The following is a 116,621-nucleotide window of genomic DNA, read 5'->3' as shown; positions in this document are numbered from 1 at the left end:
TTGTGCCCAGCTGTTGTCACCGTGGGTGATGCACCAGATGGCAGGCAAATGATGGTTTGTTGCCTTCTTCCTCTTCCCTCCAAAACAGTACTGGCTTTACCATCTTAATTCTGCTGTGGGGTTTTGTTTTGAGTTTGTTTTGTTTGTTTGGGGTGAGAGGGGGTTTGGCATGAATTATCATCTTTGTTTTTCTCCTCCCTCCCTTTTTTTTTTTTTTTTTCTCCCACCAGCCACCGTCATCCCCCAAGCAAAACAAAAAATAAGTCAAGGCCTCCAGGTATCAAGATCTCATTAGGATTTTCTGTCCAGAACTTTTTTGAGCTAAATCTGAAAAATGGGGAGGCATATTTAGATTTTATACACTCTCTCAAATGTGATTTATTAAGATTCTTAAATTTGGGCCTCTTAAATATTTTGAATGAGATCTATAACTCACTTATGAGAATATTTTTTATAGATATCTTTAGGCCTTCATTAGGAAGCTATTTTCCCCCTGTTGGTACATTGGGTTACCTCATTTCGCTGTTTGTTTCAGATTATGAAAGCTTACAGGGGTGTCTTTGTTTTTTTGTTTATCATTTGCTGAGTCATTTCCTCAAATGATATTCCATTGTATCAGTTAACATAGTTTTAAATGTATGTATTATAAATATCTGTAACCAAATCATTTGAAGGCTTGATAAATTTTTAACAAAGTTTGTACATTTTTTATGAAAGTTACTAGTAATGCTTTACTAAGTAGTGCAATGAATTTTTATTTTTAATCCCTGTGCCCAATTTTGGAGTTGAGAGGGTTGTTGGTAATAAATGTATGATGTATACTTAAAACATTTTGTTGAGTTTCATGTTACTGTGTCAGGGAAGGGTAGGGGTTGTGTGTGCTGGGGAAGGGGTGTCAGGGATTCTAACAGGAAGATAGAGCTATTGAACTACTTGTGGCCAGATTTAATTTTTAGACTATAATTCAGATTTCGTTTCTGTATTTGTGTAAACATCTTAAAAACACAAAAGCAATGAGCATTATAACATGGTACATGATGATACCTTTTAAAAGGCCAAAAAGATAGCCAAGTTAGACATACATGTGGCTTAAGCTTATTGAATAGTAGAAAAACATAAGTAGATAATGGATTTCTTTGTCACCCAAGCCACTAGATTTTAGTTGGGGAAACAAGAAAGAAAGGAAAAAGTGACTTCAAAGTCAGTTCTGTTCCCCAAAAGGTAAGGAGAGATTCGAGTCCTTCATAAGGACTCATTGCCCCAGAATGTGCTCCACAGGCTTTTATTGTGCGGCTTATGCCAGGCTTCTTCAGACTTGAGAGTAGAACAAATTTATTCTCAAGAGTTCTGAATGCCAGAGATCCAAAATCAAGGGATTGGTTTTTCTCCAGAAGCTCTGAAGATCTCTTCCATGTCTCTGTCCTTGAAGTTCTTTGGCTTGTAGACACGTAACTCCAGTCTCTTCCTCTGTCTGCACATCTCCCCTATGTCCATGTGTTTTCACCTGAATGGAACTGAGTGGCCTGTGTAGAGGTCAGCTGTAGGATGTTTGTCCTATCTCAGAAAATCATTGAATCTGTTCCAACAAATGAACTCAAAAGTCCAGAATTACCTCTCATAAAGCATGACCAAAATAATTTTGACCTGAAAATGTTAAGGGGAGTTATTCCTTTACCTTCGGCTCATTCTTGCAGTCAAGAATAAACCTCAGTTATGCTTGCAAATTGACTCAAGTAGCACAGCTTCCCTAGTATGCTTTTGAAAATAAGTTAACTAGGAAATGTACCATCAGGTAAGGAAGCAATTAGCATTTGTTTTTTAAAAGGATGAGTAAATGGGAGCAAACCTGCAACTTGTGTTTCAGTTTGATTCATGATGGTTCCTTTGTTGAATCAAAATATGAATGGGGGGGTTGGGGACCATGAGTGAAAGAAGCCAGACAAAAGGCCATACTGTATGTTTCTACTTATGTAAAATGTCAAAAACATGTCTGTAAAGAGAGTAGATTGTGGTTGTCTGGGGCTGAGGGGATAGAGGGTTGGGGATGACTGCTAAGGAGTGTGGGGTTTCTTTGGGGGCGTTAATGAAAACATTCTGAAATTGTGATAGAAGCACAATTCTGTGAGTATTATCAAAAGCCATGGAATATACTGACTTCGAAAATAGTGGGTGAATTGTATGATATGTGAATTACATCTTAAAACTGTCTTTAAAAAACATGACATACTTATCAGAATGTCTGTTAAGATCAACACCTTTCCACATGACCATGCAAGGGACCCATATGGCATTGGTCTTGGCTCCCACGTACCTTAAAGGGAAACTTACACAGTGTCCAGAGCCCTTGATGTCCTGCAAATGAAGGAGGAGGATGTCCTCAAATTCCCTGCAGCAAGAACCTACTTAGGTGGCACCAACCTTGACTTCCAAAAGGGAGAGTACATTTGCAAAAGGAGCAGGGATGACCTCTGTATCATAAAGCTGAAGAGAACCCAAGAGAAGCTTCTGCTGGCAGCTCGGGCCATTGTTGCCATTGAACACCCCGCTGATGTCATTTCATGTCGCCCAGGAATACTGGCCAGCAAGTTGTGCTGAGGTTTGCGGCTGCCACTGGAGCCACTCCTGGAACCCTCCCTAACCAGGTCCAGGTGGCCTTCCGGGAGCCGAAGCTTCTGGTGCTTACTGATCCCAGGGCTGAGCACCAGCCTCTCACCGAGGCGTCTTATGTTAACCTGCCTGCCATTGCTCTGTGTGACACAGACTCTGCGCTATCTGGACATCACCATCCCTGGCAACAAGGGGCCTCACTCCATGGGTCTGATGTGGTTGCTGGCCCAGGAGGTTCTGTACACATGTGGCACCATCTCCCATGAACACCCATGGGAGGTTCTGCCTTATCTCTGCTTCTACAGAGATCATGAGATTGGAAAGAGGAGGCATTTCAGGGTGAGTGGACATGGCTCTAGCTCCCAAGTTCACTGCTTCGGAACCTGAGTTCTTGGACTGGTCTGAAGGCGCAGGTGCCCTCTGCTTGTCCAGCACTTTCCTACTCAACATTAGAGCACTCAGCTGCTACTGATTGGGTAGGAACAACCACTGAGTGATCTTAAGCTGTTCTTCCACAAACTCTTAAACAGAATGGAAATGAGGTTGATGGAAAATAAACAGTTTCTTAAAAATAAAGCAATTAACAATACCATGTGTTGGTGAGTATATGAAGCAACTGGAATTCTCATACACTGTTGGTGGGAGTGTAAGTTGGAATGACCAACTTGGAAACCTGCTTGAAATTATCTACTGAAGTTAAATACCCTATAACCCAGGAATTCCTGAGTATATACCCAACAGAAACACATGCACCAAAGCTGTGTACAAGAATGTTCATAGGAAACTCACAGACCCAGCTGGAAACAACCCACATTTTTATCAACTATTAAATTGATAAATTATAGTTAAGTTGTACAATGACAGCAAAGGGAAGGAACTAAACTACACAGCAATATGGACAAATCTCAACAAATACATTGACTGAGACACGAGTACATACTGATAATTCCAATTATAGAAAGTTTAAGAACAAGTAAAATGGATCTATGCAATGAGATGGCATGAGAGTGGTTATCCTTGGCAGGGACTGCAGTGACTGAAAGGAGGAGAAGGGGCAAGGGGGCATCTGGGCTGTCAGTAATTTTCTGTTGGTCTGTGTGCTTGATTATACAAGTGGTTCAGCTTGACAAACATTGTGCTCTTATGCTTACACTCACTCCACGGCCCGTTTGAAAGAACCACGACTGTGCAAAGTATGCAGGCAAATGAATTTTAGTCATTGTAAATGAGCCATACCAGGTACATCGAATATCCCCAGTGTCGCATCACATAAAACTTAGACAAGCTCCCCAAATCAAACACTTCCCTCATCTCAGAACATCTGTGTTTTAGACTTTATAAGTTAAAGAGTGAACAATAATTTTTCTAGAAAATTGCCTCTGTGCTAATAAAAAAAAATAAGTATTTATGCATGACACCCACACCAGGGGGCACTATTGTACAAAACCAAGTTCCAAATAAAAAGCTTGTTACTGTACAGGTGGAGTGATGTGGTTATAAACATCCACAATGTGCTTTAATGTTTTTATTTACAGGAAGGATGCCTAAGGAAACCTGTTTCTCAGGACAGTGCAGGATCACTACAGCCCAGAGATTCATTCCTTCCAAAGCAGTGTTGTATGATTCCACACTTGAGTCGGACATATACCAGTTTAAATGGTTTTTGAATGCTTAACTTGAACTATTTCTCTTCCTTCCTCTCTCCCCCGACCCCACCTGCCCTTCTCTGCTGTATTCTAAAATGCAACTTTGTTTATCTTTGAAATCAAGCTTTCTCTATATTGATCAAAAACGATTCTTGCATATGAACTCGACCCCACCCCCACCCAGCCCGCCATGTTTCTTCCATGTACACACAGGTACAGTGAGATTGGGGGTTACTGTATCTACCAAGACCTGCCCCTGCCAATCGCAAGTTTACCAGTGACTTCCTAAATGTCAAGTTGAATGAACACTTTCCAGTCCTTGTTGTTAGACTTCTCTGTGGTATATGATACTGCTCATATTTTCATTTCTGAAAGCTGTGTGCTTTTCGGATTCATGATGATTCTTCTCATTCCATCCTCCTTGTTTCTCTCTGAGTTTCTTATCTCACCTGAGTTTTTCTTTGACCTGTCCCTTTTAATATCAGGGCTCACGATGACTTGTTCCTCAGCCTCTGGTTTTCCCGTCCTGCATGCGCCTTCTCCCTGGAGTGACAGCATCCTCTCCTACTATTTGATCAGTTCTCACAACTCACAAATGCATACCAACAGGTCCAACTTCTCCCGAGCTTCTGCCTGAGTTTCCAGCTTCCTGCTGAACCCTTCCTCCTGAATTTTCCCTCCTGAACATCCCATGGGCCCTCAAGCTCAATAGGTCCAAATATGAACTCATCAAGTTCCCTCCAAAGTTGTTATTCCTCCTGTGTTCCCTATTTCCATTGCTGGCCTCACCATACACCAAAATTCCCCAGCCAGAAACTGGGAAGTCATTCTTGACTCATCCATCTCCCTCCTCTGCGTCTGGTCAGTCAGTCCTTCCTTTGTCTCCCATTTCTCCACAGCCCTAGTTCCGGTTCTATCGTCTGCTTTTTCAAGATCACACTTCCAGCTTCGTATCACCCGCCCTCTCCCCATCCTCATATGCAAACTTTGCCACATTCTCCAAAGTGAGTCATTCACAACAGAAACCTGACCAGTTCCTTTCACCATCCATCTCTCCCATAGTCCCAAATCTTTAAATGGCTTTCCATTGCCTGCAGGACAAAATGCAGTCTTGCTAGCATGCCGCCTCTCCCACAAAAGCCCTTCTTAGTCTGCTCCTGCTGTGTGTGGTTCCTGCCTCAGCGCTCAAGGCCCCTCGCCTTGCATTTCACCTCTGAGCAGCATCAACCTTACAGTCCCCGACACCTGTGCTCTTTATTTTGTCACACAGACACATCTGCCTGAAAGGCCTCTTTTCTCTTAGACACAACTCAGGTGTCACCCCTTCCAGGAAGTCTCCTGATCCCAGTACGCGGTCAGATACTCCACCCCTCCCCCAGTAACCTGGGCTGAGCTGTTTCCCTTGCCGGTGTTATCAGCACTTGCTCAGACGGGTTTCCACCAGCCAGTGAGCATCTTACCTGCACTGACGCATGTCTTGGCCTTTAGGGCCTTGCACAATCTGGCCTATGGCAGAGGTTCAAATGTGTCTTAGTGAAGGAATGGCGAATGACTCCCCAGCTGGAACGGCTAGGTGGCTGGTGGGAATCATCAGCTGAGAACTGAGTCTGGCAGGAGGAGCAGGTTTTGACGGAAGTGATGCTGGGAGAGCAAATTATGTGAAAGACGAGGACCTGGCTTTAGATGCCCTGTGTGGTGCACACACGAGGGCAAATGTCCAACAGGCAATAACTGCATGACTAGGTCTGCAGCTCGAGAGAAGCCTGGGCCATTGGGTGTTAGAAGCATTAACTGCATCAGCCAAGACAAGGCTGACTTCAGAAGGAAGGTCGCAGAAGGCAGTCTCAGGGCTGACAGGGGGCCCAACTCTACCTCTGCTAGGAAGTGGCACATGCTGATTTGGGCCAACCTGTGTGTGACTGTGAGCAGTGGACAACAGGCACGCGCCCCTGGGCTGAGCTGTGCCAGAGAGAGGCCGCTGGGCTGCCCATGACCCCCAGTTCTGAGGGACCTGCTCTCCCTGGATTTGCATATCAAATGAGTTAGGTTCAAGTCACCATTAACCCAGGCAGTGAGATCTGCATCCTCATACAGGAGGCCAGGTAGGAACAAGCCCTGACCTGTGCACAGAACACAAGTGCCATCAGCTCCTTGGCCACCCAGGGGTCAGCAGGGCTGTTTGTCCCGACAAGGCCTTGCTGGTCCCCCAGAGGCTGGCTCATCCTGACTCTTCATAGGAATCCACTACCCGAAGGCGACCTGAAACCAAAGGCCATGCTGGAGGAAATGCCCCAGGGTTTCATCAAACTGCGATGTGACAGGAAACTCCCAGGTCCCAACAGTTTCTTTAAGGATTCTCAGTCCACTTTGGGGCTGCTTGGATGTAATGTCCATGGAGAGAGGAATAATGGGCAACTATTGGAAGGAAGTTGAAGGCCCAAAGCTGCCTTCACAGCAACCCACCTGCTGATTGGACGCACAGAGGTTTGCTCCCTGTGGCTGGGTTATCCACTCGCCTCCTCCTCGTGGCCTCAGTTAACTGCCAGCCACCAGAGTAGGGCCAGGCGAGCAGCCACTGTGCATAATGTCACTCACCCCCTATGCCGGTGGATGTGCCTTCTCTAGGATTTTGGAACAGAAGGAGAAAGAAAAAGACAGATTTAAGTGGCTGCTTTTTCTGCCTCAAGTTCTGAAGAAGCAGAGAAAGTGTTTGCAGGAGGAGAGGAGAGAAGAAGGAAGCAGAAACGCACGGATGAGCAAAGATGAAAGAGGAGAATATTGGTGGCTCTTTAGTCCTTGGTTCTTCTCCCACCTGCATCTCAGCTCTCAGACTCCATGAGCCACCCTTGGGTCCTTGTGACACATTTCCCCAAGTTTTGACTCAGCTAACACAACCCCAGCAGTTGAGAAATCTGATTAATACTGGGAGTGTGCCGAGAACGAGCTTTGCACCCCTGGGTAATTTGCTTAACCTCTTTGGGCATGATTCCCTCATCTGTCAACTGAGGATAATAAGATGCTTCCCAGGATCAAAGGAACTAAATTAAATAATTTAGGGCCAGTGAAAATGCTAACAATAGTACCACCCATATGTTAGGCTCTTACCTAATGCCATTCCCATTTACTCCTTCCCTAAGAGACCACAGACACCCCCTGAAGTTCTGGAGAGATTATTCTGGAATCATTCACACATTGGTGATGGGTGGCTGAAACCCAGAACTGAATGAAAAATCAATTATTTTGCCCCCGCCCCCCCACCCCCCCCCCCACCACCCTGCTGAAAGAGGACCAGAACATTCAGTGTCTTCTAAAACTGAAGGCTCAGCATCTCTCTCCGGACAAGGTAGGGTCTTGGGTTTGCAGATGCAGACACTTTGTCTAACGAATGTATTTCGTTGCCTGCTGGGAATTCGCCCTGCAAAACCCCAACTTTACACTTTTCTCTAATGACACCAAGTTTGGTTTTATACGTGCAATTTTAATTATGTACAAGTTGTAAACTCGCAGGGCCCTTCAGAAGTCGGGGCCCAGGGCGCAAGCCCGGTGTGCCCGCGGTTAAATGCGCCTCTGCAGTTTTTCCCCATGTACCACACGTTTGGAGGAGGGAGTTGACCTCAGTCCTAGTTCCGGGGTGGGCTCCTGTGGGGTTGGGGGCAGACAGGGATGGGGGGGCAGGGAGCACATCCCATTCCTCTGGGCACAGCCAGGGCTTTGAGGGGCTGTATGGCCTAAGCAGTGCATGTTGAGGTGAATCTTCAGGTTCTTACTCGGAATGTTGCCTCAGAAATCTGTCTCCCTGCGTGTGAACATGGAAGAATATATCCTTACAGGCGTGAGGGAACTTAGCCTCAGGATGAAGCTGTCCACGAGAAGACAAGAGATCACTAGAAGGAAATGTTCCCTGATGGGCCGCCACCGCGGAGCTATCTGAGTCCGCACTCCTTTGCCTTCTGGCCGCGGGACCCAGCAGAGCCCCTGGTCAGCCCTGGTATCACATGCACATCTTCTGGGTCAGCAGTTTCATAAATAGAGCCATTTATTTATGGTGCCAGTGTTTATACGGAAGCAGCACTGGTGTGTGAGATGAAAGACTATTCAAATCTTTCTCCAAGCACTTGAGTTCTCAACCAACGTGGGCTGTGTGTGTGTGTGTGTGTGTGAATCCCAAGGCACTTCCTCCAACTCTCTGGCTTTAGCTGCCACCCAGCAATGACCCGAGCCTCTCAGGCACCTCAGCACTCAGCGCACTCAGCACACCCAGCCCCGCACTTGCCCGCCACCCGGGGCTTCTGGGCCCGCGGTGCTCCCGGGTTTGGTCGATGGCTCCATCATCAGCAAACCACTCAAGCGGACAAGTCAGACAAGCCTCCTGATGCCTCCACTTTCTCACGCCTACCTCCCTTTCGGTGGTCAAGTCACAGTTTGACCTCCTAAAGTTTCTCTGCCCCTTTTTCTTGACTATTTCTTTCATTACCCTGTTTTAGGCTCTCTTCCTTTCTCTCCTAATTCCTAATCTATCGAATCATACTTATTGCCAGGACCGGGAGCAGGGCTGTGGTTAGAACCTCAACTGGTGGGACACTGGCATCTTGAGAGTCCTGTCTGTCCCTGGCCAGGTGTCCCCCGCCTGCTCAGATCTCACTGCTCCCTCAGTTTCTCTGTCTGAGCCCAGCTTCCTGACCCCCACCGGCCTGCCTCCTCCCTCTTCCTGGGTCCACTGATCTTCAGTAGTTGGTTCACTTCCCAGTGGGGAAACTGAGGCACACTCGAACAAGGGAGTTACCCAAGGTCACGCCGGGTTTTCTAGTAGTTAGTAATGATGTTCTTACCATGAGTGGTTCATGCAAGGGGACTTTTTCTTCCTTACCCCTCCCCCAACCAGCGATGCACCTATTTGCACTTCAGTAAGTAGATGAGGGACAGGGTTGTTTTGTTTGCTTTGGTTTTTTGGTTTTTGGGTTGTTGTTTTTGTTTTTTACAGCACTGGATTCCTAGGGAAAATGAGGAGAGTATTCTTTCCTTACTCTGGCTCTTTGTCAACCTCAGCTTTACCAGACGAGAAACTGGAGGCTTACACAGCAATGATCTTCCTAAACGGCCCACATTAGGCGGGGCAACGAGGGGACTATTCCTGGTGCAGTAAACCTGGTGATTGAGCCCCATGGCGACAGCCTGGCAAGCCCAGAGGTCAAGCCTGGGCCGGCCTTGCCAGTTCCAGGGCAGGCCGCTGCCAGCACAGCCTCTCCACTCTGGTCCACAATCCTTCCTCTTGGCTCCTGCCCACACCCTTCCAACCCCCAGGACCAACTTAAAAAAATGAGGTGGCTCCAGAGTCAACATGTCCTTGACACATGGCTAGTCTTCTTAATGAAACAGGGAAACTGCAAAGTTCAAGTTGGTATTTACAATGAGCTTCTGGTCATACACTCAGTGATCAAATAGCAGTCGAGTCATTAAACAAAGACCATAAAGTTTATCATGACCTTCCTGAGGGGAAGCTGTTTGGGGTCCAGAAGTTTTTCAACAGGCAGAGCAGCTCCCCAGCAGGTGTTTGCTGTTAGGAGCGGGCTGGGGGGTTTTAGCAGACAGTTGCTGAGCCTGTAAGGAGCCAGCTGATGCTGCAGAGTGAAAGGTACATATGGGAGGGGCTGAGGTCTCAGAGCTGCTGGTTCAGCTCTAACTGATGTGCTTAGATTTGGTTGTACAATGTGTTGGGGGTTGGGGATGGGGCGTGTCGCTGTGACCTTCCTCTACTCTCTGTCTCCCGGGCTCTCCTCTCATCCATCTCCCCTGTCCCCATACTGTTCTGAGTTGGCCCAGGTCAATAGACAAAGGGCTTTGTGTCTTCTGAAAAGGATGTTGAACCGGAACTCCACCTATCTTTGTTTTTAGAGCGTCCCCTTTTCTGGCTACTGCTCTAGGTCCTTGATCTTTCTGTGGGCAATAAACTCACTCCTTTGGCAAAATGGTGAAGCCTATGGACACCTCTCAGAATGATGTTCCTAATGTCTAAAATAAGCACAAAGGACGATAAAGGGAATCAGTCATTGAAATACAGTTATCGAAATATAAACTATATTTGGAGTTTTGTTCTTTTTTGGTGGGGGGAGGCTAAGTATATTTTATTGATTATGTTGTTATAGTAGTCCCAATTTTTCTTTCCCTTTGCTCCCCTCTGCCCTGTGCCCCCAGTCCCTCCAGCAATCCCACCCTCCTTAGTTCATGTTCATGGGTCGTGCATATAAGTTCTTTGGCTTCACCCTTTCCTATACTATTCTTAACTTCCCCCTGTCTATTTGTACCAACCAATTATGCTTCTTAGTCCCTGCACCATTTCCCCATTTTCCCCCCTGCCCCCTCCCAGCTCATAACCCTCTAAATGATCCCCATACCTATGATTCTGTTCTTGTTCTCGTTGTTTGCTTAGTTTGTTTTTGTTTTTAGTTTTTAGATTCAGTTGTAGATAGTTGTGAGTTTGTTGTCATTATAATGTTCATAGTGTTAATCTTCTTTTTCTTAAATAAGTCCTTTTAACATCTCATATAATAATGGCTTGGTGATGATGAACTCCTTTAGCTTTACAGTAGTCCCTCTCTATATTGCAGTTCACTTACGGTGGCCTCACTGTATCGCGAGATTTAAAAAAATATTATATTTAATTATTTATCTTGGATTTTTCACTATATTGCGGGATTTTGCAGTACTGTATACATATGTTGTTAAAGTTACATAGGTTTAAGAGTGTAGAATATGTTTAAGAATGTAAGCAGTGTTTTAAAAGTGTGGAAAGGTTAATAAGGGAGTGGGAAAAGTTAATAAGGAACTTGAAATGGTTTATAAATGTGTAGGAAGGGTTTATAAAGCCTTAAAGTATATATAAATACTAAAATAAACGAAAGGTTCCTACTTCGCGGATTTTCACCTATCGCGGGGGGTCTAGAATGTAGTACTGGCAATATGTGAGGAAATACTGTACCTTGTCTGGGACGCACTTTATCTGCCCTTTCATTCTAAATGATAGTTTTGCTGGATAGAGTGATCTTGGTTGTAGGTCCTTGCTTTTCATCACACTGAATACTGCTTGCCAGTCCCTTCTTGCCTGCAAAGTTTCTTTTGAGAAATCAACTGATAGTCTTATAGGCACTCCTTTGTAGGTAACACTCTGCTTTTCTCTTGCTGCTTTTAAGATTCTCTCTTTATCTTTAACTTTGGCATTTTAATGATGATGTGTCTTGGTGTGGTCCTCTTTGGGTCTAGCTTGTTTGGAACTCTCTCTGCTTCCTGGACTTGTAATGTCTATTTCCTTTGCCAAATCTGGGAAGTTTTCCTTCATTATTTTTTCACATAAGCTTTCGATTTCTTGCTCTTCCTCTTCTCCTTCTGGCACCCCTATGATTCGGATGTTGGCACATTTAAAGTTGTTCCAGAGGTTTCTAAGCCCCTCCTCATTTTTTTCAATTCTTGTTTCCTCATTCTGTACTGGTCGACTGTATTTTTTTTTCTTCCTTATGTTCCAAATCATTAATTTGAACCCCGGTTTCCTTACCTTCACTAATGGTTTTGTGTGGATTTTCCTTTGTTTCATTTAGCATAGCCTTTACTTCTTCCCTTATGATTTGCTGTACTTAAGTATATTTGTCAAGTCTGTGAGCATCTTTATCACCAGCGTTTTGAACCCTGCATCTGTTAGGTTGGTTATCTCCTAGTCTGTTAGGTTGGCTATCTCCTCGTCGCTTAGTTCTCCCACTGGAACCTTGATCCATTCCCTCTTTTGGGCCATAGTTTTTTGTCTCCCCATCTTGACAGGCTTCTGTGTTTGTCTCTGTGTCTTAGGTAGAGCTGTCACACCTGTTATGTTGAAAGGGGTGGAGCCTTACGTGATCCTCAGTACAGGGTGACCCGTTTCACCACGTTGTGGCGCTGTATATGGAGGAGGGGTCTGAGAGGGAACAATGCCACTTGCTCAGCGCTCACCCCCTTTCCAGGCACTTCTCCCACTTCCATATGGGACTGGTGCCTCTCTAGCTGTTGCCCTGGCCATCGTTCCCAGAGTGGGTGGGTTTGCAGATATTCTAGGACCATGGGGACCCTTTAAACAAGCAGACTCTGCTGAGAGACCGGCAGTTTCTTCCTCTGCCCCAACCCCCACTGGTTTGCACAGTCAGAAGCAATGAGGCTTTATTTTCCCTGGCACTGGAACCATGAGCTGTGCAGTCTGGTCTGGTGCTAGGAGAGCTTCCCAGGTGTCCCTCTTGACTTTTTTAAATGTTTGATTGTGCTTTCCATCGGCCTGCCACTGCCACTGCTGCTGTTGCCCCCACACCACATCCTCTCTGTCCTGGCTCCGCCCCTCCTACCTGTCTGGATGAATATTTTTCTTTATATCTTTGTTTGCTGGACTTCCATGCAGCTTGATTTTCTGGGACTTTTGGTTGTCTCTAGTTTTGAGGTAGTTGTATTCCCTCTTAGTTGAGGAAGAAGATGCAGCCTGTCTAGCTAAGCCTCCATCTTGGCCAGAAGTCTTCTAAAAACATTTGTGATAAGGAAAATAAACACTCTTTTATTCATGCATTAATGACAAGATCTAGCAGTGGACCTAATAACTGCTGTGATTTTTAAGAAGTGATGAATGTAAGTAAAGTTTCAAGGTCTCTGCAACAACTATGATGTGACATAAAAGTATCTGTGATTCTCATTGTGACAAAGCCATAGGTTTTCTAGTGCACGATGGTTGTGGCCTACATTCTTAATGGAAGGAAAATCCAAATGGTAGTTGGAGGTTAGTGAAAATCAGGGTGTAATTTTCTCCTTATTAAGTTGACAGGCCCTCTCTGTTCCATCCGTGGACTTCTGACGGTGAGCCCCCAAGCCCAGGCTTCTGCCTGGTTGTGCTGGCATGGGTCCTGCAGCCAGATTCCCACCTTGACCTCACCTCCTGCTCGCTCTCTCCAGCCAGTTGGCCTCTCGTAGGTGCTATTCTCACAGTGTTGACAGTTGTGATTTTCAGGTTAAGACTGAGTTGACAAGAGGCAGGAATTGTATACAACTCCCCCAGCAACCCAGCTGGGAGACAGGCCTATCAGCCCCCACTAGATCTGGGGATCCCCCCATCAGCAGTTTGTATTTCCTCCAGAACATCAGTGACTGTCCCTGTCCTCCCTCTGGCTCTAGAAAGGGTTTGTCTGCACAAAGAGCAGCCAGTTGGGCCTGTGATAGGGGAATGTCCCAAAGCTGCAGGTACACAGCAGGCCCCAGAGTGCTCGCCTGGCCTTGCCTGTCTGGTCTTCAAGGGCTCTAGCCTGGTACAGCCCAACATGAGGGGTTTCAAAATGTTACTGATGCTTTCCCCATCACAGGCACTACTAAAACTGGAGAAGAGGATCCAACCTGAAACCTCTCCCTGCTGAGGCCAGACACTTGCTTCTGTTCATTGTCTCCATGTCCTTTGAACATTAATCAGAAAGCCTCTTGGACCAGGTGCAGGGGAAATAAAGGTTGCATGACCTCCCACACACAGAGCTCTGAGGTAGAATGAAAGCTTACCCACTAAAGGCAGGTGTCTGCTTCTGCTTTCTTTGCAACAGATTTAAAAACCTGTCCATCAGACAGACCTCATTCTGGATGGCTCATCCGGGCCCTGCCCCACACCCTGGTCACCCCCCTCCAGACCTCAGAGGGAACCAAGATGGCCTCACGTGTTTCGGTGCTGAGACCAATGTCAAGATGCTTACCCCTCTGTTTTCTTCTAGGAGTTTTATGGTTTCAGGTCAAGTCTGTAATCCACTTGGAGTTGCTTTTTATGTATAGTGTAAGACAGTGGTCCAGTTTCATTCTTTGGCACCTGGCCATCCAGTTTTCCCAACATCATATTTTGAAGAGTATGTTTTTTGTCTCATTGCATTCTTGGCTTCCTTGTCAAAAATTAATTGACCATATATGTGTGGGTTTACTTCTCAGCACTATATTTTGTTCCATTTGTTTATATATCTGTTTTTATGTTAATGTCATGCCACTTTTAAAGTTTTTATCTTTATTTTTAGAGAGAAGGGAAGGGAGGGAGAAAAACATCAATGCGAAAGAGAAACACCCATCAGTTGCCTCTCACACACCCGCAGCTGGGGACCAAACCCATAACCCAAGCATGTGCACTGACCAGGAGTTGAACTGGTGACCTTTCACTTTGGGGAACAATGCCCAACCAACTGAGCCACACCTGTCAGGGCAATGTCATGCTGTTTTGATTACTATAGCTTTGTAATAAAGTTTGAAATCAGAAGGTATGATGCTCCCAAATTTGTTCTTCCTCAGGATTGCCTTGGCTATTTGGAGCTTTTGTTGTTCCATAAAAATTTTAGGATTTTGTATTTATTTCTGTGAAAAAATGTCATTGGAACTTTGAGAGGATTGCATTGGATCTATACATGGCTTTGGTTGACCCATTTAGAAACTACCTCCTTCTTTATTTGGTATAGAGCTGTGAGACTCATGGAGGCAGGCTTCCTTGCCTATCAGAACTAAGTGGTTTGGGGCCTGTCCCTCAGATGTCAGTCTTAAAATTTCAGTTGTTGGCCCTGGTCTATGTGGCTCAGTTGGTTGGCGCATCATCCCATAACCAAAGGGTTGCAGATTCAATTTCTGGTCAGGGCACGTACCTAGGTTGCAGTGTCAGTCCTGGTCTGATGATACAAATGTATACAATCCCCAGCCTGGACACGTATGAGAGGCAACCAGTCTATGCTTTTCTCTCATATCAATTTTTCTCTCTCTTGTTTCCTCTCTCTCTAAAGAAAGCAATGAAAAAATGTCCTCAGGTAAGCATTAAATAAAAATCTGGGGTGCTGGATGTGTGGTGCACACTCTTCACTCCTCACAAGCAGTGAAGTCACCTCCTTTTAAAAATTAAGATATAGAAAACCAGGTGTGGAAGCGAATTGTTCAATGTCACAAAACTTGCTAGGTGTGATGTTCCTTCTTCCCAACATTTCATTCAGAAAAAATAAACTATATGTGTGAACTTTAGGGAAATATTAAACATAAGTGTAAATTTTAGGAAAAAATTAACTATATGTGTGGATTTTAGAAGGTGAGACAAGCTGACTATCAAACTACTTACACCCAGAAAACAAATATGCCCAACATGGTTTATGTAGAAAAGACTCTGGTGCTATAGAAGCTGTCAGGACTATCCAAACATTACACTCCCATTTCAACAGATGCCTGAAACTGCAAAATAGAAGCTCAGAAAGGTAAGTGGTATTTTAAAGAGTCACCCATACAATGAGCAAAGAGTCTGATTTGTGTTTAGGGTTTGTTTACCCTTTCATCCAGTCTTTAAGTCATTCATTCATTTAACTCATGTTCCTTAAACATTCCTTAAGGAGCTTACTTCGGTGTCGGAGACAGAAATGTAAAAAGTAAAATCAATGTAAGAAAGCGTGAACTAAATGAAAGAGGCACCAGTAAAGAATTATGACGGCATCCAAAAGGAATCTGAATAACTAACTGCTACCTGGCACTCCCCACGTTTCAGGCATCTTCTAAGTGCTTTACGTGTATTAATTGATCTAATGTTCACAAAACCCTATGAGATGAGCAGTAGCATTCTCTCAGGATTTATATTAGAAATCTCAGGCACAGAAAGGTTTTGCACTTGCCAAAGGTCACAGAACTAATAAGTGGACTCAGACAGTCTGGCTCCACAGCCTGCATCTGTCATCATCTCTCCAGCGCTGTTTAGGGGACCAGCAAGTGACAAGGTAACTTCTGACCAGAGGGATCTAGAAGGCTTCATGGAGGAGAAGGCGTCTGAGTTAAGCCCTGAAGGTGAATGAAAAGAGCATTCCAGATCAGCAGAGTAGATACAGAGACACAAAGATCGGTGTTGTAATGGGCGGTAAGCACCAGGCATGGCAGGGCAAGGTGGAGGGGTGGGGGAGCTCTGTGATAAGTTGTTCTCATATCATTCTGAAGGCACTGGACAGTAAAAGAATTTTTCTGAGTATGGAAGGGCTCTATTCTAATACCTTCTACCCATCCCTTCAATCAGTCTTTATTTAACAGCTGACTAAACACCTGTTTAAACACCTAATTTAATACCTGTTGAGTATTTCTTTAATGCTTGATATTGGGCGGTGGTAGAAGGGAATTGTTGCCGCTGTTGAACAACAACTTAATTGAAGACAAGAAATAACGGTTTTTTTAAACTGTACAAGGTAAAAGAATATGATACAAGAACTCTTCCACGGCAGCATGTGACGAATTGTTTAACCAAACAACTTATGAAATTTTGCCAAATACACTGATCTCTTCAGCATGGGTTGAGGGTTTGCAAGGGCCAAGTAGGAGAGCAGTCTGTTGGAGCAGTTTGTGGAGGGAAACCCTAAAGCACAGCGCTGCACACACAGCTGGCCCTTGGGCTACCAAACACGGGAACAAACTGGTTCATGGTGGGACTGCCTGCCCATGCACACCCCGCCCCCCCCACCCGCCCCCAGTCCCCAGCATGGCCCAGAGAGGGGAGTTCCTGTGATCAGACACTGGGAGTGAGGAACTGGCTATGATAGGGGCCTGGACATCTAGATTGAGGCTGTGCCAGGTTGACGTTGTGGTCCCACAATTCAGAATGAGAAAATCCTAAGGCCGTCCTCCTAGACCATATCCTACAGGCAGAGCTATATTTGGGGAAACCTGTCCAAGGTGTGGGAATGGGCCACAGATTATTAGGTTTTCTTTCAGTGGGACGCTTACCGTTGCCTGTTGGAATCTCTGATTTTCCGATTCTATTGATTTGTGCAACTTGACTGATTTCTTGTTGACTGAGCTATTTTCCATCCCTGCAGAAGTTGAAGTAAACCTATAAATAATTGGTAGATGCAAAAACTTCTTGTCCATAGTGAGGCAAATGAATTTTGTCTAGTAAGAATACAATTGATTGCTCCTCTGTAGAAAAGATAAGCCCAAACATTACATTTGATTGCATGTGGATATTAACCAGTTTTGTATGTATTAAAAAAAACATTTTATCTTTCCTCCCTGCCTCTCTGTTTCTCACATTCTCCTTTGACACAGTCTCAACATCTTACTGGTTCTCTCATAATGAATGGGCACCAGTAAATACCCATTAATTCATCTTTGACACATGTTATTTTATATTTGTGTGAAAGTCATATTTTTACAGTTTTGGAAAATCATACTTTAGCACTGTTAATTCCTACAGGGTTTCCAGCATCTGGGTTAATCAGAAGAAAGGAAATGCTACAATTTTCATTAGAGGACCATAGTAGTTTCCAGAAATTCTAACTGTGGTCCTCATTGGCAACACTTTGAGAATTCTAAATGCAACTTTAAATGCATGCTTTATGAGAATTTAAAAAGTAAGGGGAGGAAACATTTACTATACATATTACCAATTACTGAGCTAGGTGATTTATATGTATTATCTCCATCCTCAGAGAATCTTTGAAGTAGGTGTTACATATTGTCCTAAGTTTGCAGGTGAAGAGAGGAAATATTTGAGTAATATGGCAATAACCATCATAGATCAAGTCATGTAAGTGGAAAATTACAGGAATGATTCACAAACCCCAGTGGTTAAAAGGTCACACCATAAACATGGGTGTACAAGTCAATAAAGATATTAGTGAAACAACAACCAGCGAGATTCAAGTCATAAACAAGAAAAACTGGTGCCGGTGCTTGGGAATGTGCTCTTAATTACAAGGGTACAGCTTGGAACCGTCCTTAGATAGCCTGTTTATTTAGACCTCAAAAAACAACTGACCTGCCAACACATCCGCCCTTCCTGAGCAAGAGAAAGGGAAGTTTAGGTTCCACTTCAGTGCCTGCCTTCCTACATCAAGACATAAATGCCGTGACTCTCAAAGGAAAGCGGACTCTCCTGCTGGAAGGCAGCCCCCAGCAGAGCTGATGGAAATCAAGTGTCCTCTTAGAAACAGAAGTAGTGGGTCCCTCCATGGTGTCTGTGATATCTACTCTCAACTGCCTGCTCTTGGACACCATCTCTTGGAAAATGCAGGACAGCTCGTGGAGGTCCTACACATACAGGATCTGCTGGTTTAGGCATGGAATTCTCTTCAGGCCTCATTCCCTCCTCCGACTCTCTGATCCTGACTTCAGTGCTCACTGTACCCTGCCATCCATATCTTCTCCTCCTCTCGGGGTGTGCATGCTTTGCTCTATAGTCTCACAAACATATTCTCCACCATGCACACATGCACACTCAGTCCAGACTCCTGTGTTAGGGTTCTACAACTTATTAACAAATGTCTGTTGGTAATAAAGCAGAGCCTGGGGGTTCCTGCTTAGTTTTGCCGGGTGTTGACACGCTCACTTTGCCTCTGACAGCGGCAGCTATAACTGGGCAGTTGGGGTACCCACTTGCTCTGTTCCCTCCTTACATGCTGGCAGGGATGCCCACGCCTCTGGGCTTCACATTCCAGTAGCACTTGGGGGAAGCTCCAGGAAAGCACCTCTCCTTCCTTCTTAGAGTCCCTGTTTTCTGGATAAGAGAGAGCATTCTGCCCGCTGCAGGCAGAGCCCACCGACCTTTGTAACAGCCACCTGATAAGAAGGACCATCTGTAAGGCCCTCCAGTTCTCCTCAGACAGCACCAGTGATCAGCCCGGATGTGCTGAGCGACCCTGAAGTAGCAGCAGGGACAGAACCTGCCCATGGGCTATCCCTGGAGCACTTCTTAGGCTTTTATTTCCCCCTGAACATTGTGTGAGGAGTCGGGGGTCACTCTTCAGGGTAAATGGTTTCACTTCACTTCCATCTGGCCTCCAGGCTCCCTCCTGTGTATAAGTCTATTATGATATGATTTGACTGACATCTTTCCAAAACCAGGTCCCTGTCTGCACGTGGCCCTGACAGCTGACTGGTTTGCTTCCTGTCAGTGGAAAGCAAGGCAGCTGATCTGCTGTCTCCTTTATCAATCTCCTTGTTCTTCTGAACCGCCTGACTCCCAGGAATCACGCTGCCTTTCTGAAACCCTGAGTTGTTCCCACTGACCTTCCCAGAGGCCTTGTCATAGGATTCCAACATCTCTATTTTTAGTTTTGGGCTCTGAGAGGGAATGAGAATGGAACCAGTGCTGCAGCCTTTCTCTTGAGAAGGCAGAAGGTACACTGTGTTGAAGGGCAGAGGCCGCGCAGAGGGCTTGCTCCACGAGAGGACAGATGCAGGGAGAGAGAAAGGAGGCCAGGAAACAGCCCTCTGGGTGCCCTCCTTCTGAGGGAGGAGACGACGAGGCAGGAAAAGCCTCCATAGGAGCCACACAAGGCCACCTGATGTGAGAGCCAAGGGAGGATCCACCAGCCACAGGCAGCAGAGGTGTGTGAGGGTCATGAGGGGGTCACTGCTGACTTGGAGGATAGCAGTTCAGGAGAGGGTGAGACCTGAAGACAGACTGGACAAAGTAAGGATGCTTTGGCTGGTGTGGCTCAGGGGGTTGAGCTCCAGCCTGCAAACCAAAGGGTCAGTGGTTCAATTCCCAGTCAGAGCACATGCCTGGGTTTTGTGGGCATGTGAGAGGCAACCAATGGGTGTTTCTCTTGCACATAGATGTTTCTCTCCCCCTCTTTCTCCCTCCCTTCCTCTTGCTCTAAAAAACAAAAATCTTTAAATAAATAAATAAATAAATAACAAATTAAGGAATGAGGGTGTGTCTGGCAGGTAAAGGCTCTAAGCATAACGCATTCTCCCAATATCATGTAACGATAGGAAGGAAGAGATGGCATTGACATGCAGAGAATGCACAGCAGAGAGGACTGGTGAGAGTAAGCTGTGTTTGGTTTTGCCAGAGGAACATGTTGGTTCACAGAGAGGAAGGCCCTTACAGAAAGGGAGAGACTGCAAATGCAAGACACAGAGGCGGTAACCGACAAAGCCATGTCCCAGTGAAGGAGGAGCCTTGGAAAGTCACTCTGAGGGCAGTGTCCCATGGTGCCAAGTGGGATAACGTCTGATGAAGTTGGGTTTTGGAGCACTTGCCTTAGCCAAAAGGTGGTATCTAACCTATCCCCAAATCTGAATCTTGGCATCTGGCCCTCTGGACCCCAAAGCGATTTTGTAAGATGAGAAAAACAAAAGAGGTTAAATGGGGCTGGCTTGTCCAGTTGCCGTGGGCCCTGAGCCAACTTACTCACAGAGCTGTCTGGAAAGAGGAAATGAAGGGGGAGAAGACACACACACGCACACACACACACACACACGCACACACACACACACACACTGGCCAAACCCACGAAGCAGGCTTGAGTCAATTTTTCTTTGAGTCAACTCTAAGGAAGAATTAGATGGAAAGAACAAGATGCTCATGCCTAAAGTATTGGGTTGGCCAAAATGTCCGTTTAGTTTTTTCCATAAAATAAAAGACACATTTTTCATTTTCACCAATAGCTTTATTGATTTGGATATTTTGAGTATGTTGGCTATCTCCCACGTGGTATAACATAGATTGTTCTCAACTAATGTTTTGTTTCGATTGCTATCAACTTCAACTGGTCTACTGACTGTGGAGCATTGCCCAGTGAGAAATCTCCAGCACGCAACTTCACAAAGCACTTTTGACACATTTGATCGGTCACAGTCCTTCTCCATACACTGCACAAATCTGTACAAATCTTCTTTTGCATTTCACTTGCTTAAGCATAATATGCTGAAAATGTTGCCTATTTTCTTCCATCTTCAATATTAAAATGGCTACATAAAAATTCACCAATTTTGATGTTTCTTTTTAAATGTATGCTGATATGACAGCTGTCACCATACAATCTAACAAAATTGTTTGGTATGAAGTTAAAGACAACTAAGCATTACTAGAGCCAGCATACAGAAAACAAAAACAAACACTTTAGCCAATCCAATAGTTCTATCTTATTCTGGAACCAGGGTTCTTCAGGCAAATGAAGAACAGAAGAAGCCTCCGACCTAAGGCCTGGGGTTTAGTGCACCCTGACTGGGCTCCCTGGTAAACACATAACAAAGCTTCCAAACCAGTGTGGCAACTAATTGATCTTCTCAGTCCTAGGAATGGGTGGGGTCTGGGGTCAACTGCCTCAGCCTGGGTGCTCAGAAGCCTAGACCCCTGCCAGGCTGTTCTAACATAAAATGGCACTCTAATATGTGCCAAATGAATGACTACCTGAATATGTTCATTATTATGTATATTAGAAAAAGATTTATAAATAGCATGTTAATCCTACTGGGAGCAGAAAAAGCACTCCAAACATCTCTCAAAGGGGCGACTAAATGTATTTACTGTGCATTGGAAATGTATATAATAAAAAAATTAAGCCTGTGATTTCACAAATATTGGTTAGGACAAGACTGAGTTTTTAAAAAAAGGAATTAAAGTTGATTTCAGGAAAAAATAAGTGAAATAACATTACAAGCAGATAGGGCAGTCATTAGGCCTTGAGCTATATGCTCTTCCCCATTGCCTGCCTCACCACGAGTCTGGGTGACCCTTTAGTCTGGGCTGGGGGCCAAGGGAACTCACTGAGTGTTGGGTGCTGGGTGTACATTTTTTCACATGTGTCTCCTTCAACCTGGTTACAGACCTCTGCATATTATCTCTATAGAAACATAATCAACCTTACAAAATTTAAGTAACTTGTCCAAGATCAATCAGCTGTAAATGGCAGAGCCTGAATTCAAACAACTCTGGCTGACTTTACAGCCTGGCTCTTTTCACTGTCTACAAGGACCGGAGTGAGTCTTTGTATGGAAAATGTTCCACGGGAGTGCTTCCTTGGGGGGCTCTCTGTCTTCCTGAAGTTGGGGGCCAGTGCATCTGCTGAGGCCTGTGTGGGATCTGATAAGGAATCCCCCTGACTGAAGCTTTCATCCTAATCTGTTAGACAGCAGAAAGAAAGAAAAGCACTGGAAAAAGAAGACCCTTAGAGAGTGAGTGTGCCCCATCCATGGCACCTTGCATTGGGAATCGATACTGTGGTTATCCAGTGCAAAATGTTTCTACACTTATCCCTGAATATGAGAAACATCTGAAGTTTTCACAATCCCCCCTCCCACAGGGCTCTCTAACCCCTTGCTGCTCAGAGTGAGGAAATTTAGCTGGGAAATTTCGCTCAAGCTTCTGTCTGCCTAACCACTTATTTCATTCCTGTAGCCGCCCCCTGTTGACGGGGCAGAGGTGAAGGGGGCCCATCCTGTGAGACATTGTTCAAGGATCAATTGTAATAGCTTTAATTCTTACTTTTCAATATTTACACTTCATATCTTTTTCTTGTCTTGTTGCATTAGTTACAACCTTCAGAACAATATGAATAGTGATGGCAATAGTGTGAAAAGATTTTTGTTCACCAACACATGTGATGCTTACTACAGACTGTGGTAGTTTTTCTTTAATAGGTTAAGGAATTTTGCAGATATCCTACATGACAGAAAGAGCTTTGTTTCAGTTTTTTAAGTTATAAATGGACCCTGGCTAGGTGGTTAAGTTGGTTGGAGCATTGTCCCATACACCTAGAGGTTGCGGGTTCTATTCCCAGTCAGAGCACGTACCTAGGTTGTGGGTTTGACCCTCAATGGGGCCACATACAGGAGGCAACTGATAAATTTTTCTCTCTCACATCTATGTTTCTCTTTCTTTCTCTTTCTCTCCTGTCTTCCTCTCCACCTGAAATCAATAAACATATCCTCAGGTGAGGATCTTTTAAAAATTATAAAAGGGTATAGCAAATGCTTTTTCAAAATCTAACGTATCATTTTTCTCTTTTCTTAATATAACAAATTATATCAAAACATTTTCTAAAACTGAACCATCCTCACATTCCATAGACAACTGCTTGGTTATTCTTTTCATACTCTGTTGGATTTTATTTACTAATATTTTATTTAATATTCTTTAAATCAAATTTATTTATTTATTTATTATTTTTATTTTTTAAAAAAGCTCTTTAATTAAATTCCAATGTACACAGAACTGTTCTGGATCAAGGTTTTTCAAACTTGTCAGATGATGATTATCACCTATATTAGTTTCAAATACAGTTGCTCAGGCTCTGGAATTAGCACTGTTACTGGAACTTATTGATTCTAAAACACACCCTTTTAAAAACATGTATAACATTTGAGCACCTTAGAAATTAGATGATCTGCCAATCAGTGGCACCTAAGTTTTGCTGAAATTCACATGAATTCCAGGTGATTCTTGTTATTAGGCAATTTGGAGGACAAACCAGTTCCCTGGTACTCCCTGGGCAGTGCTTCCCAACCTTCATGACCTCACGGTCGCCTGTGGGCCCATTAACCATGCATCTTCTGAATGAGAAGGCCTGGGTTAAGACCCGAGAGTCCGCATTTCTTACAAGCTCCCAGGTGACCTGTGCCGGTCCTTGCACCACATTTGGGTAGCAAAGTCTTAAACGATCTCCTCCCAAGGAAGCTTCCCCAACTACTCATTTTTTTTTTTGTATGGTTTATTGATTATGCTGTTACAGTTGTTCCAATTTCTTTTCTCTTTATTCCCCTCCACCCAGCAAACCCCCTCCCTCCAGCAGTCCCCAACCCTTAGTCCATGTCCATGGGTTGTGCATAAAGCTCTTCTCAACATCCCCCTGTCTATTCCCCACTCTCCTACCCTGCTTCTTAATTCCTGCACCATTTCCCTCCCTTTCCCTCTTTCCCCTCCCACCTGCCCTCCCCCCACATGCTCCCCATACCTATGATTCTGTTTCCGCTCTAGTTGTCTGCTTGGTTTACCTTTGTTCCATTGCCTAGCTTCTGTTGTTGATAGTTGTGATACTGTTTTCATTTTAATGTTCATAGTTTTGATACCCTTTTTCTTAAATAAGTCTCTTTAACATTTCATATAATGATGGCTTGCTGATGATGAATTCCAGCTGTACTTTGTCTGGGAAGCATTTTATCTGCCGTTCCATTCTAAATGATATCTTTGCTGGAAAGAGTAATCTTGGTCGTAGGGCCTTGCTTTTCATCACTTTGAATATTTCCTGCCAGTCCCTTCTTGCCTACAAAATTCTTTTGAGAAATCAGCTGACAGTCTTATAGGTACTCCTTTGTAAGTAATTCTCTTCTCTCTTGCTGCTTTTAAGATTCTCTCTTTATCCTTCACCTTTAGCATTTTGATTATGATGTGTCTTGGTGTGGTCCTCCCTGGGTCTAGTTTGTTTGGGACTGTCTGTGCTTCCTGGACCCATATGTCCATTTCCTTCCCCAAATTAGGGAAGTTTTCCTTCATTATTTTTTCACATAATATTTCAATTTCTTGCTCTCCCTCTTCACCTTCTGGCAACCATATGATTCAGTTGTTGGCATGTTTATAGCTGTCCCAGAGGTTTCTAAGCCTCTCCTCATTTTTTCTAATTCTGATCTCCTCCTTCTGTACTGGTTGACTGTTTGTTTCTTCATTATATTCCAATTTGTTGAGTTGAACCCTGGTTTCCTTTCCTTCACCACTTGTTTCATATGGATTTTCCTTCATATCAGTCAGGATGGCCTTCATTCTTTCCCTGTCTTGTTTAATCTTTGTTGTTAGAGTTGTGAGCATCCTAATCACCAATGCCTTAACCTGTGCTTCTGTTAAGTTATCTGTCTCTTCATTTATTAGGCGTGCTATCTGCTCATTGCTTAGTTGTGCCACTAGGACCTTGATCTCCCCATTTCTGGGTCATACTTCCCTGTCTCCTCATCTTTCTGTGATTTGGGCAAGGGCTGTCGCACCGCTTACGTTATAGGGGGCAGAGTCTTAGGTATTCGTCAGTACAGGGAGACCAGTTTCACCACGTTGTGGCGCTGTATGTGGGATAGGGGTCAGAGAGAGAACAATGCCACTTGTTCAGCAGTTGCTCCCTTTACAGGCACTTCTCCCACTCTACTGGTGCCTCTCTAGCTATTGCCCTGCCTGTCATTCCCGGAGTGGGTGGGTCTACGGATGTTCTAGGTCTGTGGGGGCCCTTTAAACAAGCGGACTCTGCTGAGAGACCGGCAGTTTCTGCCTCCACTCCAGCCCCCGCTGGTTTGTTCAGTTAGAAGCAATGAGGCTTGATTTTCCCTGGCGCTGGGACCGTGATTTGCGGGGTCTGGTCAGGAGCTGGGAACACTGCCCAGGTGTCCCTCCTGACTTTTTAAAACGCGTAACTGTGCTTTCCGCCAGCCCGCCGCTGCCGCCACCACACCGCTGCTGCCGCCACCACACCGCATCCTCTCCACCCCGCTCTGCCCCTTCTACCTGTCTGGATGAGTATTTCTTCTTTATATCTTTGTTTGTTGGACTTCCGTGCAGCTTGATTTTCTGGAACTTTTGGTTGTCTCTAGTTTTGAGGTAGTTGTATTCCTTCTTAGTTGTGGAGGGAGACCCAGCATGTCTGTCTAGGCCTTCATCTTGGCTGGAAGTCAATTTATTTATTTTTGATCTGTGCTTGTTCAGTAAATATGCTAGCTTATGCTGGTCTATACACTTCCCATGCTGTTCATCAGTATTTATTTATTTATTTATTTATTCATTCATTCATTCATTACAGATGACATACGATATTATATTAGTTTCAGGTATAAAACATAGTAACTCTATAACTTATGAAGTGATCATCCCAATATATCGTAGTACTCATCTGACACCATACATAGTTATTACAATTTATTGACTATATTCCCTGTGCTATACTTTATATTCCCAAATTTTAGCAATTTGTCTACTATTTGTATTGTACTTCTTAATCCCTTCTCCTTTTTCACTCGTCCCCCAGCCCCCCTCCCATCTGGCAACCATTACAATGTATCTATGATTCTGTTTCCATTTTGTTTGTTTGTTTATTTTATTTTTAAGATTCCACATATAAGTGAAATCATATAGCATTTGTTTTTCTCTGACATATTTCACTTGGCACAATACTTTCTAGGTCCACCCATGTTATTGAAGATGGCAATTTCTTTCTTTTTCTGTGGCTGAATCATATTCCATTGTATATATGCACCACTTTTTCTTTATCCATTTGTCCACTATGGACCCTTATGGTGCCTTCATATCTTGGCTATTGTAAATAATGTTGCAATGAACATATGGGTGCATATGTCTTTTTAGGTTAGTGTTTTGGGTTTTTTCAGATAAATGTCCAGAAGTGGAATTGCTGGGTCTTTCTTTGTCTTTCGTTGTAGCTTTTGTTTTAACGTTCATTTTTGTCTGGTATAAGTATTGCTACCCCAGGTTTTTGTTTGTTTGTTTCCACTTTCATGAAATGTCTTTTTCCATCCCTTTACTTTCAATCTCTGTGTTTTCTTATCTGAAGTGAAGCTCTTATAGACAGTGTCTGCAAGGGTCCTGTTTTCTAGCCATACAGCTACCCCATGACATCATTTGATTTGGGCTTTTAATCCATTTATGTTTAAATTAATTGTTGTTGATAGATATATAGTAGTTATTGCCATTTTATGGTTCTTATTGTTTCCCTTTTCTTCTTAAAGAAGTTCCTTTAACATCTTTTGTAATACTGGTTTGGTGGGGATGATCTCTCTTAGCTTTTTATTGTCTAGAAAGCTCTTTATCTGTCCTTCCACTTTAAAAGCGAGTAATCTTGGTTGTAGATCCTTGCTTTCCTTTTCTTTTTTTCTTTAAGATTTTATTTATTTATTTATTTATTTATTTATAGAGAGAGGGGAAGGGAGGGAGTGAGGGAGAGAGAGAAACATCAATCGGTTTCCTCTCATATACACCTCAACTGGTGAACAAACCTGCAACCCAAGCACATGCCCTGAACAGAAATCAAACCAGCAACCTTTCGCTTTGTGGGATGATGCCCAACCAACTGAGCCACACTGATCAGGGCTGTAGGTCCTTGCTTTTTATCACTTTGTATATTTCATGCCAATCCCATCTGGCCTGCAAAGTTTCTGTTGAGAAGTCATCTGGTGGTCTTATGGGAACTTTCTTGTAGGTAACTAACTGTTTTTCTCTTGTTACTTTTAAGATTCTCTTTTTGTCTTTAACCTTTGGCATTTTAATTATGATGTGTCTCAGCGAGGGCCTCTTTGGGTTCATCTTGTTTGGGACTCTGCATTTCCTGGTCCCATATATCTATTACTTTTGTCAAGTTAGGGAAGTTTTCAGTCATTATTTCTCCAAAAGGTTTTTGATTTCTTGCTCTCTCTTTTCTTCCGTACCGCTAAGATAAGATGTGAATCTTGGTATGCTTGATGTTCCAGAGACCATGTAAACTATTCTCATTTTTCAGTTTGTTTGTTTGTTTTCTCTTCTGATGGGTATTTTCTGCCACTTTATCTTCCAAATCACTGATTCAATCATCTACTTTTTCTAATCCACTGTTGATTTCCTTTAATGTATTCTTTATTTTTGACTGGTTCTATTTTATGTTTTCTATCATCAATTTTATTTCCTTTCTTTTTGTTGAAGTTTTTATTTTTTTAATCCTCACTTGAGGACACTTTTTTTTACTATTGCTTTTAGAGAGAAAGGGAGAGAGAGAAACATCGATGAGAGAGAGGAGCATCAAGTGTTTGCCTCCTGTACATTCCCAGCCTGGGGATTGACACATGAACTGGGGATTGCTCACATTTGGACCAGAGGCTGCATGTGTCTGTGCTGAGACCAAGAATCAAATCCACAACCTTTCAGTTACAGAACTATACTCCAACCAACTGAGCCACACTGGCTAGAGCTCTTTGTTGAAGTTCTAACTGAGATCACTGAGCATCCTTATAACCAGTTTTTTTAAACTCTGCATCTGGTAGATTGCTTGTCTCCATTTTGTTTGGTTCTTTTTATAGTTTTGTCCTGTTATTTCATTTGGGAAACGTTTCTTCATCTCCCTATTTTGGCTGCCTCCCTGTTTATTTCTATGTATTATGTTGAGCAGCTATGCCTCCTGGTCTTAGTAGAGTGGCCATATGTAACAGGTGTCCTATGGGGCCCAGTGATACAATCTCCATTGAGCCAGGTGCTCCAGGTGTGTTCCTTGTGTTGGTTGCTGTTGGTACAGCATTGTGTGAGACTGACCCTCAGGATGATTGTGAGGACTGGCCACTACAGTGAAGGAGTTATTGTGCAAGGGCCAGCCGTACAGAGCAGAATTCCCTTTAGCTCTGGTGCCTGCCAAGTCCGTCCTTTGAACATGTCATTTGTGGAGGTGGTTGGGTGGTGATCTGGTGTTGTCTGAAGCTGGCAACAGAATGTGCTGGTTCTGGGGCCTCTTGGGAGGTACATGCCAAGGTCAGCTGCTGCCTGTGCCCTGACCAGGGCCACCTGGTTTGAACTACAAAATGATTTTCATATGGTTGCCACTTGTGCTGGGCGTGGAGGTGCCTGGGAAAGACTAAGCTGCAAACTGAGACTGGCTGCCACTAGTGCTAGGCTGCTTAGCCAGAGGTATGGGACATGCTGAGGCCAGATGCTGCTTGTTTGGAATTTGTGAACCTTGAGATATTTTAGGAAAGTCCACAACATGAGCCAAGACAGGCCATTAGTATGTAAAAGCAACGGCAAGTGGCTTGGGTGAGCCCAAAGTTGGGTGGAATGAGGTCTCAGGGAAACACCAGGGCAGAGAAAACAGTGTTGGCCAGAGTGATGGGGACTCAAATACAGCGCCTACCTGTGCTTGCAGCTGGAGGGCTCAACAAAGGAACAATGGCTCTTCCTGGAACTTCTGTCTGGGAGAAAGGTGCCCCTCCAGCCCTTGTCCTATGGCCAATTTAGTCCCACCCTCTGTCCCTGGCACCTTTCAAGCTGCTTCCCTAGCCCTGGAGCGCAGAGGGAGGGAATGGGTCAGTAAGTCAGTCCATGCAGAAGCACTTTAAGAGTAATGCCTGGAACTCCAGAAGCCCTCCATCTCACTCGGTCACCATACCCACTGTTTTCACAGCCCGAAGTTGCGGGGACTTCTCCAGGTACTGGAACCCAGGGCTGGGGCCCCCAGTATGGGGCTCAGACCCCTTGCTCCTCATGGAGGACATCTGTGCTGCTGAGATATCCCTCCCAATTTTTAATTGTTGCAGGTAGGTGTCAGCCTGTTCTTTGTCTCCACCCCTCCCACCAATCTTGCCACAGCTTCTTCTGTACATCCTGTTATAGGACTTCTGTTCAGCTAGACTTCAGGCAGTTCTCAATAACAGTTGTTCTGTAGTTTAGTTACAACTTTGATGTGGTTGTGAGAGAAGGTGAGTCTATGCTGCCATCTTGACTAGAAGCCCTGTTCGTCAGTTTTTAAATACAGCAGTATCAAGCCCTGGCCATCTGGCTCCGGTGGTTAGAGCATTGTCCTGATATGCTAAGGTTGCAGGTTTGATCTCTAGTCAGGGCACATACCAGAATCAGCCAATGTATGCATAAATAAGTGGAACAGCAAATCAATGTTTTTCTCTCCTCTCTCTCTCTAATCAATAAATTAAAAATTAAGATAAAAATATGAACAGCAGTATAAAGTGTTCTCTTCTTTACAATGGACTACTTTTTATTTTAACTTCCCTTAAGTAGAATGAGAAGTTGTATGGTAGATAGGGCTAGGCTGGTGATGTGTTCGAATGAACATATACCAATGAAATGAAAACAGCAGATCATCAGCCTGTATCTCTTGGCACCAATCTAATTGTAGGGGTCCCGAAGCACCAAAGTGTAAATTACACACTTTATAAAATGTAGCAGCAGTTTTCTATTCTAATGTAGCTTAGATAAAATGCAACATTATCGGGGTTTTTCTCCAATCTCATGAAACTAAGGGTTTTCAATATGTTGAGGTCTGTGGCTATGAAGGAAACTTGAATCCATTATCTTAATTTTTTAATTTTACTTTTTGGCTCAAATTAGTACATCAGTAAATGTTTTGGATGTACCATGTGAAAACCCATGTGAAAAAACTATTAATATTTTGATTGTAGATATTTTACACCTTCAAGAAACTCAGAAGAAAATAATTCTTCTAGTAAAATATCAACTCAGGTAGAATGGTATATATCAAAAACAGGGAAGTAACACTCAGACAAAAACTTCCTCCAAGAGGCGGGGCTCCAGATTTAGTCCGGACTTCAGGTGCCTAGTAATGACCTATCTGTTGCAGCTAAACCAGGAGAACAAACACCTGTCCTGCTCCTTGATTCAAGCAACACCAGGTACAGAGCTTGTGCTACGGGATGGAAATCAGTAAGTCTCCTTATGAGGGACTGTGCTTCGAAGGACCTCATGTAAGTAACTTAGAAGTTTGGGAGAGCTTTATCATTGAGTTTGCAGTCAGAAACAAAGGGGGAAATTGCAAGGAAGAAGAGGGGAGCTTTGGTTTAAAATCTATCACATTTATCATTCATTTCTTTTTTAAAAGTATATTTTATTGGTTATACTATCACAGTTGTCCCAGTTTTCCCCCCTTCGTCCCACTCCACCCGGTACCCACTTCCCTCCAGCAAACTCCCCTTGGTTCATGTCCATGAGTTGTACATATATGTTCTTTGGCTTCTCCCATCCTATACTAAACACTCCCCTGTCTATTTTGTTGCTATCAATTATGCTTCTTAATCCCTGCATCTTTCCCTCCATTCTTCCCCTGCCCCCTCTCAGCTGATAACCCTCCTAATGATCTCCACATCTATGATTCTGTTCCTGTTCTGGTTGTTTGCTTAGTATGTTTTTGTTTTTAGATCCAGTTGTTAATAGTTGTAGTTTATTGTCATTTTAATGTTCATAGTTTTAATCTTCTTTTTCTTAAATAAGTCCTTTTAACATTTCATATAATAAGGGGTTGGTGATGATAAACTCATTTAGCTTTGCCTTGTCTGGGAAGCACTTTATCTGCCCTTCCATTCTAAATGATAGCTTTGCTGAATAGAGTAATCTTAGTTGTAGGTCCTTGCTTTTCATCACATTGAATACTTCTTGCTAGTCCCTTCTAGCCTGCAAAGATTCTTTTGAGAAATCAGCTGACAGTCTTGTGGGAATTCCTTTGTACCTTGGTAACTCTGCTTTTCTCTTGCTGCTTTTAAAATCCTCTCTTTATCTTTAACCTTTGGTATTTTAAATATGATGTGCCTTGGTGTGGTGCTTTGTGGATCCAACTTGTTTGGGACTCTGTGCTTCCTGGACTTGTATGTCTATTTCCTTCACTAAATTAAGGAAGTTTTCTTTTATTATTTTTTCAAATAAGTTTTCTATTTCTTGCTCTTTCTCTTCTCCTTCTAGCATCCCTATGATTAGGCTATTGGAATGTTTGAAAATGTCCCAGAGTCTTCTTATACACTTTCCTCATTTTTAAAAAAAGTTCTTGTTTCTTCTTTCTGTTCTAGCTGAATGTTTATTTCTTCATTATGTTCCAAATCATTGATTTGAATCCTGGCTCCCAACCCAGGACTCAAATCCCCTGTGGACTTTTTAGATTTCACTTAGTGTAATCTTCATTTCTTCCCTTATGCTTTTGCTGTACTCAATGAATTCTCTAAGCATCCTGATCACCAGGGTTTTGAACTCTGCATCTGATAAGCTGGCTATCTCCATTTCGTTTAGTTCTTTTTCTGGAGTTTTTATCTGTTCTTTCATTTGGGCCATATTTCTTTGTTTCCTTACTGTGGCAGTCTCCCTGTGTTTGTTTCTGTGTATTAGACAGAGCTGCTTTGACTCCCTGTCTTAGTGTACCTGTTAAAGCTCTAGGTATCTGCCAGGCAGGGCAACCTGCTTCACCATTTTGTGGCTCTGTATGTGGGGCAGGGGTCAGAGAGGGGACAATGCCACTGCCTGGCTTCTGGAGGTTTGCCCAGCACTTGTCTTGTTTCTAGTCACTTCACCCACTTCCCATATGTCACTGGTGCCCTTCTAACTGTTGCTCTGGTGGTGATTCCCAGAATGGGTGGGTTTACATATGTTCTAAGTTTGTGCAGACCCTTTAAATGAACTCTCCTGAGGAACTGGCAGTTTCTTCCCAGCCCCAATCCCCAGTTGTTTTTACAACCAGAAGTTATGAAGCTCTGTCTTCCTGGCACTGGAACCCGGGGCTGTGTGGTCTGGCCTGGGGCTGGCTGCTTGCTCCCCAGGTGTCCCTCCTGATATTTATCTGCCACATGTGAATATGGGACCACCTGTTCCACCACTGCCACTACCTCTCCATGCCACACTGTGTCCTCTCCACCCCGACTCCAGGTCTCTGGCTCTCCCGTCTGGATGAATATGGCTTCTTTAAATCATTGGTTGTCGGACTTCCATACAGTTCAATTTTTCTGGCAGTTCTGGGTGTTTTTTGTTTTGAAGTTTGTTGTAATTCTTCTTGTGGTTGAGCAAGGAGGCAAAGCATGCCTGTCCACACCTCCATCTTGACCAGAAGTCCCATCATTCTTTTCTAATGTCATATTTTAACTGCTAACTCGTGTTAGTCATTTTATGGTTCCTATTTGTTTCTCAAACTGTGCAGAAACTCATGATCTCTTAGCATTTCTAAACTGAAAGCTGAAAATGAACTCTCCTTTAGAGTCTTCACACTTTCATCCAAGAAAGCAGATTTGTTCTTACTTTTTGAATCTTCTGCTTCATAAATGCAGTTCATTTACAAACGTGTAAGTTTGCTACAACTATTTTTATTTGTTCCTTTGCTTTTGAAACATGATATGTAGAACTGTCTGACATGCACTTGTTTTTCTCCCAGTTATTCAACTACTGACTAACCACAACAGGAAGGACAGTGCACTTACTCTGAGTTATATAGTATCCAAGCCAAATAAAATGGAAATTACCATGTTTATCAATATATTAATGTCGTATAGCATGCTATATTATAATGTACTTTATTTAACCTAAATTTTTATTGAAATGTGGAAATTCAGATGTTTTAGGATATCACCACATTTCAACTTGGCGATTTAAAAATATATATATATATATTCACCATGGCCAGGTTGCTCAGTTGGTTGGAGCATTGTCCTGTACATCCAAAGTTTGCAGTTTTGATCTCTGGTCAGGACACATACTTAGGTTGCAGGTTTGATTCCTGTCAGGGAGTGTACATGTGGGAGGCAACTGATCAATGTTTCTCTCTCACATTGATGTTTCTCTCTCTCTCCTTTCTTCTCTCTCTAAAATTAATTTAAAAAATCCGCAGGTGAGGATAAAATATATATTATATTAAACCTATGTTCAATGTAAAGATTATCTACAGTCGAGGAATCGCTTATAAGCACTTTCAATATAATGATGTCATCCTTGTAATTATTTTCAACAGTCTATTTCTAGCTATACCACTAATGCTGAATTTCAATTTGCCTCCTTCAGTGAGAAATTATTTTATTTTTTAGTATACTTTCACTTACATTTAAATTCACGGTCAGATTTTCTGTGCTTCTAGTTGGAACTTTTTAGTTTTTGTTTTCTCCTCATGTCTTCAATAAAATCTAAGGAATGGTTATTTCTAGTTACAAAGCTAACAGTTGCTCTGAGTCTCATTTTTCATGTGAATGATTTTTTTTAATGCACCTTGAAATGACCATTTCATCCATCTGTCTACATTTGGTGGTTCTATGACCACATCAGTTCAAATACCGTGTATTGCCTTTAAGTTACATTCCAAGGTTCTCTATCACTTGATATGTTTTAATATTATCCAGTGAAACTTTTCTCCTGTCAGTCTGGTCTTGTCCTTTATATGCTATCCTCACACCCTTCTGATTATCTTCAATCACACTGTGTTCCCTTCTAGGAAAAAGCTCATTTAAAATGTAAAGTTGATAGGATTTCATGACAGACTGAATTTGGGAGAAAAAGGTAGAGAGGTCAAGGATTCCTCCCAAGTTACTGGTGGATGATAATATCATTCACTGAGACTTAGAATGGAGAAAGCCCAAGTTTACGGGAAGGAAGAAAGCTTCATTTTGGTGAGTTGATTTGAAGTGCCTATGGAACACATCCAAAAAAAGATGTCCTAAAAAGAGTTGGATGTTTGGATTTGGACTGAGAAGACTGGGCTAAAGATTCAGATTTAGAAATAATTTTCAGTGATTGTATTAAGCCATGGAAGTGGATGAAGTCTCACTAGGTTTATACTAACATGAGATGAAGGGAAGGCTAAATAGTGAGTCCTAGGAGATATTAATTTTTTTAAAATAATTTATTGATTTGTTTATTTTTAGAGAGCAGGGAGAGGAGAAAGAGAGGGAGAGAAACATCACTGTGTGGCTGCCTCTCACTTGCACCCCCAACTAGGGACCTGACGTGCAACCTAGTCATGTGCCCTGACTGTGAATTGAGCCAGTGACACTTGGCTTGCAGGCTGACGCTCAATCCACTGAGCTACAGAAGCCAGGGTGAGATATTAATTTTTAAGAAGAGGGTTGAGGAAGTATAGCAGCCAGGGACTGGAGGTAAGTGGAAAATCAGGGGGTGTCATGGAAACCCAGGAAGAAGAAAGTTTCAAGAATGAGGCAGTGACCAAAAGTGTAAAGATGAGTTCAGAGAAGAGAAGCTGGAGGGTAGAAAAGGCTGGGCAGTTGAAAAAAGTGACCTGGAAAAGAGGGAACATGGCCAGGAAAGTACTACCAAGTGTTTAATGCAAACCACAAGAAACTGAAGTCCCTGTGTTTCTGAAGAACTTTACGTTCTATAAAATTAAATTTAATAATGTCTAAGAGTCTAACTGTCTAAGATTTAAATTATTGCTATATGTAAAATATTATAAAAAGAGTTCTGAACAGGCCAAGAGTAGAAGTATAACAGACTGGAAGTCAGGGGCCTTAGAAAAGTCTGGTGACACAGGTGGGACAAGAAACGCTATTGCATTCCTTGGGCTACAAGTAGCAGTGTATTTCAAAATAATATAAATCTGGGGGGATGAATTATGCCTTATCACAAATCTGTGTGTCTAACCCATATCTTTTTCTGGGTCCTCAATCTCATGAAAATGTCCATTCAGTGCTGCAAATTCAACATATTCTAATCAAAGCTCATTGTCTTCTCACCTCCTGCAGCCCATCCTTGCACCTGCTTCTTCTCTATTTCAAATAAGAGCATTGCCAATCATCCAGTTTTCTGAAGTAGAAACATCAGTCATGTTCTTCCGTCATCATCTCTTCTGCCACCTAGTTCTGTCCATTCCTTCTCCACATTCTTTTGACTCCATCCTCTCGCTCTTCCTTTCCATTTCCATCACTTTACTTCAGGTCCTAAAATATTATTCCTAACTAGCCTCCCTTCTTCTAGCCCTTCCTCCTCTTCCCAACTCGTCTTCCACAATTCTAATTAAGTAAATCTGATCATGTCACTCCCCTGATTAAAAAATGTCCCAGTTCTAGTGAGGAGAAAGTCTGACCTTCTTAGCATGACATCACCCAGGGCCCCTGCTGACCTGGCCTTACCCCACATCTTAGCTGCCACTCCAGTTGCTTTCTGCCTCCACACATCCATCTTATAACACGACTAAGTTTCCCCTTGTTCTTCAACTCACCATGCTCTTTTACATCTGATTCACTGTAAAGACTGAGCAACAGTGTTATCCTACTAAGATCACAAGCTTGGGTGCTGGAGGAGAGTAGAAGGAGAGGGTGGGGGGAGTTGAGCACAGGTGACTTGGACTAGCCAGAGGGAAAAGAATCCGAATGGCACTCTTTGATAAGAGATGTGGTCTCCCCATTTGACTCAATGCTTATGAGACTGTATTTATTATATGTCATGATTCAATGATATCCCAGGGAAACGAGTATATCTAACAGGCCTAACTTCAAGGAATGTATGATCTGATAAGGGAAAGAGGACACGTGGAGTGAGGTCACTAATGTGACTGATTTTCTCAGGGTCCTTATGAAACATCAGATAATGAGTATAAAATGAATAGTCAAGACAAGTGCTAACAAGAATTTGGAGGAGGAAGAGATTATTTTGGGATAAGGTGTTGGTTCAGATTAGGTTTCACAACAGAAATAGCACTTGAAGCCTGAGTAGGGAATGACATCAACAGAGGTAGGCAGTGATGTGTTCAGCACAGAAGGACCTGGGTGGGGGAATAACATTGATAAGGCCAGGAAGAGGTCAGGGCGTGATTGTTGGGGACCTTTAATGCCAAAGTTGATCGTCTGTACATATTTTACCTAGTGGGGAATGGGAAGGCACAGAAGTTTTTCTTAAGTAAAGAAATGACTTAATGAAAGCAGTCCTTTAAGTAGATTACTCAGGCAGTCATGTGCAGGACAGATTAGAGAAGTGAGGGAATGCAGGCTGGAAGAGCAAGGAGAAGCATGGTAATCTAGCTCTGAGGTGCCATACTTGCTAAATTCCAAGACACTATTGACATAACAGATTTTGTAATAAAAACTACATTAAATGTATACACTGATTAAAAATAAATATTGAGTTTAGGTATGTAAAATCATGAAAATATAGGCATCGCCAAATTAAGGAAATAAGAGGATGAAGATTTGAATGAATTAAGGTAGAGATAGTAGAAACGGGAGGGAAGAGTAGATACCACACCCTCCCCCCCAAAAAAACCCACAGAACACATTTAAAGAATTTGAGAGATTGAATGTTAAAAGTCAGACAGAGATTGAGAATATTAAATATGACTCCATGATTTTGAGTCTGAATGAAAGTGTCAAGTTGATACCATTAAGAGAAATGGGGACGTTACGAAGAAGAAAAACCAACTGAATTTTATATATTGAATTTGAGGTAAGGGAATATCTAGCAGGCAATTGAAGTTACAGGCCTAGAACTAAAGCGGTCAGGCTAGAGTACACATCCAAGGAATCAAAATGGAACACTTGAAAGTGAAAGGAATTCTGAAAGATGACATATGTCAATAACCAGGGGCAGAGGTGTGATCACAAGGGAGTGGGCACTTTTAAGGACAGGAAGCAGGGTAAGGAAGAAAGAAAGATGATTTGATTTGAAAGGTTGAATTAGATTCATTCCAGAGCAGGGGAATGAAGGACATGAGAAGAGAGGTGTTGAGACCTTTTGTTCATGCTTTGGACTTACAGACATTAATCATGTATATTTGGATGTATCTTAAGCATTCACATAGGTATTAAGAAGCCCACTTAAGTACTCCATAGGAATGCCTGTGGGAAACCACCTCATTTTTAGCTACATGCTGATTACTAAATGTCGACAATTCCTCAGCTCCGGAAGTTGAGACCAGTGCCTTGGCCTACGTGAGAAATCTGAGAAATCGTGAAAATTTCCCAAAGGCTTACTGCTGGTACTGAATGTTGTTGTTGATCTTAGCCTGATCCTTGACGTCCAAAAGAGCATACTTCCTACATATCTCTTCTTTTCCCCTTTGTTTTTTTCCTACATAACTCTTTAATGAGCAGTTATTTTAGAACTCAATTTTGTTGATCCAACTTTTTATAACAGAGTCAAAGTTAAAGGCAAACTAGTTTTTAACGCTTTTCCAGTTCTTCTGGAATTGCTGTGCCAATTAAACTTTCTGAACTCCTATTAGTCAGGGATGACTGAGCACATTCTGGCTTACCTTATTTCCTTCTTTAGCAGACAGGCAAGTAATAAAATTATTTATCAGTTTAAAATTTAATACTTGCATAGCCCATAAAATACATTTAAAAATTCCAATGAAGGGCAATATTTCACAAAAACAAATACACAGTCATCGTATTTACTTGTACTTTTGTTCTATAATTGGTCTGGCAAGCGAGCACAGGGACGGCTCACCACCACAGGTGTGCTGAGAAACTGGCTGGCTGACATGATAAACTCATTAGTAAGTGGGCATATGAATAGTGATGAATGGCCCTGAACTACACATTTCAAAAAGGCTTCTCTTCCTGTTATGAGTATCCTAATCAGTACATTGTTTTTTTTAAGTAATTTTATTGATTATGCTATTACAGTTGTCCCAATATCCCCCTATTTGCCCCCCTCTGCCTGGTACCCCATTTCCCTCCAATAACCCCACCCCCACCCATAACCCCACCACTGCCCCCCGTTCATGTCCATGGGTCGTGCATGTAAGTTCTTGGGCTTCTCCATTTCCTATATTATTCTTAACTTCCCCCTGTCTATTTTGTGCCTACCAATTATGCTTCTTAATCCCTGCACCATTTCCCCATTCCCCTCCTTCCCCCTCCCAGATGATAACCCCCCAAATGATCTCCATACCTATGATTCTGTTCCTGTCCTGATTGTTTGCTTAGTTTGTTGCTGTTATTTTAGATTCAGTTGTTGATAGTTGTGAATTTGTTCTTTTTAATGTTCATGGTTGTCCATCAAAGCTATCATTTAGAATGGAAGGGAAGATAAAATGCTTCCCAGACAAGGTAAAGCTAAAGGAGTTCATCACCATGCCATGATTACAGGAAATGTTAAAGGGACTTATTTAAGGAAATGAAGACTAATCAGTACATTTGTAAGCGTATTTTTCAATCTCGCTCTTGCAAACCTGAAGTTGATCAATACAGTTTTGGATGTTACTGAATTATTTTCAGCTAATGTAAACTTAATCCTTACATGCCTTTCCTAAGGAAAAAAAAGAATTGTTTCCCCATCTATATATTGTAGCTTCATCAGTACAACAAGAGTAATTCTCTCTGTTCTGGGGAGGGGCCTATATGACTTGGTTAGGCTATAAACAATCTGGCTTATGCAGTGATATCTGGTTTGTAAGATGTGTTTTGCTGCTTTATATACTCCAGAGACTCAGGCAATTAAAAGTACTGTGTCTGAGCTATAAAATGAGGGTGAGGGGAGCAGCTAAGAGAAGGATGTTTGTTAAACAGAAATATCTAGATTAATAGGGTGATTAATTGCTCAGTTTTTTCCATCTCTTGATGGAAAGGCAGAGATGGCAAGTACATGGCACAGTCCCTGCCTCCCTTCCAACCTCCCCCCAAAACAACATGACAGACACGATACTCTTCCATTGAACTCAGCCTCGGAGTCATTTTCCACATAGTTCTCTAAACATGTGCTACGAGTAAGTTGGAGTTGGGAATTGAAATGATGCAGTTGGGGAGCCTTCCTGGCTTATGGTTTTGTTGTTAATGTCTTCTGATTGCAAGGAAGAGGGTACTTTAAGAAAAAGATTACATATTTATTTTAAGGATACACACAGATCGAAGTCAGGCAAGTCAGGGACTGGATTCCCTCTGTATGGCCCACCTGTGCTACCTCTCATAGCGTGTCTGTGTTGATGTTTTTAATGTGCCTCATTTTCCAATTCACTTACAACTGACCAATTGTCTCTGTTTTCCAGTCTAATTGCTTCAGAGGGGCAGGTTAATGTGCTTAGTTAATACCACTGTGTCTGTTATTATGCATGGCTGTAGTGCGGGGTCTTTTCATAGGTCATGGATAGGCAGCTCTTGGGTAGGTTACCCATGTACACTGGTAGTATTTTCTTCCTTTATCTTAGGTGTGTTCACTTCATGAAAATTCAGAATTCAACACATGCTTATTATGTGTGAGGTTTCTTCATTATACTTCAATTAAAAGTTTATTTTAAAAAGCTGTGCCAAACTTATCTTACTTTCTTTTTTGAAGCCTTTTCAAATTAATACAATTAAAGATGTCATAGACATTATATATCTTGATTTTAAACACTATATCTTTAAAAATCTCTTAAGACATTTGTATGAGCAATACAGAGAGATACCTAACTAGTGGAAAAACTTACTTCAAAATCAATGATCAAGATCAACCTCAAGACAGGTCTATATCATAATGTGTAAGGGCTCTGTTTATGATAGGGCGGTGGCTAAGCATGTGGGATCAAGGGCTGGGCTCATCTGCACACATTGTATGCAGGACACATGAAGTTATGTTTTTCACAAACTGTGCATAGAGTGCCTTTATCTTTCATAATAATGATGAAGAATACATTTTAGGGTAAGAAAAATCAAAGTTTCATAAAGAAAATTCAAAGTATTTTTCAATTTACAGTGATTTTATGTAACGGCAAAATTCACACATATATTTCAAAAAGTCTCCTGCTCCCACTATAATATGTCGGCACAAAATGCCTGCATACAATGTGTAAGACCTTAAGCAACTTTCCCTTTATGCTTGTCTCCCTATCTATAAAATGGGTGTGATGGAAGCTATATTTTAAGGTTGTTAGGAGTACTGAATGAATATAAATAAAGTGTTTATTAGAATAGGCTACTAATATCAGAGTTTATAGGAAAACAGCATATTTTATAATTAAATCACCAAATAAAAGAGCAAGACAAATTCCCATTAGAAGAAATGTTCCCTAAGAAGCCAGATGAATATCTGTGAGGGATGCTATAGAGAGGTCTCCTTCTTTGATGAGAAGGTTGGATTAGATGATGTCTTAAGGTCTAAGATTCTTCGATAGTCTCATTATGCCCTGAATGACTGAATTTATAATTCTGCTTATTGACTAATCTATAGAAAAACCTAATTTTCTTATACAATACTACAAAGGTATAAGTACTTCTTTGAAGCTCATAGAGCCTTCAGAGTAAAGTCAAAAGAAACCAGCCAAACCAGCAAACTTAATGACTTAGGGAGATTTTTGGTCTGTTAATTCATTCTTTTAAATAGCAAGTAACAGACATCCAGAAATGTAACATTATTTACCCACAGCAAAGTGATTCTGAAAAGCTCAGAGAAAATACCTCCTATAGCTTCTTGCTGCAATTTTATCTCAAGAGAACCTAGAGGAAAATTCTTTAAAGAATGTAATTTCATTAAGGTTAAATGATTCCATGAATGCAGAACTACTTGACTATGTATGGAAATATAAAAGTCTCAATATTGGTCAAACAAACACAGAATCTACAAGTGCACAAATTCTTAAAATTATATTACCTATTATTAAAAGTATTTATCTTTCCAGTTACATTTTTTCCCAGCTAGAATCTTAAACAACATATTTAAAAAACAAATTGTAGTTATACTATGCATACAAAAATATGCACAGGTGCCCTGGCTGGTGTGGCTCAGTGGTTGGAGCATTATCCCATAACTGAAAGGTTGTGGGTTTGAGTCCCAGTCAGGGCACATACCTAGGTTGTGGTTTCATCCCAGGTATAGGCGTGGATGCGTATGATACTGGGTCCAGGTGGAGATCCCCAGCCTGGGTGCAATAGGAGGTAACCTATTGATGCTTCTCTTGCATCGATGTTTCTTTCTTCCTCTCTCACCTCCTCTCTCTAATAAAGCAGATGAAAATGCCCTCGGGCGAGCATTAAAAAAAAAAAAAGTGCACATATCTTCACTGTACAATTTAAATTTTTACAAACTAAACACACCCATTTAATAAACACCAAGGTTAAAAAAAAGGAACGTTAACATTGTTTTTGAAATTAATTTTTTTCTTAACTTCAGGAGAAAAAAATTAATGTTCCGGGTATTTGGTAGTATGGCATGTAACTTTAAAAGTGATATGCCCACCTTGAACATCTCCTGGAACTTTTAATGCCACTTGTGGTAGGCAAAATAATAATCCTTATTTTAATCCTTGGAACCTGTGAATGTTTCCTCACATAGCAGATGTGACTAAATTAGGATTTTGAGGTGGGAAGATGATCCTGAACTACCCAAGTGGACCCAATGTAATCACAAGAGCCCTTGTAAGTGGACAAGGGAGTCAGGAGAGTTAGAGAAGGAGATGTGGCAAGGCAAGTGGGTCAAAGAGGCCACAAGCCACGGCACCTCTAAAAACTGGAAGGAAGCAGGTTCTCCCCTGTGGCCTAAGGAAGGCAGGCCTACTGATAGCTTTTTTCTTAGAGAATTGACATATAACATATTTATTTCAGGTGTATAACATAATAATTCAATATATGTATACAGGTTTGGGCAAAATGAGGTTTATAGTCATTTGTATGGAAAAATAATACAATAATTAATAAATAATAATACAAGAATAAACTCTGTTTCATGTACTCACAAATATAAACCTACTTTTACCCCAATGATCAAAATAGTAAGTCTAGTTAACCTCCATCACCACACATAGTCACATATTTTGGGGGGTGTGATACCTACATTGCTACCTTGATTTTAGCCCTGTGAAACCCATTTCAGACAGTCCTGTTGTTTCCAGGCACTAAGTCTGAGGTAATTTGTTACAGCAACAATAGGGAACTTAGCTATGGTGTGGTGAGTGTGTTCAGATTCACATATCTTATTGCCTGTTTAGTAGCTACCGGATCGGTATCTCAAACAAAACATCCCAAATGAAAACTACTTTTAACTCCTCAAACCTGGTCACTCCCCCAGCTTTTCTCATCGTGGTAAATGGCACCAATCACCCAGTTACTAATGCCAGACACCTGGAAGTCACCCTTGTTCTCTCTCTCTTTTCTTTTCTTTTTGCCATCCCGTCATACCTAATCCAGTTAATTTTCATTAATTCCACTTCCAAATGAAATATATCCATCCACTTCAATTTTCACTGCCACCATTTTTCAATTAATTTCATTTTATTCTCTTTAATGTGGAACATGTACTACAAAGTACAAAAATACTAAGAAGTACAAAATATGTTAGTCTTTTTTTAGTATATATATATATATATATATATATATATATATATATATATATTTAAAGGTTTTATTTATTTACCTTTAGAGAGAAGGGAAGAGAGTGAGAAAGAGAGGGTGAGAAACATAGGATGCCTCTCACATGCCCCCCAACTGGGGACCTGGCCTGCAACCCAGGCATGTGCCCTGACTGGGAATCAAACCAGTGACAATTTGGTTCACAGGCTGGCACTCAACCCACTGATCCATAACAACAAGAGCCAAAACATAATATAAACAGGAATTTAGTGAAAAGTCTGACTCTTCCCAGCCCCATCAGATGCAATCAATGTGGTACCACGTTTGTTATGCATCCTTCCAAAGACTGCCATCATTCTTGATCCAAGTCATTGTCCACACAGTAACCCAAGTGATATTTGAAAAAGAAGTCCAATGGCACTTTTTTTCTACAACACCCTTTAATGTTTGTCCTTTTGTGCCTGACGTGGCCTCTTAGTGGCTGCAAGCTAGGTGCAGGGGAACCAACGGTTAATGTCTTATGCAAGTTAGAGCTTTATCATTAATTGAAAAATGAAGTGCAAAAATTTGATTGGATATGAAATTCACCTGCAACGAGTTGTTACTGTTTAGTTTCACCTGTGGTAAATTATCTAATGGTTGTTTTAAAAATCGGTTTTAATGTTTTGTTATCACCATCTCAAAGTTTGTCCGCGGTGACTCAGGAATTTGAAACCATCATTTAAGTCTTCATCGGGAGCTGCGTGAGCGTTTTCCCACCACTTTTTCTGCCTCAGTTTCGTTCTTCTCTGGCCGTCCCTGAGCCGGGACTGGCTGGGATTCCTCTGCAGGGGAGGCCCAGGCGGAGCTCCTTATAATGATCAGCTAGTGTTTGCCATCAGAGCCTTCTCGCTGTCGGGGCTCTGGAGTGGCAAGGCTTAACTCCAGACATGGTTCTGGGTGGACCGGCTACGTGACAGTATTGTTCTTGCCACGGCCTGTGCAATGACTGAGGGAACGGGCGCTCAAAACAAACACCCCGCGGGAGGACTCGGATCTCCCAGCGTCCGTGTAGCTGCCGAGCAGGAACAGGGGCAGCGATACCAACAACACCTGCAACGCCTAGGTCGCTCAGCCTGCCCCCGCCCCCGCTCCCACTCCCATAAAAAACCCTTTGGGAAAAGGTGCGGCATAGGAGGGCACAGCCAATCACAGGATTCCTCTCAGGTGACGTAAGGGCGCGCTCGCGGATTCGCTACTTGGGGTGGGTGTGCAAGGGGGGGGGGGTGCGGAGCTCGGGTTGAGCGACGAGTCATCGACCGGGGGCGAGTTGCGGAAGCGGGAGGGGACCGGCTTGCTCAAGGCCCGCTCGCTGGCGCTGCCTCAGGCTCTCGCCATCGAGGCGTGGCAGCAGCGTTGGCGACCGCGGCGCAGGAGGGAACCGGACTAGCGACCGGTGAGACACGCGTCCGCGGGGGACGCGGGAGGCGGGCTCGGGGAGAGCACCCTCCAGGCCCCCAGGGCCTCCTACCCTGGCCCGCAGCCGCAGCCCGAGGCTTCACACCGCGCCGTGCCCCCAGCCCACACCCGACCCGGGCCGCGCCCTGTCTCCCCCGGGCCTACTTGCCAGGGCCCCTCTTTAGTCCCGTTATAGGCCCCACCTTGTGGCGGGTGGAGCAGACAGGTTCAAAGCAGCCCCGGGCGGGTAACAGGGAAGTTGGGGCGGGGGCGGTGTTGGAGGTCCGGGCCCACTCTATCCTAGGGCAAGTGCTGTCTAGTAAAAAATGAGCTGTCTTGAAAGATCTGAAAGATAGCGTCCCCATTAACGGAGTTGTGCAAGAGAGGGCAGAGAGCTCCTTGGCAGGCAAGTTGCCCTGGGTGTAAAGGTTGAAGTAAAAGATGATTTTGAAGGTCTTTGCCCTGTCCTGACTACATTCTTAGTCTGGGCTTCCTTGGAAGTGTGATATGTGTTTATTGCACACACACCCCCATCCTGAGCACAATTGTAAAATTGTTACAGCGTGAAAAAGTATTCTTTGCTCCTGATAGAGAGGAGGGGCCAGGGGACAGCTTAGCATTATAGATAACTGGTTAGCCCAACTGTAGAAGCCCAGGAGAACGCAAACCCAATGATAGCTCGGGAGCAGGGTTCTGCATTTCAGGACACTTTTTACATAGTCCCTTCTTTCTTCTTCCCGTGAGTCTCATACCCCCTGCACTGAGGGAAGAGCAATATACAGTAGTTTCCCTTTATCCGTGGGGGACACATTCTAAGACCCTCAGTGGACGCATGAAACCAGCAGATAGTACCAGACCCTGTGTATACTGTTTTTCACCTATGTATACATATCTGTGATGAAGTTTAATGCCTTTTCCAAAGACTTATGCGCTGTGGCTTTAACTTGTGCAGTTTGAGGTGTGACAGCAAAACCAGCCGGATTTTTTCCCTTCACGATTTCACACATAGAAGATTCATTGTTACCGTAGGCCTTAGCAACCTCAGCATATGAGGTTGAGAATTTTCCTTATTAAATTGAGAACTTTCGCGTTTTCACTTTACAGCTTCTCTTTGGCATAGTTGAACTGCCAGCATCACTATTCTTACCCTTCGGGACCGTTATTAAGTAAAATAAGGGTTACTTGAACACAAGCAGTGTGATACTGTGACAGTTGATTTGGTAACAGTGACTAATGGCTGGGAGCATGTATGTCATACCACACCGAACAAAGGGATGAGTCACATCCCAGGCAGGACGGAGAGGGATGTCCTGAGATGTTTATCACCCTACTGAGAAAAGCGTGAAATTTAAAGCTTAAGAATTGTTTATTGCTGGAATTTTCCATTTAATAGTCTCAGACCATGGGTAACTGAAACCGCAAAAAAGGAAACCTCAGATGGGGGCGTGGGGGCTACAGTATCATGTTCTCTTGGCAGGACCAGGCACAAAGAATGTTTTCACTCACGGATATTTATGAGATCAACAGACAAGGCAAACGTTGGATGTGGATGTGGGCAGTGTCCTGAATGCTGGGTTTGATTTTTTTTTTTTAATTGATTTTAGAGAGAGAGAGGAAGGGAGAGACAGAGAGAAACATCCACCTGCTGTTCCACTCGCCTTTGCATTCATTGGTTGATTCCTGCATGTGCCCTGACCAGATAGAACCGGCAACCTTGGGATGATGCTCCAACCAGCTGAGCTACCCAGCTAGGGCGCTGGGTTTGATTTTGGTTCTGGCAGTTAACTGTGATTTGGGGCAAGTAAATTATTTTCCACTGTACCTCAGTGCACCCATTTGTAATATGGGACTAATAGGATAGGGCTGTGAGGATGAAATGAGTTAATAATTGTAAAGCTCTTCAAAACAGTGCTTGTTACCTCAGAAGTGCTTAGCAAATGTTTACTATTAAAGAAATATATGTGCATCTATTCATAAATGCATAGTTTATCTATAGAAGGCTAGATAAGAAACTGATAGTTCTTAGCTTCCAGAGAGAAGAACTGCTTGGCTGGGAACACAGAAGACTTTTTGCTAATAGCGTTTTGTGACTTCAGTTTTAAACCATGTGAATGTACTACCTGATAAAAAAAAAAAGTTAAATTGTTATTTTTTAAAAAGAATTCACCCCTTAGAAAGGCATTTCATTATTATTTCCTTTTTAAGATTTAACTTCTTACCTTAAAATAGTTTTGGCCTAAGTAACTTTGTATATTTTTTATAGTTTATTTATATAGCTAGCTTACTTTCAGTTTTGGTAGACTAACCTTTGAATTGCCTGGTAAATACTAAGCATTTTAGTATTGCCAGATGGAAAGTTTACTGTTCTTTTAAAATAAATACAAATTGACCAACCATGAATGATTTGTTTTGCTTCACCCAGCAGATTAAATATCATCAACTATTTATTCAGATTAAATTGAATGATGAGTGGGAAAAGGCTTATGTACAAGAAAACTTAAAACAGCCATTTTTAAATTTTTTAACTTACTATTTAGAGAGAGAAGGAGATACAGAAACATCAATTTGTTTCACTTAGTTATGCATTCATCAGTTGATTCTTATATGTGCCCTGACTGAGGATCAAACCCACAACCTTGGCATGTCAGGATGACTCTGACCAACTAAGCTGCGGGGCCAGGGCTGGTAGCTCCCTTTTTATTGGCATCCTTACTCAAGCTTTTTGGATTCCTGAGTGCGAACTGTAAACATTTATGTACTTCTTGAAAGATGAACTTTGAGAAAATTTCATGAAGTGAAATTTTACGTTGATATAAAGTTTAAAATGCTACACAAAGCATACCTCTAATCCCTTGTCCCTGATTTTTACTTTTTCAATGGAGGGTATAGAATGGTGAGGGGACCGGAAGGCAGAGCTGTTGAGCAATAGTGTATATCTGTGTGGTAGGGCCACAGGGCTCAGAGGCAGGCAGCAGCTAGGAGGGGTGGGGTGTGAGGAATGCTGTTTATGTGAAAGGTCTCCAGAGGAGGTGACACAGAGGCTGGGATTTGAGGTATGAGGAAGAGTCTAGGGAAGAGGGAAAGGAAGTTTTAGGTAGAGGTACTTGCATCTAGAAGAGCACAGATATGGAGACCCACTGGTTGAATTTCAGGGACTTCGGTATGGCTTTGGCATAGAGTAAGGATAATTGTAGTTAGGGAGAAATGGATGGAAAGATAGGCGAGGTCCAGATCAGCAATTTGGATTTTATCCATGGGTGATGTATCCTGTTTAGCAGGAAGATCAGATTTATGAACTTTGGAAAGATCACTTGGAAAGTTTTGTGGGAAACAGGGCAAGACTAGAGATGAGCAAGTTAATTTTTCAGACCTAAGATGAGGGACTGAACTAGGGGATGCCCTGGTGGGGGTGGAGAGGAGAAAGATTTGAAAGATATTCAGGAGGTGGAATTGATAGGGCTTGAGGAGGTACAGGGTGAGGAACAGGGGAGACAAGGATGTCAAGGCACTTGGATGAATGGAAGTTCATAAGTGAGTTAGGGAACAAGGAAGGAGAAACAGGTTTGGAAAAGAAAATGAGTTCTGTTGGGATAGTGACTTTAAGGTGCCTGTGGGACAGGAAATTCTGGTTGGCATTTGGAGTTGTCAAGTTTGTAATCACTGGCAGTAAGTGCTAATGAGGGCTTAAAGGTAGGGTTGTCTGGTTTATTTTTGTTGTTGTTTTAAATCTTTACCTTACTCATCGTTCTTTTCCTCAGCACTTATCACAGTGCTCTGTATTCAGGGGGTGTATGGTGTGAGGGGGAATAGATCTCATCCCTAAAGATGTGATCTTGACTCTTGGGGAAGTAATTTCCCCTCTTAAGACCTGTTTCCCTTTTTGTTAGTGAGGGAGTTGAACTAGATGAGTAATTCTCAAAGTTTTGCAATAGTCAGGTATGTTGGGATCAATTGTGAGGTGTGGCAAGTAATTTTTAACTAAGAGCTGATGTTTGCTCACCTTTTAAATGAGACTTGATTTATGTCACTCTTCCTTAATTGCATTCCAGTAGATTTTCTTAAGTGTGAGAGAAAGGGGTGGAGTTATAGTTAGCTGGAATTTCATAACTCTGGATATAGCAGTGACTGTGTCACACGGAAGTGAGGTGGAAAAAAAGGTAGATAAGGACTTACAACCAAAAAATTCTGTCTATATCTAGGATATATCATTCTGATCATAAGTCATTTTTATTTTTACAACTTCAGGAACTCTATTTTAAGGACCTTTCAAAAAGAAAGAAAGAAGTCATGGAGAAGAATGGGAATAAGCGAAAGCTTCGGGTTTGTGTGGCTACTTGCAATCGTGCTGATTATTCTAAACTCGCACCAATCATGTTTGGCATTAAAACGGAACCAGAGTTCTTTGACCTTGACGTGGTGGTACTTGGCTCTCACCTGATAGATGACTATGGGTAAGATGAAAGCATTTTCTTAAGATATTCTTCACTGCACCATGGTGGACTGGGGAGAGCTTGGATCTCGGAGCTATGTGGACCTAACTTCAGATTCCAGTCCTACCACATAGTTTGTTTGTGTGTGTGTGTGTGTGTGTGTGCGCGTGCATATATGTGTGTGTGTGTTTAATACATCATTGATTCATTGACATTAAACTCCTGGCCAACAGCACTATAGTTCATGCCTGGAAAAAACTCATCTAATACACATATCTTCCAGTAAGGCACATCACAACTTTCTGTGCTTAGGACCACTAGGTAACACTTAAGTGGTATTCATGGGGGTTATTTTGAATGTGAAATCACCAACAAGAATCACAAAAATGCAAAAAATTTAGTAGTTCTAGGACACTTTTTTTTATAGCAAGAGGGCTGAAATAAGGTAACACATTGCCTTGTTCACCTCCGCTAGGAACATGCACCTTGGGCAACTCAAAACTTTCCCTCCACACATGTCTGTGAAAGACCACAGAAGCACTGAGTGTTTTGGTTTGAAGGTTGCAAATAAATTGTAGTGAGTAAATGAACTCACAAGATGGAATTCGTGAATCATAAGGCTTGGCCGCACTTAAGTGTGCTCTTTGGCGTTGCCTTTTCTAGGCACTGGGGGAAACTGCACACTGTGGCAGACATTTGCTGTTTCAGCCTCGTTCTTTGTTTTAATGATAAGATCACTCACTTTCCTACCACTTAGTTTTTATGTGGCCTTGGAGAAGTTGCTTAGCATCTCTGAGCTTCAGATTCCTCAATTATAATATAGAGTGAAAGCCTATGTTGTAGGTTATTGTGAAGAATGGAGACAGTGATATAGAGGATTCATCACAGTGGTGCTGTTTAATAGATACTTGATGCTTGTTATTACATTCAGGAGAAATGTCACATATATTGTGTGATATAATAATGTCATCCCATGTAATTCATTTTGTGGGTTCTAATGGTAATTCTACATTAAAACTGGTATACAGCTCAACAGCATATAAAATAGTATATATGAAACAAGATTTTAAAAATTAATTGATTTACAAGGTAAGGTTGAATGTCATATTACCATTACCATTGATATTTATTTTGATGACATTAGGTTATTAATAACAGTCAAAATATGAAAAATGACAAATTGGAAAATCTTTGAAGGAGTAGAATGTATAAACCAAAGATGAACATGTGTTTTGTTACATGTAATAAAGAGGCATTTAGTGCACCCTTGTGGCATGAAAATGTTAATGCAATCTCCAAAGATGGTCAAAAATACAATATTAAATGTGAAAGAAGCTTGTTAAAGAAAATTTTTTTTTCAGATTGTTCTTTAAACACAAGATAATAGCAGCAAAAACAAAAACCTGCCTCCAAAAACCAATTTAGCAATTTACTCTAATGACTTAGAGTAGAGAAAAAATTTATGAACAGTTCAAAATTTCATAACTTTTAAAAATGTGAAATGAATTCTGCTTAAGGAAACTCACTTCTTATATACATAGGACAAAAATAGAATGAAATAGAAGAGAAATGTTAGCTAGATCCTGAAATGGAAGTCTTAAGTGGATTATTTTACTTCTATGGGAAAAGTTTGACAGAGGACTAGTGGGAGAGGCCCTCCAAGAAATTGTGGTAGGTTTCTTATTTGCCTACCACAGTAACTAAGGGTGGAAAGATAGTATTTATCTAGTGAAACTGTTAAATTGGAAATTCAACTTATAGTATTCCCTCACTTATTGTGGTTATTACGTTCTAGACGCCCCACCCCCAACCCCGGCAATAGGTGAAAATCCGCAAAGTAGAAACCTTAACTTATTTTAGTATTTATATATATTTTAAGGCTTTATAAACCCTTCCCACACACTTATAAACCGTTCCCAGACCCTTATTAACCTTTCCTACTCCCTTATTAACCTTTTCCAGACTTTTATAAGCACTACTTATGCTCTTAAACATATTCTACACACTTAAACCTACGTAACTTTACCAACATACATATACAGTACCGCAAAATCCCGTGATATAGCGAAAAATCCACGATAAATAATGAAATATAATATTTTTAAAAATCCTGCGATACAGTAAGGCCGCAGTAAGTGAACTGCTATGTAGAGAGGGACTACTGTAATGCTTAATGGAAATGTATATTTAAAGTACATTCTAACAGGAGAAATTGGCTGCTTCTGAGGAGAAGAACTGGATGACTTGGAAACAAAAGTGAGAAGTTGGTCTATTTCACTCTATAACCTTTTGTAGCTTGAATTTTAAACCATGAGAATGTATTATCTACTTTAAGAAGACATTAAATGAACAGAAAAAATAAGCTATTTTTCTACTTTAACTGCTTGGATTTTTTTTAAAAAACAGCATTTTTATACTGTTAAGAATTGGGGGGGAAAAGGAAAGGAAATCAAATGAATAAAGACTACTTAGAAATTCATTTATTTATTTACTCAGCAGTTTTTTAAACAGATGAGGAGTGTTTCTAGACATCCTCCAAGGCACAGGTCAGCCCCTTGCACAACAAAGATCTGGCCCAAAATGTCAGTAATGCCGAGGTTGAGACACCTGGCTCTATGCTGTTTCCCCAACAAAAACATGGGGGGAAAAGTGGACAGAACAGCGGCCACCATGGCAGAGTAGGTAAATGCTGTACTCTCATCCTCTCACAACCACAGCAAAATTACAACTGGACTACAGAACAACCATTATTCAGAACCCCCTGGAATCTAGCTGAGCAGGAGTCCTATTACCAAGGATATAAAGAAGAAGCCACATCAAGACTGGTAGGAGGGATGGAGACGAGGAATGGACGGTCCCATTCCCACGTATGACAATTAAAATTGGGAGGGATATCTCAGCTGCTGAAGACCGAGGAGTCCCAATCCCACATGAGCCCCCAGCCCAGGTTCCAGTGCTGGAAAGAGAAGTACCCATAATTTCTGGCTGTGAAAACCACCTAGGACTGTGGCTGAGTAAGACAGAGAGCTCCTGGGGTCCCGGGCATTTCTCTTAAAGGTCCCCACAGACGTACTTGGACTCTCACTCTGAGCTTTAGCACTGCTGCCAGGGACATATGGGGGGTGGGGACTGAATTGTCTGGCTTCAGGACAAGGGCTGAAGGGGCAGCTTTCTCTCAGAAAGAAGTGCTGGTAGAGGCCATTGTTCTTTTTCTGGGTCTTCCTCCCACAGAGCCAGCAGTCAGGCACCGTATCTGAGTCTCCATCAACCTAACTAACAGTTCTCCCTGCCCTGGGGATTCCCTGAGACCTTGCCCCACCCAACCTGCAGGCCAACCCAAGCCACTTCTGGGCTTTTTTATACAAACAACTGTCTTGGCTCAGGTTCAGACTTCCCTAAAATCTCTCAAACAAGCAGCATCTGGTCTTGGCATGCCTGTACCTCCTGCTAATTGGCCCCAGGCCCAGCACTAGCGATGGCTGGCCTTAGCTCAGAGATTGGCCTCTCCCGGGCACTTCTGAGCCTAGCACAAGTAGCAGCCATCTGCAGATAACTTTGAAGCTCATCCTGGGTGGCCCCTTGGCCTGCATCTCCCAGGAGGCCCCAGAGCCAGCACACCTGGTGGACAGCTTCAGACCACACCAAAATACCCAACCACCTCCATGAGTGGCATGCTCAAGGCAGGGACTCAGCAATCACCTGACCCCTGTTGAAGTAAGTACTGTTTTGTGGGATCAGCCACTGCACAGCAGATCCTCCATGGTGGTCACAGCCAGTCCTCGCACCAGACTGGCCTGGGGGTAAATCCCTCCCATTGACATGCCAACAGCAATCAAGGTTCAATACAACAGGAGGGTCCACACATCCTACATAGGGGGCTGCACCTGGAGCACCCAGCTCGGGTAACTGGGGAGGCTGCACCACTGGGCCCTACAGGACATTGACATAAGGTCACCACTGTCAAGACTGGGAGATGTCGCAGTTCTCCCTAATACATAGAAACAAACACATGGATGCAGCCTAACTGAGGAGGCAAACATGTCCCAAGTGAAAGAACAAGATTCCAGAAATAGAACTAAACAAAATGGAGACAAGTGATTTACCAGATGGAGAGTTCAAAGCACGAGTTATAAAGATGCTTAATGGACTTAGGGGAAGACTAGATGAACTTAGTGAGAACTTCAACAAAGAAATAAGAAACATAAAAGAGAACCAGCCAGAAATGAAGAGTACATTACAAGGAATCAACATTATAGAGTAGATGAAGCATCAAACCAGTGATTTGGAAGATAAGCAAGCAGACAACACCTAATTATAACAGGAAAATGAAAAAAATAAGGAAGTCTCTTTTTTTTTTTTTTAATTGATGACCTTTCAGTCTGCAGGATGACACCCAACTAACTAAGCCACACTAGTCAGGGCTTAGAGATAGGTTATTTACAAGGGGGAGAGGTACTATCAGTAAAGATTAATAAGAAAATTGGTTGCAGTGGTTATGGGTACCGTGAGGTCCCTACTTCTGTGAGGAGGTTCAAATGAGGAAGCCAAATGTACTGGAGCAAGTCAGAAACTATACCGATGACCTACTTTGGTTATAGTCCCAAAGTTTTTGAAAATTTCAAGTTTGGCAGCAGTTCAAACTAAATACTTAAAACATATTTGTCTAATACCAAATTTAGTTTAAAAATAAGCTTAATATTTGTATTTAATTTAAGACTAAATTAGCAGATTCTTTTTTTAAATGTGGGATTATTTTTTTCTGTACTGATTTTTAGAGAGGAAGAGAGACAAAGAGAAATAAAAACATTGATTTGTTGTTCCACTTATCCATTCATTCATTGGTTGTCTCTTGTATATGCCCTGACAGAGGATCAAACCTGCAACCTTGGTGTATCTGAACGACACTGTAACCAACTGAGCTACCCAGCCAGGGCAGCAAATTCTTCAAGTATATCTGGTCTTATGGAACATAGTGTTTTTTGGGGGGGATTCTGATTCTGGTTCCTGAAAGACTCAAATGGTCAGGTATGGACATTCTGTCGGAGGGACAGAATTAAAGCTATGTTGCATGAGCTGTCCATCAGAATAGAATTGTCTTGAAATCCAGGTTCTTCAGCTATTAAAGAATCACTTTTTACACAGAATCAAAATTCATATTCAATTACTTCTGCCCTCCATTAAAAGAATAAGTATGACTTTGATTCAGGGAGTAAAATTATCTTGTGGTCTTAGGATTCAAAACTAATCAGGTAATATAAAATACTAGCAGCCCAAAATTCAAGCTCAGTAAGGGTAATTTCTGATAGTATTTATATCCTGAAAATAGGTATATTCAGCCTTCTTGAAGTATTATTATAGTGAACAAAATGTTATTGTAAATTCTCTTTAATAATTAGTTATGTAACTCAGCATGGCTACATGTGTAGAAAACGTCTGCAAATTCGCTCTTTCAGCCATCTTTCTGTGCAGCCATAATGGTGCACATGAATGTTCCACTGATGCTCTCAAAAGTATCAACAAGGCCAAAAAGAGAGGCAAATGCCAGGTTCTTATTAAGTGGTGCTCCAAAGCCACCATCCGCTTTCTAACCGTGATGATGAAGCACGGATTACACTGGCAAATTTAAAATTATTGATGATCACAGCGCTGGGAAAATTGTGAACCTCATAGGAAGGTTAAACAAATACTGAGTAATGAGCCCCAGATTTGATGTGAAACTCAAAGATCTAGAAAAATGGCAGAATAACCTGCTTCCGTTCTGTCAATTTGGTTTCATTGTACTGATAACTTCAGTTAGCATCATGGACCATGAAGAAGTAAGACAAAAACACACAGGAGGGAAAATCCTGGGATTATTTTCCTAGGAATGTACTATATATGTGCAAATAAAATGCCTCAATGGAAAAAAGAAAAGAAAAAAGATCTCTGCAAACTCAACAAATATTTATTAAGCATTTAGAATGTATCAGGTTGCAAATAAGAAACCACATACCTGAATTCATAGAACTTATCATTTAGGTGTGGGAGACAAATGATAAATAATAAAAATAAGAGATAATATAAAATTATAAAGGAAAATATTTAATTAGAAATAAATTTGTGGTCATAAGTGCTTTCATTATAAGGGAGAAAAACAAGGAGAAACAACTAAATGTTGAACTCAAGAAATTATAACATACTTTTTTTTAAAAAAAGAAGTTCAGCCCTGGTCAGGTGGCTCAGTTGGTTGATATGTCATCGTGTACACCAAAGGTTGCAGGTTCAATTCCCTGTCAGGGCACATAGTTGGGTTGTGGATCCAATCCCTGGCAGGAGTGAGTATGAGAGGCAACCGATGGATGTTTCTTTCTTACACTGATGTTTCTTTCTCTCCCTCTCACCCCTCTCTCTCTCCTCCTTTCCTCCTTCCCTCTCTCCCTCCCTCTCGCAAATCAATAAACATAACCTCGGGTGAGGATTTTAAAAAAAGTTCATATTTTTACAATGACAGAGCAGCTTTTATCTCACTAACTCTCTCACAGCTAACCCTAATACAGAGAAATGGAAGCTATTAAACAAAACCCCCAAATAAGTTTAGAGCTGAAAAGTACAATATATGCAATAAAAATTCACCTGATGTAGATGCTGCAGAGAAGAGAAGGTTGGTGAACTTGAAGACAGATCAGTGGATATTATTCAGATAAAGAACAAAACTTAAAAATTATGAAAATTAAGAACAGAGTATCAGTGGCCTCTGGGACAGCATAACTAAGAATGTAATATATATATTTAATAGCTGTCTGAGAAAGATAGGAGGGGAGAACTGGGGCAGAAAACTATTAGAAGAAATACTGCCCAGTTTTTTAAATTTAGTGAACAATATCAGTATACAGATCCAGAAAGGTCAACAACCCCCAATAGATAAATACAAAGAAAACTACCTGTAGACATAGAGTCAGACTGCTGCAAACAAAGAAAATCTTGAAAAATAAGACAGAAGACATTTCCTACAGGGAAATAGTAATATTAATACTATCCGACTCACCATCTGAAACAGTGGAGGCCAGAAGACAATGGAACATGTTTAATGTGCTCAAAGAAAAAAAACAAACTCTCAACCCAGAAATCTTTATTGAATGAAAATATCTCCCAAAAACAAGGTTGAAGTAAAGATATTTTCAGGTAAAAGTTGAGCAAATTATTACCAGCACTACAAAAATACTAAGGGCAAGTCTTCAAACTAAAGAGATATATACTCTATGGAACTTAGATCTACAGGAAGGAATGACTAGAAATGATAAAATATACAGGTATATAGAAGCTCATCTTTTAAAAAAAATAGGCCTTATTTGTTAAGTTTTAGGTCTACAACAAAACTGAGGAGAAGGTAGAGAAGTTTCCCATATACCCCACTGTCCCCACACGTGCATAGCCTTCCCCATTATCGGCATCTTTCACCAGGGTGGTACATTTATGACAATTGATGAGCCTACATTGACATCATTATCACCCAAAGTTCTAGTTCATGTTTGGGTTCAACTGGTGGTATAAATTATGTGGGTTAGGCAAATCTATAATGACATGAATCCATCATTACAGTATCATACAGAGTTGTTTCACTGCCCTAAAAAATATGTCCTACCCTTTCACCCGTTTCATCCCTTCTTCCCCCCAATCCCAGGCAACCATTGATTTTCTTTTTTACCATCTCCACAGATTGGCTTTTTTCACTTAGCAATATGCATTTAAGTTTCCTTCATGTATTTTAATAGCTTGATAGTAATTTCTTTTTAGCACAGAAGAATTGCTATAAAAACATCTGTTTTGCAGATTTCTGTATGGATTATGGACATAGTTTTCAGCACGTTTGCTGGACTGTATGACTAGAGTATGTTTAGTTTTGTAAGAAACTGCCAAGCTGTGTCCCAGAGTGACTGGATATTTTGCGTTCCCCCAACAATGAAAGAGTTCCTGTTGTTCCATGTCCTCACCAGGATTTGGTGTTGTCAGTCTTCTGGGTCTTGGCTATTGTAACAGGTGTGTGGCGGTATATCGTTGTTTTAATTTTCATTTTCCAGGTGACACATGGTATGAGACAGCTTTTCATAAGCTTATTTGCCATCTTTATATCCTCTTTGGTGAGGGGTCTGTTAAGGTCTTTAGCCTATGTTTTAATTAGGTTGTTTTATTTATAAGTTTTAAGCTCATGGGTCAAAAAGAAATCCTGAGTGAAATTAGAAAATATTTTGAACTGTATAATAAATATTGCAGTATATCAAATTTGTGGGTATAGATGAATCAGTGCTCACTGAGACATTTATACCTTTAAATACCTTTATTAAAAAGAAGACAAGTTTGGGGAGTAAGTGAATGTGGAGGAGGGTATAAGGAGGATAAATGGTAATGGAAAAAATACAATAAACAATAAACTTAAAAAAGAAAAAGAAAAATTTAGAATCAATTATCTGTTTTCACTTTACTAAACAAAAAAGAGAGAAAATGAAACCCTAAGTAAGTAGAAGGGAGGAAATAATTAAAGATGAGAAATCGATGAAATATAAAAGTAGATTAAACAATAGAGCATATTAACAGAACCAAAAGTTATTTCTTTCAAAATCTTATAGCCATTAAAAGACTAACAGGGGAATATTAGGCTAAGAAAGTTGATAATTTAGATGAAATGGACAAACTCCTTGAAAAACACTGCTTACCAAAACTGAGGAAAAAAAGAAAATCTTAGTAACCCTATATCTATTACAAAGTTGAATCCATTATCAAACACTTCCTATAAAAATAATTTTTAAAAAACATGACTTCACTCATGAATTCTATCAAACAGTTGAAGAAATAACACCAATCTCATACAAAGTCAGAAAGTAGAGGAGCAGAGGGCTGCCCGCATTGTAAGGTCAGCATAATTCTGATATCAAAACCTGACAAAGACACTATAAGGAGATTACATTCAGATCAGTATCCCTCATGAATACAGACAAACAAAATATTAGCAAGTCATATCCAGTAATATAAAAAAACAATTAATACATCATGACCAAGTGGTTTTATCTCAGGAATTCAAAGTTAATTTAACATCTGAAAATCAATGAGTATAATTCATGTCTTAACAGAATAAAGGGGAAAATCCATATGATCATCAATACATAGTAAAAAAAAATTTGACAGAATTAAACAACTAGTTAGATAAAAGCTTGTGGTAAACTTGGAATAGAATAGAAATTCTTCAATCTGATAAAGGGCACCTGTGAAAAACCTATAACTAACATATTTGCTTTCTAAAATTGGGAACAAGGTAAGGACTTCCACCTTCACCACCTCTCTTCATCTTGTATTAGACATAACAGCCCGTACAATAAAGCAAGATATGTAAGTAAAGGCACAAAAATTGTCTTTATTTATAGACAACATAGCTTGTGTATGAAAATCCAAAGGAATCTGTGAAATTACTACTAGGACATCCATATGATGTAAAGTGATGTATGTAAAGAGTTTCATGATCTCAGAAAATATTTGCGTTAAATGGTTTAAGTAAATTACAAAATTGTGTAATATGTTCTCAACCATGTTAAAATATGCATGAAATGGCTAGGAATAAAATCAAAATGATAACACTGATATTGCTGAGTGTAGTTTTATGGGTGATAATTCTCAGTATTTTTCAATTTTTAAATAATAAATGTATTATATATTTAGAAAAAAAGCCATATATTTTAGAATCTCATCATAAAAGATAGGAAACTTTAAGGCATTGAGAATTGCTGTTGTTGTTGAAGCATGAAACAGACTTGAACGTGCATTTCACAGCCAATTTAATGCTTTAAAACTTACCTTTTCACCCCAGACAGAATTATGCTGCATCAATAGTAACATACAAAGAAAATTCAGGTAATTTCCATCATTCAGAAATTTACATTCTAGTAATATGTCAGGTATCCTGGTTTCCTACTATTTTTAAATGAACTCTGCTTTTATAAGTAACATTTTCCCTACTAAGTAGCATATTTCTTTTTAAAAATCTAAATATATAAAAAAAAGTCATGGCCATTGTAAATTTTGGTCTCTTTTCTCCTAATATAAACAATTCTCCCTCAGATAGTTCTCCCTCCAGGTGCTCACTGCATAAGTGAGAGTTCCAAGATGCTGCCGGATAGTTATACGTTTTTTTTTTTTTTTAGTGGAAAAGTTTATTAGTGAAGCAGTGACACAGAGAGTGGCTACTCCACAGACAGAGCAGCTGAATAGTTTTATCTTAAGCTGGGCGGTGGCTACAGGGTATGCAGGCAGAAAAATTAATCAAGTGATCTATGCAATGCCCTGTGCTTTACATTTTTGTAAGTTATACTTTGATTTATTTAACAAGGAAATTTTATAAAATATTTCTCCCTTCAGAGTTGATTCTAGATTGCTTTCCTCATGTTTTTATGGCCCTGTATTTAAGAATATGCTCTCACACCTTTATTTCTCTCCTGCTTTAGAAATACATACCGCATGATTGAACAAGATGACTTTGACATTAACACCAGGCTACACACGATTGTTAGAGGGGAAGATGAGGCAGCCATGGTTGAGTCTGTAGGCCTGGCCCTGGTGAAGCTACCAGATGTCCTTAATCGCCTGAAGCCTGATATCATGATTGTTCACGGAGACAGGTTTGATGCCCTGGCACTGGCAACATCTGCTGCCTTGATGAACATCCGAATCCTTCACATTGAAGGTGGGGAGGTCAGTGGGACCATTGACGATTCTATCAGACACGCCATAACAAAACTGGCGCATTATCACGTGTGCTGCACCCGAAGTGCAGAGCAACACCTGATATCCATGTGTGAGGACCATGATCGCATCCTTTTGGCAGGCTGCCCTTCCTATGACAAACTTCTCTGTGCCAAGAACAAAGACTACATGAGCATCATTCGGATGTGGTTAGGTACGTATCAGACTTTAATCGGTCTAATGGTTGTGTTTGTCAGTGTTGGGTATGTTTCAGTTTTTTCAGAAATTATCATGGATAGAATATTCCATTAGCAATCAGAAGGCTAAGGTTTTAGTTCATAGATCTTGCCCTGTGGTTTGACTTTACCCCTCTGAGACTCACCTTTTCTGTAAAATAGGTTTAATGGATATTTATACAGTGAAATGCTTTTTAATACATTAACTATAATGTGATGGGTGAATAGTTACAGGGATCTTGACATAGCAAAAGGGGGAAAAATCAAGCTACACTATTTATGTATAATATGATGCCATTTCTATAACAGCAGTAACATAATGGGAAGTTTAAGGAAGTATGTACACCAAGTGATTTGTAATATTTATTTCTGGTTAGTAGAATTATGGGTATTTTTATTTTTGCTTTCCTTTATTTTGGTTTTAGTACAATTAAATATTTGTTATTTTTAATTTTAATGTCTTTCTTACATGATTGTTGGAATACTCAGATGAGATAATGAATGTTGGAAGTGGTTAGTAAGCCATAAGTACTTATAAAAAGGAATTATGATGATTATTATTGAAAGCAAAAGTCATAGTTGCACCATTAGAGTTTGTTATCTCTGTAAATAAGCCTTAAGGTCTGAATCCTTCAATGTTCAATGATCTAGCTTCCTAGAATTTCATTTGGTTAGTTTATAGTGAGAGTACTATTTAGAGGACAGATCAGGGTAAATCATCTGAGTAGGTATTTAGGACTCTCCTTTTAAAGAGGTAGATCTATTGAATAATGAAGTTAATGAATACATTGATTTGATGGTTGTGTATATTTTAAATCAGATCACATTAAAACAGGAAATGGATTGGGCTTTTCTACTAAGTTAATCCATTCTATATATTTCTTATTCTTAGACAGATTTGTAGTTATTAAAGAACCTGTCTAGATAATGCTGGTGGAACAAACTTGTCTCTTTAGTCTCTTTTTGTATGCTTCTAAGTAAACATTCTTTCATTCTGTTCTGATTATACTGTTAGCTCTGTATGTGTTCTACAAAACTGGATTTTTGAAAAACTTGTAATGAATAGAAAATAATCCTTATAAAGCAGAATGCAGCAAGCTTGTAGTTATAGGGCTTAAAGTTCTATTTGGAACCATTTGAGCAGTTTCTTTATGAAAAGAAAGATAACAAAATAGTAAAAACTAGACTGAAAAAAAAAAAAACCAGTATATGTGTTGGGGGGAAGAGAATGGGGAGGAGTCCAGACTACCTACCCCTGGCAGTAATGCATTGTGCAGTCTGTACTTGCTGCTTCTCATACTGATCACACTGCTTATAAATAGGAAGAATAAGTGTTGGGTAGGCCACTCAGAACATGTAACATTGTAACCAGAACATAATAAATAACAGTCCTGATAAAAATATTAGCAAAGTTAAAAAGACATGTTAAATTCCCAATAATGAAAGAAATGCCACAGTAAATACAGAACTTCAACACAAAACAAAATGTTGGTACTTTAATGGAAGGGCTGAAGCTGCTGAGTTCTGGAGATAAAGACAGAGTGATAATGTCAGACGTTGTGCATCGAGAAGCACCTGTAGGCTTTGTACAAGACGTATTATTGCCAGTGATGGGTGGCTCCAATTCATTGTCCTGTGTGTTCTTTTTCACTTTTTTTTTTTTTTTAAGACATCTAGTGTTTGCTCTTTTGCCATCCTTTTATCAAGGAACTGGCTCCATATATAATCTTAGGTTACACAGTGCAATCCTGCTGCATTTGCATTATATGGCTGTTTTCTGTATAGTGCAGATGTTTCTTAGTCACACTTAACGGAGAAGATAAATGAGAAGTAGAAAGCTCTCATGGGATTTTAAACTGCTGTGACTTTTCTTCCTCTTCACCTTCCACTTGCCCCTTAGCAATAAGTTGTAGCAATAACTTATACAGAATGGTCCTCTGCATGGGACTGCCAAATTCTATAACGTCCTCACCCTAAAGAAAAATTGCCAGTCCCTCCTCCACCAGCACCAAAAGCCACAGAGGTCAGAGACACAGGTATTCCACAGCTTGTTGTGTACATGTATGTTAAGGTTATTTGTATCCAGCCGTGGGGAATCATGTACGAATAACTCAACTACTACATTAAAGGCTGACATCATTCTTTGATTTACCAGTCACAGATGGGCTAATTCACATTATAGCAATGTGCATTATAGCGGGACCAAATGTATCATATCCTTTATCTCTTTTATCGCTGTTTTTCCTCCCCATAGTTTCTAATGGCCCTGATCTCCATCTAGTGACTTACCTAAATTTATGTTGATCCCATCTTTCTAAGACTTCTGTTTCTGATAGATTATTTTAGGCCTTTAGATCTTTTTCCTACTGTGCACACAAATTTAATAATTATATCCCCCCAAACCCAGTTTAGAACATAATATAGGATAATTTTTTAACTAAAATTTTGGAACCTATAGTCTTTTGAATCAAATACTACTGAAGATTCTTAGTAAAAATTATGTTACCATTAAATCATAAAAAATAACTTCTACTGTTTGAATTTGGAAATTAAGGATAAACATAGTGTAATAAAGTTGGTCATTAAAATAAATATCACAAAGAAATATATTCTCATTAAAAATAAGCAAGCAGAGTTCAGTTTCAGTGTTGTGGGATAATATAGGCCGTGTTGATCAATATTTTGTTTCTTTGGCATAGCACTGTCCATCTGAACGATTTACACTTTCAATCTTTGCTGAGGACCTGTCCCCGGGATCCTGGCATGGGGATAAGTGAAGCCTTTCAAGTGCTTTGAACAGGGTTAGAAATACTGGCCATTTGTGGAATCTGGTGGGTGATGGTATGGGGATACTCCTACGTATTTATTTGAAATATATTTGGGGCTTGTTCAATCTCTAACTGCCCTGATTTGCAACATATTCATTGGTATTGCTGATAATTCATTAGCTACACTAGTTAGAAATTGGGAAGATTCGCGTTTTTCTAATGCTGTGAGAAATTTTGGATTTGAAACAGTGGACTGTAGTGTCTGCTACTTAAAGTTATATATTTTATTTGTGGTAGCAAGCACCTTTGTAAAATGTTATGCTTGCTGAATCCTTAGACTTGCTATAAGTTCTTATCATTTGAACCTAATTTAGATGACCTACTAAAAATGTAACAAACTTTTTCATTAGCATTTAAAACAACTTTATTTATTTATTTACTTTAGGAAAGAGGGGAAGGGAGGGAGAAAGAGAGGGAGAGAAACATCAATGTGTGGTTGCCTCTCATGCACCCCCAACTGGGGACCTGGCCTGCAACCCAGGCACATGCCCTGACTAGCAACCGAACTGGGGTCTGCCTTTTGGAATTTGCTTTTTCCTCCTTTGAGATTCTTAACTAATGAAGCAATGTGGTTTGATTTTCTTTAAACAGGTGATGATGTAAAACCTAAAGATTACATTGTTGCTCTACAGCACCCCGTGACCACTGACATTAAGCATTCCATTAAAATGTTTGAGTTAACATTGGATGCACTTATCTCATTTAACAAGAGGACCCTAGTTCTGTTTCCAAATATTGATGCAGGTAATTGGACTTGGAAATGAAAGTATGCCACTTACCTTTCCAGTTGTATGTTTCTCTTATGTCTTCTTTTGACTGCCATTCTTATATTGCTCATTTTGTATTAAAGGCTGCTCTATTCTGAAATGTGTTCCAGTTTTCAAAGCATCACCAATTTTTGCAGTAGATTGACGAGGTTGTGATGTTTTTGTCAAGTCTAGTAGAAATTTAATAGGAAATAAATACTAAAAAAAAGACAAAAAAAAAAAAAACTTCCTAATCCCCATTCTAATTTTATGTTAAATCTCTTCCCCCCAATTTGCACTAGTAAGAAAATGCAGTAGATAAGAGACAAACCTTAGAGGTTGAAAGAGTATCTTTAAGAAAGTAATGACACCACTAACCACAGTAAAATAGCCATTATTATTATTTCTTGTTCTCTTATCATATTATCTGTACCTTAAAGTAATCTTGAGCTTAAATAATTCAGATCTAGAGTCCCTAGTTGATCGTCAAGCCTGCCTGATAGATCACCTACTGGTGGATGGTGCTGTAGGCTTTGGTGCTAGTGAGACTTTAACCATGTTAATGGGGATATGAGATACAAATGAGAAATGCCAGAGCGGGGCCTGACACCAAGGGATTGTCAAATATTGGTTATTATTAGCTGACACCACTCATTGCTGAGCTCTTAAGCACTTTGTGGTAAAAGAGGCAGGACCCCTTTGCTGCAATGTCCTGATGTCACCATCTTTCTCGGAAAGAATCCCTGTCTTAGTGTCTCTTGAATAATCTTTATTGTTAGGGGAAACAAAGTAGGGTGTTAACTGAGGGGGAAAAAATTAAGAACATATAACCCAGATTTTGTCCAGGTAATTTATCAGTACTTCAAAAATCTTAACATTTATTCTTTTATAAACCTTTAAACTTTTATATATAAATATTTTAATGTAATTTTACATCTCTCTTGTTCAGTATTCATTGTCAATGATACTCTGTAATATATTTTCCTAATTGTATATACTTTACATTAGAAATATTTTTCCCCTCTGAAAATAAAGGGTCCCGGGAATGCCTAAATCATGACTGCTACTCACCTCTCCTTCTCACAGAGTTTTTGATAAAATATACACAAGGAACAATAGGGAAATAAGAATCAAGGCATCACTTTCTCATCTGCTAGTGCCCAGTTCCCCAATGTAGAACTCTCTGGAAAACAGGATTAGTACCCATGGTTTAGGCTTAAGCCATAGAGAAGCCTTCAGCTGAGCCCAAATCTGACTCTTGGAATAGTAGCGCCTTCTGGCATTCCATGCACTACAATAATTATAGGTGGTGACTGGCATGCTCTAGCAGGGGAGAAGTGGCCTGGCCTGCGCTAAGGAATTAGACCCTGAGTCTATTACTTATCTCTCCAGATAGAGAAGGTTAAACTGAGAGAGAACACTGCACTCCCAGCTTCTGTTAAATCAGTAGCTGCTGCCCACTGGTGCATGCAGTGTGGTTGCTGTCCTGCCTTCTAACCAACCAGATGAGCAACTTTGTCTCCCCTGGTAGCTAGGAAAGGGTGAGCAGAGCTGCATGCAGAGAGGCATTAAATGTTGCCTCTCCCTCATATATCTCTAGCATTTTTTTAAATCATGCATTTAAAATAAGATGCCAGCCACAGTATCAGAATCTATCCATATTTTCTTGGAGCCTAGTCCACATCAGTGGGAGTGCTGTCTCATTGAGCTGTTGTCTGCTTGGTGTGTAGAGCCTGAGACCTTCCCATTGAGGAACTCCCAGCTTCAGAGATAGAGACCGCTGGCCTGTCTTGAACCTCTTAATTGTTTAAGGTGAAGGCTTTTACTGGAGCACTAATAAAAGGTATTTGCTTTGCTGAATGCTATTTGGAAAGTCCTAACTTCTGCTGTTTAAAGTTTCTAGATGAGCTGAAGTAGAGAGCTGACTGGATAATTTAGATATTCATCACTCATGAAAAAGTCAGCAGTTAAAATGACTGTTTCTTCAATAACTGTTAGGAGTCTCTATAGGAAGATTTCTTTAAGTGGGGCTACACTTGCCAGTGAAAATTGCTTATCATAAACTGTGTAACAATTGGTTCTTTTCATTTTCACAGGGAGCAAAGAGATGGTTCGAGTGATGCGGAAGAAAGGCATTGAGCACCATCCTAATTTCCGTGCAGTTAAACATGTCCCGTTTGACCAGTTTATACAGTTGGTTGCTCATGCTGGTTGTATGATTGGGAACAGCAGTTGTGGAGTACGAGAGGTTGGAGCTTTTGGAACACCTGTGATCAATCTAGGAACACGTCAGATTGGAAGAGAAACAGGTATCTACCTTTGCCTATATTTCAACTCACTAGGCTTAACACAAATGTATGAATTATTACAAGGTGTGCAAGTATTATCAACATGTAAGTGAATGAAGTTAATGACCAGTTGTAGCCTAAAATCTATAAATAGCACACAGTGATTACCAATTTTTTTTTAGGGCTCTTCTTACATTTTTTTAGCCTTTTTTTAAAGGTTTTATTTATTTATTTTTAGAGAGAGGAGAAGGGAGGGAGAAAGAGAGGGAGAGAAACACTGATTTGTGAGAGATACATTGATTCGTTGCCCCTCGCACGCCCCCAGCTGGGGACCTAGCCTTCAACCCAGGCATGTGCTCTGACTTGGAATCGAACCAGCAACCTTTTGGTTCACAAACCAGCACTTAATCCACTGAACCACACCAGCCAGGGCTCTATTTACATTTTTATTGTCTTTATAATATCAGTTAGAGCTGAGGGTTTCTTAGTTAATTGTGGTATTTAATAGCTGTGTTTAAGAGAGAATGTAGTTGAATGTGTTATCAGTATATGAATGCTAATCTTTCATTTTCTGGCCCTAGTACAGTCCTTTTAGTCCATACTTTAGAGCATGGCAATTCTAAGGAAGATGCCCCCTTAACTAAAGTATAGGTAGGGTTATTATTAATGAATCTGCTAACTGAGTTTATCCTATTATTAACATTAGTCCAAGTTCTAATACTATCTACATGCAAATATATTTCTGTAGCTAATGGGAAAATGTATGTGGTTCATAGAAAAAGAACTGGACTAGAATCAAGGAGATTACTTCCAGCTCTTTCTCCTGTTCTTCATAATTGCCACCCTAACTTTGTATTATCTTTAGAGTTTCATTCCCAAAGTATTATTTTGTTTCCTACTTCACAGAGAAAATGGAAGCCATCATATGAAAATTCTTTGGGGGGCGGGGGGGTAAAAAAGGTGACGGGATTAAGAAGTACAAACAGGTAGTTACAGAATAGTCATGGGGATGTAAATTATAGCATAAGGAATGGAGTAGCCAAAGAACATATATGTATGACCCATGGACATAGACAATGGTGTGGGGATTGCCTGAGGGAGAGGGGTTGGATAGAGGGGAGCAAAGGGGGGGAAACTGTAATAGCATAAACAATAAAATATTTTATTCTTTCAACTTAATTAATTCATTAAGAAAATAATAAGCACCTACTGTGTGCTAGGCACTGCAATTCAGGAGTAAACTAGTCTAAAAATGGCTGAGCTGTCATGTAACTTCCATTCTAGTGGGAAGAGAGATCGATGATAGACAAAAAAATAATAATTCCGGTTGTGTGCTGTCCAGATTATAATACAAGGTAATGTGTGGGCTACATTAGATTGGATAAGAGAAGGCCTCTTTTAGGAGATGACACTTAAAGCTGAGATATGAATGACAAGGAATTAGCTATATGAAGATCAGGGAGAAGCAGAGGAAAAAACCACTGTGGAGACCCTAAGAAAGGAACAAGCTTAATGTATCTGAGAAACAGAAGGGTCAGTGCAGCTGTAGAGTACTGGGCAAGAAGAGTGGATACAAGATGATGTTAGAGGAGGAGGTAGATCTAAGCCAGGGTAAATAATTTGGTTTTCTTTCTAAGTATGTTAGAAAGCCATTTAACACAGTATTTTCCTGTGTTTTGGAAAGATCATCTGGCAGCTATTTGGAGAGTGGAATGTGGTGGCAGGAGTGGAAGCAGGGAGACAAGTTAAGAGGCTTTCAGTTCATGTGAGAGATGATAGTGGCTCAGACTATGTGGTAGTATTACAGGTGCAGAAATGTTCGATTTGGGGTTTGTTGAAGTACTTGCTGTTACTTGGATATGAGCTGTGAAAGGAAGAAAGGAATCAACAGTAACTCCTGAATCAGGTGTACTCTTTCCTGATATGCGGGAAACTGAGGAAGGAGCATATTTGGGAGGGGTGGAATTAAGAGTTCTCTAATGGCCATGTAAAGTTTGAGAAGCCTATTAGATATCAAAGTGAAGATTGCCTCTAAGCAGCTAGATAGTTCCAGGGAGAGTTAGAGTTGAAGATATAAGAGGGATTGGCATATGGGATGGTATTTAGCTAAGCTATCAGTTCAGCTGCTTTAACAGAAACACCCCAAAATAATAGTGCCTTAAATAAGTTAGATTTTTTTTTGTTTGTTTCTTACTGGTATGGTAGAGACTTAGTCTCTATCTATCTTGCTGCCAAGTTCACATTTTAGCCATTGGGAAGGGAGGAAGGGGAAGATGTCCTTCCCTTTTAAAAGCATAACATGGAAGGTACAAATATTTCTTTACACATCCTATCAGAACATAGTCACATGGCCACATCTAGCTGCAAGGGAGGCTGAAGAGTATATTCTTTTAGCTATATAAACTAGTAAATTCTGTTACTAGTTCAGGGAAAGGATATTGAGAATAATGGCATTCTGTTAGAGATGATATTTAAAACCAAGGGACCAAATGAAATTACCCAGGGAGAACATATAAATAGGGAAAAGAATGGAGCCCAGCACCAGTCGTAGGAGCTCGTCAACATTTAGTTCTGGTGAGGAAGGGAAAGCCCATCAAGGAAGAGTGAAAAGGAAAACAATGAAGTTGGAGAAAACCAGGAGTGTGGTATCATTAAAGCCCAGAAAAGAGTGTCTCCAGAAGATGGTATTGAAGATGGAAGGAAATATGCAACATTTTTGTCATATCGTGCTTTATTATTTCAAGAAAGGTAAAAATGCAAGTGAAACACAAAAAAAGATTTGTGCAATGTCTAGGGAAGGTGCTGTGACTGATCGAATGTGTCAAAAGTGGTTTGCAAAGTTTCGTGCAGATTTCTTGCTGGATGATGCTCCACAGTTGGGTAGACCAGTTGAAGTTGATAGTGATCAAATTGAGACATTAATTGAGAACAATTAATGTTATACCATGTGGGAGACAGCCGACATACTAAAAATATCCATTATCAATTAAGTTACTGGTAAAAATGAAAAATATGTCTTTTGTTTTACAGAAAAAAAACCTTACAGACTTTTTGGCCAACCCAATAGATTAATCCACCTTACTTTTTCAATAAATATACAAAACTTAATTCATTTTCTTTGGTAATGAAGGACCCTAGTTCCCTTAAGTATTTGCTATATGGAAATCTTGCTGAGAGTGCTTTGAAAGGTATACAGTAGCAACATTGATGTCTCTCTAAAAGAAGAAGACTTATTTGAAGTCCTCTGGGTTTCAGGGATAATTATGAGCATAACACATTGCTAATTTCTTTACTCTTTGGATATTGCCACTTCTGAATCATTGTATTGTGTCACTGGATTTACCTAGGGGAGAATGTCCTTCATGTCCGGGATGCTGATACCCAAGACAAAATATTGCAAGCGCTGCACCTTCAGTTTGGTAAACAGTACCCTTGGTGAGTACATCCCTCTTTTTAAAAGCACTTTAAAAGAGGAGCTGCCTTGGGTACCATTTCCAAGCTGTGATCACTGTTTCACCGTCCTAACAGGGCTCCCTGGTGGTGGGACAAAGCTTGCTAACATACCCGTATTATTCTACCAAGGGTTCTGAAGGAGAATAAATTTTTTATTTGTCTCAATTAACATAGCTATAAAATACTTCTTTAGCCTACTTTGAATTTCCGTAAGTATTAGAAAATAATATAACTGATTTTCTTTTAAAATAGTTTAGTTCAGCATTTTAATTTAGACTGTCCTCCTTTCTATTTCCAATTAATGAGATTTTCCTGTATTTGAATGTTTTTTCCTGAAAATAACTTTTCCCCCATGAAGGTAAAGATACAAACTAAAAAACAAAAACAAAAACAAAAAAAAATCATTGTCTCAAACTATGTTACATTCTGAAATTGGCTTAAGAAAGACGTTTTTTCTTTGTTAATACGGGCACTTATTTAATGGTATCTCAGGCTGGGAAACAGTTGTACTTCAGTCAACAATGGAATTAAACAATGCATGAGTGATAAAAAGCTACTTATTTACTATGTGCTGAAGAGATCAAGATGTTGTTATTTTAAAAGGAAAAAGTACAAACTATTACCTCAGGTCTGAGATTCCATTAATACCATGTCCTCAATGTCATTTAGCTTGTAAGAGAGAAGAATTTAATTTGACTTTTTGGATATTGCAGTTCAAAGATATATGGTGACGGAAATGCTGTTCCAAGGATTTTGAAGTTTCTCAAATCTATTGATCTTCAAGAGCCACTACAAAAGAAATTCTGCTTTCCTCCTGTGAAGGACAATATCTCTCAAGACATTGACCATATTCTTGAAACTCTGAGTGCTTTGGCTGTTGATCTCGGTGGGACGAACCTCCGAGTTGCAATAGTTAGCATGAAGGTAAAAGAACTCCTAAGGTCTTAATTTTCTATCTCATACAAGTAATTAATTTTATAAAAGTATGGTTGGCAGGTAGGACTAGAAACACACATGAAAGCTTGTAATCATTTGCCCACGGTATTCTTTTTTGATCCATTACAATGTTTGTCTCATTATTTCACTAATTATTAACATTTCAAAGAAGTAAAATTCTCAGGGAAGCCAAGTGAGGACACTTGAGTTGACAGTGGGAGACCCCCAGGCTCAAGAGGGCTTTTGCCACCCAGGAGACCTGAAATTCTGTACTTGGTCAACAGCATGGATTGTGGAGTATGTTGATTACTTCCTACCTGGGGAGGTGTGCGCGAATGTGAGGGGGAGTGTATCTCCTCGACACCATGATTTTGGCTGAGTATAGCATGCCTTCAATCCCTTAACCAACCCATCACTGCAGTGTTGACAGAAGATGAAAGAGCCTTCATAAAAACACCAAAGTGCCCATGTTAAAATGCTCTCTAATGCTTTAACAAGAAAAATCTTTGTTTGAAATACTGTCAATATATAGTTTCAGGAGTTCATTAGAAATAGCAAAGATTTTAAACACAGAGTTATTTAGGTCAGTAAAGAAAAGCAAACCAAAATATAATATTTTTAAGAGAAGCCAAAAGACCTTCTTTATTAATACACTTTGCAAAGTATTAATAGAATATTTTCCTCCATAAGATATATCCCATATCAGTGGCCAACGCCTCTTATGGTAAAAATTCTAGAGGCATTATTACTACAATCAAGAGGAAAGGAACGATTTCTATAACATTATTGGATGTAATTTTGGAAGTTATGAAGGGTATAAAGCATGGAACAAACAACAAAATGGATGTATGTGGACAGGGTAAAATAAAAAATGTTATAGGCAATGTGAATAAACAAATGTTATAGAATTAATAAGACAGTTGAGTAAAATGGCTAAATGTGATAAATATATAAATACAAATAACCTTCTATTTATATAAAATTGTAGGCAAAGATTTTAGTTTTCCTTTAGGTGTTTGTTAACCCTGATTGCACAATAGCATTATCTGGAAGCTTTAGAAAACATATACAGATACCTGGCTCCCACACCAGACTGATTAAATTGGAATCTCTGGGGGTGGAGGCCAGGGACCAATATTTTGTTCAAAGCTGCCCAGATAAGAAGTGAAGGCTGAGAATCACAACTTTGGATTATTTTTAATGGCAGTCATTAGTGACAACTTTAACCTTCGTAAATGTATAAAACTCCATTAATAACAGAAGAATGCAAGAAGAGATCCTATTCAAAACAATGCAACAAAAGCTTCGAGGAATAATCTAAACCAGACAACTATGTGTCCTATATAAAGAAAATTATAAAACTTCACTGTAAAATGTAAAGGCTTGAAAAATATCCTGATGGGAATGCTGTTTTTTAAATGTCAGCACTTTCCAAATTGAATTATAAATTTAACATAATTTTTAAAAGTTTAATAACATTATTGTGAAATTTACTTAAAATAATGCCCAAGTGAAAAGAACATAGAAAAATTTTTAAAAGAATAATTAGTCCTGGCTGGTGTGGCTCAGTGGATTGAGCGCCAGCCTGTGAACCTAAAGGTCGCTGGTTCAATTCCCAGTCAGGGCACATGCTTGGGTTGTGGGCCAGGTCCCCAGCTGGGGGTGTGCAAGAGGCAACTGGTTGATGTATCACATTGATGTTTCTCTCCCTCCCTTCCCCTCTCTAAAACTAAATAATAAAAAATAAATTCTTTGAAAAAAAATAATTAGGAGGGACTATTCCTGATTGGTATTAAAATTTAACACAAGATACAGTAATTTAAGCATCATGGTATCATACAATTATTGGCTTCAGTTATGGGAGATGATTAAAGCTTAAGTACTTAGGATATTTACTTAGTTGCCTCAGTATTTAACCAGGGAAAATCTGTCAACCTGCAAGAGTAAAATATGACCTTTAAGACTCAGATTAGCCAACATTGACCTTATGCTTAAGAGAGGGGCCTATCTGGTTGGCCCTGGAGTTGTCATTGCTCCGATAGCCCTATGCCAGAAGGGCTTCTCAGGAAATGGCGTGGGTGAATCCTAGGGCTGGCCCGAGCCAGGCGGTGACTCCCTTCTGAAGCAGTCATCTAAATCTGTAGTACCAGCCTATGGCAGTGTGTGACTTACCATGAAAAAGGCCCAAAGACTCACTGTGTGTGCTCCTTAGCTAAGACCAGTGAAACACATGGTGTTGTTTCTTTCTCTTTTAGGGTGAAATAGTTAAGAAGTATACTCAGTTCAATCCTAAAACTTATGAAGAGAGGATTAATTTAATCCTACAGATGTGTGTAGAAGCTGCAGCAGAAGCTGTAAAACTGAACTGCAGAATTTTGGGAGTAGGTAAGATTATGAAGTACATATCCAAGAAATGTTCATTTTTATGCACAAAATGTACTGAGTTCCACTGCAGGACTGAACACCGCACCGCCCTGTATATGGATGACTCCAGGTGCTATCTGTGGGCCCCGAGCAAGAGGTCTTCCCAGGACAGCGGCAAGCATCGATAGGACTGTATAGATGGGAGCTACAGATTTAGTTCAAAACTGCTTGTCATTTTCTTGCAGTCCTTGGTAATGTTTGTCTTAGGATATGTAGGCTGAATTAACATGTGCTCCAAGACTCCAAAGCTGGCATACTTTTCTAAGATTGCTAATTAGAATTATTTCCCTTGTGTTTGTGGTGGAGCTCAGGTGTTTCCACAGGTGGCCGTGTAAATCCTCGGGAAGGAGTTGTGCTGCATTCAACCAAACTGATTCAAGAATGGAACTCTGTGGACCTCAGGACTCCCCTGTCTGACACTTTGCATCTGCCCGTGTGGGTAGACAATGATGGCAACTGTGCCGCCATGGCGGAAAGGAAATTTGGCCAAGGAAAGGGCCTGGAGAACTTTGTGACACTTATCACAGGCACAGGTAAAGGAGAGAAGGCTGCTTCTGGAGCTAGAGTGTGCATTGGGGCACACCTTTAACCCTCTGACGGGCAGTTTACAGCTGGGCTTTAGCCTGAAGGCGAGCCGCACGAGAGAGCTGAGGGTCTGCTCAGGTCCTTTCTGAGCATGTAAGTGGCCTTCTAAAAGCTTCTCGTTCCCCAGCTTTTCCTGCCAGTCTTTTTGGTTAGTATATCGTTTGCCCCCACTGTTACCCATTTCCCTAAGGAGCAGACTAATTAATATATTCTGCCTTCAGTGTTTTTGACAAGTACAAGTACACCTTGGGCAGCCCCCTGAACCCTGGGAGAGTTCTGAGGTAGGTGAGATAAAGCCAAGCCCTTTGAGCTGGTCTAAACAGACCACCACAATTCTTTGAGAATAAGGTTAGTTTAGCTCCCCCTAGTGATGCCACCTGGACTAGGAATGTGCACTGCTGTTCAAGGCCACTGCCAGTTTGTGGGGAGGAGAAGGTGATGATGGGACCAGAAAATGCCAGAAAGCTCTTACTAATTTTCAGTTGTTTTTCTTTTGAGTTAAGCATTCCCCCTGGTTGTTGCAAACTGTTTGGTTAGTTTTCAGAGTTCCAAAAAAGTTGATTCTGATATTTTTTTGCCAGTTTACTTATTGCTTTAGTGGAGGGATGGACTTTTGGAGTCTCCTCCTCTGCCATTTTTGCTGCCGTCCCAGTTTGTTTTTTAAATGAGGAAACAGCCTCTGCTCATACATGGCCAAGCCAGCATTTGATCCTAGATATGCCGAACTTCAAAACTCATGTGTTCTTAAATTCTACATTGTACTACCTCCCCGCTAAGCTCATATACTTCTTCTCTGTGTGTGGGACACAGTTTTAGCAAGCTTGGCTGTCATTTCCTGCCGCAGAGCAGTTAATGAGCTGCCAATGAGAGGGGCGGGGGTGGAGGAGTAGATACCACAAGAAGTAATAGGCAGTAGGAAAACTAAAAAGCAGAGTCTGCTAAGGCAAGATGCCCTTTACTCCTTAATGACTCTAGAACTCTGTAACAAGACAGCCATTGATATTCATAATTACTGAAGCATAGATTTTTAGGCATGATGGTATTAAGAAGAGGCAAAATCTTATTTCATACTGTTTAAGAAAGCAGGAGGTATCTGATACCTTAGAAAAATTGTCTTCCCCAGAGCAGGGCCTAAGACAGGAATTTAGGTGTAGGCATTTTATTTGGGCAGTGACCCTGAGAGGCAGGAGTGAGGGAGTGGGCAGGAGTGAGGGAGTGGGCAGGAGTGAGGGAGTCGGCAGAGTGGGACAGAGGAGAAGAGCCATTAGAGGATACATTATCAAAGTTGCCTTGAGGGCAGTGGGGCCTGAAATCTACCAAAACCTCCCCAAAAGCCTGCAGAATACCATCCAGTATTGTCCACTTGGATCTGCTGGCTCCTGTCTTGCCTTGGTTGAGGGTTGCATCTGGGCACTGTGTTTACATGGCTGACTAAGCTCTCTGGTGTTGGAGAAAGCCTTGGTGAGAGCAGTGGGCAGTGTGGACTTGAGGTGGTACAGTCAGCATAAGGTGAGGCTGGGCTTGCACAGGCCTGTTCTCTACAGCTGTGGTTGAAATCACGCCGAGCCAAGCAGACACAACACAGGGTATCAGAGGATCTGCTAAAATTATTTCCGTCCAAAATGATTCCAAATAAAGTTTTGGTACTTAGTAAGTTTCAGCTATCTAGGAATTAAGCATTATATAGGACCTCATGTTCTAAGGCTTCTCTTAACAGATGAGGCATTGCCATATCAGTTTTCTGTTTCAAATGAAGAGCCACCTCAACGATTGCTGTTTCTCACTATAGGAATTGGTGGAGGAATCATCCATCAGCATGAATTGATCCACGGAAGCTCCTTCTGTGCGGCAGAACTTGGCCATCTCATTGTGTCTCTAGATGGGCCTGATTGTTCCTGTGGAAGCCATGGCTGTATTGAAGCGTATGCTTCTGGAATGGCCTTGCAGAAGGAAGCAAAAAAGCTACATGATGGTTGGTTTCTTTCTCCTGAGGAACTAAATAGCCAAATGGTAGAAAAGTATTTCAAAGCAGATATTCTGGAGAGCGGAACAGTGAAGCCAGAACTTTTAACCTTTTCTCTGACTAGAAGAAAAGGAGGCTCTCATACTGAAGCTCCAGTCTCCTTGGTCCTGACCTATATTAACATTCTTCCTCTCCAGTGATGGAAATGGACAGAGGCTCCGGGATAGTGGGGAAGATTTCTTTCATTTTTGTTTTCCCATCCCCTAGCACAGGATAGGTACTTAATGCACATTTTAATGAATTAATTGGAGGAACATATTACACTTCTTGAACTCTAAAAGCTCTATTTGAATTAAAGCTGTTTCTGGATGTTATCAAAGTCAGGATGGTTTCAGTCTAAAGCACAAGGGAGTCATTTAATATCATGACATAATGTCTCCAGTGTAGTGATGATGGCCAAGAAATGCTTATAAGGACGCCAGTGTTCCCTCCCACTCTCTCCATACAGTGAAAGGAGAATTAGGGTACTGTTCTCAGAGGTCAAGGGTCAGAGGGTAAACAGAACTAATGAGGCAAGTTTGGATGAGCAAAGGAACATGTCCAAGCTTGGGAAAGAGTGGTGTCAATGCATGAAGGGCAGAGTATAATGTAAGAGGTAAGACAGAATCAGCAGTAATGGAGAAACCACTGAAAAATTTTAGGGGTCCCAGGCTGATGTGGCTCAATGGATGGAGTACCAGCTTGCGAACCAAAGGGTCGCTGGTTCAGTTCCCAGTCAGGGCACATGCCTGGGTTGTGGGCCAGCTTGGGGGCATGCAAGAGGCAACTGAGCAATGTTTCTCTTGCACATCAATGTTTCTCTCCCTCTCTGCCTCCCTCCTTTCCCCCCTTTCTAAAAATAAATTTTTAAAAAGAAAAATTTTAGGGGAAAGATACAGTCAGATCTGAATTTTAGATTCTTCACTGAACTGTAACTTTTTGTTTTCTGGGAAGAAAATGGTAGTTGAATGGAGGGTGCCTTTAAATGGGACAGTTCTATAGTGGCTTCCAATTTTCTGGTTCGACAAGTTAGGGTTGGGAATGTAAGATGAGGAACAGGTTTTGATGGCAGAGGGACAGCCATATGCAGGTGGAAATGCATAGGAGGCAGCTGGCTCCAGGGGTGTGATGCTCAGGATGACTAGGCTCGAGGGAGGGAGGGATCTGGGAATCAGCATTGAAGTGGTAGTTAAAGCTCTGAAAGAGATTTGGAATGAGGCAAGAGTCAAGAATGGAATCCTGCAAAACGGCATTTGAGGATGGGAGGAAAACCAGGGAAGGGTCAAGTCACAGAAGCCGAAAAGGGAAGAGTGTTTCAGGGAGGGTGTAGTAGGTAGTGTCAAATGCTGCGTATAAGTAAGAGAAAATCAGAAGCGTTCGCTGGCTTTGGCCATGAAGACATTATTTGAAGCCCTGAAAAGTGTTTTTCACACTTGATTTTATCATCACTCCCCACAATGAGCCTGTTTAGGTGTTTTTTTTCTAATTATCTCACCTTGTGAAACTAATACCACTGATGTTTTCTGTTTACGTACTGTCTATATAAAAACTTTTTTTTTTTGCCCCCAAGAATCAACTTTTCCCTTTAGGGGAAAATGCCTATCTTAAAGTTCAGTCAGACAGTGGGGGCCGAATCCTAACCACACTGAGGGAAGAAGTGGACTCTGTCAGCATGTACTGATGGAAAGGAGACAGTGGGAATGGAAGCTAAGACTGAGAAGGAGGCAGATCAGTCTGGGCTGATGACTGGTACAGGGAGGGGCAGAAAGGCAAGGACTACAGATAACAAATCCCTACTTATTACAGTATTCCCTCACTTATCGCGGGTATTACATTCTAGATCACCACCACCCCGCAATAGGTGAAAATCCACAAAGTAGGAACCTTCCATTTTAGTATTTATATATATTTTAAGGCTTTATAAACCCTTCCCACATACTTATAAACCGTTTCCAGTCCCTTATTAACCTTTCCCACTCCCTCATTAACCTTTTCCACACTTTTATAAACACTACTTATGTTCTTAAACATATTCTACACTTAAACCTACGTAACTTTAACAACATACGTATACAGCACCGCAAAATCCCACGATATAGCGAAAAATCCACAATAAATAATTAAATATATTTTTTAAAGTCCTGCGACAGTGAGGCCGCGATAAGTGAACCACGATATAGAGAGGGACTACTGTATTTAGCATTTACTTTGGCCCACACTTAACTAAGTACTTTATGGTCCATTATGTCACTTAGTCCCTAAAATAATCCTGCTAGGGTACATTTTATTATATTATTACCCAGTCTCCCAGAGAAGAGAAACGTGGAGGTGATGGGACATGGGCGGGTTTTGTGCAGCTTGTAATGACAACTGGCAGCTGAACCAGGTGTGTCTGTTCCTTAGGCGCTGTGCATTCCTGCCACAGGGTGTGCGGCATTGGCAAGTAAGGCCACGTTGCATTTGGGCTGGATAGGGAAGGAGATGAACACAGAGGAGTCTGATAGTTTAGGCGAGGGCAACACTTCAAGGACACTGCTTCACGTGAAAGTGAGAAGTGCGGGAGCTAGAGGGGTGAGCAGGAGGTTCTGGTCAGAACTGAGGATTTTCCAGTTAGGGCAATGTATATGGATGTTTATGAATGATGAGCTTTGCAAATGTGAAAAGAAAATATTGTCTTCCTACTTGGGGGCTCGCTGCCCCCTGGCATAATTGTAAACTTGGCCTCCCCACAGGGCTGCCACAGCTCATTAACTACTGCTTCTCCTTCTTACCTCTGCTCAAACAGAAGACCTGCTCTTGGTGGAAGGGATGTCAGTACCAAAAGATGAAGCTGTGGGTGCACTCCATCTTATCCAAGCTGCGAAACTTGGCAATGTGAAGGCCCAGAGCATCTTGAGAACAGGTGAGTGTCAGCTCCTGGCAGCTCTACCACAGGGGGACAGGCCCTCAGACCACCCAGGGCTTCCTCAGATGCCCAGCTTCCCTCAGGACTGGCACTTTGGAGGGTTTATTCAGAGGTATGTTTCCTGCCTACTGAGAGAAAAAAAGGGAATTGCCTTCAAGGTATTTGGCAGCATTGCCTTTTAAAGTTTTTTTTTGTTGTTGTTGTTGTTTAGTTTTACAACTATGATAAAATGACCTGTTTATTTTATAGGACATTTAGAGAAATATGAGAGGAAGGATGTGTCAAAGAGTTTTACTTCTCAGAGGTATCAACTACTAACATTTCCTTCCAGTATTTCTATTTTTTTAATCGTCGTCGTCGGCAGCCATCCGTCTCGAGAGACGATGGTGTAGCTTCTCAAGAGTCTATCTGCACCACCGAGAATGGCTGTGCAGTCCGACTCGGGAGTGACACGGTATCTGTCTCCTCCCGTGTCGAATCGACATCTTGCGATGACGCTGGAGTGTCCTCTCCAGTGAAGCTGAAGCTACAGAGCCTGGGCAGGGTGATATGGAGGGTCTGCTGTTGCCCATGCAGCAGACCTCCCCTCTCTTCGCAGCTGAAGGGTCCAAGGGAAAGACGGAGTCAATACAGCTTGGCTTCAGGTGCGCCGCAGGAGTTGCCGGTGTTGACTACAACGTCGAACCGCCTTAGGGACTCCGGCTCCAGATTTTCTGTCGGGGTTTACTCCCTTAGCCTTTCCCCTGAAGAGGTATGCCGCAAGGCAGCGGAGGTTTTTTGGAGTCAGAGTTTTCCTTCTCTGATGTGCCCTGACTGGAAGATCGAACCAGCGACACTTAGCTCGCAGGCCGACGCTCAATCCACTGAGCCAAACCAGCCAGGGTCATTTTTTTTTAATAGTTGAGGTCATATAGTACAGTATATGCAGTTTTATACCCAGCTTTTTTCTTTTCAAAGTATCCCATGATCATTTTCTTCTATTGGGAATAAATCATGAACAGCTTTAAAAGTACTGCTTCTGGTTATAAGGTGTGAATGTTCCTGGCTGCTGGCTCTTTTCCACCTTCCCCTTAGGCACTTTTGATTTGGTTCCCTTCCTGAAACTTCTTTGTTGTTTTCCTGTAGCTGGAACAGCTTTGGGTCTTGGGGTTGTGAACATCCTCCACACTGTGAATCCTTCCCTTGTGATCCTCTCTGGAATCCTAGCCAGTCACTACATCCACACTGTCAAAGACGTCATCCGCCAGCAAGCCTTGCCCTCGGTTCAGGACGTGGACGTGGTGGTTTCAGATCTGGTGGATCCTGCCCTGCTCGGTGCCGCCAGCATGGTCCTGGACTACACAACCCGCAGGATCTACTAGGCTTCCCAATAGTGGACATGGACCGAAACGCAAGAGCTCCTTAACAGAATCAGGTCATCTTTTAGATGTGTATTTCTTAAAAAGCAAATTTGATTATTTAAATTTGATATTTAGCAGGTGACTTTGGCAGAGAAGTCTGTGCTTTTAGACTCCTCTTCCAAAGTCACCTTTCCCAACCCCCATTTTTGTAGACGCTGCTCTTTCTTGGGTCATTTCAGCTCAAACCCTACAAATACCACTCAGTTTTCTGTGCCAAAAGGAGCTGCAATAGCCTTTGGCCTCTGCCTGCTAGATGTGCCGCTCAGACCTGCAGGCCTTGCTTGGGAATGTGACCTTGATACTGGAGTTTGGATTAATCCTTCCTCCTGACCCTATACTTAAGATGGCAAAAAGGGATCTAGTCAGGAAACAGAAGGAAATCTCACCATGAAACGCTTAAGTGAACTTTTTAAAGTGCCCAGTTTGAAAAACTTCTATATATGCACCTATGAAACAATTACCACAATCATGACATTGGACACAACTGTCACCCCCCACCCTGCCCTGCAAAGTTACTTGTTACTATTCTCATAGAACCTTGAGAAACTTTAGACCAGGGATCTGAATTACAGTGGCCTTAGTGACCTTGGGCTTATCTTCTTAAGGACAGCTGAGAAGCCACTAGGATTTACAGCCTCTGAAAGGAGATTAACTGTCCCAAAGGATTTTTGCTGATAAGTAGACACCTCTCCCTTCAGTAACTTTTCATACTACATTGAATATGGCCCTGGAGTGTCTATTAAGATAAACTGTGTGTCAGACCTAGAGCCCACATCTGTGAACGTGGTTTCTGGCTAAGATTCCATGCTTTCGCTGCTGTCAAGATACAAAGGCCAAGGTTCTTGCTGTCAATTGCAACCTGGAAGAAAAACTAACAGCCACCATTTATTAAGTGCCTACTGTGTGCCAGGCTCTGAATTAGGTCCACCTTAATACATTATTCTAAATTTTCACAACCTGTGACATAGGTGTTTTAGTTCTCAGTTTATAGACCTTCCAACTGTCTTAGTGTTTAAACATACCTAAAGCTATGTCTTTAGTGGATCTGAGACAGGGTTTGATCCCAGATCCCTCTGCTTTTTCTGCTAAGCCACACAACCTCTCATATCAAAAATTTTCAAAATGTGAATGTACTCTTTACTGCAGACTATCAAAAGCTTTATTTAATAAGAATATCTCATTAGTAATGACTTGGTTTATCCACTATCTGTAAGAAGCTAATTTAATCAAATATTCAATGCTGTGTACATTTTGCCAGTATAGGATTTAGACTAGTGATAGGTTTTATGGATACTTTTTTAGATAATCTAAAAAAACATATGCATTATGTTTTTCAGATTAAGAGAACCTCATGGTTTCTACAATATAGTTTCAGTATTAGTATATAAAATAAAGTGAAGGAATCAATATTACATTTGTACTTCCTTCCTGATGCGTTAATATAAAAGGATAGGTTGGCTGATTCTTAGAACTCTACCAGCCCTGAAATAATCTCCAGGTTCTGGTTCTTGTTGAAACATTCCTGGTGGTTCCTGGGAGGGAAGTTAGTCTGCTCGGCCATCAGTGTCTGAGGCAAGATGGTATACTGTGAAGGGGCATCAGTTGTTACTTGGTGAAATCTGTAACCACTCTGTACACCAGACAACTGCATTGCTACCCAAATATATGAAGGATGATGGTACTGAACCTAAAACCAAATCTTACTTTTTATTAAGTTCATAGGAAGACTAATATATTCCAACATAATTATTACATATGGTTAATAATCAATCTTAACTTATTTTAATGTAAATATTTTTGTTACTGAGCCAAATTCTAAAGAAAAAATAAATATATTTCCTTGCGGGGATCCTAGCACTTTTGTTTTGTTCTTAAATTAACTCACTAGTTAAAAGCATTTCCCTTCCCAGAAGAGATTTATATTGTTGCATTGCTTACTTTTTGAAGGTCATGTAACTTCTTTAAGGCATCTAATATTGATTTAACAAACAAAAAAACCCTTTGATAATATAAAGAATTATGTAATATTTTACAGAATTTTTTCTTGTGACAAGAACTTCTAAGATCTACTCTCAGCAACGTTCAAATACGTGATAATCATGCTATATATTACATCCCATGAATTACTTATTTTATAACTGGAAATTTGTCCCTTTTGGCTCTCTTCACCCATTTCACTACCATCCACTGTCCCCCTTCTGGCAACCATCAATCCATTTTCTGTATATATGAGCTTGGTTTATTGTGTGTGTGTGTGTGTGTTTTAAGGTTCCACAGGTGAGATCAGACAGTACCTGTCTTTCTCTAATTTATTTCACTTAGCATAATACCCTGAAGGTCCATCGATGTTGTTGCAAATGGCAAGATTGCATTTTTATGGATGAATAATCCATTACACACACACACCACCACCACCACCCACCCACCCACCCACCCAAATTTCTTTCTCTGTTCATCTGTTGATGGACACTTAGATTGTTTCCATATCTTGGCTATTGTAAATAATGAGGCAAACACAGGGTGCATGTATCTTTTAAGGGTTTTTGTTTTCTTCAAATACTCAGAAGCAGAACTGCTGGGTCTTACGATTGCTGTTTTTAATTTTTTGAGGCAACTCTGTACTGTTTTCCACAGTGGCTGCACCACTTTACATTCTCACCAACAGTGCATGGGGTTCTTTGCTCCACATCCTTGCTAACACTCTTGTTTCTTGTCTTTTTGATAACAGCTCTTCTAACAGGTGTGAGGTTTTGATTTTGCATTTCCCTGATTAGTGACATTGAGCATCTTTTTATGTACCTGTTGGCCATCTGTATGTCTCCTTTGGAAAAATATTTATTCAGATTCTCTGTCCATTTTTTAATCATATTGGGTTTGTTTTTTTTTTGCTATTGAATTGTATGAGTTCTTTATACCTAAATTTGGATATTAACTCTTATCAGATATGATTTGCAGATATTTTCTCCCATTCAGTAGGATGCCCTTTTATCTTCTTGATGGTTTCCTTTGCCATGTGGAAGCTTTTAAGTTTGGATTGTAGTTCCCCCGTGTTTAGTTTTGCTTTTGTGGTCTTTGATTTTGGGTCAAATCCAAAAAGTCATCACTGAGACAGATGTCAAGGAGCTTACTACTGCCTGCTTTCTAGTTCTGTGGTTTCAAGTCTTACATTCAAGTCATTAATCCATTTTGAGTTAATTTTTGTGGTGTATAGTTTAAGATCATGGTCGTTTCATTCTTTTGTATAAGGCTCTCCAGTTTTCTTGATTGTATACTCTTGGCTCCTTTGTTGTAAATTATTTGACCATATATGTGTAGGTTTATTTCTGGGCTTTCTATTCTGTTCCATTAATGTGTCTATTTTTATGCCAGTACCATACTGTTTTGATTACAATGGCTTTGTAATATAGTCGGAAATCAGGAAGCGTGATGTCTCCAGCTTTCTTCTTTCTCAAGACCACTTTGGCTATTCAGGATCTTTGGTGGTTCCATGTAAATTTTAGAATTGTTCTATATCTGTGGAAAAAAATGCCAGTGGAATTTTGATAGGAATTTCATTGAATCTGAAAGAATGCTTTGAGTAGTGTGGACACTTTAACATTAATTCCTTCAGTCCATGAGCACAGAATATTTTGCCATTTATTTGTCTTCAGCTTCTTTCACCAACTTGATAGTTTTCGATGTATAGGTCTTTTACCACCTTGATTAAATTTATTCCTAGGTATTTTATTCTTTTTAATGCATTTGTAAATGGGATTGTTTTCTTCTCTGGTAGTTCATTATTAATGGAAACACAGTTCTGTATATTGATTTTGTACCTGCAACTTTACTGAATTCATTTATTCTAACTTTTTTGGTGGAGCCTTTAGGGTTTTCTGTACATATCATGTCATTTGCAAGTAGTGACAGTTTTAGTTATTCCTTTCCAATTTAGATTCCTTTTATTTATTTTCTTGCCAGATTGTTCTATGAATTCCAGTACTATGTTAACATTTAAAATTTGACATAAAAAAGCAAAGTGGGTCCAGGAAACAGGTTTGAAACTAAGTGCTGAGCACTCAGAGTCCCTGGGACCAACTCCCTCCTTTTTATGTAGCCCCATGTGGGTAATGGAGGTTTTAGAAGCAATCCTTGTCACAAACTACCTCAAAATTTGAGGCTTAAACAGTAATTGTTTTCTCTCATGGTTTCTATGGGTCAGAAATTTGGAAAGACTCTACTTGGCAATCCTGATGCAGTGTCTGATGTACTTAGTCAGTGCCTAGAGCTGGGATACTAGGAACTGGCCAAGCATCTCTCTCTGCTTGTGGTTTCAGGGTCTCTCCATGTGGGCTGGTTTAAGCTTCTTCACAGCCTCAGGGTGGCAGAGCTTTCTTACATGGTGGCTAGAGGACTACCAGAGCTTGTGTGTTCCAATAAGCCAGCTGCAAACTGCATTGCCTTTTATGACCTAGCCTTGGAAGTCACATAGCATTACTTTTGTCATATTATCCAGTCACCTCTAGATCTGAGGAATGTTAAGAGACTTTACTGACATTTTACAACTGTCACATCCACTTCAAGAAGCCCATTTGGTATGGGAGTCAAGACCAGTCCAGATGACACCACCAAGATAATACCAAAAGGTAAAGTGCCTCACACAGAGGGCCACAGGAGCTCAGGGGAGGGAGTAAGGGAAGGCATTGTGGAAGTGGCCTTTGAGCTAGTTCCTAAATGGATTTTGACATTTTAAAAATTGATTTGAGGGAGAAAGAAACATTGATTTGTTGTCCCACCTCTCTACATTCACTGGTTGCTTCTTCGGTGTGCCCTTCCCAGGGATGGAACTGCAAACTTGGTGTTTCAGATGATGCTCTTATCAACTGAGCTATCCGACTAGTGCTGGAGTTGGAGATTTTGAATGACATTAGCAAGACCCAAAATTAACAAATGGCTGGTGAACAACAGTGAGTGCATGCTTGATTGCAATCTGGGTTGGCTAAGGGGAAGAAATGAGCAAAGGCCAGAATTGTGCGCAAGGTCAAGGAATGTTCAAGCTTGGAAAGGGGGAGGCAAACAGAAATGAAGGTTCCTCTCTATTTCACGCATAATTACAACATAGGAGAGATAGTGGACTTTCCTTCTTGGCAATGGCAAGACCTACCCTGCCTGAGTGTGGTATTACAGTTTACATCAATCTCCAACTTGGAAATAATATCAGGTCACTATAAGCAGATTTCTGAAATATGGCTTTATTAGTTGCTTAAACTATCACTTAAAATGTAACAGGTTCTGAGGGCACATAATGAATGTGTTGATGCCTGAATAGAGCAGTCTCCTAGAGGCACCTGTTGTGTTATCAGTGGTCTAGAACTTTCTGTGCTGGAAATATTCTATAATCAGTGCTGTGCCATTTGGTAATACCTAATCATATGTGCCAACAAGCATATGAAATTAACTAGAACTACAATGTATTTTTAACTTTAAATAGGCACATGTGCCTAGTGGACACTGTATTGGCCAGTAAAGTCTAGATGAAGGATTTGATAATGGACATGAGCAAAGTGCTAGAGGAATCTGGAGTAATGGGACTAGCCACACACTAATGCCATCCTGACTCAGGATTACTGGCTGAATCAGAAACAGTGTATGTCTCAGCATAGCCTATGCACCCCAGAGAAATATATGCCACTGTAATATACTACTCAAGACCCTAAAGTAAGGGACAGTGACAAAGGAACCATCTGGGAGAAATATACAGGTTGGTCAAAATTCACAGCTTTATCCTAGGTGGGCATTGAGGGATTCAACTTTTATCTCTGAACTCCCTTTTCAAATGGAAACTTCCAAAGATAATGGAAAACTGGAGCTATTTTAGTTCAAGGCAGGGGTAGAGGCCCAGTGGCTGTGCTGCCTCAGCCCTAGAAATGACAAAAGTAAATCCCTTGTTCCTTGGAACCTCACTCCAAACTGTAGCCCATCTTAAGGTCAATAATGAAACTTTGTTTATTGTTTGAAACAAATTTATTCTCAGAATGCACAAAAAGCACAAGTTGAGGCTACCATGGGAGGCTTCCCTCCCTTCTTCTGCCACCACCTCCCCCTCGTCTCTCAACACCAGGGAGAACACCTTTGAAGGAAGAAACATGCAATCACAAACAATGAACAACTCTAAAGACAAAAGGTTTGGTCCAAAAGAACTCAACATGATTAATCCAATTACATAAAGAGCTTCACTGAGGAGGACTAAGACATTGCTGATGTAGTGTTTCCACAGGGTGGCTCTTCAGTGCACGAGGGGGGCCTGCTTGAGGGAGATGAGGACAGAGCGCATGCGGGAGACGTCTTTGGCCTGCTTGCTGGACTTGGGGTTAAAGTCACACAGCCGGGCCACCCGTTCCCACTCAGTGCCTGGGGATGATTCGTCAATGTCATTTACAAAGGCTTCTTCTGCTGCCCTGGAAGCAACAACAAAATATGTTGGTTTAATGTAGAACCCTGTGAGCGACCTGGTGGCTGCCTTGTTACAGAAGCAACTGCATCTTCATGCCTGACTTAATGGCATTCTGGTTTTCTAAAAAATCACAGCCCTTGACCCAGGACAGACTCAAGAGCAGACACATGGCCAGCTCTCCTAGGCACAGGGTGCCTGGACTGCCGTGTAAAATGTTGGAATACAGGTGTTTGGTTTAGGGCTCTCTCTCTCTCTGCTGATACACAACATTAATAGAGCAAGTCCTCAGCCAGCTACACAACACCTTCATTAACAAAAGCAAAGCAGAGGTTTGTCAAGAACTTGCACAGTAGTTTATGTTGGGCTGTACTAAGTTTAAGACTTCAAAAAAGCCCACAGCTCACTGCACAACAGCTTCTGGATTTATTCCTAAGGCTGGAGAGAAACAGGGCAGATCAAAAGGAATTCAAAACAAGCTCCCATGCTAGCAGGCATCAGAGACTAAAGCCATTCTGAAAGAGGGTTTGTTAGGACATTCTCCAGTTCAGCCATTTTCCCTCCAGCCAGGTACCTTGGGCCACTGGGAGCACACTGTGGCAGGGGTGGGCACCCAATGGCTGGAGAGCCAATCAATATTAGGTGCTTTTTGGTAGGATGCTGCTCCAATCTTCTTTCAAGGTCAGCCCACCCCCACTTGGGAACCAGCTGGTGGGAGCCACAGCCCAAAATTTGGACAGAGATAAGAGGAGGGAAGACACACTATATTCATTTACTCCAACAAGCATCACGGGCAAAGCAAAAGCAATGGAGATGACTGGTCTGTGGGACAGAGGGTCGCACTCTCACAGGGATGGCCGTGGCAAACACCGCTGAAGCCTGAGCCACTACAACACTGCGACTGCATGGCACACACAGTTAGGGGCAGGGAGAAAGATTTACTTAACTGTTCTAGGCTGTAGCAAGGATGGTTTATGTTTGTGCTTAAAGGTGAAGGGAAGAAAAGAAACAAGGAGAGAAACTTTAGGTCAGATATAGAAAATGAGAATGAGTTCAATGCAGATGGTCAGTAAGCTAGACATGCCCCTGCCACTCTATTTACGCTTGGGAACGTGCAGCTGGCTTTGCTGGGCCACCCTGCTGTCCAGCAAACCCAGACTTGACCTTTCTAGTCTCCATTTCTACTCCAGAGAGATGTGTAAAAATCAAATCCAATACCACCTGTAAGTCCAGCATTTCACAAGTCTCATTGCAAATACATCTGGGGGCCCCAGAAACCCAGTTCTGTCCTGTAATGGGATGAACATCTCAAGATGACAGGCCCCAGAGGCTCTACAGAACTCTCAGTCTGCTGTTCACTCTTCCTATAAGTTCCTCTCTTCCACCCTCATCTTTCTTTACTCAAAATGTAGTCCTGATACTAAGGAAGAAACAAGTAGAACAATTTCCAAGTCTTTAGCAATACTGCTTTGATAACAGGAATTCCTGAAAACAAAAACACAAAAAAACCTTCCAGAGAAGATGCAATTTTCTTTGGAGGAAAAAGCCAAAATGGCTCATGTCAGACAGCCTTGGCCATCATTACCTCAAAGCTGGGGCCTCTCTGTGCAAGGGTAAGAAGACAGGGCATCAGAAGCTGGCCACTAAACAGCAATTTCCGACATTAAGACCACAGAGAAACCATTACAGGTCCCCAACAGAGACACCTCCCCCCCCGCCCCCCCGCCCAAGGGAGAAGGCAACCAACCCCACACATTCTAAAAGGAATCAAGTGTAGAAAATGCTGCTGCTCCCACTGGCTCCTAACCAGGACACCCACCTCTCCCAGGTGGGGACACTTCCCCTCCCCTCCTGGGACAGGGAGGTAATGGAGGCAGCAAGAGGTCAGAGCCCTCCAGTCCCAAAGCCTTTCCAGACAAGATCACAAATGACCCATATTTTGAAAGGGAGTCATCTTCCTTCCTTCCCTCCAAAACCCGAATATGAAAAATGGCAATCAGAGTTGTAGGAAGTCATGATTCTGCAAGATGATCAATGGATCATACCCCCAGCTTCTCAATTCTTCAGCAGTCCCCACAGTGCCAATTTGAAAAAATTTAAAAAGCAAAGCATCTTTGTGGCATAAAAGGTACATTAAACGAAAAGTAGAAAAGAATCAAAACAAAAGGAATTAGTTTTGCAACATACACATAACCAATCACGTCAGCGAAGGGTTGTTTGTAGAAAGCTTCATCTGCCACCCTAGACAGCAAGAAGTCCAAAAGGCAGGCAAGCAGGCAGGAAAAAAGAGAGAACATTGAGAAGCAGAAACATCTCAAATCCACAATAGAGGCACAACTGAGCTCTGGGAAAGCTGTTCCCAAGGCTCCATCCTAACCCAAGGAGGCTTCCAGCGCCAGAGACTCCAGCAGGCATGGACGGCTTCCCAGCTGGCCTTCCCCACAGGGATTCTCCCCTTGCCTCACCCCAGCCACCACGAACATTTCCTAGGCACCTACTTATGAGCTAAGCCCTTTTTAAGACATTGTGTTGGTTCAATTCTCAACCCCAGCAACCAAGGACACTGAGTGTTCACCACATTTTACAGATGAGGTAACGATGGCCTGGAGATGAAGCAACTCGCTCAGCAGTAAGAGGCAACAGGGGCAGAACCCACAACCGAAGTTACCTGGCTCTCTTCACTGTGTATTAATACTTCGCAGCTGGTGTGTGCTCAGGAAGTCACATCACCTTCCTGCCAGCCTCAGTAACTATCATTGAGCATGAATGAATAAAACCAGTTTTATCTTGGATTATCCAACTACTGCTTCCCCACACTTGCTGGATGGTATCAATTTTCAGTATCTTAGGAACACTTAACAGTCATTTTAAAGTTCCTGCTTTAGAGAAAAAAGCTACTGAAGGCTAGGTCTGATGGAAAGAACTGCAGACCAGGACTCAGGCTCTAGTTTATTCTGTGTCCCTGAATAGGACTGTCTGCTCAGTCCAGGCAAGACTTGACTTTAACGAGGGGCAGCCAAGAGGCCTGCACTTCATCCTTCCTCAACTCTGACTCACATCAGGAATGGGTCAAAATGGCAGGGCTCTGGAACAAGAAGGTGGGGACTCACCGAGTGGAGTTTACACTGCAGGGGACAGGCTGGCGTAGACCCTGCTGCCCCAGGCTGCATATGTCGTGCACTGTGGGTGGGCAGGGAACCTCCCTCAAGGAGTCTTACCCTGTCCTTTGCCAGGTCAGTTTGGGTCACAGGAGTGGAAGAGACTTTCTTTTTTTAAGGACAATCATGTATTAAGATAGCGCACTATGTATTTGAAGGGAGATACTACTAATTTTAATTTCAGTTTATTTTTAAACTGACACGTACCCTTGCTTTGTTACCATTTTGGTTTATACATAGGAAGTATTCTATGGAAATTTAAACAAAGCAAAAAAATAATGCCCTGATTGTAACTCAAAGGGAGTCAGCAGGAAAACACAGAGTTGTTTGTGGGCAAAATGAGTGGGAGGGAAAGGAAAGGCAGGCCAGCTTGTAAACCCATAATCCTTTTAGTTTACACAAAAGGACTAAACTTAATCAATTTCAACTTGTACTTGCCTCTGCTGGAAGAAAATAAAGGTTTAATGACTCCTGTCAAGGCATCGCTAAGACAGCAAAAGCCTGAATGTCAGGCTTTTATTCCTCTGCAGCTAGTCCCAGGACTTAAGGGTTTGTCTGACAGCGCTGTTTTGTCAAGGGGCAGACCCAGGACAAATGGAAAATCTCATTCACCAAGTACAGGTGGGCCCCTCCACCTGTCTGTTCTTTGCCCACCAAACAGGGGACCAGAGAGCAGCAATCCTCAGGCAAGGCAGGAAGGGGCTCAGAGAAGCCTGGGAGGAGGGAGGAGGAATGCCTTCCGGGCCTGACCACAAGTCGCTCAGGCAGCTGACACACACAGAGGGCTGGAAAAAATGTCTGCTTCACTGAGCATCCTGGAGTCCGCAAACTTTTACAAGCCTTGAAAGTCAGCACCAAAGCTACCTGTAAAGAAATGTTTCTGTTATAGTTTGGGAAGGGACACGGTCTGAGGCTCTTGAGGAACAAACTCCTCTGACTGGCTCCTACAGAAAGAGAATTCTTTCCCATGAGTTGTCACTTAATTCATGGCTCTTGTGCAGTGATATTTAGGCCCTAATTCAGGACAAAAGGAAGGACATCTAGTCTGAGGACTAATACAGACTACAGATGCCATGACAAGGTCTGTTGACTGTCGTCTGCCCACAGCCCAGCACAGTGCCTGGCACAGATGTGTTCTCATGGCTTCAGGTGAGGGCATCTGGAAGGCAGGAGGCCTGATGATACACTCATAAAAACAGGCCCTTGCTACCCCCAAGTCTCCTCTTTTCGTACTTCTCTGCCTTGTATTTGTGGTTCCCTGTAAGCATCCAGCTGCCGCCCAAGTCACCCAGGGAGAATGGCATTGGTTGAATCAAGCACCCTCATTTTCTTTTTTCAAAATATTCACTATTTACCTGCAGACAGATGAGAAAGAAAGTCACTTTACACATATAAATGGGACTTACTCCTTTAGTCCCATGAGGGGGAACCATCAGCAATGTCAAAACCTCCAGGGGAGGGTGTATGCCATTGGAAGAAGTTCCCCAAAGTAGTTCTAGAATGGCTTCAACCCCAACCCACTTAAGAATTGGCATAAAGTGTAGAAACCATACTTTCTGGGGCGTGTATGAGAGGCAACTGATCAATGTTTCTCTCCCTCTCTTTCTCCCTCCCACCTACTCTCTGTAAAAATTTTTTAAATCTTTACTTAAACCTTTCTGTCCTGGAGCCCTGGTGACACTGGCTAGTGTGCTGTTAGCTTTACACACTTAGGGTCAGTCCTGTGCTTCAAGGTTTCTACCAGGCAAGTGACCTAGTTTCTAAACAACTCTACATTCTCAATGAGTGGTGAGTTTAGCTTTCTCCCCGCCTCTGGAACCTAGGTTCATCTTTGAGACTACGCAACCCAACGTTCTACAATTCCAGGTAAAGAAAAGCATACCAAGCCCTAACTCAATGCCTGGAGAGACTAAACCTTTAAGACTCAGCTCTTAAAAACAGATATAATTATTCTCTTCAAGGACCTAAATCTGTATACAGACAGAAAGGATACAATTTAGCAAAACTGGCTTGAAAAAATTTTATGTGGTGGGAAGCCTGATCCCAGCATAATCATATTTTAAGTCTGAATATCTGAATGTCAACTTGCTTAATCCTTAGGGACCCTGGAATAGGGAGGGTCAGTCCAGTTTTACCAAGTACTTCAGAGCAGGCTAAGGGTAAACAGCACCTTGCACAAAGCACCCTCTCATCTTTCTTTACGAGACCTGAACTTGCAGCTGGGGGACACCATCTTAAACGAGCACAGGATAAAGAAGCCTGGACCTGTCAGCACTTCAAAGTGATCACAAGCTCAGCAGAAGCCCCAGACCTGAGAGCAGTCCCCACCATACTTATCACAGAACTTCAAATGGAACCCCAATAAGCACGCCAAGAGTGCATCCCCCACCGGAAGGTGGCCAGGACAGAGGCTCAAACCCAGCATCTGAGGGGCAGCTGACAGAACCAAGAACAGCCAACAGGGGACAGCTGAAGGCTGCTATACAAACAGTCCGTCTGTTCAGCCACAGCTGCTCCACAGTGACACAGGCTGGCTGGCAAAGTGATCAGCTTCCCCTTTTCTGGCAGATTTCCATCTTAATAGAGCTGACAGACAAGGGCACTTATATCCACTTCCAACTATGAGGACAGAAAGCTAAAGCTTTTAACCTGAAAATTAAAACTCTCCCAAGACCAGTCTGGCCTATCTTTACACTGAAGTCAATGAAGTCATTCCAGCACGCAGAGCGCCCACCATACACCAGGGCAAGCAGCATTGCGTCCACTTCTCTGAGCTACTTCCAAGGGAACTCTAGGCAGACAGCATTAAGGACCATAGCTGCTGGTACATGGTGACATAAAATATTTTCACCCACCACTACTGAGCCTTCAGTAAGTGAGTAAATTCTGAAAAGAGCATTCAAAAAAAGTCAACTGAAGATTTTCTTACAGGAAGTACCCAGAGAACCCCGAATTCTGAAGCTGCCTTGTTGGATGACCACTGTTGGCTACTGAATTACAAAGCGCATTTCCCTACAAATGGAGCCCCCATTGTGAAGCAGCTTTCAGAGGGCAGGGCTGTACTTAGCGGATGCAACATGACCAAGTCTATAAACACCACCAATGGAATGAGATCCTGGTTATAGTCATGAAAGCGGCCTTTCCTTCAGGGTTCCATGAAATAACTTTTCCTTTTGCTCTATCATACCATTACAAGTGGTAAATATGAACCAAACTCTTGGCTGAAGGGCTAAACTTACTGTAACTAGGGTGGCTAACAGGCTAAATTATGCTCACAAGACCCAAGAGATTTGCAATCCTTATGTTTCAAGCACTTCTTTGAAAATCCATAGACATTTCACACTAACAGAGAGGGCAGCTGAGAGCCTATCCTGGCTGTTGGAAATGGATTTGATCCAATCTTGGAAAACAAGCTGTGTTAGAAGCACCATGGACTGACCTGTTATTTGCTTTTGTTTTCTGTAGCTGCTCGTCCTGCCTCGCATACCACTCTTCCAGCTCCTTTATTGCTTTTTCTTTCCACTCTGCTTCTTGCTTCCGGGAATTGGCATCTTTAAAGGGAAGGAAAAGACAACACAAATGAAATAAAACACAAATTCCAGTTCATTTTATCAGTCTATTTTGGTATTAAACTTATGCTGTGTGCAGGTACATGTGCCAAGTGTGTACTGTGGGGAAGAGTAGCTGGAAGATAAATTCTATTTTTCCTGTTTGTACATCTAGCTCTTGATCTCAGCGATTCTATCCAAAGTGTTTCACCACATTTTGTCGCAGTCCACTGACCCTTTAGTGATCACTAGTTGGTGGTTTGTCTCTGTGTTTTGGTGGTTTTTTGGTGGGGGGTGGGGGGGAGTGGAAATACTTTTAATAGAAAAAAATCTTTGAAGGTACTAACTCAAAAAGGGAAAGCAATTACGGATGATTCTTTAGTAATGCTGCCAATTATCAGCTCAGGGTGAACTACTGATACTAGATAATCCTTTAATAAAATCTTCTCATAACCTATATTCCACACCTCAGGTTGGCAATTAATGGTTCTGTAAACACAAGCTGGCACTCGCTCTTATTAACTAAACATGGTAGAAGCACTTCTGTGAAGTAGGGGGCTGTCAGGAAAATTACCAGACGTAGAGAAGATTCAGGAACCAGGGAACAGCAGAATATAAATATAGACTTCAGAGTTGGGAAGACAACAAAATATCTATTCCTGCTTAGACTGCAAAGTGAGTTTGTGGCAGTGCCAGGACAGAACTAAAAGAGAAACTCCAGTGAAGAGATGGAGATGGTTGGGGATCATCACTACCAGTTATCCACCAAGGTTCTAGAAATTAGAAAATGCACACCTAGCAGGAAGTTTCTCAGGTAAAAAGATGGATTTTCCTAAGACATTTAGCTAAAAAAAGAGACACATGTCAGTAGATAGTGGGAGAAAAAGAAATATTAGTCACAACCACTGCTGCAGTTGACACCTGAAGTAATAATACTTCACTTGAAACATGTTTTTAAGGGCATCCTTCTGGCAGGTGTTTTGGAGACATCGCATTTAATATTTACAACAATCCCAAGAAGGTAAACTGTAGTCTCACAGTAAGCAGTAAGAAAAACTCCAGCTCAAAGTCTGAGAAACCTTCACAAAGGTTACTGTAAGTCACAGAGTCACGCTCACATGTTCTTACTTCATTATGCTGAAAGGGAAGCCAGCCTAGAAATCATCATAAGATGTGAGTACAAGGTGATTGCCACTGGCCCAGACTAGAATTTGGACAGTGCAGAGCCAGAGTCCAACTTGTAATTAGTGTCCTCAGGGGGTGGGGTAGAAAGTAGTGGCGGTGGTAAGTAACCATTCAAGGAAAGAAATGAAGCAATTTGGGGCATTTTTAGGGCCTTAGCAAAAAATGTCTTGTAGGAACAACCTGCAGAAAGCAGTCTGTAAATGCTAGAAATAGTCTAAGAAAATCTAAAAACACTCCCATGGTTTTACATTATAAAATAACTTTTTACCCTATTGTCTAATTATCAGAAGGTGACTGTGGATCAGAAGGAGAATTATTTTACTCCGATTTTCCACTGATGACTCAAATTTAGAGAGTAAACTCCTGATGCCGGTCTGCCCACGTCACTAAGTGTATGTGGTGGAAGGGAGGACGCTGTGATGCAATGGGAGATATGAGGGCTGACAATGCCATGTGGGGAAGGAACTGAAAAACATCATGTTTACAATGTAAGGTCTCCTTTTCAAACTTGGTGAAATTACTTCCAAAAAATTATTTTTGATTGAGGAGTATTTTCTTCCTGTGTAGTCTGATAACTTTTTAAATGTTACCATATAGCAGGAACAAAGTATCACAGAAATTTAACTCTAAAAATTCTATCTAAATAAAAATTGTGACCATCTGTACAAATTGTAATTACTGCAAAAAAGTCCCTTTAAATTGTCATCTTCTACAGATTTATGAAGTGACACTATCAATTAGAATTTAGAATTCTTAAACACTGAGCTTGATGAGACAAAAATCCAAGCCACAACATGACCTCTTTGAATCTGGGAGGGGGAAGGGGGACAGAGGGATAAAGAGTTCCCTCAGACAGCCAGGCACACTGACGGCTGTCTCTTCTGGCCATCCCCATTACTATTCACAGAAAAGCAAATTATTTAAGAATAGCCAGCAGCTAGTCTGCAAACCGTTGACACTGGTTCTCTATTTGTAGCATTTTGTGCCTTCTCACAGTTCTTGCAAAGGAAAAAAGGTGAAACTGAAGAAACACCTAGTTCATAGACAGATTTAATTCAATTAATCAGAATGTAAGGCCAAATGTTTGACTTCCCTCAGGAAGGCATCTTGAGTTAAGAAAACAATACTTAAAAGAATATCCCCTAAATGTCCAATTTGATCATCGAAAAAGAAAATGCAATTTTCCCAGACACCAAAGTGAACTCTTTCCATAAACAAAACAATTTTGGTAAACTTTGGGAAAAGAGGAAGATAAAGATAGGTTCTGTAACATGAAAAATACTCCAGTAGTACTAACACTATCTAACTCTTGCCTCTAAGCCTACTAAGAAGAGATATACAAGGAACAAGAAAGGACTGAGGCCACTACCACCATGAAGACCTATTTTCATCTTTCTAAAGCCCCACTATCCAGTACAGTAGCTACTAGCCACATGTGGCTATTTAAATTTATTAAAATTAAATGAAATTTAAAATTCAGTTTCTCAGTCATACAAGCCATATTTCAAGTGCTCAATAGCTACCTGGACAGCACAGACACAGGATATTTCCACCATCAAAGAAATAACTACTGGACAGTACTGTGAAGGTTCAAACATAGTGTGTCCTGTGTTCTGAAAGCCTTAACATAAATTGGCATGGAGAGAACAGATTTTACATGAACTGGCTGTGTTATCTGGGTCATGTCCCTTCCTGTTTCTAGGTGTCAGTTACCCCATCTGAAAAATAGGAGTCCTATTTTTACTAGTTCAGTGGTCCCCAAAAAGGAATAATAATGCTGACACTATGGTTATATAGAAGAATATTATATTTCTGGATTTACAGTAAAATATTTAGGCATGAAGTATGTGATGTCTGTATCTTAAAATGGACTGGAAAATTATGTGATTGTGGCTGGTTTAGCTCTCTACACCATGCCCCTCTCCTGTCTTGGAGAGTGAATAAAAACTTTACTCTCTACACTTTCTTCTCTTTGTGAATTCTTTCACAGCCCCCGTCACTGACCACCCTAACATTTTGGTGACTGGTACAGTGACATTATTTCTCCCTCTCCTCCGGCCTCCTGAGACCTGCAACTAGGGGAGCAGCGGGCAGTAGAAGCTCGACCCAGGCTAACCCCCTAATCCTGTCTCTGAGAAGTTCGGAGGAAGGATTCTCATCGCTCTCCGTCTTTCCAGACTCTGCTAAGAGCCTCCTGCTCATCACCCACCTTCACAACCAGCTATCGGGCTGGAAATGACTGGAAAGCAAGAACTGAACTCATCGCTCTCTACAGCCACAGGCAGAAGATAACACTGGAACAAACTGCAGCCTTGTGTTACAACGCCCCAACAGCCCAGGGGCCACACAACAGCAACACCCCCATCCTTTTAAATCCAGTTATAATCCAATAAAAGCTCAAAGCCCCCACCCCTCAATGCTGGTGTATTTCTCCACACCATGCCCTTCTCCTTTCTATGTATGAAGTTTTAAGAAAAAGCAGAGAGAAGATAACCTGTGTATAACATACCCACACTCTACCATACCTCTCTAACCTGCATGTACAGATACCAAGTCTCTCCTGATCTTGTCCAACAGCTGACACTCCATGTACACAGCTCTTCACCAAAGGCCAGGCTGGCTGGCACTGACCTTGGGCTTGGCCTGCCCAGCGAGATGGTGTAAACTAAATGCAATGTGGCTGAAGGGATGGGTATGAACTCTTAAAGCAGGACAGACTTAGGCTGAAATTCTGACTCTACCGCCTCTTAGCTGTGATTCAAAAACTTATTCTACCTATGCACTTCACTTTCCTCACCCATAAAAATGTAAACTTACCTTCCAGGGATTGTAGGGCAAGAAAACCAAATTGTATGTGTTCCCTAACATAGCTCATATTTTCCTCTTAAGCGCTACCTTAAATTCAGCCTTCAGACTTCCAGTCAAGATGGAGGCGTAGGTAAACATGGCTAACCTTCTTGCACAATCACAGCAAAATTACAAGTAAACTACAAAATGACTATCACCCAGAATCATCAGAAAATCAAGCTGTATGGAGGTCCAAAAACCAAGGAATTAAAGAAGCCACATTCATCCAGATGGGTAGGAGGGGCAGAGACACGAAATGGGCAGTCCCACATCAATATGCGGTAGATAAAAAATAGGGAAGAATACCTCAGGAGTGAGGGCTCCCAGCCCCACACCACACCACCCAGCCCAGGGTTCCACTGCCAGGAAGGTAAGGCCCCATAACTTCTGGCTGTAAAAAAGTGGGGGTTGGGGCAGCTGAAGAAGCTGCTGAATTCTCAGGTGTCTCCTTTTAAAGGGCCCACTACACACTTAGGACTTACACAGACTCACTCCCACTGGGCTCCAGCACAGGGGTAGCAGCTGGAAGGGTACCAGCGACATATAGTGAGAAACTGAAGTGTCTGGCTTCAGGGCAATTGCCAGGGGACAGTTTCCTCCCAGACAACACACCAAAGGCCTGGCAGCGGCCACTGTTCCTTTTCTGAGCCCTCCCCACACAGAGCCACAGAACACATCTGAGACTCCATCAACCTAGTTCAAACGAGTTGCCCCTCCCTGGCAATTACCTGAGGCTCCGTTCACACCATCAAACTTACCAGTGAGCTTTTCTACAATAGGCCACGCTACTAAGGGAGTCAAAGCAGCTCTACCTAATATATAGAAACAAACACAGGGAGGCTGCCAAATTGAGGAGACAAAGAAATATGATCCAAATGAAAGAACAGAACAGAACTTCAGAAAAAGAACTAAATAAAATGGAGATAAGCAATCTATCTATCAGATGCAGAGTTCAAAACACTTAGGATGCTCAAGGAACTCAATGGGTACCTGAAGAGCATAAAAAAGACCCAGGCAGAAATGAAGGTTACACTACGTGAAATAAACAAAAATTTACAGGGAATCTATAGTGAAGTGGATGAAGCCGAGAATCAAATCAATGATTTAGAACATAAGGATGAAAAACAAATTTTAAAAAACGAGGTTAGGGTAAGGAGCCCCCGGGACAACTTCAAAAGTACCTACATTTGAATTATAGAGGTGCTGGAAGAAGATGAGAAACAGCAAGAAATTGCAAATCTATTTGAAAAAATAATGAAAGAAGAGCTCCCTAATTTGGTGAAGGAAATACACCCAAGTCCCAGAAGAACAGATTGTCCCAAACAAGCTAGACCCAAAGAGAACCACACCAAGACACATCATAATTAAAATGCCAAAGGTTGAAGGTAAAGAGAGAATCTTAAAAGCAGCAAGAAAAAAGCAGAATTATCTATAAAGGAGTTCCTCTAAGACTGTCAGCTCATTTCTCAAAAGAAACTTTGCAGGCAAGAGACTGGCAAGAAGTATTCAATGTGATGAAAAGCAAGGACCTACAACCAAGATTACTCTATCCAGCAAAGCTATCATTTGGAATGGAAGGGCAGTTGAAGTGCTTCCCAGACAAGGTGAAGCTAAAGGAGTTCATCATCACCAAGCCATTTTATATATATGAAGTGTTAAAGGGACTTAATTAGAAGATCAAAACTATGAATATTAAAATGGCAATAAATTTATAACTATCAACAATTGAATCTAAAAAACAAATGAGTCAAACAAGCAGAAAAGAAACAATCATAGATACGGATACCAGCTGAGACAGGTAAGGGGAAGAATGGGAGAAAAGGTGCACGGATTAAAAAGTACAAATTGGTAGGTATATATTAAGGGAATGTTAAGAACAGTATAGGAAGTGGACTAGCAAAAGAACTTATATGCATGACCATGGACATGAACTAAGGGGGGGCCAATAGGAGGTACTGTTGGAGGGAATACAGGTACCAGGTGAAGGGGGGAAAATTAGGACAACTATAACAGCATAATCAATACATTTTTAAAAAATCAGTCTTCAAATGATAAGGGGATTGAAGTTTATCACATGGATATAACACCTTCAAGTTTACAAAGCACTCTCATGAATACCATCTCAGAATGCCCTTGGGGTTGGTAACACTGATCTTCTCTCAGATGAAACACTCTGTAAGGTTTGGGCAACCAAGCGCCCAGTTGGTAAGAGTTATAGCAGGGCCTTCAAGCCAGTCTTTCACTCCAAGTCCACGGCTCCTTTTCACAGCACCACTCTGCTCTTCCTGAGAGGTGAGAGAGGATGCACTTGGTGGCTCTCTGCGCTGCCCTAATCCTTACACAATGGCCTGTGATTAAGCATTTCCACATCAGTAGCCTTGGGACCTTCAGGCAGAGAAAGATAATCTTCCCAAACACTGGAAAAGGATATTATGGCTAATTCAAGTGAAAAAGGAATAAAAGGAGAGTCAAGGTCAACTATTCCACTGAAAACAGACACCCAAAGATAGAAAGGGATTCCTTACCAAGGGCTTCCAAGCGTTCCGTTTGCTCTTCTCTCCATTTACGGATACTTTCAGGTTCTGATTGCAATCGATCCACTTGTGAAATAGCTGCATAACTGTCTGTTGGACCATTACTTTCCTTAACACAAAACACAATTGTACTCTATCAATACCAAAAACTCCCTCCTGAAATACACTTCACCCAAGTTAGAACCCCTGGCTATGCATAGCAGTGATGATTATAAAATGTTAAAAGATCTGCATCAAAAACAGTAACAACCTTACATGCAGATAGGAAGCTTTCAACATTACTGCACTTAATCCTTACCATCCATGAGGAGGCAGAGTAGTTGTTATCCTATCTGTTAATAAATGGGGCATGAGGGGGAGACAGGAAAGCCAGGGAGGTGAGTAATGTACTTACTAGGAAACAGTGTTATCAGTTTTGCCTTCCTCACTTAACACAAAGATGATGTGATATTTTTGAAGTAATAAAAAGTACACAGTAGAGCAAGGCATAGAACTTAAGACCTAAATGCTATTATACAATGCAGGAAAGAGGTCACTTAATACCACCTAATCAAAATACAGTAAATCTGAGGAGAGTCCAAAAGAAAATGTACAGTTACTGCAGCCACACCAAAGAAAAAATAAAAAGCAAGCAATCATTACTGAGTCATGTGTGTGTGTGTGTGTGTAGGAGGGCAGACTGTTCTTTATAGTGGGTTAGATTTGGGAGCTAATCATTAAATTGACAAAGACTCAAATAGAACTTGATCTTTAGAGAATTATTTCACCTGAACTAGGTATTGTCAGTTTAACATACGTAGACCATAGACAAATGTGGAAAAAATTATTTAACGTATTAGTAACTAACTCAACACTTTCCATGTGTCAGGTACAAACACTTTCTCTCCCAAAGACCCCGCGAAGCAAGTTTTTATTCCCATTTCACAGTTAGGGAATTAAACTGAGGCACAGAGAAATGACATGTCCAAATTTACTGCTAATAAGGAACCAAGCCAGGATCTGAATCACACTGTCTAACGCTAAACAAGTTTTAAACCAGGGATCAGAAGCTACAGTTCAGGCCTGTTAACCTGCTTTGTAATTAAATTTTACTAGAACACAGTTATGCCCAATCGTTTATATACTATCTATGGATGTTTTCCATATTATAGCAACAGAGTAGTTCAACAGACCTCATGACTCACAAAGCTGAATATGTTTACTATCTGGCCATTTACAGAAAAAAGAAAAAGCTAGTTCATCTTTGGTTTAAACCAATTAGACTAATCTCATCCTTCTTGCCAGTTAATTGGTTGAGAGATGGGCAGAAACCCAGGCAGAAGCTAAGCACTACACTATTCCTGCAGACTACAGTGATTACTTGGTTGGTCCAGAGGAAAATGCAGGACTTTTGGGGGGGTAGGTGGGAGAAGAGAAGTAAGGTTCATTTTGTTCTAGATTGTATGACATGTACATGTGAGGTCTGGAAGCACTGAAACCATTTCACCACCATGAAAAAAAAACCCTGAGTATAAAACTGCACTCAGCAGGCAGAGCGAAAGTCCTAGAGGAACTGAGTTGGAGTTCTGGTTTGAGGACACCTAACCCATCTCAAAGCTCTTCTAATTATAAAAACAAGCAAGTTTTCTATTTAAGCCAATGCAAGTTGGGCTGGCAACCAGAAGCTTAGTAATACAGAAGGAAAAGTAATGGTATTCATCACAAAAATCAGCCCCCCAACCCCCAGTATAATCTAAAATGTTTAAGTGCCAGCTCCAATGTACAGCCTTTGTTGATTTCGACTACTGATTTAAGCTCTGTATGCCTCAGCTTATTCATCTGTAAAACAGGAATAACGAGAGTAAACGTTCCCTGAGGTCGTTGTAAGAATTAAATAAGATTAATTATAAACAGTGCTTGATAGAGAGCGTCACAGATAGTGTTTAACTTCATAATTATCATCCTCCTCATCATCATCAAGTGTCATTTCTTAAGAATAAAGTTGATAACATTAGGGCCAAGTCAGTAACATTTTAAAATAATGCTCTATCAGTGTCACTTCTCTTCAAGTCCTTCTACTGTGGCAGGTAACATACCATCTACTAATACATCCAGGAAAGTCAAGGAAGTGGGGTCCTTTCTAGATCAGTCAATTCAAATCACAGGAAAGGAAGACTCTTGAGCACTATCATGTAACATAATCAGAGTACTCTGTACCTGGTAGTATTCGCCATTCATCACCCCATCAACAGCATCTGCAAGACATTAAGATGGCAGTTAATCAATCGGGACTGCTCAAATGCTGAGCCAAAGGTTTACAGAGTAAAATATAGCATCGTATGCTGTAGGTGCTATAAGTGACTCAATGCTACCCCTGTGCTAGGTACAAGATATAACCATGAACAACTTTCTGATTAATGAAACCAAGATGTGCTTATATAAAAATGACTTCACCAAAACGTAGACAAATCTGTCCCACGCTCCCAAGCCCAAAAGCTTTTGACATTCTGCTTTCTGGCTTAGAGAGAACACACAGAATCATGGCAGAAGAGTCTCACAGAGGAACAGTGTTTCTCTATGAACTTTCTGGAGAAGCGTGCGTATGTATGTGTGTACACACACACACACACACACGTATGGCCCAGATTCATTTACAATGAGCAGAGATGTGCAGCTTCATGTTCAAATCAAGGTGCTTTCTTGGGAGTCAAGACTCTTATCTTCTGGCTGGAGTAGGTTTGGCGCCTAAGGGTCTACAGTTGAGACTTCTTGCTGATTCCTATAGTGCATCTGGAATTTGTCCAAAACAGTAAGACTTGGACATACTAAATTAAATCTTTTCAAGAATGCAAGTTTAAAAATTTCAAAGTGAGGTGTACAATCCAGTCTTACAGACACAATTATTCATAACTGAGAAAGTCCATCTCAAAAATATAAAAAAATGCCTAAGTAAGATCTAGAGACTATCAATCCACATAGTACAAAATGGTGGCCCACAGGCTGAACATATTTTATTTAAAATACAAAGTACTGAGTTAGGAAATTCCACAAATCACTATTTTCAGGTTTGGGGATGGGGGCAAGCAGACAGAAGACCTGACAATAATAGGTCTCCATTTCTGAATTGGCAACACTGTTTGAAATGAGGGAAGCCTTTACATATAGCATGCCAGTCCCACTAGCCCCTCTCTCTCTCTTTTTTAAACCCATTCTGTTTCATTAATGTAGTTACCTGAACTGGCCTGATAAGCATGTGTTCCTAACCCAGCCATTATTGAGAGGCAGTCTGTACAGGGCTGCACACCATCACTCTGGAGTGGCTACTCTGACTTCGAAGAGCCCCCATGTAGACACCAAAAAACTTAGCTTCCACCTACATAATCTGTATTCCATATCTGTTGGTTGACCCACATTTACTACCTGTTATGTAGAACTTCCTTATTTGTTTAATTTTTTTCAAACTACAAAGACACCTTATTGCATGGAGTAGGAGAGGGAAGATGAAAGAAGAGATGAACCTAAAAGATTTAAGAACTCGCAAAGTAAAAGGAACGCCAAGCACTTAGTACGGGCCACCATTAGGAGACCCTCAAAGGGCAACATATAGAAATAGCACAGCTTTCCTAGAGGCCTAAGGCAGGTGCTCTGGGCCTCATCCTTTCCTTCTAGTAAGCAAAGATCTCAACAAACCACTCCTCTGGTCTTGGTTCCTAACTAATTACAGCCACGCCTTGTTTTATTGTGCTTTACAAATTGAAGGTAAAACCCTCCACCATAATCAAAAATATTATGACTCCCTTTATTGTAATACTAGCTTTATTGCGGTGGTGGTCTAGAACTGAACCCACAATATCTCCTAGGGATCCCATAAACGCAATGTTAACTACTCATTTTCCAAATCAATATTAACATTTCATTCATTCCTTTGGTTCTCTTGCTTCTCCCAATTACACTCCTCTTGGCTTTGGGGGTATTGAAAACTTTTATAGATTATTCCCCCAGCATGCCTCCCTGACACCAAAACATTTTTTAAAAAATGAAAATGGAGACAAAAAAATAAAGTAAAATAAAAAATTTTTTAAAAAGGAAAATGAAGTCATTAGAAAATGCCATGTAATTTCTTCACTCAACCCATTGGTTCCTATCTTAGTTTATCTAATAATGTGTATAGATAAAATTTTTCAACAAAACTGGACTCCTACAATATAACCTTTCTTTCAGTAACCCATTCATCGATCTCATTAAATTCTCAACTTTATTAGTGTAAAGACACCTACTACTTATCATCTCCAATGTTCCAGGCTGTGTTAAAACACTTTAAATACATTGTTTTAATCCTCACAATAAACCTGTATGTATCTGTACTTCACAAATGCCAGTAAGAATATGCATAGGGTTCCTTGAGGTGAATAAGGTATTCTTGAAAAGGCAGATAATTGATGACAACATTTCCTCTTAATCTTTTATGTTTAAGATATGCAAGAAAAAAATTAAATACATGTATTATGAAATAACCAGCCTTTAAAAAGTGCTGCAATACCTGAGGCAAGCCAGGAAGCCAGAGGAAAGATCATCAGATGATTTGGTACATGAATACAAACTGGGAATCTAAGCAATTATCAACCCACCTCAGCTTTGATCTGTTTCAATTGATGGTTATAAATCTAGATTATTTCAACATATTTCTCATATTTTTAACTTAACTTCCTTAATTTTTTTACTCCTATGCTTTATTTACGATAGTACAAAAATAAGTTTCTCATAATTTTTGTCCATGGCTGTTTGTGTGTTACCTTCCCATATAATTTTTTAAAGTACTCTATAAAGTTTTGGAAACACAAAGTTCACCAAAAAAACTAATCAAAGTATTGGGGGGGGGAGGAAATATTCAATTGAACCCCAGTAATAAATTCCTTGATGCAGAATTGCTGGGTCACAGGATGTCCTTTTTAAAGATTTCTCAAACACCAACCACTTGCTCTCTTTTGGTCTGCCACTTTTATCATTACCATCAGTACACGAGTGTCCCATTTCCCAGACCTTCACTGATACTCAAGACTAAGTTTCACCATATTTTTAAATTTTTTGTTAATTTGATAGCAGGTATTAAAAAAAAAACTTAATGTGGTTTTGTTGTGCCAATCTTATTTCCTGTGAAGTAATTAAAAATCTGCCATTTGATTTTCTTCTTTTACTGAACTGTTTTGCCTTTTTTTTGCTATTTTTATCTCCAAGTAGCTCTCTGTATTAATTCATTCTCTCATACTACAAGTTGTTTTCCCCATTTGCTTTTTATATGGTTTATGATATTTAACACCTAGAACTACTTAATTTGTACACAGACACTACTGATTTTCCCTTTACGATTTCTACAGCTGTTTTTATGCTGTAGGTCTTTCCTACTCTAAGATAAATGTTCGCTTTTCTCCCAGGACTATAAATCCATCCAGAATTTATTTTTGTGTAAGGTAGAAAAAAGATCATTTTAAATCCTAGAGCCTCTAAGTCAGACCGATATTCTGGTTAATATATTACAGTTAACATACCAACTACTCAGTTAATATATTCCAGCCCAGGGCCATTCCCAACAGGAGAGACTTTGATCACTACTCCATCGCAAAACTAGAAGCAGTTCTCATCCCATACCTCCTAAGTGACATGTTGCCTGTTCTTTAGGCCCGAAGAGTTATCCAGAACCACTGGTAAATGCTTTGAACTCTTATTAGTTACCACACATCACTGCACTGACATTCAGTTGGCCCAAGTCAAAAGATCATCTGTGGGTACAGAAACATACAGAAAGGACATCTAGAGCACCTTGATTTACTAGGACAACTAATGTAAGCAACCTGATGCTCCAGAAGGAAACTGTCTAGGGCATCCAGACAGAAACAGGGTCAGAATGTTTCCAGAGATGAAAGACTCCTTGTCCCAAACCCACCTCAACCTTCCCTGTTCCCTAACCTTTGAAGTCAAGCAGACTTGGGTTTGAATTCCAGTGGAACCATGTATTAGCTTGCTACCTTAAGATCACTGCTTAAATTCCATGATTATCAGTTCTCATCTGAAATAGGATGACACTACCATTTAGCCTGCAAAATGACATACTACATGGAACTGAAAGAACGAAGAACTTGGCACACAGTAAATGGGCAGTACTGCTAAATATCACACATGAGATTTCCTTGAACTTCTTTCTCTTCACTACCACCAAGAAAATTACTCTCCTTCTCTAGCTTCTTTAATTCATGTACCTCTCTTCCTCCTTCTCCTCTAAGAAAGGTCTTGACAGAAACATACCTAATAGTGCTTCATTGTCATACACTGTCATACTCCCTCAGTAGCTCCTTAACCACCTCTTATTTTCTTCTCTCCTCAGCCCTCATGATTGAAGGCTTTCAAGGACTCTAGAATTAGGCTGCCTCTTTCCTGATCACTTGTCAATATCCCTGAGCTACTTTACCTAGCTGCTTACCTCCCACCTTTAAACTTGTGTATCTTTCCACCTCTCCTAACAACTGGGAGTTATCCAGGGCTCAGGCCTAATCCCTCCGGTTTCTGCCTGCCCCATCTGCCATGGGACTTTCCCCCAAGGCTGGGGGTAGTTTAGATATTTTCCTCAATCTGTTTGAGCCTCCTGCCTATAGCTCTTGGTACAGTAACACATCAGATACAGAGCTCCCTCCTAAAATCTGTTTCTCAATACACCACCCCTCAAGGCCTACAGGCCTTGTAGCACCTTTCTCTTCCTACTCCTAAGAGATAACAGTAGCTAGCTACATGTGTAGTCATAACATACTGTGTGTGTAAGCATGTTACAGGTGCTCTCTAATGTAATCCTAGCAACCCTATGTGGGGTATATCTGCACCTTTTAGAGGAAAAAACTGAGGCAGGGTAGTAGTGGCTATGTAAATTGCCTGAAAAGCTACACTCACACAAGCAGTCTAGGACAGCACAGAACTGAGGGGCAGAAAAGAAAGGAAAAAGGAAAAGGACAAGAGTGAGAAGGAAGAAAAAATGTCCAACTCATTCTCTAATCCCCCAAGGAAGTGCTGACTGCTGCACTATTACCAACCCCAACTAGTGTCAGAGATCAGGCTTCAAATCACTAAATGCTTAGTTCACTAAGAAAGTCCTTCCTAGGAACTAAGTCAGCAATCACCCCTTCCTTCCCTTTGCTGAAAGTTTAATGCACAAAAAACCCACGTGCCCAACTCGATTTTCTCCCTTTTACCTCTCAACTGCCAATCCCCAAGATCTGCTGCTTCTATGCAGGATCCTTGGGCCTGACATTTTTGCCCATTCTTCTCTGAGTACCTACTATGTGCCAGACCCAGACAGGCATTGCGGATACAACACTGAGCAAGACGTAACACTGTTCTTGAATCAGTACAGTCTCCTAACCATGGGTTCTGATTCTCCCAATGCTTAGCCAGGGCAGCCACAACTGCTCCTCAGAAACGACAGCCTTTTAGCTGAAAATGCAACAGAAAAGGGTCCAGTCAAAGGATGGGGAAACAGAGCTCAGCTATTAACTTGCCCTTTTTCTTAAGCAAATCATTTCTCTGAAGGCCTCATTTTCTCTTCTATTAAAGGAAGGTAAACTAAGAAAGAATCTAAAAAAGTACATTTTAAGATTCTTAGGCAAACGTTGAAGGTCACAAAAGAACCACTGCCAAAAAAAGCAAACAAAACAAAAACACCAAAAAATACTTATTGCTTAAAGCCAACTTCATCTCCCAACCACAACCTAGTTCAGTCCAACCTGCTAGCTATAAATTGAATTTTCAGGTGTATGTCATGTTAAGTTCTTACCGGGGGACAAATTTGCTTAGGAGGCAGCACAGTATAAAAACTCAGAGGCTGCAAGCTAGCAGTTTCCCCACCTCCACTCCCCGAAAAAGGTTCTGCTTGGCTGGCATAGGAATTTGAGATTTCTAAGTCTGAATGTTTTCATGAAGACCACTGTTCTAGAACAACAAAGCCTCAGTCTCCAACACTCATCTCACACCCAGCAGGTTTCTCTTATTTATGTTAAAACTGCCTGGCACCTTAGAGTAACTCCCTTTTGTCCGCCAGTGCCCTATTCTCCCTTAATTAGTATTTTTTTTAAGTAAATCTAAAGCCATGTCTCATTTCCTCTAATTTCCTACTTCCCTATTTTATTAAAAAGATCTCTGCCACTCAATCTTTCCTCCCACCACAACAATCCTAAATATCACACACAGTGAAGGCACTAAAAGCCGAACTGGCATTCTACCACATATTTTGTTTTTGTTTTTTGTTTTGCCTGAGGTTGGCTGGAAAAGGCCACTACATTCTCTGTTCGCCTCTTGGGAGACTGATCCAGGCTAACCTTAGGTTCTGCTTAGGCAACAGTGCCTACCAAAGCTGTTTCCAAGAAAGTAGAACTCCTGGAGTCCTGGCCATAACATGTTCGGAAAAACGGTAAAATTCTTGTCCCCTTTTCTGCAAGGCTATACACCGCCTTTCTTAAGTGTCCTACTCCCTCTTCTTTCCCTTCCCATAACCCGACATTCCGTACACCTTAAGTGCTTAAATGCGTCACTACCACTTTTGTTTTTATATTTCAAAAACGATACTTTTTTTTTTTTCCTGCCCTCCCTGTAGGCTCAGGCTTTCCTGTAAGTCTGGCCAAAATGCGCCAATGCGGCTGTGCTCCGGGGCCCAGGCTCATGGCAAAGCAAGTGCTCAATGAAAAGTTCCGTAACTAAGCCGGTTTCTTTGGGCTCCTCAGCTAGGCTATCACCCTATTTGCTTTGCTTTCCTTTGCTTTCTCGCTCCGCCCGCGCCCAGGAGCGGTCAAATACACTCATAGAACGGAGTAGGCGTTCTCCATGACTGGGCCGGGGTCACGATTCCTCTGCACTCCTTAAACTCGCGGTTCAGCAGTAGAATAAGATTTACAGAGATCTTAAACCCACTCTGGGCCCAGTTTCCAGATAAGTCTTCCCGCCCCCAAAGCGCCCGCATTCTCACCCGGACCCCCCGGTGGCTCGCCGTGCGGTTGGGGCCCAGCGGCACCACCATCAAGGATGGCGAAGGCCTCGTCGTTCTCGATGCCAGCAATCTCACTCTCCTGCTGCGCCAAGAAGGCCGCGGCCGGGTCTTCTTCGCCCGCGCCGGCTACCCCGTTTCCTAGCGCGGGGCCGCCGGGAGCGCCAGCGGGGGCGCCGAACGCATCTAGTTCGGCCATGGTGGGCAGTTCAACGGCACGCACACCAACGCTGAGACACAAACCAACCGACGAACCGATCCGGCGCCCGGCAGCAACAGCTGTGGTGGCGACTTCGCTGGGAGGACAAGCGGGAGGAGGCAGAAGGAGGAAGCGGAAACCCTACCCCTATATCCGGTTGGTCTAAGACTATGTGGGAGAGCCTAAAAGGTAACAACCAGTCAGAGGATAACAAGCGTTCAAGAGCTACCCAATCAGCAGAAGGAGGGGCGGGCCCCCCCCCCCCAAGGAAAACTCGTGACTCGGGCCGCGCGGAGGGTGAGGGCGGTAGACCCGCGGACTCAAGAAAGGCGGAAGTGGTACTTGACTTAAAGCAACCTTTCCCGTCTCGGCTTTACTAGTGCATGGACCCGGGTCGGACACCCCAGAGGCAACGCTAGTGCCGAACCCGGAGGTGAAGACAGCGATGATTGGCCGATTACAGCAAAGGCAAGCTACTTAGACGTTCTGAACCTCAGTTTTCTCATCTATAAAAGAGACGGGGAATCCTGCACTGCCTCCCTCCCAGGATTGTTAGGAAGACTGAATCTTTTTACGCCGATATACCAGCTTTATTTTTTAAATTGTATTTAATTCATTTACCCAGCTGGGTTTATTTTCTCCTTTAGCGCAGCCTGACTTAAATGTGATTGATTCAAATCCACTCTGATTTTACCTCATAGTATTTTTATAAAAAGGAGAATACATATCCTTTTACAAAGCCCTTTAGCATCCTGTATGTCTTTTCAGAGCTAGACAGAAGCTTCTGGAGCTGAAAAATTCCTTAAGGATCACCTAGTTCATAAAGAAACTGAAAGGGATCAGTCACACACGGAGTGAGTGGTCAGGGAACCCAGGTGTGCTGGGCATCTACATAATGGTACTAGCCACAACTTCTTGTATGTACCCACCTTTACCAGCTAGGGACTCTTTTTCTTAAAAAGTTCCTTCAGTATTGTTAAGTAAGGGACATGTTAATAATGTGGTTAGTTAATCTTGTCTACAACATAGAAACGATATGCAGTGATTCTAATTAATCATGCCCATGTTGAGGAAGGGAGCTTATGCAACGGGCCAACACTCCTTTACCACCATCACCCTGAAAAGGAAAAAATCAAAAACCAACCAACCAGAGATCAAAGATGTCTCCAGAGGTAGTCAGCAAACAAGAAAGTGGTTTTTAAAAATATATACATGTATTTCTGTTTTTGTTTTTACTTAAAGGTAACAAAGTCTATGATAGTTATTATATACCAAAAACCTAAATCACAAATACTAGCCGTGTGCCTCTCCTTAGGAAAATCCAGTGTGTAGAAACACTAAATTATAAGAAGGTACAAAATGATATAAGATTACTTTAAGAAGCAGATTGCATCCAGGAAGCCCAGAGAGTCCCAAATAAGATGGGTACAAAGAAATCCACGCCAAGACATGTCATAATTAAAATGCCAAAGATTAAAGATAAAGGGAAATCTTAAAAGCAACAAAAGAAAAGCAGAGGATTTCTCTGACATGGACTGAATCTAAAAAAGCAAACTAAGCAAACAAGAAGAACAGAGACAGAATTATTGCTACAGAGAGCGTTTTGATGGTTGCCAGATGGGAGAGGTTTGTGGGAGAATGGGTGAAGAGGTGAGGGGATTAAGAAGACAAATAAGTAAGTACAGAATAGCCACAGGGGTGTAAAATACAGTATAGGAAATGGAGTAGCCAAAGAACTTGCCACACATGATCCATGGACGTGGACAATGGTATGGGGATTGCCTGAAAGTGACAGGGGTGCTGGGTGGAGGAGAACAAAGGGTGAAAAATTGGGCCAATTGTAATAGCCTAATCAATAAAAGAAAAAAACAAATTGCCTAAGAATTCAATGTTGGCTTTGATATACAGAAATGAATATGTCTATTTTCAGAAATAATAAAAATAGGTGTAATAATAAATAATAGTGATAATTATTTTAATAATAAAAGTAATGGTTATTAATAAATACTTATTAATATTTAATAAAATACATTTATTTTAAGGACAAAAGGTCATTATTTGCTTAAAGCATTTATTTATTTACTTATTTATTTAAGCATGCATTTACTTTTAAAGTCATTTTAACCCTGGCTGGTGTGGCGCCAGCCTGTGAATCCAAAGGTCGCTGGTTCAATTCCCAGTCAGGGCACATGCCTGGGTTGCAGGCCAGGTCCCCAGTTGTGGGCATGCGAGAGGCAAATGATCAATGTATCTGTTGCACATCGATGTTTCTTTCCCTCTCTTTCTCTCTCCCTCCTCCTCTCTCTAAAAATAAATAAATAACATCTTTTATTAAAAGTTAAAAAAATAAAGTCATTTTAAATATGAAATGTAGGAATGTTTTGAAGAAAAACATTTAAGAAACTTCCATTTTTAGGGCCTGCAACTAACTCGTTGTACCTGCCCTGTTCTTGTTCAATGCTCATCCCTAACATAAATTGGCAATAACATATGAAGTGGTTTCACATGTACTTTATTCTTGAAACAGTCTGTTCTGCGCCTGTAAGGAGGATAAGGAGAAGAGATGACCATGAGAGGGTTCAAGGAAGGCAACTTTTGACTGCTTACAGCAGTAGCGGCTGAGGGAAAGTCCACATTCTCTGCTGGGGAATTGTATAACTCAGGGAAAGCTGTCCTGAGAGTCACGTGCTAGAGGAGACATCACATATGCAAAATCAACTACTATATATACACTTAAAATTAGGGAAATCGAGTCAGGGCACATGAGTTGTGAGCCAGATCCCCGGATGGGGCGTCTGTGAGAGACAACCATACATTGATGTTTCTCTCCCTCTCTTTCTCCCTCCCTTCCCCTTTCTCTAAAAACAAATAAAATCTTTAAAAAATAATAAATAAAATTTATATGTCTCTTGTGCACTTTTAAATTGACATCTGAATTTTTTCATAATAACTTAGTTGCCAGGAATGTAATTTTTAATGTAAAATATTGATCCTTACAAATAAAATTGTTGCATTGCCTTTTTAAAGGTATCCAATGTCTTCTGAAAACCATAATTATTTGATACTTACCATCTATTTTAAAAATATATAACAAAACTTTTCATTAATCTTAAGAAATTTGAGATTCCTATTTTTGCTCCATGAATACATACTACCATTCCAATACTTGCCCCATCCTATTAGAATTTTGTGCATGAAAGATTTTTATTGATCAACTTATCATAGTTATTTGTAAAAAAAAAAACAGTAATTAAATATAATTGACTTTTTAAAAATATCCCATGATCATAAGGTTCTAAATGTTAAAATTTTGTTTTAGATTGACATAATTTTAATTTTTAACAATATAAGCAACAAAAATATACCCCAAAATTTTGTAATTATTAAATATAAAAGGTAAAATTTTATTAGAAATTCCCATCTTAATGAGATAGGCTTGTATTATCTATTGCTGTGTAATAAATTATCTTGAACTTAGCATCTTTAAAAAAAATTTTATTTACTCATTTTAGAAAGAGGAAAAGGGGGAGGGAAGGAGAGATAGGGGAGAGAGAGAGAGATTTGTTGTTCCACCTAGTTTTGCATTCATTGATTCTTTTATGTGCCCTGACCAGGGATCAAACCCATAACCTTGGTATATCATGACAACACTTTGCCAACTGAACTACTGGGCCTTGAAGTTAGCATCTTAAAATAACGAACATTTATTATTTCACAGTTTCTGAAAGTCAAGAATCTGGGAGCACTGAACTAGGTGGTCCTCACTGTGGTTTTGATGTGCCTTGTCTTTCAAGACCATATTTCTTTTATGAAATGCTAAAGCTTCCCTGGCAGCAAAAACCAAGAGCTGAAGTCTGATTCCCACATTCAGCTGGGTCAGCCTCCTCAACATGATAAGCCCTGGATGCTTCAGCCTCATGGTCTAATTTTAATGTGGAGAAGGAGGAAGAAAGGACCGCATTGTTTAATATATCGAATTATAATTCCACTATGCTAGAGATTTTAGCAAGCACCCCAGCGATTCTGCTGCAGGTGCACATGGTCAGTTCTGTCCAGTACTGCAAGGAAAAGAAAAAATGCCGAGAAAAGGACAAAGAGGACAGTGTCATCAGGAGACAGCCTGGTGGCACAGTGGGAACAGAAGCCAGTGTGAGTGGGTTAGAAATTGATCTGGAGCCAGAGCATAGACAACATTTAGGAAGCTCAACTGAGGAAAGAGATGGCAGATAGCAAGAGGTAGACCTCAGAGCTGAGGAGGGTTTGTTTTCAGGATCTGAGAAACTTGAGGGTATTTCTGGGATGAAGAGAACTCAGGAAGGGGATGTAGAGAGGGAATTGAGGAGCCTGAGAAGGTGTTAGGGGACAGAAGAAAGAGACAGGAGAGAGAATCACTGATGTATGGAAGGGCATCTCTTCCTCTGAGGCACAGAAAAGAAGCCACAGGTCTGGAGGGATTTATGGATGTGGGATTGTGTACGGAGATCAGGTCATCTGGACTCTATTTCTCTGGAGTTCTGGTGGCAGGATGAGAGGTAAGTGGCTGAGAAAGAAGAAAGAGAAACGGTGGGGCCTCAGGACACCAGCGAGGGTTGGTGGTGGGGAGTGGCACCCAGAGTCAGAGGTGACTCAATGGTCAGCTAAGCCTGGTGGGTTGGGGGCTGGGGCAGCTGGGCTTAGTTGCATGGGTCTGTAAGACCCCGTTCCTCTAGCTGGGGGATACCATGAGGTGAGTAGAGGCAGGGGCTTCTCAAAGTTGGAGAACTGAGAAATGTGGGACTTGTTCCATGGGAGAGAGGGTCAGCGGTGAAGTCCAAGGTACTGGCCTAGAAAGAAAAAAGTAAAACATGGGCAGAGGGAGGCCACCCATATGGAGGTCAGGAAGACGGTGCTGAGCAGGCTGAGCAGCATTGAGTGGGAAAACAAAGGGGTTGGAGAGTTGAAACATGAAGATACCCAAAGTCCCTTGCATTGTTTAATACAGGAGCGTCATGGGGCCTTATGTGCTTAATCCAAATCAAGCTGTGCTGTGGGTGTGAAATACATGCTGGGTTCCAAAGACAGTATAAAAAATGTTAAATATCTCAGTAATAAATATTTACATTGATCACTTGATTAAATGATAATATTTGTGTGTATATTGGGTTAAATAAAATATATTACTAAAATTAATTTCACCTGTTTCTTTTTACTTTTTTAACATGGCTAAAGAAAAAGTTTAAATTATATATGTGGCTTTTGTAATATTCCTGTTGCATGGTGCTGGTGCAGATACTCCCTCCCAGGGACATGGATTGTCTGTGTCATGCCTGTGGCCCCAGCACCTGAAACAGATACCTCACTGAATGGTATACATGTGTATGAATTGATGAGTGGGTAAGTAAATTCATGAATGAATGAGTGAATGGAAGAATGAGGATTATATATGGTACTCAAGGACTTGGTCAGCTTCTTCTAAATTGTTGAGTATTATATGTAAGTAAATGAATGAAAGCGAAACAGAGGTAATTAGACTTGAGGAAAATTCACCGAGATTTTAACATAAGGAGTTTCAAAGAGCATTTTATGGGACCTAACTTAAGGACCCTTATTTTCCTTTTCAAAAAAATCCTCCTGTAGCACTTTTTAATATATGCCAAGGACTGTGCTAGGCACTTTGCACGTTGTAACTCACTTAAACTTCACATCACCCTATGAAGCAGGCACTCTTATTATCTCCCTCTTGCAGATAAGGAAACTAAGGCACAGAGATGTTAAGTAACTTGCCCAGGATTACCCAGTAAGTGATGGAACTGGTATTTGAACTAAGCCAGTGTCCATACCCAATTACATACTACACCATCCCATCTCTCTTATCCTGTCATTTCGCCTCATCCCCAAGCTTCTCTCCAACAGATATGTTTCTTTCTTCTCCCTTTACTGACCCTCAGACCTTGTAATCCTGCAGAAAGTTCTCAATGAACCTAGCTTACTGGAAACAATTGTAAGTAACCCCCCAACTTCACACAGACACATCATGGTCAATTACAGCAGCCAAATAACCCTGCCTCTCCTGCCCCCACCCCTTCACCCTCCATCCTCCACCCCCACCCCATCCTCTATGCCCCTATCCCTGAGCCAGGCCCATAGCACCTTCTCCCACCCTAGCCCAGGAGGCTCTTCTCCCTGACCTGGGATTGGACCTTCCCTACCTTCCTGGGCAGGCTCTAGGGAAGTGAGTGAGTCGTCCAAGCCTTTCCAACTAAGAAAACGTCTTAACTATTAGTCTAGCAGATGCCTGTAAGGTGACCACAGGGGTATGGAACAGGGGGCCAGTGCCCAAGAGGTGCCTTGATCCTACCCACCAGAGACTCCTTCATAACCTCAGCTTGGATCCCTCCAGTGACAGAGTGGCCCTGAATTTCTACCCACTGGGAGCAGCCCCAGCCCAGAATCTCCACCTTCAGGGCTAAACACAAAGAAGGAACCAGCAGGCCATCTCTTCCTTTCTTTCCCTCTCTCATTAAATTGTGAATAATAATGCATTTACTTATTCTCCCACTTAAAAAGTGGTTTAAATCCTTTGAAGAATCTTGCAAGGTAGCTTGGCTAGACAGCAGGCAGGACAGTCCAGTGCCTCTGGTGGGGGGGCCAGCATCTTCCACTCGCCTGTCTTTTGGTCTAGCAAGTAGGCATTTGGATTGATGGTGTAGTCCTTTGTCTGGACATCGTTAGCTGTGGTGATACCCCCACATACAAACACTTTGTTGTCTCCAACGGAGCATATAGCATGGGACACATCCAAGGGGCAGTTGTTGGGCAAAAGAGGCACTAAGGTGGTTGTCTTGTTGACCTTTATCTTCTGTAGGTTGATTTCCACACTCTGCTGGTGGCTGTGCACACAGAGGTTGTTGTCCTGATCGAAAGAGAGCAGGGGCCGGTGGTTGAACTCAATGGGGAAGGTGATACACTGGACCACATCCCCAGTGTTGGTGTCAAAGCAATCCACTACCCCAACCCGAGAAATATAGCCCTTCACCAAGCACCGCCCAGTGACAATGTACAGGTTCCTGTCACCCTTGGTGATCACGGCTGTGCCATCCATAGGAATGCTCATCTTCCCAGCCAGGTACCAGGCCTCCTTGCGCTCATCATAGCGATAGATATTAGAGACATACCGCCTTGGGGCAATGCTGCCACCCACTGAGTACACTGTCCCCCCACAAGTCACCATGGTGTGGAAGACAAGCCCAATTGGCAGGTCAGGCAACTTGGTCCAGGAGTTGTCATCCATGTCATACCGCCAAGCTGTCTTCAGCCCTGAAATCTGCTCAGTGGTGCCACCAGAGATGTAGATGTAGCGACCAGCAGAGGTAGCACTAAGTGCTGCTGCCCGGTAGGGCATCTCTGAGAGCTTCAACCACAGGTTCTCCTGTATGATATAGGCAAACACTCCATCATTGAACTTGCCATGGGCCTTTTGGCCACCTAGGATGATAACTGAATCAAGCAGGGCCCCTTTCCGCTGGTAGCTCAGCAGGCTGGATGGCTTCTCCTGCTTGCGGTCCACAAGGACACTCTCAATCATGGTCACGTGGGCGGAGGTGTTCTCTATGCCCATCAGCTTGTTGCTGGCAAATGTCAGTGTCTTGTTGGAGACGGCATTAAGATTGATGTAATTGAAAAACTTCTTGAAATGCTTCTCCCGCTCATCCTTTCGAAAGTACACCCAGTTGATGAGTGCACTGAGAGCCTGGTCCTCGTTGAGCACATGCAGGTTTTCGTCTCGGAGCAGGCGGCCAAAGATGATAGGTGGGCAGCGCATGAAGTGCACGGAGCCCTCCTGGCTAGCCCAGTAGTGGAAGTTGTCACGAATGCCAGAGTAGGCCAAGTCTGAGACCTCCTTGAGCTCAAACAACTCGGCCAAGAAGAGGTAGTGCAAGCAGTTGGCACGGCGGATGGACTTAATCAGAAAGTCACTACAGTGGATTCGAAGGCGTGGTGTGTTGAAATACTGGGCCCCACGAAGGAGTTCCTCCACATTCTGCTCTGAGATCACCACCTTGCCGCTGTAGAAGTAGTCCAGGAGCTGCTCCACTGTGGCTGGACTCACGTAGTTGGGGTCAATGGTGATAAAGAGCTCATTGGTGGTCTTTATGTCGTTGCTGGAGATGAAGCTCTTCACCAGTGGAGAGACAGCAGCCAGCACATTTTGATGTGCAAAGAAGACATGGTGATCCACAGTCAGAGCCATGTCCCAGTACTCTTCACGTTTCCTCTGTTTGTTCAGGTTCTGCAGGATGAAGCTGTTGTAGTTTTTCTCAGTGAATTCCAATTTCATGGTGCTTTTTTTGGCTGAGGCAGAAGATAAGCAGCAGATACCAGAGAACAAACCCCCTCAGGTCTTTGGGATTCAGATTGATGGTCATTTGTGGAGCAGTTGATCAGGGAGGAGTGGATGTGGGAGAGAGGATGATGTCATAGAATGGATGAGGTCATCACAATGCAGGCCCCCTTGAGGCCTTGCTCTGAGGCATAGGGCCTTTCTCCCCTTATGGCTCCAACCTGCGAAGACCAGATATGCTACCAGGACCTAGTGCCCAGGCCCAGAGCTCAGGAGGAAACCCACAGATAAGTTGCAACTCCTACCTGGACCTTGACC

General features: G+C 41.5%; 3 protein-coding genes and 2 pseudogenes across 13 annotated transcripts; 3 read left to right on the top strand and 2 right to left on the bottom strand.

The window, feature by feature from the left end:
- The first annotated feature begins 900 nt into the window (after positions 1-900).
- On the top strand, positions 901-3,196 carry LOC150013393 (small ribosomal subunit protein uS2 pseudogene; annotated as a pseudogene).
- Positions 3,197-29,160: 25,964 nt separating this feature from the next.
- Positions 29,161-84,030, top strand: GNE (glucosamine (UDP-N-acetyl)-2-epimerase/N-acetylmannosamine kinase). 5 transcript variants are annotated; one of them, XR_016510560.1, is made up of 15 exons: positions 29,161-29,264; positions 30,323-30,446; positions 48,393-48,598; positions 59,047-59,498; positions 62,940-63,092; positions 65,191-65,403; positions 68,730-68,817; positions 69,549-69,759; positions 72,027-72,156; positions 72,507-72,728; positions 74,570-74,752; positions 77,568-77,684; positions 78,813-79,101; positions 83,580-83,709; positions 83,903-84,030. XR_016510560.1 is itself a non-coding variant. In XM_090274423.1 (13 exons), exons 2-13 carry the CDS (start codon positions 30,396-30,398, stop codon positions 79,046-79,048), a joined length of 2,262 nt encoding a protein of 753 aa, XP_090130549.1. In that variant the 5' UTR covers positions 29,161-29,264; positions 30,323-30,395; the 3' UTR covers positions 79,049-80,934. The 5 variants fall into 5 exon arrangements, 1 of the variants encoding a protein (XP_090130549.1); XR_016510559.1 differs by having other exon boundaries at positions 83,580-84,030; XR_016510562.1 differs by lacking the exons at positions 29,161-29,264; positions 30,323-30,446 and adding exons at positions 43,992-44,145; positions 45,752-45,944 and having other exon boundaries at positions 83,580-84,030.
- Positions 54,049-54,441, top strand: LOC150013392 (small ribosomal subunit protein uS8 pseudogene; annotated as a pseudogene).
- Positions 84,031-85,056: 1,026 nt separating the features above from the next.
- On the bottom strand, positions 85,057-108,122 carry CLTA (clathrin light chain A). 7 transcript variants are annotated; one of them, XM_090274415.1, is made up of 7 exons: positions 107,767-108,122; positions 100,983-101,020; positions 98,778-98,895; positions 92,112-92,223; positions 87,702-87,755; positions 86,462-86,497; positions 85,057-85,521 (listed from the first exon to the last, which is right to left on the bottom strand). In XM_090274415.1, the coding sequence occupies exons 1-7, from the start codon at positions 107,981-107,983 to the stop codon at positions 85,350-85,352; spliced, it is 747 nt and encodes a 248-aa protein (XP_090130541.1). In that variant the 5' UTR covers positions 107,984-108,122; the 3' UTR covers positions 85,057-85,349. The 7 variants fall into 7 exon arrangements, with proteins under 7 accessions (XP_090130541.1, XP_090130542.1, XP_090130543.1 ...); XM_090274416.1 differs by lacking the exon at positions 86,462-86,497; XM_090274417.1 differs by lacking the exon at positions 87,702-87,755.
- A 6,411-nt stretch (positions 108,123-114,533) lies between these two features.
- On the bottom strand, positions 114,534-116,300 carry CCIN (calicin). Its single transcript, XM_090275918.1, has one exon. It carries the CDS (start codon positions 116,298-116,300, stop codon positions 114,534-114,536), a length of 1,767 nt encoding a protein of 588 aa, XP_090132044.1.
- Between the last annotated feature and the right edge of the window lie 321 nt (positions 116,301-116,621).

The sequence above is a fragment of the Furipterus horrens genome, unplaced genomic scaffold, assembly GCF_987537825.1.
Source record: "Furipterus horrens unplaced genomic scaffold, mFurHor1.1.pri manual_scaffold_4, whole genome shotgun sequence".
In the NCBI taxonomy this organism is placed as follows: Eukaryota; Metazoa; Chordata; class Mammalia; order Chiroptera; family Furipteridae; genus Furipterus; species Furipterus horrens.
Note: the sequence above shows the minus strand (reverse complement) of the source record. Positions and strands in the feature narration are given on the sequence as shown.

Excerpts from the sequence above, each read along its gene's own strand:
- GNE (XM_090274423.1), top strand. The coding sequence starts at position 30,396 with ATGGAAATCAGTAAGTCTCCTTATGAGGGACTGTGCTTCGAAGGACCT. Across the intron at positions 59,499-62,939 it reads CATCATTCGGATGTGGTTAG|GTGATGATGTAAAACCTAAA; the intron begins GTACGTATCAGA and ends TTCTTTAAACAG. Across the intron at positions 69,760-72,026 it reads TTGCAATAGTTAGCATGAAG|GGTGAAATAGTTAAGAAGTA; the intron begins GTAAAAGAACTC and ends TTTCTCTTTTAG.
- CLTA (XM_090274415.1), bottom strand. The coding sequence starts at position 107,983 with ATGGCCGAACTAGATGCGTTCGGCGCCCCCGCTGGCGCTCCCGGCGGC. Across the intron at positions 92,224-98,777 it reads GGAACGCTTGGAAGCCCTTG|ATGCCAATTCCCGGAAGCAA; the intron begins GTAAGGAATCCC and ends TTCCCTTTAAAG. Across the intron at positions 87,756-92,111 it reads AAAACAAAAGCAAATAACAG|GGTGGCAGATGAAGCTTTCT; the intron begins GTCAGTCCATGG and ends CTTGCTGTCTAG.
- CCIN (XM_090275918.1), bottom strand. The coding sequence starts at position 116,300 with ATGAAATTGGAATTCACTGAGAAAAACTACAACAGCTTCATCCTGCAG.